General features: G+C 45.1%; 1 protein-coding gene across 1 annotated transcript; it reads right to left on the bottom strand.

Annotated features, from left to right (window-relative positions):
- Positions 1 to 3,210: 3,210 nt before the first annotated feature.
- Positions 3,211 to 103,262, bottom strand: LOC135384156 (RYamide neuropeptides-like). The gene is made up of 4 exons (XM_064613378.1): positions 103,022 to 103,262; positions 14,739 to 14,880; positions 7,429 to 7,519; positions 3,211 to 3,575 (listed from the first exon to the last, which is right to left on the bottom strand). The coding sequence occupies exons 2-4, from the start codon at positions 14,875 to 14,877 to the stop codon at positions 3,536 to 3,538; spliced, it is 270 nt and encodes an 89-aa protein (XP_064469448.1). The 5' UTR covers positions 14,878 to 14,880; positions 103,022 to 103,262; the 3' UTR covers positions 3,211 to 3,535.
- Between the last annotated feature and the right edge of the window lie 18,634 nt (positions 103,263 to 121,896).

Genomic DNA, 121,896 nt, shown 5'->3' with positions numbered 1-121,896 from the left:
TCGCGAATTATTTAGCCCGGAGATTTAACTGAGACACCCGGTAGATGACCATGCAGAAGGCCCTACCTTGGCAGTATTTGACCTCTTTACGCTTACTTTACGCTTTGCATAAGCGACACAAAGCAGCGTTATCGAGGCATTTCTGGTGTGATGAGCAGCTACATGTGTGAGGTATCTGGCATTCGAGCCCAGCCGGTTGACACATCTTGACACCACGTCTTCGCAAGGCGAGTTCAATGCTTTTGCTTCTCATATTCCCTGCCTTGTTTATCTTTCCTGGCTGGCTTTCTTTAAGGGCAGTCCGCACTTGTACCAAGGTACTCATACTCGGACAAGGGTACTCGTACAATAAACAGCCCTCTTATAGGAGCAGCCTGACTCGGGCTTTTGTTCCTCTACGGAGTCTCACGCCTTACAGTCCAGACCTCGCCCTCAGCGAGTTCCATCTCTTCGGGCCACTGAAGGCGTTCCTTGGGGGCCACCACTTCAGCTGCGACAACGAGGTCACGGATGCGGTCCGATCGTGGCTGCAACGCGCCGGTAAGGATTTCTACGCTGCTGGCATCCAAGCCCTCGTGAAATGCTGGGACAAGTGCATTAGTGCAGCTGGAGATTACGTTGAAAAATAAAACTAATTTCTCGCCTGTAAGTTCATTTTATACTTTTGAGAAAAATGAAAAGTCCCGGTTTGACTTGAAGACCCTCGTATATATCCCATAAAACTGATTTTATCAGGAAATGCGTGACTAATAGCTTACTGCTGTTGTCTGCATTGATATTTTTAGTGGTCAGGTACTCCCTTTAGCGAGAGAAAGGAGAAATGGATGAACACTTATTCTGTTCCCAAAATATCTTTTTTTTTTCACACGCACAGCGTAGCCTAATAGGACAGCCTAGTAAGATGGACAGCATTTTACATAGACGACAGTACTTGCCTGCACACTGCGTTCGCGGCGTGAATCGATCTGAAACCGTACTCAAGCATGTCGAAAATAAGTCTGCCAGGCTTGCTCTGTCCGAGCTCACAGCAGTGTACTAGATTATCCACAACACAAAGGCAATGTGTCACCACACAATTGCACTACCAGTAAGCAGAGCCACATTTAATTTTCAAACCACGACCAATCAAACAGGCACCGCTCTGCGTACGCTCCTTCTCCACTTCTCATGTTTCTGACTGGTTAAATTTTTACTGCTCACATTTGAAGGGAATGTTGGGCGCTTACTTATTCACATATTCGGCCTATAGAGCTACATAACTGGCCTACTCCATTCCTGTTTCATTCGTCCCCGTGGCGCGCCTCCTCTCTGAAGAGCAGACGCCGCAGCGCGTGCGTGGGGTGCTAGCCGCGGCGCTCACAAGGACAGCTGCGCTTCAACGTGTTAAAAAAGATGCTGAAAGCATACTTACTATACGTCCTCGTTGGACTGCTAGGTGAAAATTGGCGAAATCCATGCTATGGGGACCAATGTGTCCTCGTTTGGGGATTGAGAGGCACTTGAGCACTTATCCTGATTTCTTTTATGTCCAAACCGTTTTGTTACGAACCGGTTACCCCTACTATTTTTTTCCGGTTCTGCTCCGGTACGGGTTCAACAGTGTCATGAAAATTTCGGTTCAGGTTAGGTTCCGGCAAAAATAACGGTTTGGGTACGGTTTTCGGTTCGGGTTCAGGTTCGGTTCGACACCTTGGCATGACCCTCATCGAGTCGGGCCCTGGTTTCCGGGCCAGCGCTGTCCGTTAACAGCGCGCTCCTGCCTCTACTTCGAATGATAGCTTCTGCTTCACGTACTAACCAATTTGCTTCGGCATATTCCCGTTAAGACCCTCCACCGTGCGGCGCATGCGTGGTCATCTTTTTCTCAATTGGCGAATTGAAACCTCGGTCCTTAAATCAATATTTTAATATTTAGCTAATTAGTCTCATCTTTTATTTGTAGGTGGCCGCGTCAGGCGCAACGTGCCTTTTGCCACGTCCCCAAATACGGAAATATTATCGAATAAATAAAAATAAATCTAATTAATTAATTTGGCTCAATAAAATATACTACCCACACGACCGCTAACAACAATCCGCTACAGTTTCATGCGCATAGAGCGTTCCGTTTTTTTTTTTTTTTTTTTTTTAAAGCCTTGGTGAAAGATAGGCCATCATGACAGGTTTTATTTTGATGATATAATTTCCTTGAGCTTGAGGCGGTGTTAGGGACAGAAACACAGAACACACGTCTCGTTCTCGAGGAAATCATACTATCAACATCGTTACATCAGCTTGCTTGCCTTTTAACTGTGCTTGTTTCATCAGGTTTTATTTGCACCAAAATAACGATATTCCTAAAATAGCCTTCAAAAGGAGCACTTTCTCTTAAATTTTACTTCTTCTGCACTTCCCGCCAATTGCCTTGAAGCGAATACGGGTATGTCTGGAGACGCTGCGCGTTCTCTGTCTTCGAGTAGATGATGCATTTCCGTCAGCAGTCGGCATGTCGTTTCTTGAGCCCACAGCGCGAGGCTATGGGGCATGTGTGTGTTGTCTCAATCGAAAATCATCGAGGAATATGCGACTCGTGCACGTGGCGCAGGAAAATAAAAAACTTTTCATCAGTTGCATTACACCGCGTCGTCGTCTTTTGTTTGTTTGGCGTCATATACGTTTTATGTCCACAGTGCCGGTACAAAATAACAAACCTCATGCAGTGGCACCGACATTTATTGTCACAAAGTCTTGGTCTACGACGGATTTTGGCAAGTATGACAAAGGCTCTGTACCGTGTTGCACACACGACCTACTAGATTATAACGGCCATGTCATAGGCGCCCCTTCCCGGCGCCGCATTTTTGGAAGGTAGCGGTGGTGCTACTCATCGTCCCAATTATTGCTTCCTCAACTTCTACAATACTTTGTACTTCAGCTTACCTTAGTATTTCTGTACAAGCGGTGGATATTCCACAGATGTTTCATTCTGAGCTTGATTATCATCATCATTCTACGCGTTTTCATAGGAGCCATCGCTGTCGTCTGCTACGGTAGTCGTATATATACGCTTCTGCGCGTTCAGAATTCAAATTTCCATCGTCCAATCGTGATGGAGATCTCGCGTGCCGATGAGTAGCGCCCCTAGCGGATCGTGCGGACGGGCTCCTCATAGGGGTTGCTGATTATGACATGGTCGATATAATCTACTAACTACTCCAAGAGACACGGATCTGAAACAGCTACTACTTTTTATTTCCCCCGTGGGACGTTGATTGAAACGCCATACAGCCAAAAAAACAACACTTTGCTCACTACTGTTGTTCACGGGACATTCGAAAAAAAAAAAATCACCAATAAAGAAAACACAAGGTGCTTCACGAGCTCCCAGGAGAGCGTCGATCACGTGACATGTTTCTTTCAGTCCGTCGTGAACAAAAAATGCCCGGAGAAGAAAGTTGTTACAAAGAAAGGCTAATATTGCGCTGTCTCATCTTCTCTGGTCCGTCTTGGCTCGGACTTTGGCTGTGGGAATGCTGACAGTCCCGACGGTGGCGTCTCATTCGAGGGAGGAGTCCTTGTAGTCATCGGAAGATCTCCTGTAAAGCAACATAACCGGAAAATGTGAGTTATTTCATTGTTGCAGCTTGTCCAGGCAAACTCCTAGCCCACCAAACCTGCTATGTCCTCGAGGTTAATGACTCCATTTACGACGAGCCAAACAGTAGGGTATTTCCAAAAATACTCGTATTATTCGAACGTCTAAAGATAATGACAGTGGAAGAATAAGAAGCTTCGGATTGCTTTAAAGGGGTTGCGGTACTCCTTCCCAATTTATGCTCAACAAATATTAAACACGACTATTTGCATTGACGCGAACCTGCATTCTAAGTTTTGTAGCAAAGGGAGTACAGTCAACCCTCGATTTATGAACATTCGATTTATGAATTCCCTCGTTTTATGAATAGGAGCACAAGGAACCAAACTTTTTAGTTCGTTTAGTTGAGTTTTTCCCTCGTTTTATGAACCTCGACATCCGAATAATGAATGGAATTTCTGGGAACGAACTAGGAGTTGCCAAACGTTTTTACCCTCAATTTATGAACGGATCGTTTCGAGGTCAACAGAAACCTTCAAAGGGATTATTCTATGGTCTTATGAATGACGCCGGAACGGACGATACTTTTTCCAGGTATTGCACCCTCGGTTCTTAAACCCTGTCCACGGAATTGTCCACGAGCCTCTTCCGGCGTACGTCAACGAGTAGATCGAAGAACTTGAGAAAATCGGCACCGAGAATGGCGTGGGGGGGTAGATCAGCAATGACGAATACCCACTGAAATGTTGTGCGAAGCCCTAGGTTCAGAGTCAGTGAACGTTCTCCGTAAGTGGCGATGGCAGAGTGGTTCACTGCGCGCAACTTGTACTCTGGAGAGCGCAAACGACGGTCTTGTGGGGTCGGCGGGATGATGCTTACGTCAGCACCAGTGTCCACTAGGAATCTCGTACAGTAGCACTTATCAGCAACGAAGAAGAGACGGCTTCCACATTCCCCGGCAGCACCAGCCGTCGTTAGTGACTGGGAGTGGCATTTCCCGATCTTGCAGAGGGTGGGCGGCAACGTTGGGCGGTGTCACCAAAGGTGCGGTGGTACCAGCACATGACACTGGTGGCGGTCGGTGAAGCTGAGCGAGTGCGACGGGACCGCGATGGTGTTCGACCGCGTTGGCGTGTCGTACGGCCGAATCCTTGCATATTGGCGACCATGTTTGTCAAGTGTGCTACAGTGCTCTGTAGTTGCTCGGCGTTGGTCGTAAGTGCTGCGATAGATTCGGACACTGGCACAACCTGTTGAATAGGTGGCGTGTGTGACGCACCGGTGCTTGAGCTCGACGCTGCGGCTGCGTCGACCGACGCGATCGGAGATGTTGACTGAATCGAAAGTTCCAAGATACGGTCAGCGAGACGTGCCTGGTCATCGATATCTGCCTGATGTCGATGTCTGCTGATATCGCCTGCTGCTGTAAGCATTATGCGCACTTGCGATGGCAGGCGCTGCAAAAACAACACACGCAGAATCGTGTTGTCCAGTGTGTTGGAGCCAAGAAGTTGCTGCATGCGTCGCAAAAGTTGCGACGGCTTCCTGTCACCTAGTTCCTCCGCGATGAGGAGCTGTTGAAGACGTCGCTGCTCCGACGCTGCTGTCCGTCGAATCAACTCCTCTTTCACTTTGTCGTATGGGTTGTGCGGAGGAGGTGACACGATAATGTCGCGCACTTCTGCAGCAATCTCCGGTGGCAGAGCACTAATTACATGTCCGTATTTGGTGGTCTGCAGGCAAATTCCACGTGCATGGAATTGTGCCTCGACTTGGGAAGTTCGGGATCAGACGGCCAATACTGGGGAAGTTTCAAACTCACGGCTTGAATATGATGTTCGTGAGCTGGAGTCTGGGCGGGAGTCTGGGCTGCGGTACCATTGGGGGGGTCGGTGTCACCAGGAATGGCGATGTGTGGCGGATGAAGGAGCGAAGACGACGAAGTAGAAATCGGAAGGAGCCAAGCGAAGTGGAGCGTAATCCAGAATCACAAGGTGGACGATGATGAGCAGAGAAGGGTGTAGAGAAGGTGCACAAAAGTTCCAAGTCCGGAGTCACCAATTGGTTGCGAAGTGTAGAGGGTCACCAGTTGTAAGATTGAATTTGGAGTCACAGAAGAAAGACAACTTCTTTTACATTATGAGCCGTGTTTATTTTAGCGTCCGCTTCCTTCGGAACCCCAGTCCAGACTGCCCCCCTCGGGACGCGCAAACCGGGTGTCAGGTTACACCGCGTCCGAGAGGCAGACCACGCATGCCAGGCTACCCCGCGAGTTCGAAGAAATTTACAGCGTCGCGGGTTCACGTGATCGGTCTGGCACGGCGTGTGTCTGTGGAGAAGCGGGGGCCACGAAGGAAGTCGGTTTTCGAGAACTAATACAGCCTGTCGGCTGCTACAGTTCTGTAATTTCAGGGTCTCGGTCCTTAATCTCTTCCTACACCAGTGTGGTGGTACCTGGTGCTTTGGAGGTTTAGTGGATCATGGGGAAGTTCCATGCCATGCTCTTCCACAGTCGGGTCAACGTGATAAATACAGTAGACGTACAGATCTACTTGTCCTAAGCGCTTTCGTTTTTCGTGTTATTTCAGCTGTTCCGCTGTTGGACTTTTGCTTTTGTTTGTTTGATTATTTGTTTGTTTGTCTGTCTGTAAGGGAAAAAAGAGGAGAAATTGGACTTGTCTCTCGACTTGTTCTGCTACACCTGAGGCACACAAAGACAGGTATACTTTGCGTGAATGCAGAGTAACGACCGGAGTAACGCGTTACTTTTCTACTCGTTGCTCAGTTACATTTGGAGTCGACTAATTGGTAACGGTAATCAATTACATTTTCCGTAGAAGTAACGGTAACAGTAATCAATTACTTTTTTGGAGTAACGGGCACAAGTCTGAACTTTACCGTCACAGCGGCGGTGCATCGCCTACTTAATCATCGTACAATGTGTGTGCGTGTGCGTGCGGGAGTACGAGTGTGTCTGTATGTGCGCGTGTGTGTGTGCGCGCTACCGAAGTTAGCCAAGTTTTCGCGGCGGAGACCTAGTTTTGCAGCGGCTGTGGCCATATACATATATCGTGGCATCTTGGATGACAGTGGTCACATATCGGTCCCTAGATGATATACGCACCAGGCGAACGCATTGCATCCTGGGTCATTTCAGACAGACACGTGACGATCAAAATAAAGGCGCCCATGATGAACGGCCATACCATTTGCAAACGGCGCGACTGCCCTTTCTGTGTGAGATTCCATACGTTCTTCGACCTTGGTAACTGGTTTAATCTGGCATCCTTGCAGGAGAACGCATAGGTTTTCAAATGCGGCTTCGTAAGGCTGCACACTATCGCTAAGACTCACTCAGGCCATGCGATGCACTCATGCTTCGGATGAATAAGCTACCATGTCTAGGGTGCCTGAATGCGCGCTCTCTCTCCTCAACGACGACGAAGGAGGAGAGCGCGCGTATTCAGGCACCCCAACCATGTCGCGTGAGAAGCGCCCCCTACAGTTCATACCGACAATATACGGACGTCAATCTCTTGGGTTTATGCAGACGGATATACATCGGCAAGCGCTAAAACGGAAGTAAAGTCACATGACCTCAAAATAATGTCTCCTGTGACGTATGAGCAGGACAAGATAGTGATTTTTCCGCTGAGGATAGTTACAAAAAATGGCGGGTCTATAGGGCATTCCTGCGTTCCGAACGCTGGATGAGGGCTTCACTACAAACTCTTTTCTATCCCTAATTATCTCTCTTCCAGTTTGTTTTTTTCCTAGCATCTCTCCTTACAGCTTCTATGTATATCTGCAATCTTCATTCGATGCATATATACTGAGCAACGTAAATGATTTACCTGGAACACCTGTAAATATCCGCGAAGCCGGTGTAACTGCAAGTGATGCTGGAGTCGCCGAAAAATTTGACGTTCATGTCGCTGGTTACACCTGCGAAAGATCAAGAAAACATCGTCATTTCACATCGTGTTTTTTTTTTTCTTTTTCGTGGAGGTGTCAGGTGCGCAGCTCGTGAAAAACGGTAATCGCTCGTTTAGGCACGAAATTTCGTCAACTCGTCGTGTTATGTAAGAGAATGTGAAGAACAATGAGACGAAAGAGTTTGTCGAATTTTTGTATTTTTGTACGGGAAAGCAAGCTTTGCATTTTGAACTCCACTGGCTATAGAACAAATCTTGTTTTATACGGGTTATACAAAATAAACGTTATAATCTTAAGGGCATAAGTCCGAATGGCGTATGCATAGCATAGTGGTGGATAAACTGTGTCTTGGCCCATCGCTCAGGGTTGACTATCATGGAGGATATTTGGAGAGGTACTCCGACAAATAGCGAAAATATAGTCAGCTAACTCTTGCAACCGTGTGCCTCAGGCTCGGGCAGAGTGTCCACAACCAGTGGGGGAGTATGATACCAAGAGCGTACAAGCAATTAATTGATGCAAAGACAACTTCGAACGTGTACCAGAGCTCGAGACGTCGGCTGGCGGGAGCGCACTGTGGGGTAGGCAAGACGTCAACAATATCGTTCCAATTTAGCAATGCCATATTAGGAACGTCCGGATCGACAAACGAATTCGGTCTTTTCTTGCTCTGCCTCAGAAAACTAACTTCGTATATTCCCCCGCGGCATTCTCTCCTGTCGGGAACCCGACTTCTTGTAGATATGTAGAAGCCGTACTATTCACCACCCTGCAGTACACTGCTTCAGTGTGGCCCGTGTGCTTCCGTAACACCGTGCCCCATTACACAGCTATTGAGATGCGCGTATCAGCACGTGGCTAAGCGCGAGCAAACAGCATGCCATCTTTTGATTCTAATAGACCTTGTATCGCCAACTGTAGGATGGGAAAAGCGTTAGCTTGCCCACATCACGCTTCAAAAATAGACCACAAAATAGCAATCGCCTGAGATCTTTCAGAGGCCTCGTAGACCTCGTATTACAAGCGATAGACTTGTATCGCCAACTGTAGGATAGACTTGGGATAGACCTTGTATCGCCAACTGTAGGATGGGACAAGCGTTAGCTTGCCCACATCACGGTTCAAAAATAGACCACAGAACAGCAACCGCCTGAGATCCCTCAGAAACCTTCATTGGAATCGCAAGCGCCACCTGTGGCACGCAGGAGCTCATGGGAACTTTTTTACAAATGCAAGCGCCACCTGTCTCTCTCTCTCTCTCGCAAGCGCCACCTGTAGCACGCAAGGGCTCATACGAATTTATAGCGCCTTCGAGCATTACAAGACGACCAGAGGCGGAGGTATAAGAAGAACAACAACATTCCCGGTGTGCGCCGCAACAGCGTCAGGATAAACCATAACCGAAGCAGACGACGGAGCAGTGTCGCTCAAAGTTCCCATGCTGCTTTGCGCCGCAAGCTTGGTGGCGGCGCATCTTTGTAAAATCGTCTACAGTGAACCCTCGTTATTATGACCATGGTCGTTGCCGAAAATTTTGGTCATAATGCGGAACTGTCATATTAACGGGAGGGATTTGCAGATCTTTCACTGCATTGTTCCCCAGGAGTATGGTCGTAAAGCGGGTATGTCAGATTATCGGGGGTCATATTAACGAGGGTTCACTGTATTCTGAGTGATTCCGTTTTCATCTGCTACAGTCATAACGAGTAGGATTCGAGTTACTATTGTTGTATATACCACAAAGAAATGTCATCAAAATATTTTTTTTCCTCGTCGAAATACGTCCGTCAATACGATTTGCCTACCGATTGCCGATTGCTTGCCGATTTGTGTGAACTGATGACGATGTCGCACTGTTTGACGAACACAGTTACAGTTTCGCTTTTCTAGTTAGGTTCCCGAATGAGGCAGATGTCGACAATATAACACTTTGCCCCATGCCTCACTGTGCCTCATGTTCCCCTAATACCGAACTTATAGTGTGTGACAGTTTCATGGGAACACTCTGCTGCTTCCCTGTCCTTGTATGCCGTTATGGAAAGTAAAAGCGAAAATAAATTAGGCGGTTTTAGAACAAGGTACCCAGTTAACCTAAGGTACCTAAGTTTAAAGGTACCCCAAAAGTACGCAAGAAGTATGAAGTTTTGAAGCTGTACATGATGCAAAATACTGTTTCTGCGCGTGCTCAGTGGCGGCATCTTATTTCTTTGGGACCCCAAGGCGCTTGGGTATCCAGCGCGGTTGTCCGAGTATATACACTGATTTTGTAAAATATATATTATCATATTAGTAATGCATTAGGTGCTTAAACGGATCTTGATCAGTTGAAGGCAGTAGAACCTTGTAAAGCTGCAGCTCATTCGAAGCTCATTCCAAGAACGGCAAAAGTGCTACATTGACAGAGTTAAGCGGCGTACAGGTGTGCACAGGATGGAGAGAGGATAAGAGGAAGAAGGGGAAGACAGTGCGTGTCCGGGGCCGACTTCGCGAGGAACTGTGCCTTTCATCCGTCTAGAAAGTCTCCCGGAAGACACAGGGAAAAAACTCAAGACCCAGCCGGTGGTAGGACTCCAACCAACCACCTTACAGTCTACAGCACACTCTTAGAAATGAACTTCACCACATAGCACGATCCTAGCCAACCATCATCACGAATGACAACGTTCTCGCCCCTGATTTGTTTGAAACGGGAGGAGGAGCCTACTTTGTGCCCATTATGCACGGCGCAAAATAGGCTCCTCCTCCCGTTTTCAACAAATCTAGGGCGAGAGCGTTGTCATTCGGGGTGATGGTTGGCTAGGAGCGTGCTATGTGGTGAAGTTCATTTTCAAGAGTGCACGGCCTTGACGTAACCATCAACCAACGGGTACTTATATATATCCACTCTTTCTTTCTTTCGTTTTTTTTCGTTTCCTTTCTTGCCGCCTTCTTTCCTTTTTTCGTTTTCTTCCTATCTTTTCGTCCCCTTTCCTTTCCCGTTCTTCTTTACGAAAGGAATAGCAAGTCGGCCTTTGCCTGACTAACCTTTCCTAACCCTTCCTAACCTAACCTTGTTTTTTTTTTCTCAATAAACATATCCCCCCCCCCCCCCCACTCGGCCGTGCCGCGGGTGCTTATTTTCTCATCCGACGAAATTAACGGAAAAGCAGCTCTTTATTTCTGAAGCCAAGTCAACATCCTGCTCCTCGAGGCTGCTTACGAGGCAAGAACGCAAGAAAAGGGAGGCCTTATTGGCTGCTTCCCCGCAGGGAGCAATTAGAGACGAGGAAACAAACTATGCGGGCAACCCTGCCGAGCGCTCGTGAAACGGGTAAGCGCTCCGAGAACTGGCCTTTTATTTGGTGTACCCTGCACGAGGCTGTGTTGTTTTCGGTGATTGACACTGATGCGGTTTCATCTGTCTCGGTGTTGCAATAAGTGCCGCGTGGGAGTTGACTAAGGTACGCTCGAGTTTTGTTTGCTGGGCGCCCTCTAGCGTTCTGTGTGTATCTATGTGCACGCTTCCTGGGAGAACGTCGGAGAAGTTAATAGTAATACACATCCATATAGTCGTGTCTCATTACGCAGGTTGTCTCGTTCAGACTGACAAGAAGTGATGAAAATTAGAGAAATCTATACGTAGTTAGTCGCGCCATGGTATGGGTCTCATCCTGTGTAACGCCTGCCAAGGACAGCGTGTGGGTCAGAAAAAACAAAAAAAGAAAAAAACATCGTTCAAGGTTAGGTGTGATAACCACCGGTCCGACGTGACTAAGAAACATAAGCAATTCATTAAACGGAGTACGTATCGACTTTCATTCTGCAATCAAACTTTGGTTTCGATCGCCGTTTTTCGTGTCGACGGCAACGTAATCATTTAATCTACAAATTCCAATCGGCCATTAAAGAAGATCCAGGTGTACCTAAACGGTAAGAAATTTGAGCACTTAGATGCTCAGCTCTTAGCTGTGTCTTCTCGTTTATATTTTTTTTTCGAAATCACGATTAACAGCGCTAAAAACTTCTTTAAAAAATTAGTTCTGAACTAAACTAGTCTTAGGTCTAGGTCAACGCATGTACCGTTACGAGTGGGTACGTCCAAGTCCGACAAGACACACAGGCCCAGCTGGCAAGCGAGAAAGCTGCGAAACCACTCGTTCCTTCGGCCACTGATGTCGACGTTAAAGTCTCCGGGGATTACGATGGGTACGTTCTCGCGACACACTGCATGAAATGGCTGTAGCATAAACTTTGTGACATTCGCTTGGGAGGTTCTCGGCCATAAGTAGACGACGGCGACGATCGGACCGTTCGCACAGCTACATGTTTGTTTCACTCTCCCTGCGCTGCGATTGACTACCGTGCCACGGTCAGTGGCGGTGCTGAGGGTGGTGCGATGTCATTGGTGGCATACTCTGTATCACACGGTGTTGTGACGTCATGGTGCGGTGACGTATGCTCGCCATAATCATCGTCAATGCCGCAAAGTTTCCCGGGTACATCTGGGGTTGTAATACCGTGCTGGTAATGCGGTATCTTTATTGGCAGTGAACGATCGTCACAGTGCAGATATTCCCACGCATCCGCTTCTGTGACCGTACCACAACATTGTATGTGCCTATTACTACGCGTGTTAGAGTGCCGTATGCTTTAGAATTTCACAATGCTACGGTTGGCTTTCAAAATGATTTTTATAGATTCGATCGCACGGTGTGTTGCACATATATTGTTTTTTTTATTATTGTGCGTTCTTTTATGTGTCGAAGGGAGAATAACGCCCCCTCACGACTGTATAACATACTGTCCGTTTTCAATGTGAGTTGAATGAACTTTAGTATGACGCCAGAAAGCTTGATCGGTCGTTCTGCACCACACACATTGTCAGAAGGAAATGGAACGTTGCATAACCGGCTTTTTCATAATAAAATCCTTTCACTAAGACGTGTTTCACATTTTCGATCCCAGTATTACGACCGTCGATATTTCTGCCTCGAGGTGAACATTCAACTTCTCCATGCTGGGGGGTTAAGTGCTACGTCAAGGGATTCGGGAACCTGTTGCCAGGAACCTGTCTGGAACCTACGTCAATGACCAAGGGGTCCGGGAACCTGTTGAAGTAGTATAGTAAAATTCGAAAGATTCCTCTAGATACTGCTACGGAGATCGCTGAACTGTCTTCGACTTCGACATTTTTACCCTATCATTTAAATAACATATAAAGCTGACATCAGGACGTGCTGGACAATGAAAAGCCAAAAATATTAATAATTTCGGCAATCAATTGTTGGTCCTTGAAGCTTTTTTTTTTTTCAAAAATGCTTCGACGTTGAAGAAACGTTGAAGAAACTCCTACTTTCGGAGAAACTAAAGGATACCAGCCCTTGTGACAGCGGCGGTCCTCCTCACTTAAAGGGGCACTAAAATGCAAAAGCAAGTTCACTTCAAATAACGTTACACGCTGTGTTAATTTCGTACTTTTTATCATAATTCAAAACTTTGATTCCGTTTCGAAGCTACAATCAGAATTATACCGGACTCTTTCTTGCTTCGGCGCTGAGCAGTAAACGACCGTTTCGGCTCGTGCATCGGTGTTTTTAGTCGAAGATGCGCGTGCACGCGCGAGTCACGCCATGGAGCAGTCCCGGTTAAGAACGTAGTGCGCGTTGCAAGGCGGACTGGCGTCGCTGTCCGAAGGACGTGACGATAAACGTTGTCGGCGGAACATTCGCGAGAACTGTTGTGGGCTACAATTCAGTGAATGGGTATTGAAAAATGCAACATACGCATGTACGGAACACTACGATCAGACTCGTTCCAAATTCACAGCTTCCAGCTTCAGCTGCTGTCTGATTGGATGCCGCCAAAGACGGCGCTGTTTCCATGCCGTTTTCCTTCTAAACGGTAGCGCGGTGTGACCTACTTTTGCTTGTATTACACTAATTGAAACAAGGACTTTCATGTAAGAGCAAGTTGTTTTCGTATTCTAGTACCCCTTTAATGAAGGATGCCTATAAAAGCAGCGTAAGAGGAGATAATCTCTCGCATTCTCGTACACGTATTGACAAACGGCCGTTCAACCTCGCGAATAATCTTGGCTCGTGTCCGAACGCTGCCCAGCACACTCTGAAAACAGAGCTTCACCGCATAGCACGCTCCTATAGGGTTTATTCACATGACGTCATCCGCGGGAGACCGCCACTGTCGCTAGCACGCACATGTGCTGCATTCGGCCGCCATATTGTAGGTCCCACCCAAGCCGCTACTCACATCGCACTCACCGTATATTTGGTGTTTCAAAGTTATTGTGCAGTGTGATTTGGTCAAGTAATTTCCATGTTTCCGACGTTAATAGTCATCCAAAAAGCATATGGCAGCGAACGAAGGCGGGAACATAACTTCGAGTTACCTACAGTATGGCGGCGAGGTGACGTCAGTGAATAAACCCTATAGCCAACCATAATGCCGAGTGGCATCGTACTTTCCCATGATTTGCTGAAAACATGGGGGCGTACGCCATTTTTGTGGCAATTATGAACCGCGTAATGCCACAAATATGGCGTACGCCCCCGTTTTCGAGAAATTGTGGGAAAGAACGATGTCACTCGGGATTATGGTTGGCGGAAGCAGCACAGTGGCGCCCCTTGTGAGGCGCCACTGTGCCGCTTCTTGGTGGGGATCCTCTTTTCGGTTTCGTTTTTGTTACTTACAGTAAGAACTGTCATATTGGAATGAAAATGTGACTTACTTGGAACACATATGTCGTTTTCTTCGTGCATTATCAGGAAAGATCACCGCTGGGCAGTCTCTTACACGGGCAATGCCTTGATACACAATGCAACGTGCGAATACTGCCCGGGAATATCCCCACGACACGGTTCGTTCAGTGAGCACCAGGGGGCGACTCCCAAACTTCTTGGCTCCAATAGGAGCCTGCTATGCGGTGAAGTTCATTTTTAAGAGTGCAGATGCAAGGCTTTCGTGTTCTTGTGAAGTTCTTGCGCTCCACCGGTCTGGCGACGGATCTCTAAAAGTCCTCCTCTCATCATCATCATCATCATCCCCTCATCCGTTCCCAATGAGCAATACAGGGCAGTGTATACCGCCACAGCGGCGGTGAAACGTGCACCTCATCACCATCCATCCAACGTATGTCTCTGTGTGTGTGTGTGTGTGTGTGTGCCGTATTCTATGAGACACACGTTAATTAAAAACTACACAGAGATGAGACAACAGCGAATGGCACCGTTACCTGCAAGAGGGGGCACGATGCTCCTGCGTCCGTATCTACCATTGGGTACGAACTGTGGCGTTCCTTTGACTGTGGCCGTCGTCAAGCTGAGTAGCACCATGGCCACCAGGAGCAGGCCCCAGACTCGAGAATGCTGCATGTCCTACGGGAGAGAAGACGACGTTATAATACGCATAACCGCAAGAACGCAATGTATACGGCAAAGTCAAAGCTATACTCAAAGATGAAGCAGATGTGCGATGATAAAGGGAAAGCAGACGACAAAGCACTGAAGCAACGACAGATCAGTTCGGTAACTTTATACCGACTGAGCCGGCCTGTATATGCCCAGATTCACATTCAGTTATAATTTGAATTGAGTAGCACCTCATATGCCACGTGGCATTACGGCCTCCATCGTGCATATAAGCTCACTGCGTCCATACCCGGCAGGGTAATTTGTAGTCTTCACATTATTTCTCGACCATCGTCGGCGCATACACGAATGAGGGAGATCCTGGAGCGGATCACATTCGTCGGCGCTGTCAGAATCACTTGCAGTGAAGCCAGCTCGTCTACCGGAACAATCATAGTAATCGCTAAGGTCAGCATGCACGGTTTTGTGCGTCATACCACAAATCCGTATTCTCACGCGTGTCGTTGATGTTCGCTGAAAGCCGCGTGTAGATTTGTCCCTCTGTCCCTGCCTTCACGTGTTATTAATCAATTAATCCGTTAATCAGAACAGACAAGGAGCAGTCAAGGGAGTGCCACAAGGAACTTATTCATATGCCTTAGAGTAGTTCGATGTCCATTTTGCGAGAACTTAACTAAAGATTCGGATAAATATAGTGGGCAATCGAGTAAAGATCAGATATAAAGTCGGAGTAGATGGAACATTATTTCTTTTGCGATCGACTGCTTCGACACACTGCAGGGCTCAACCTATAAACCTTGCAAAGGCTAAGTCCTCTTGATGAACGCAAGGAAAACTTTATTTGAATTGTATCCAATGTTTTATATTGTATAAGTATAATGTATATATTTTATATTGTGTTATATAAGTTGTTTGCCGAAATGATCGAGGGTCATTTGAAACATAAATATATCTATACTGCCTGTTATACGTAAGATTCCGTGCTTTATGAGTTTGTCTTATTTCATTTTATTTCATTTCTAACTTCGGAGGGTGTTGAGGGCCTATATGAATTCTTGAGAATTCGGAGTCTTTCGGGCTTGAATTTTCATAGCTCACTAGTTGTCCGAAACTCGAAGTAAAAGAAACGGTTGCGAAACGATATGCTCATGAAAGGAATGATCAGCTCCTTCGCACAAACAGCTCCCTGTTTTACATGTCATTACGACACTGAAGAATGCCAAACTTCACACGTTCACAGTTCGAGTTTGCTCAGCTTGTTGTAAAATTGTAATACACAGTGGCGCGCCTTTTAAGATAGCGACCTCCGGCTGCTTTTAGCGCTCTTTTCTGTTGTCAACCATCAACACGGAAAATGCTAATTCCACAAGTACGCACAGTGAAAGAGTTGGCATGGCAATAACATGGAATCAGCAACACATGCGTCAAGTGCTACCCCGGGGGTAAGGGAGGAGGGGGATCTCTTTATTTTTCAGGAAAAGCCAGCGAGAAAGCACGGCTTGCTATTCCTCGGTAAATAATGCCCTAATGTGGACAGTGAAGTTCCTGGGCCGTTATGACGTTGTGGGGTCAGAGGTCACAGGTCTTCCGCCGTTCCACCCACGTGCTACCACGCATAATATACCAGAAGCTACTGAATTCGGCTACCATTTATACGTTACACCATACGTTAATCTTGCCAATATATAATCTACAACATCATATAGCCATAGTAAAACACGTCGGGCTCTGTATTGGAAGGTCCCAAGGACGCGAACAATATGCGGAGATCAGTCGCTACCCCATAAGATCGCAAAGCGGTTGAATTATTATTTAAAGAAGGGAATTGATCTTGAAATGTTTATGTTTAGTGGTTAATGATGTCTTTTTTTTTGTCTATGATAATATCTAATTTTCTGTAATGTATATATTTATCTCGTTTCCTTGTTTCATTGTAGTATTCTTCACGGTTAGGATTGATTATCACAATTACTATGTATTGCTTGCTGTTGCTGCACTGAATCAGGGGGATGCGCCCTCGTACTATATGTAACTCTTACACTCGCATTGCAATAAAGTTAAATTGAATTGAAAAAAAAATATTTGTTTGTACCAAATTGTGGCCAATGCGGTGAATCAGAAACGGAGGAACACATTATAATGGTCTGTCCGGCTACATCCGACGCCAGACGGGAACTCCAGAAAGTAGTGCAGCACCCCGGAACATCAAAGCTCCAGATTGAGGAGATCGTCCATCCGCGGGGCAAACCACCAGCGCCGCCAATCCGCACAGAAAGTCCTGATGAACTTTCTGAAGGCACGTGGACCATCACGGTCGTCTTTAGGGCAGGAAACTGTAGAACCAGACGTGCACTCTTAAAAATGAACTTCACCGCATAGCACGCTCTTAGCCAACCATCATCCCGAATGACAACGTTCTCGCCCTAGATTTGTTGAAAACGGGAGGAGGAGCCTATTCTGTGCCGTGCATAATGGCACAAAATAGGCTCCTCCTCCCGTTTTCAACAAATCAGGGGCGAGAACGTTGTCATTCGGGATGGTGGTTGGCTAGGAGCGTGCTATGTGGTGAAGTTCATTTTTAAGAGTGTGTGAGCCTTCCCCTATACCCCCCCTAACCCTAGCCCCTTTTATCCCTCCCCCGAGAAATTCGTGCCGCCAATCTAGGTAGGCAGACCGCTCGAATGCCTATGACGACCCCCCCTCCCCTCCATTTTGTTTCCTTGCCTTCTGTTCTTTGAAAACAGCTTCGGAGATAGGTTCCCAGAATCAAACGGAGCGGGTGCTGTTGTTTCACATTCGAATTCGCAAGCGTTTCTTTCCACGATATTACAATCATTGACTCTTAAACGCAGTCGTGTATTCGTGCGAACCAGCAACAGTGCTCGCAGCAACCCTGGTTGGGAGAGTACTCTTTGCCGGCAGTGTCCCAGCTGGCCTCATACACATCGTCTTGCGCTAAGGGGCAAACTAGCGACGAAGCTCTCGAGATTATTTTAATAGCGCTAACTAATGCACCACGAACGTGTTTTAAGGAGCCCAGTTTCAGCCGTTCTTCCAGGGCATTGTTGGGAAGGTGTATGGTCCACTAAATTATGACGATGCGAAGCTTTGAAAAGCTTTTGCACAGAGTACATACACGTCGCTGAGTGTTCTCCCGAATTTGCGAAGTGGCTTTATATCAACGTGGGCTAGCATCCACAACGCGAGGTTTTCCCGACACTAGAATTGGCGAATCCTTGCACCTAGTCACCGAAACGCGACTTTTCCTGCCACACGAGTTTTTCGGTTTAAGCAGGATAACCAAAAAATGTAACAGGCTTCTCGAGTTATTTGAATTAGTTTCGAAGACCTGGAATCATAAAACGCAAAGGAAAGAATATCCAATGTGTAGCGGTTAGTGTGTTTTGAATGCGTTATTAGTGTGTCATTAGTGTATTAATATAGTTTAAAGGGACGGTCGTATTCAGAAACCCATTTACGAAAAAGGCACCACTATGTTCGGCATCGATCTACAACCTACTTGGCTCATTTTTCGTCAGAAAGTTACTTACATATCAAATAAGCGGATTTTAATGACCAGCGCTGCTTCCGCAGCTGGGAAACTCCGACGACAACGAGATCAGCGTGACGTCACTCCCTAAGAGGAGGAGTGAGAGGTCCGAACATAGGAGACAGACGCCGCACGCACCGCCGCGGCATCTCTTTTCTCAAAGCCGTGCTCTGATTGGTGGTGTGAGGAATGACGTTTTCGGCCATTTTTCTTCTTTTTGGGGTGGGTGGGTGGGATCTGTTTGTGGGAGTAACCGAATTTGTCGTGTGATGAATTCAATATCTCCCTTTCATTTTTTAGTTTTCGCCAACATCAACATCAACATCAACGTTTTCGCCTTTTTTCCTGAGAGGGAATTTCGGCATACTCTCAACACCCGGCGTTTACTGTTGTCATGTTTAACGTGGAATTTCCGATACCGTAGTCTGAGGTCGACGAGCAATAAAATGATACCATAGTTTCGAGATCGACTGCAACGGTTGCGACCGTACCCTTTAAAGGCCCGCTCCGTACTCAAAAGATGTTATACGTATTATAAAGCTACATCACTTAGGCTTAGTATCACTATAGGCACTCAGGCTCAGCACGCGACCTATAAACGCCATAAGCGATTATTGTGCATTCCACTAAGCTAAGAAGGAACTTGCGCCTTTCAAGTTTATGGCCGAGAGGTAGGCAGAGGTAGGCAGTGAGCACATTTACGCTCGCAGAGGGTAATCATAGATGCATCGCAATCGTATTCTAATGATGAAAGAAAGGAAGTCACTGAAAAGGTTAGCCAGCTGTAGGACTCGAACTCACATCTTCAGGATTACCGGCCCAGGGCTCTTATACTAATTGAGTTAAGCTAACACGCCTCTCCAACGACTTGCAAGTACGTGCTTCCAAGGGTGCGTCACTTGAAGGAACAAACACATATACACTCACTCACTCCACTTTCACTCTTAAATGTTTTCTCACTCGCACACACATTCATACGACGGGGCGACGCAAGCGGCATCTGTGGAACATGATGGAAATTGATGCTCTGAGGCTGTAACACATAGAAGGACAAACACATACAGGACAATACAGGTGCCTAAGAAATTCATGATGAAAGAATAACGCACCGTCGGAAGTCACTGGAGAGACGTGTTAGCTTAGCTCAATTGTTAAGAGCCGTGCCGGTAAGGACCGGTAATCCAGAAGATGTAGGTTCGAGTCCTACTGCTGGCTAACCTTTTCAGGGACTTCCTCCTTCATCATTAGCTTCTCAGGCATATGAGGCTTTGTATGTATTTGACCTTCTATGTGTTCCAGCCTCAGAACATCAATTCCCATCGTATTCTAATGAACGCCCACACTACTCGTTTTACTTACAATCATCTCTGTTTTTTTTTTTTTCGAATATGTTTCTTTTCTTGCAGAGATATTCATAAAACAGAATTTCGTCGCACAACAAAGCATGTAGCCTATCATCATTCTTCTGAGTGACATCGTTCTGACTCCTGACTTGTCGGAAACAGGACGTGTACAGGAGCAGGTCTTTTGGACACATATGCAAAGTGCAAACTGTACAAAAAGGCGGATCCATTTTTTCAACAAACCAGATGCGTCCACGCGCACAAGGACCTCCTCCTGTACCCCTCCTGTAACCGACAAGACAGGAGACAGAACGCGGTCACTCTGAATGATGACAGATGGGCAAAATTCTGTTTCGTGAATATATCCGCAATAAAAGAATTAAACAAGAGATACATGTAAGTTAAAGAAATAGCGTAGGCGTTCATTAGAATACACTCTTTTATGAACTTCACCGCATAGCATGCTCCTATAGCAAACCACCATCTCAAATGAAATCGTTATATGCGCTGATTTGTTAAAAGCGGGAGGCGTGCGCCTTTTTTTGTGACACTTACGCTGTTCGTACTTAACACAAAAAAGGCGTACGCCTCCCGTTTTCAACAAATCAGGGCAGATAACGATATCATTCGAGATGATGGTTGGCTAGGAGCGCGCTACGCGGTGAAGTTATTACGATGCATTTAGTATTCTGGAGAGAGAGCGATGACATTCGGAATGATGGTTGGATAGTAGCGTGTTACATGGTGAGGTTCTGTTTTACGTGTTCTTTCACCACCACCACCACCACCACTCTGTTTCAGACTTGTACGTAACGGGTAACGGGTAATTGCGTTACTAGTAATCAATTACTTTTTTGAGTAATTTGTAACGTAATCGATTACCTTTGGGGCCCAGTAATTTTTTGAGTAATTCAATTACAATTTTCAGTAATCAATTACCAAGTAATCGATTACTTGGAAACTAAAGAATCCACATTGTTCGGGACGACGCACACACACATATATGGGATGATTCACCACCGCGAGAAGACAAACCCAACTGCCCTCTGCAAGTTCGGTGCAAGGCAGCTGTCTTATCTCTAGGACTTTTCCCGCAACAATTACTTACCCGAGGACCCCGAGGTCAATTGCCACAGTGTTCCGCACGTGTAGTGTATTTTTGAGTCCACTGTCCTCTCCCCATTCATGTGTACTTTTATCCGTAACCCGGCCTGTATGCAGTAAGGTTGTACCGTGAACCTGATGAGTCATTTGTGGGAGTTCCAGTTGAAACTCTTTTCACAGAACTCTCGACCCCGATAACCTAATGCCACTCTTGTGACCATGAGCCCCTGTCGGTCTTGTGCAGAATACTGTCGATATCACAACGATGTCGACGCTGAGTTTCCTTTTTTTTTTGTGGATATCTTTTATATCGTTTTCTCAGATATCGAAAGTAAGTGGCAAAGTAACGCGTTACTTTTCAAGGCGTTACTTGATTACTTTTTCCGGCAAGTAATTTGTAACTGTAAAAAATTACTTTTTCGTACAAGGTAACGGTAACGGTAATCAATTACTTTTTTTTACTAACGTGTACAAGTCTGCAGTCTGTTTACCTACCTACTCTACCTACCTACCTCTAATCTACTCCTATTACCTTACCTTTTACCTTCTTCCGTTTGACTAGTGTATCGTTACGAATAAGCAAGACTGCACAGGAGTACCCGACGAATGGGCCATCCATTAGCAATCATCATTCCTGAAAGGCCGCCCAGCAATTATCGTTCTTCCCGTTTGGCTTATGAAACGCAGCAATAAACGCCCCACCGACCAACGCCACCGACTAGCAGCTCGCTCGTTCTTTTTCAATCGGCAATCAGATTTGCGTGTGGAGAGAGGTTGCTTGGCGTCTAGCGGTTTGGCGACAATAATTTTGCCTAAGCTGCAAAAGGCTTTCATTCTGCAAAGAGCTAAGCCCTTCCTCTGCCTGCTAACATTTAATAGCTCTTACGAGCGCTTTGGCAATTTGATGTCGGAGGCCGCGTTCCGTGCGGTTGGACGCTTCGTGATGAACGACGAGGGGAAGACTTGATATACGACAACTACGACATACGCGACAAAAGTCGAAACGAACAAAACAAAAAGAGCGAAAACAAAAAGAAAACGCGAAGATGGCGCAGAGCTATACGCGTCTTTTGCATCTTGCAGGAGCTCGAGCCCGCCGACTGTGTCGGCTCCAAACGGCGATTTCAACGTGTTGTCTGTGACACCTTTTGTATAGGTGAATTTGATAGGTGCGTATATTCAGCACATAGCACGCTCTTAGCCAACCATCTTCCCGAATGACAACGTTCTCGCCCATGATTTGTTGATAACGAGAGGCGGAGCCTATTATGTATCTATTATGCGCGGCTACAAAATGGACTACGCCTCCCGTTTTCAACAAATCAGAGACGAGAACGTTGTCATTCGGGATGATGGTTGGCTAGGAGCGTGCCATGTAGTGAAGATCATCTTGAAGAGGGTAAAAGCAGAACGTTATGTGTACCTCCGCGTTGGCGTCTGATTGGGTGCTACAATTCTTCAGATGACGTAACGATGGATAGAGGTATCTGGACGGCGGTGGGGGGCGTCTACTCGCCCAAATACAAAAGAGAGTGCGTTTTTGTATTAACGCTGCACAAGTTATGAAGGAGAAGAATTGAACAATAAATTGTAAATAGAATTACGAAATGTAGAAGAACAATATTACATCTATTAAACCAGTAACTAAATACATGCAGATAGGAGTTCTTACCTCCTTTAATATACGTAGAAGCACTCGATCAAATGTAAAGAGATAGCATTGTAAGGCCCACCAACACCCACAGTCCATAACAGTTATGGAGAGAGAAGAAGAAACGAAACGAAGAAAAACGGAAGAGAACGGAAGAAACGAAGTAGTTGCAACCAGCAGAAAGGAGCGCTGGCTCCCGAAGATCAAGATCGGCAAATAGCTCAATAGAGCCACCGCCCTGAAACGCGCTTTGCAGAATGTCAGCCAAAACCCCCTCTCTCTTTCAAATCTGCATACTGGAATTTTTCTAATCACGTGCCTTCCTACAATGCTACAGGGACTTCCAAGCTAAGAGACATGCTGTCAAGTCAAATATAACCTTATTGTCAAAAAGCTGTTGAGCACCTTGTCGTACAATGAAATTACCTGTAGGTCCTGTAAAGTGGGCTCATATCTTGACATTACTTCGTTCAACGTCGGAAGAATTATATGCAGTCCCATTACATGCGCGGAACAGTGCAGACACCTGTCTGGAAAATTTGCTAGCAAACATAGGCACAACGTCGGAGAACACAGTCTGTTCGTATAGGGTTCGCCGCTTTGCCGGGGAAAAAGGCAAAACGAACAAGGGGATAGTGAAAGAAGGAAGTCACTGAAAAGGTTACACAGCTGTAGGACGTCAGGGCAGGACGGGTAGGTACACTCTTAGAAATGAACTTCACCACATAGCACGCTCCTAGCCAACCATCACCCGGAATGACAACGTTCTCGCCCTAGATTTGTTGAAAACGGGAGGAGGAGCCTATTTTGTGCCATTATGCACGGCACAAAATAGGCTCCTCCTCCCGTTTTCAACAAATCAGGGGCGAGAACGTTGTCATTCGGGGTGATGGTTGGCCAGGAGCGTGCTATGTGGTGAAGTTCATTTTTAAGAGTGTAGGACAGGTATAGGAGCTGTATAGGACGAGGAACATCAATAGCCATCACGTTCACTGGGATAGTGAGAAGACCTGCAACGATTGATGAGCTGTCGACGAGTCCGATGCCCATCTCCGGCCTGTTCACACTGTTGCGTTCCGATGCTTGCGTGCGGCAGCGTGCGTATGCGATGACATTCTGCTTCCTCCTCCTGGAGCGCGGCCTATGATACACGGGGCGACGAACCCATTTGCACGTATTGAAACGCAATAGTGTGAACCGGCCTTAACTTATTTAAGATTCTGGAAACGGCTAAAAGATCACCGGACATTTAATAAGAACATCGGTCAAACCATAAACTCATAGATGATACTAACGATGCCCCGACGACGACATAACCAAGAAGAAGACGGACATGGGCGCGTTGGTGCGCGCTTAAAACGGTAAGTCTACACTCTTAGAAATGAACTTCACCACACAGCACGCTCCTAGCCAACCATCATCTCGAATGATATCGTTACCTGCCCTGATTTGTTGAAAACGGGGGCGTACGCCTGTTTTGTGACAATTATGAACAGCATATGTGTCACAGAAAAGGCGTACGTCTCCCGTTTTCAACAAATCATGGCAGATAACGATATCATTCGAGATGATGGTTGGCTAGCAGCGTAATATGCGGTGAAGTTCATTTTTAAGAGTGTATACGTGAAATAGTGATTGTGACGTGCAATGATAATCATACTCTTCAAAATGAAGGTGGTGGTGGTGATGGTGAAAGGGCTCGGCCTCACAGAACTTCATCGCATACTATTCTCCTAGCCAACCGTCATCTCGAATGATAGCGCTATGTGCCCTGATTTGTTCTAAACGGTAGGCGTACGCCCTTTTTGTGACACTTATGCAAAAAAAAAAGGCGTACGCCTCCCGTTTTCAACAAATCACGGTAGATAACGAGACCATTCGGGATTATGGTTGGCTAATAGCGCGCCATGCGGTGAAGTTCATTTCTAAGAGTGCTGGCAACGTCACGACTATCGCAGGATATATACCGGCATGTTGCTGAGGGGGGGGGGGGATCGTGCATCCTGGGCCGACTTCACAGGGAGCTGTGTCGGCATGTCTTAAGGCACCTGAGGACCCTGGTCACCAGTCCCAGTCCCGGCGTCGAATGCAATCATCGTAGCCACTAAACCACGGGAGTTCGTAAAGCTTGGTGCTCACAGCCTCCAGTGCCTTAGCATATCCGTGAATCTACGACCAATGAGCGAGTGATGTATCCTCCCGGGAACTATACATAATAAGGTCCTCCTGAAGCTGTCGTTCATGCTTCTATCTCCGTGATATTGCCTGCACATATGATGTTGACTATTCCTCTGTTGAACTGTTTTTTAATGAGTACAACGTAGCTGTATATGGTCAGCGTCTTAGCGAAATTCGAAGCATGTCCTTTTTTTTTTTCATATTCTCGTTGTGCATCTGTAGGGCGATACTATATGCAAAGCATTTCGCCTAACGACAAACACCACACATCACACACACGTGTTTCGGTGGAGACGGGTTTAATACCGCCGTCTTTTTTATCTTTTGTTTCATTCGTCGCTTACTAGCATTCATTACGCTGTCGTGTAGCTCGTCATGAAAGACGCGTTCAACATGAACAAAAAAGAACAAAGAAGGAAGTTAGGTGGCCGACGCGCTCGTCTACTCGTATCATGTTTTTCCCTCATGAATATTTCAGTTTTGAGAAAAAGCAAAAAGAGAAAGAAAAAAGGCAGTCTGTATGCATTTTTGTAGCACCTCTCAACCTCTCGGATGATGCTCTTGTAGTGGTGCGCTGTATCTTAACCAGCCTTGCTGTAGCTACCTTTTATTAGGGATATTTGTAGTAAAAGGTAACTATTAATTATGTTTATAAATGCGGTAACTTGTTATGATGAGTATTCCTCTTTTTCAAAACGACATTCCGCACCCAAGCCATAGCTAAACGAACGCTGTCACACTTTTTTTTTTTGTTATACTCGCAGTCACCAGAAAAATATTTCAATTATATTCGCAGTCAATTATTCGTAATTGAACTTTTACCGCGCACTTCGGCTCCCTTGACATCGCCATTAGTAACCTCCGGTATTCCTTCTGCCACGCAAGACCAAGGCACCAATTAGAGACAACTAGACGTCAGACGTCACTCACCTCCTCCCACTCTTCAGTGTTACCTTGCAGCTGCTGCAACTGGATGTTGTACCTACACTCTTCAAAATGAGTTTCACCACATAGCCCGCTTCTACTCAACCATCATACCGAATGACAACGTCCTCGTTGTCTCGTTCTCATTCTGACGTTGTCATTCGGGATGATGGTGGCTAGGAGCGTGCTATGTGGTGAAGCTCATTTTTAAGAGTGTAGCCGTGCCTTGTGTGTCAGGCCATTGGCTTCTAGAATGGGTGCGCTTGCGTTTCTCCTTGTAGGACAAACTCATATTATTTTTATTGAATTTGTTAAGTGTGTGCGATTCGAATTTTTCGACTACCAAAGCGAATAATTGCACATTCGATTGGAACTCCGATTCGAATATGTAACTGTATAATGGAATCGATGTTTCTTCCAAACCGAATATATTGGAACAGCTCCGAAGCCGCACTCGAAGGCTCAAAAACCTGGGCCTTCAAATGAACGAAATCAATGAATGTATGTACATAAAATGCATACATGCTGCGTATCCGCACGTACGCTATGTGTGTGATTGATTCCCCGCTAACAGTTCCGCATTCGCTTTCAAAATAGCAGTTCGCACAGCGTTAGCATTTCTGCACGCATGCAATTCTGCACGCAATTTATGTATGCAGTATATGCAGTATATTACCCATTTCCTATGTATCTGTCGTTTTCGGCATTATGTAGAACTTTGTCAGCGTGCGCCAACACCAAGGCCCTCGAAGCTGTTCTTGGGCACGTAATAATAAATTGGCGTTATTATTATTATTATTATTATTATTATTATTATTATTATTATTATTATTATTATTATTATTATTATTATTATTCACGTTGCTACTACAATGGTTACACGTGCTTGTACAAGCATGGTACACTCTTAAAAATGAACTTCACCGCATAGCACGCTCCTAGCCAACCATCATCTCGAATGATATCGTTATCTGCCCTGATTTGTTGAAAACGGGAGGCGTACGCCTTTTTTGTGACACTTATGCTGTTCATAATTGTCACAAAAAAGGCGTACGCCTCCGGTTTTCAACAAATCAAGGCAGATAACGATATCATTTGAGATTATGATTGGCTAGCAGCGTGCTATGCAGTTTAGTTCATTTTTAAGAGTGTAACTTAAGTATGAATTATTTTCTTTTCAATGTTACAATACGCTGTAATTAGCATAGCATGAACCACTTATAACGCCTGCTAGCAGACGACGCTTGCAGACGGCAGACGATACAAAGCGCGCCACGCATGGCAGATGATACAAAGCCCGCACAGCCTTGGAAAACGAGATGCAGAAGACGCCGTAGATGCTGTCCCCCCTTTTTTTCTCTCCCTCTTCTTCTTCACTGCATTGAGATGCAAATATTTGTAGAGCGCGCATCTTATGCAGTAACCACAAGGGAGCGCTCGATCATTGGATGATGTGTCATCTTGGGCGTCCTCTGTCATCTGCGTTTAGTTTCACTTTCCAAGGTCTTCTAACCGCCTGTCTTCATATTTCTTCAGCGATGGCGTCGAACGAGCAAGTTAATCCTGACATGGTCTGCAGATTTATTTCGCCGAATTTAACCTAGAAATAAATTAGGCTCTTCCTCGTCTTTTCAACACGCCTTTACAAGGAATGTAACCAACGCCATCTAGTTTTAAACAACGCATCAGCATCGTGCGTAGTCAAGGAAACAAGTCGGCTTCGGCTGCATGGGCAGCAACTTGTAGCCACAAAAAACATTGAGTGTTGTTCCTGTTATTTTCGATGATTTTCCTCACACATTTAGTCGAAGCGCGCATGCTCATCCAGCTTACGAAGCATAAATTACTGTATATAAAACTGCTGTACGTATATGTGTAAAAAACAATCATGCTTAGTGAACTCTCTATGTATCTTCTGATGTTCACTTTATACCACGTTTCTCGACACAGTAGGTACATGTCTTGCACGATGCCACAACAAGATTACACATAGATTAGAACGAAAAATACATTTAAGATAAGAGATTGAAACATCCAAATGATTTGTTTTACAAAAAAAAAAACAAGCTTTTTTTTGTAAAATAAATTATTTGGATGTTTCAATCTCTTTAAATACTTATCTTATTTACTTGCGAGTGCTAGACTTTCCCATTTTTGCCTGTTAGCTTCCTGACAAATACGCTTCCACACCGATATTAAGCACATCGTCTGCACACGACAGAATCTACGAGAGGGGGACAGACCAGCTATAGGACTATACACTCTTAAAAATGACGGGGGGGGGGGCAGTAACGACATTATCAGCTCGCAATGAACTTTACCGCATAGCGCGCTCCTAGCTAACCATCATCTCCAATGATATCGTTATCTGCCCTGATTTGTTGAAAACGGGAGGCCAACGCCTTTTTTGTGACACCTATACTGCTCATTATTGTCACAATAAAAGGCGTACGCCTCCCGTTTTCAACACATCAGGGCAGATAACGATGTCATTCGGGACGATGGCTGGCTACACTCTTAAAAATGAACTTCACCGCATAGCACGTTCCTAGCCAACCATCGTCTCGAATGATATCGTTACCTGCCCTGATTTGTTGAAAACGGGGGGCGTACGCCTTTTCTGTGACAATTATGAACAGCATAAGTGTCACAGAAATGGCGTACGCCTCCCGTTTTCAACAAATCAGGGCAGATAACGATATCATTCGAGATGATGGTTGGCCAGGAGCGTGCTATGCGGTGAAGTTCATTTTTAAGAGTGTAGGAGCGTGCTATGCGGTGAAGCTCATTTCTAAGAGTATAGGAGAATGAAGGAAGGCTGCAGCGGTGCCTCAAGTGGGCGTTCTCAAAACGGAGGGCTGCGAGCCATCCGACTATGTTTCCTCCCATTGTCATACACGCTTTTCTTCTCTGGGCTTTTCGCTTAGAAAGAAGTTACAAAGATTTTTGTGAACAGCGAAACATCAGTCAGTTGCAGAATAAAAGAAACGATATTGGTAAAGAGTTTAAAAAAAGGAAAAGAAATCAGTGACCCCAAAAAGTTCACCATATGAGGTACCACACTCTTAAAAATGAACTTCACCGCGTAGCACGCTCCTAGCCAACCATAATCTCAAATGATATCGTTATCTGCCCTGATTTGTTGAAAACGGGAGGCGTACGCCTTTTTGTGACACTTATGCTGTTCATAATTGTCACAAAAAAGGCGTACGCCTACCGTTTTCAACAAATCAGGGCAGATAACGATATCATTCGAGATTATGGTTGGCTAGGAGCGTGCTATGCGGTGAAGTTCATTTTTAAGAGTGCAGTTTTGACATGTACTCCGTTTCAACCACCACCTCGTGACGTCATTGAAGGCTTGAAACAAGTTTGATGTTCTCTAATTGAACTCTACCTTAGCCCGTGCTGTAATACAGAGTTCTTTAAAAGCAGTATCCTACTTCCAGTCGCTGTTTCCAAACCCTCAATCCTAGATGACAGCGCACAATAGAAGTGGTTCCGAGTTTTGAGTCGTAGGGAACGCAACCGAAAACCGGAGAGCTCTCGTATTAGGCAAACCACTCGAAAGCAAGTTTCACGCCTGTAGCAGTTGTCTTTCGCAGCTACTTGCGAACGGGAAAGACAACCAACTTGAAACCATTCGCACCGCAGCTTTGATGGGCCTAGTAAGTCCTGACATTGAGTGCAAAACATTTCGCGCACGTATGCTTTCGACGCTGTGCGTCTCTCAAGTATTGCTTAAGAGAAGCAATACAAAAGCCTCCGGCATGAAGTCTCCTTTCACGTTATCTCTCACGTCTAGAGTACGTTTCTGAGGCTGACATGCTTGCAGCTATCACACTTTGAGACATTTCTCACCCGAATTGTAAAGGTACGACTACTTGGTATTCAACGGGATGTGTTTATGTAACGCTCTAAGGACAGCGGTGAAAAATCGTGGATGGATGGCACTTAATGCTGAGTGCTCAACGCACAGCTTGGCGTTGCAGGTGAAGTGGAGAATAAGATAAAAAGGAGGCAAACAAAGAAGAAAAAAAATAGCGAAATTAAGAACTCGCATGAGTGTGCCAAGATACAAGGCGACGAAGACGAATGAGATTCACATTTTTTTTTTCCACTGAGGTCTCTAAATATAACAACTTGTTGACCGTTTCATAGTCTCAGAAATATCTGACGATATAAAACTCGTTATCAGTCATGTGGGTCCACAAGGCCACACACAAGACACAAGGGTCCACAAGACACAAGGCTATACTCTTAAAAATGTACGCCTTTTTGTGACAATTATGAACAGCGTAAGTGTCACAAAAAAGGCGTACGCCTCCCGTTTTCGACAAATCAGGGAAGATAACGATATCATTTGAGATGATGGTTGGCTAGGAGCGTGCTATGTGGTGAAGTTCATTTTTAAGAGTGATAGGACTAGACTAGACTGCACTAGGACTAAACTACACTCTTAAAAATGAACTTCACCGCATAGCACGCTCCTAGCCAACCATCAACTCTAATGATATCGCTATGTGCCCTAATTTGTTCAAAACGGTAGGCGTACGCCTTTTTTGTGACACTTATGCTGTTCATAATTGTCACAAAAATGGCGTACGCCTCCCGTTTTCAGCAAATCAGGGCACATAACGATATCATTCGAGATTATGGTTGGCTAGGAGCGTGCTATGCGGTGAAGTTCATTTCTAAGAGTGTAGACTACGACTTTCTAGGACACACAAGACTATGGCGTACACCACATCCTCAGCGCACAGAGCAGCAGTTGCCAATTACATGCAGATTTCGCTTTGACAATTGCTTCCACGATTACCAGTCACAGTTACATTCTAGGCCCAGCACTTGAGTGGCATAACATAAGCACAGCCAACCGTTATTTAGAATGATATCGTTCTCTTTCGTGATTCGTTGAAAATCGGAAGCGTACGCCAGCATTCAGTTAACATGTATCGAAGTTACTACGGAAGAGCGTACACTTCCTCTTTTCAACGGATCAGGACAAGAAAGAGAACAGCACAACGCTAAATGACTCCGGTTTGTTCTGAGCACAGTCTGCGGGGATGTTTTGTATTGAGAATGTTTTAAGAATGAAAAGACGTAATTAACTGTAGCGTCAACTAAGTAACTTGAAAGTAACTTTGATATCTCTGACCCACCAAGGGGGGTAGAAGACACGTAAAACATACCGAAACTCATCGAGCAGGATATATGACAGCGAGCGTCTCTACCAGTGAGGCGGTCGCAGTAAATGTCACGTGCTTGCAGGAACCAATAGGGGTTGCAGAGGCTCTTACTTCAGAGCACGCCGTCACAAGTTTCTTGAAGCGTGAATGTGTCGCTAACTACCGCAGATAGAAAAATAATTCTTTTTTTTTTCTGCTGAATGCTCTAACGCGCGGTACAATGTATGCTAGACGTAACGAAAAGTGTCCATATCCATATCGTCACAACCCCTATAAGAATAATGCTTAGTTATTTACACATTTTATTTAACTTCTTCGATTGATCTGGGCCCATTGAGTCAGTGTCGCTCCTGGGGACCACACAGGCAGACTTTATTATTTGATTTGATTTTGATTTTATTGGGTCATTTCTTCAAGTTAAAAGGTCACAAAAACTGAGTGGTCCCTTATTATGATCTGCCTTAAGCAGTCGTTAGTGGGTGTTAGTATACTATTGATAACGTGGCTTGCCAAGTACCGTGTCTGCCGCACACAAGCAACAGATAAGATTCTGAGTCATGCAAGCTGCCATTGGTTCTGGTATAGGCACGGTAGCTTCAGGGTGACGTTATCAACGGTTTACTAACGCTCTCTGTTGATTGCTTCTGCATCTATCCCCTTTTTCTGCTTCTTGAACTTATTAGACTAAATTGAAGTCAACGAAACATTATGGAATACACATTTTTGTTTAACGTCAGATATGTGGGCAGGGCATCCTGCTCAAAGGAGAATGTGCGGTTGAAATACGTGGAAATTAACGTAACATGAAGAGAGCGTTCACGTATTGCCTAAGGTTTACGAAAAGCTATTTTTGTGACGTAATCATAATCAATCAAAAGGCATTTGACACGTATTGTCTTCTTTCTGATGGGACGAAATGTCCTCGCCCTGTAGTGTACATTCATTTCAAGAATAAATTTAGAATATTCACACATGAATAAGAATGACAAAAAACTAGATATTTCCTGCTACGTTGTATTTAAGACGCTGCGTACTTGCGTGAGACAACACTGTGATAACAGATATGTGATAACATACACTGATACAACTGAACTTCTAATAATAATGCGCTCAATAATAGCTGCGTGGGTGGCATGCAATTTAAATGGGCCGGTTTCACAAGTATGGACTAGGCTTATATTTCGCTAGTGTAGTTTAAAATTGCCGATAAACACCGTAAATAACCGGGCAACAACGCCTTACGGTCGCGCACACATCTTAAAATTCCTTCCTTCGTTCTGCTCCCTTCGATATCATCCGCAGAGAGCCTTTAGGCAAACTGCTTTCTAAAATCGAATGTTTGTTTATCCACACCGCGGATTCCACATTACGGAGTCCGCAGATCCGTGTTGTTATTCTTTAAAGGTACTGTAAAGCAGCACCGATCAAATGTCATTTAGTGTGGCTATTCGATAGTCCAAGCCACCAGGACAAAAACTGTGCAAGTTTCATTCCAATCGACGGTGCAGTTAATTAGAAAATTACAATTAAAAATTACGGGCAACACTGTACAAGGTATTCGAGATGAATCCGTACTTCTGACACATACGGCGGCAACCACATTGCATGCGTATAACACTGGGTCCGACATAACAATCCACCACAATCCACCATAAAATCCGCCCCTGCAATCCACACAACGATCCACATCTGAGGTTAAACGGATAAGCGAACTGAAATGAAATGCTGAGCCGTTGAAAAAAATGTGTCAGACGTTCAAGAACCCAGACAGCGTCGGGACTTGTTTGTTCACAGAGGTTCACAGAGAGAGTTCGTTCGTTCGAAAGAGGCCGCGAACAAAAGGAGCGCGCAGGCGCAGCAGAGAAGTAGGGAGAGCCCCCATCGAACAGCGGCCAGCACTGGGTTACTTCGCAAAAACAGAGGTTAACAGGTTAAACTGTAAACGGGGGGTTTCAGAATGCATAGGTAAACAGGAAAACTAATAATATGGTTACTAAAATAACGAAGTTCCGATGTCATAGTGTGTAATACCAATTTTCAGTGTTGCCCGCTGTATAGGGGGTTGTTTGACACCAGGCGTCGCACCGCTCCACTACGCCGCATTTTTCATGGCAAATTAAAAATATTTATAGCGCGTTGTCGGTCGTATGGTTCCGCATATGGTATTTAGAAGCAACAAAGTCTCTAGTCACATCACCGGCATATCATGCTTGTCTACTGCTTTACAGTACCTTTAAAGTGAAAAGCGAGCACGTTGATCAAAATTCTGAACGGAGCTTTCATGAAGTGCATCCCAATGAGCCGCTCCAAATGTGAGCGCGTGTGAAAAATGGTCACCTTCAGACGGAGAGGAGATGCTCGCAGTGCCATGTTGACAGGACAAATGATCACGCGTTGTTCCTGTCATCGTGCTAGATGTACACTGCACGTACGCCGGTGATTAATGAACTTGTTCTATTATGAGATTCCGTGGTTAAGCATAATTAAATAGCAATTAACTGTGGATGAAGTTATGACCCGCATGTAATGACTCCACTGCGCACTAACGCATGGTTCCGAAGTTTTAGAGCTAGACAGTTCGAAACCACGGCCCCGACCTCGAACTCTCACATAGCAAGCGTTATTTTTTAAAGTTGGTGCGCTCAAAACGTCACGCGGCGGCACGTAAAAACAGTTTTGGTAGGCCGCGATTTTGAAATAAACGTTGCGATTGGCCCTCGCACGAATCACGTGGCCAATCACGTGATGCGTGGCGAATCACGGGTCGAGTAATGCATTTAACGCGCTTTACGGAATAACGAGAAGCTGGAGATCTGGGCCGCGAGAAACGAACGCTGTCAGATGCCGGGACTCATCGTGCAAAATATTTCCATGAAATTCGCGTCCAAGTATTCGTAATTGCAGTTTATAGCCAGCGACTGTCAGTAAGCTTCCATTTCTATTCCACTCTGCAATCAAGCCACAGATTCGTGACAAAACTTGCTGGTTAAAAGTTGCACTCTATGTTCGTCAGCCGCCAGCGCCCCATTGCATGCAGCAGGCGTTTGTAAAGTTACTTTCGCCTCGGCACTCTGTTGTTACGCAGGCAAAGCACGATTTACAGGCAGCAACTTGGTTGGTTGGCCGGTTACAATGCAAATGTACAGTTTCCATTTTCTCCCGGGAGGTACCCGGGTTCGAATCCCGGTGCCGGCTGTGCTGTCTGGGGTTTTTCCTGGGTTTTCCTCAGACGCTTTCAGACATATGTCGGCACAGTTCCCCTAGAAGTCGGCCCAGGACGCACATTTCCCCAGGGCGTCAGTCGTGACGTTGCCCACATACGTGAGGCCGACAACGGCAAAGCCCTTTCACCATCACCATCACCACCACCACCACCACCACCATTTTCTCCCGTCGTTGTCCATATCTGTGAGGCCGACAACGGCGAGACCCATGAGCGCCACCACCGCCACCCCTCAGAACGTGACAGTTTTCTTTATCTTCATTACGTACCTTGCTGATGAAATTAAATGAAACGGAGGACATGTAGTGGCAATGGAACTGCTTATCTGCGGAGTCTTATCCGGGCCGCAAAGCGGCACCAAAGCACGTGCTTGTTTCACGGGTATATTAAGAAACAGTATGCCTTTCAACGAGGATTGTCTCCCATTCTCCTATCTCGCTTTGCCCGAAATCCTCTAATGAAATACTTAATTAATGGATTTTAGGAAATTAGTCATCTTGTTGTTGCATACTCTCTTCGAGAGGATGTCCACCTGGCCGTGTAATTGAACTGCAAAAAATGCATCTATGCTGCTTTAATATCTTTTTTTTATAAAAATATCTATAGAGGATTAAAAAATTGGCGGGCTCCCTGCTGATGGAGTAAAGCGATCGCTATCGTTGAACTGCTAAAAAAAATGCAGGGATAATTGTAAATTGCACGTAATGGTTTGCAGATATAGCTGAAATGTAGGAGCAGAACTAGTTATGATTTAATGCAAGAGAGGATAACGCGCTGCATAGTTTGGTGTGAAGAAATAAGCAGTGATGGCCAGTAGTTAACTACATGTAGTTAAACTACTAGTTAAACTACCTGATTGTAGTTAAAAACTAGTTATCAACTACTTGCAGAAATGTAGTGGCAACTACTAGTTAAACTACTATTTTAAGTAGTTAACTACAGTAGTTGGGTTACTGAAGGCGCCAACTACTTCCGATTTTGCCGCAAGCTTTACGGCACAATTGTGCTTCCGACTTTTACCTTTAGCTACTTGTTTGATGAGAACAGAGCTGCAGAGCAATTGTGTCGTGCATGTGTCCTAAATCTTCACTGTTAATGGTTGTCTAGTGAAGCCTCATTTGCTGTGAAATAATTCTGCAACTTAGTTTATCTCGCAGGCACAGAAAGAATCCTGCCGCAAGCTTTGTATTTGACGATCGTAGCAATGGCTTCAGCCAAAGTTTAGTATTGCTTGTGATTCATATTTAGGTGTCCAAGAACACTACGAGGGATTGGTATTGGTAGACAACGTTAAGTAGTTATAGATGTAGTTAAACTACATTGCAGTAGTTAAAAGTAGTTTTAACTACTCCCCTGAAAAGTAGTTGAACTACTAGTTAAACTACTCAATCACAAAGTAGTTAGTAGTTATAGTTAAACTACTGTAGAAGTAGTTAGTGGCCATCACTGGAAATAAGATCCACTGACCCGAACTACAGGTATTTTATAGGCTTTTATAGATAGACTTTTTTTTTATTCAAGTCGATCTTGTTTGTTTCTTCTTCAGTGTGTCACACGGCTTTAGCATACGCATAGTAACGGCCGGCTTATGAGTGCTGAAATACGTACACTTCAGCATGTTCAGTCCTCTTGCAGATATAATCGGTATTTTTGATCGTGTCAAATTCGCAACCAAACTCAAAGTCGATTGTCGCGCCGTTGCCGCTGGCAGGTACCCTCGAGTGAATGATGCATAAATTACATTTTTCTTTTTTGTCGTGTATTTTGAGAGAGCCATTGATTTTAACGATCTGAAGCATTTCCATGAAACCTGTGGGGGTGATGCCATGCATCATTGAATTTAATGCAACGCGTAGACATCGGCCACCAACATGGGAAGTCCGAGAGCCACCGTTTGTTCATGTCGGCAGGCCCATGCCACGACGAAGCAAGAGGTCGCTCTCCCGCCTTGGCAGTCTCGCTTGCAAGATGTAATATAACGTAGCATTCGAATGCTCGCAGCTGCCTCGTGATAACCTCACCTAGCAAACAAGCCCAGTGCTGTGCTTCGCAAGACACTCCCATCCTCCCACAATCGCGCAGTTGCATGATCAGAAACTATATGGGGTGCCTGCAAGCAGCCGACAGTGGGTTCTCAAGCGACCCTCCGCATGCAGAGCTGTATACAGGAGAAGGGAGGAGTCACGTTGAATATCCTGCCATAAACGCTTCTTCGCCCACGGTGCCGGTAGCGCCATCTATCGTCCGAGCTGAGTTTTCGGAGCAGATCACTGGAATTTACAAGGTGGTAGCCCAATAACGCTATCGCATTAAAAAAAAGAAAAAAAAAAACGTCCTCTGTGTATGTACATCGATGTACGCATTTATTATCTCAAAACTTAACGGCTTAGGATCGACTTTCATAGTTGCTCTTCTATCTTCTCCGTTTGGGGTTTTCCCGTGGACGTTTCCTATCAAGTTTGTTTGTTTGTTTGTAACAAAAAAAAAAAAAAGAGGACGATTGAAGTACACAGTCGTCGTGCATGAGACGTGACTTGTATACTCAAAGCATGGAAGGGAGGTAGGAATTCGAATTACACTCCTATTAGAAGCTGCTGACAGTGACGTCATGGCCACACATTATAAAAATTATAATTCAGGACTTTATGGCTAGCGCCGTTCCTTTTTTATTTATTTTTTTTTTTGTTCGCGCGTGGAAATAAATCATGCAGCAGTTGTTTTCTAGTGGAGCTTTGGGTCTCTGCTGTCGCCTTACAATTACGAGGTAAAGGCAAGAATCACTTGGTTTTCAGCGCAAGAAAGAAAAGCAAAAACCAATTGCAGCAACGCACAGCAGTTTTCCTTCTGAGTTTCGCATTACGCTTCAGTACCACGTGCCCAAGCTCCACCGCGGCGACGTATTCTCTTTCTCGTAGACCGTGGCACTATGGAGAGTTCGTATAGCGTTATATACATTCTTTCTATTCGGAAGACCTTTGAATGTTGAATTAAAATAAGACTCCGGGAGACCCCGAAAGCACGTAGGGGAATACCGAGAAAGCGCGCGAAGAATGTAACCAGAATAAATCGAGGGGAAAAAAAGAGGGAAATATGAATGAGAGGTATTTGAGAGATTCTTCTCTTTCAGCTAAAGCTGCAGGTGTTTAAAGAGGGTACTTGTTAAGGTGCCGCCTTCTTTGTGGATGCATCTCGAAGTAGTGGGTATGAGAAGGGCAACGGGGCAGCTTTTTTTTTTTTTTTTTTTTTTGTGGCGGTGATGGGAGTGTTTTCATGTTTTTTTTTTCTTCTGTAGCACCCTTGCGTAACAATGCAAAAAAAAGATAAAGATTACGTGACCAACTTAATATTTATGTATTTCTCGCAATGTTACGAACGCGGTGCTGACAAAGTAAGAAAGAAAGAAAAGAAATGCAACCCTCTTATAGGGTGTCAGCGAAACCCGAAATTATGTGACAGTAAAGAGCTATTAAACGCTAACAATGTTCGCAACCGCGAGAGACGGAATAGCTGGTGATTGCGGTTTCGCTACTCACTTAGACTTGTTTTCGTAACGTGTTATTACCGCGAAGCATTTCCGTAACTGGAATTACACGCGGTGGTGGTAAATGGTAATAGTAGTAATAACACATTTGTTTTTGCTTAGGTGGCCATGAACAACCGAAGGTCTGGAGAATGATGCACCGGAGGTAACGTGTAATTGGCTTACGCCGTACACTCTAAATATTTTCACACCTTTAAAGGTGTAAAATTGGTGTATTCTCATGTATTACACCTATTTTACACCCTAGAAGCTTGGCTTGAAAATTTTCGAGGGTGTAACGATGGTGGATTACACCCTTTTATGAGACACTGTCAGGAGGGTGTGATCAGGGTGCAACAAAGGGTGTCTTTGGAGGTGGGACAGGCTCCATTACACAGGCTAAATGTATTTCTGTTCCTGTGCAGTGTTGGAGTGCTTGTGGTACTCAAAACTTAAGCTTGTGATACAAGTTGTGATACAAAGACCAAATGCCCAGTTACTCAACATTTGGTACACCGTCATATAACCCCTCAAGGTTAGAGGACTATGTGATAAAGCTGTATTAAGTGATACGTTTGTATACCTTTTTGCCTACGTAATGTAGGATATCTATGGTGCATGGCTAAATGTCAACCTAATAAAAGCATAACTATTCAGTTCCCGTGATTGTGCCTTATATGTATGATGCCCGCATATGCCCCCATCAATCACCTATAACATGTGTGTGCTGTGCAACATGTGTCTGCAATGTCGTATTTTTGCTTCACAGGGGGTACAGCTGAGTAGTATACCTGGAAAGTATTACAAGTTCAGTGTGAGAAAAGTAGATTCTTGGCCTTTTAAAGAATATTTTGCATGGCTGTGATCGAAGAGTGATGCCAAGATAGCTACAATGACACTCCAAAGTACCAAGCATGCGGCTTCTGTAAAAACTAGAAACACTATACATTCGCAGTGAAGCTGTAATAATTTCCAGCTACCTCTTCTATGGTTTCCAGGTTACATTACACCCTTCCACACAATTACACCCTTGATTTCTTGAGGGTGTTCCGTTACACCTTAAAAGGTGTGTGCAATGCACATGTTCTTTTACACTCTTTAAGGTGTAAAATTATTTAGAGTGTATACGCTTTCCTTACCATCTCTTTCATCACCACGATAAGCCATCGTCTCGCTTCTTATGGGTGTCGTCATTCCACTCCTTCGCTCGTCGAAATAATTTGTTTCGAAATACGAAAAACTTAGACGCGAGGCGAGCTGAAGGTGAAGCGTTGACGTACGATGGAAGAGTGCAAGGAGGCATAAACTGCAGCTCAGCGTATAGACATGCCGGCTACAATAGATGGACCAATCCCATCTTGAAAGCACTCGAAACGGGCTATAGCACTAGACGACAACGGGTAGTGTGGTTTGAGAGGTCTACCGACGGCTCTCGGGCAGACGTGCCGTCGTTATCCATACAAATATATTAGCACTGGAGATCCTTCCATATAGGACGTAAGAGTGGAGATTACCATTGAGGAGCGCGTGGGTTTCGATTAAACGCTTCGGCCGTGCGGTAGCAGCCAGGTACGGAAACGAGATTAATGTTCCTGAGATTTGTCCATCACAATTTGAAGTTTCTGGGTTTCAGTTGCGAAAACACGTAGTACCCGCGTTACAGTTTCAGTTACTTTTTTTTTTATATCTAGCTAGTTACGCCTACAGCAACCACGTTAAAGTAACTTGTTGTCTTACAGTTACCTTTTAGGAAACGAAATCTGGGCACACACAACTCTCGAAGAATTTATTTCTCGTTTTGGCACTTACATCGCAATTACATCACATGCTCGTTACACGTAAGCAGTGATAACTAACGCAGCGGGCAGACAGAACGGACAGAACAAACAGAAGAACTGCGTACTTACAACTACCGGAAAGTTTATTCTAGAAAACACTAAAATAACGAAAGTCCACGACATAAATATCTTCCCACAAGTGTTGAACACTAGCTTAATCAAAAAACATTATCCCCACTTGTTTGAGTTCGATAGATGTTGTGCTTACACATCTTTCAGCACCTCCTTTGCTTATGATATAAGATGATCTCTATAAGATGATCTCTATCGAGTTGGAAATGTGCCCACAAGTGTGATGTCTTGAAATGTCGGTTTACATTCACAGTTTTTGCAATGAACTGGTAGATGACCAGACGGGGCGTTACAATTTTGAGAAGAACCATGCTCTCTCAACCTCGTGTTGCATATCTGAAAGTTTGGCCTATTCAGGGTGTCCCAAAAACATGTAATCGAATTCTAAAAAAAAAAAAAAAAAAACTACGCCACCTAGAATCATGCGGTCAACGGCATTTGGTTTTTGCCACCTCCTGATATGCATGTCTACCGACCTAACCTAAGTTTAAACCTAAGTTTAATTATGGAAATTTTTGCGAAGTGAGCTCGGAAATTTGCGAAGTAAAGGTCACTCTTTTACCCCACAAACATGAAGAGCATGCCGGATTTACTCAAATTCATGATAATTGACAGCGATATTCAACAACAACTTGCGGAAGAATTTGGTGTTTGTCTCTCCAATTTTAGAAACTTTGTTCACTACATGTCGCTGACTGGTTTTCATCAGTACAATTGCTCACAGTGTATCAAACGTAGTATACTTGCTGAAAAAAACGAACTTCTGAAACAACCCACATACTCACTTGCTTTGTATAGTCACGGTGATAATCCTGATAAATTTGTTCTGAGCGGTCTGAATTTGTTCTGGCGATGAAAATCCCCATTCATCATCTCAAAATAAAGTTGTTGTCGTTGTTGTTTTTAAGTTCTCATTGGGATCACTCTGTAAGGTTCCACCCCACGACCTAACACTCGCATGGAAATTCGATTGATAAGAAGTAACATTTCTCACAAGTTACTTGAAAAATAAAATTAAATTACAGTTACAGAATGCAGATACGCGTTCCGGAAACTAGTTGATTACAGTAATTAGTTACACAAAAAGTAATTACTTAGTGTAACTCGATTACTTGTAATTAGTTACTTACAGGCTCTGGTGGTGGCGCTCTTTCTGTTGCCGATGATATACGTCACGAGTACCCGTGTTCGTACGGGCACGCACTGTATCAAATCGGTTGACGTCGTGAGGTGGTTCTCGGCATGTAGGACAATTCGTAGTGACAACAACAACAGTTACATTTTGACGATGAAGTGGGGAGGTCTTTCCACTCTAGGAGTGCAACGCTACCCCATAGCTACGGGGTCTACACTCTAAGGGAAAAAAAAGGAGTAAAACGGGGAGTAATCGCAGCTTCTACTCCCCTAGTCTGCAATTACTCCCAATTTTAGTCCCCTAACCCGACATTTAGTCCCGACATTTACTCCCCAGGACTGCAAATTGTCACTGAACTTCGCGAATGGTCTCCTGAATGCAACAGTCTACGTAAATATGTGCCCTTGGTCAATTCAATTGACGAAGGGCACATATTTACGAAGTTCAGTGACAACGAGTTGAACGGCATAAGGCTGTATAACTCAGCCAACGTAGCAATTTTCCAGCCACACACAGAAACAGTTAGCGCATCTTTCTTCGCAAATTGTGCACTACGTATGGCACCAGATTTTATATCGCTCGATATATCACGGTTGACGGTTTGCTTCAAAGTATTTTCACGCATGCACACGAATTATGTACTTGTGACTCTTACAACAGCGCGTGAAATGCAGTCTCCACTCTGTAACATTCATTTACTCCCGTGCATTTACTCCCGAAAGGGACTACTTTTTGTGGCAATGCATTTAGTCCCCAAAAGGAGTAAAAGTGCTCCTTTTTTTCTTAGAGTGTAGGGGGGTATAGTAGGGGGGCGTAGTGACAGGCGACAGAATTTCACGCCGGAACTCATTGAAATGAGGGTTGTTATCCACTGTCTTCATGCTTTCAATAAGAAGACGCGTGCACGGTGCTTGGGGTTGAATTCCAAAATAAAAATTTTTGAAAAAATCTTCGCGGCAATAGCACCGCAAAGGCAATAACGATTGCCATGCGATCGGAGTGGTTTTGTGGGCGCCAAAATCTTCATAATATTTTTCTTCCTATTTCTCTCTCTCTCTCGCATGCTATGTGGAATCTTTGCAGTGCAACACCAATCTTGACGACATCGCTCGTAGTGCTGGTAATGCAATATTGATCTTGCCTATTCCGAGAAAATTCGTTGCTTTTTGGGGTCTCTTTTCGTGCTTTGTAGCGCCTAAAAAGGTGCCGATTTTTTTTTCATGTTTTGGGGCGCCGTTTTTGTGTGTGTGTGTGTCTTGATTGATTGATTTGATTGATTTTAAAAGAAAAAAATGGAGATGGTAGTCTCGAGCCACTCGGGACTGGCTACTCCAGGACGCGTTATTAATAAAAGATAGGGAAACTACACTAACCTCGACGCTTTGAAACGCTTTGAAAGAATAAATGAGAACATCATCAGCGAGCTTGTCACCAAAAGCGAAGTCTCAAGGCACTAAAAACAAAGAGTGTCACAATGTGTCAAACAGGTGTGTGTGTGTCTTAAAATCCGCTCTTGTGATTACTTGTACCTAAGTTACTTCCAAAGATTGCATAGGGTCACATTTGTATGGTTGTGGGTGGGCGAGTCTTATATCAATACGAGTGGGAGAGGTGGTTCACGGATTAATAACGAGAAGAATGAAGAAGGGAGGGAAGCCCAACGCTATGGGGCTGGCTACAAAGCAATCATTTTCACAACGAATGCTGAGCAAACGGTACAAAGTTGCCAAGCAACGAAAGAGGTAAATGGACAACAATCCTCAACAGGCAAATAGCTCTTGATGTATTGACCCTCTTTTCCTACGTCCTGAAACACCCGGACACCCACATCGTGCAAGAAGAGAACAGATGATCCTATATGCATTAACGTCGGATTTAGAACGATGCTATCAGACATCTTTGATCTAATTTCAAGTTTTGCTATCTCGTCTGCTACCTATTTGTTACATCAACGCCTTCTCTCATACTATGGCCGTACTCAAACTGAGCTATGCAGACAAAGCGCGTGCATAACTTCGTCAACGATTTTGTGCATATATGTCATTGCACTTTCATCATCACTATGTCATCATCATTTCTTCATTTATTGTTGTTGTTGTTACCACAAACGTACACTTTTTAATGACTTCTGTGAGCCTAAAAGATTATAACTGTAATTCTTTACAATTACTTAACCGAACAAGCAAGTTACCTTTGATCTTTTTTGGCACCATATTGGACTTCGATCCTTATTGTGAAGGCGTTCATTATTTCATTCTCCACATCCCCATCAGCAATGAGGTATCGCCCCCTGGCGATGAAACTCTCCATTCATCATCTCACAATAAAGTTGTTGTTGTTAACTTTCACACACTTACAAAAAGGAAACGACATCAACGAGAAAAAATAATAAATAAAGTTTGATTCTATTCATATCCCAAGGGCCAGCGTATGCAGTCGGCTGTATAGCGAGGAAATTTTAAGGTACGAGTTTTAACTTCATTTTTGGTTAAAACAAAAGTAAAATCAGAGAATTGAAAGTTAGTATATCCGCCATGATGCTACTGCCTTAGGCCATAAACATTATGGCTCGGCGTTGTTCTAGCTTCTGCTTCAGTTATCGTGCGAGTGACTCGATTAACTCCATTAGCGTCTTGTAACTCCACCTGGTTACCATGTAGTAACTCTGTTATGTCAATAGCATCAGATAGCCCCAGGTGGTTCGGGTGTAAATGACATTGCATCGGAAACCTAGCCGGTAAAAAAAACACGAGATTTAGTACAATTACGACCAATTAAACACCACGTTTTTTTTCGTGACCGCCTAGGGTGTGGTGCAGCTGCGTAACACAGGTTATAATTCTGCACGCAAATAAAGTGCGGTCTCGTATCTAATTGGAAGCGATCGCACTTTTTTCTTCCGCGCATGACGGAGAGAAAAAGGTGAAATTGTCGCTTTAATCTAGATGGTATTCTACTGTACTGTGTTGGGGAAGAGAAAAAAACAAACACGAAAACTAATCTGAATGGTGCATCTTAGCACGTTATCACTTGCCTGAAAAAAGATCGTAAACGAGTACAGCTGTATGGCTAAATATAATCGCATTGAAAGATGAAAGTCACTGAAAAGGTTAGCCTGCTGTAGGACTCGAACCCACATCTTCTGGATTGCCGGCAATCCAGAAGATGTGGGTTCGAGTCCTACACTCTTAAAAATGAACTTTACCGCATAGCACGCTCCTAGTCAACCATTATCTCGAATGATATCGTTATCTGTTCTGATTTGTTGAAAACGGGAGGCGTACGCCTTTTTGTGACACTTATGCTGTTCATAATTGTCACAAAAAAGGCGTACGCCTCCCGTTTTCAACAAATCAGGGCAGATAACGAGATCATTCGAGATGGTGGTTGGCTAGGAGCGTGCTATGCGGTAAAGTTCATTTTTAAGAGTGTAGGACTCGAACCCACATCTTCTGCGGTGAAGTGCAAGCCCTATCACCACCCACCACCACCACCACCACCATCATTTTTAAGAGTGTACAGCCTGGCTAACCTTTTCAGTAACTTTCATCTTTCATCGTTAATTTCTTAGGCAAATTGAGGCTTTGTATGTATTTGTCCCTTCTATGTTGTTCCAGCCTCAGAACATCAGTTCTTTCATGATAATCGCATTATTTTTGTCTCGACTTTCAGATTTTCATTACTTTGCTACAACTTCTACTTCTGCCAGTGTTTACACTAAGATGTTAAAATCTAGTAGAACGGTTGTACTCCGTCCTGCAATGTCATGCCTGTGGAAAGCTCTATAGCGTTCTTTAATCCGTAATAAAATTCAAGATGCAGTTTCACCAGAATGTCAACCACTGTCAGTAAATAAGAATATGCAAATAAATTAGCTCGTCACGCCTCATTAAATGCGTAATGTACACGCATTTAAACCATTCACGTTCTCTCGAAACGTACATATATATTGCGGGAGCTCTTACGTAAAGTTCGCAACATTCACACCCACGAACTGCGGGTGGTTATCGAATGAAGTTCGACACTTCCACATCAGTTATTATGTATCGCTGCCCGAGGCGCAGTTCCAAAAATATTATCTCTTTGAATGAAGCTGTATTCCACCGACCGAGAACAGTCTTTTGCCGAGGAGCAGTTTTCCCATCACTGCGACGACAGCAACCACTGTTTTCGTTTCCCGATGTACGGATGGACCCAGCGTGTTTCGTCTAAATTGGGGATAGCTGCGCATCGTGCACAGAGAAATGTATTACGGCGCTGGACCTGCCAGGAGCCATATACGGTTAAATTACATTTCATTGAGCTTCCTCCGTAATTATTAAGTTGGAATCAGTAAGTTGATGTTTAGCTCGTCGAAGAACTAGCATGACATTTAATGGTTTTATGCAGAGCGTCGAACCGAAATGTTTTTCGGTTTCTTTCGGGTTCGGCCATAAAGCTTGTGCGCTTCAGATAAGCCATGCACTACGTTGTGATCGCATGATTGACACGAGGGGGCGTATGCCGTGAACTGGTTATAAAAGGCATCGAGACAAGGTACGTTCGATTAGGCCTGCACTGCCTGATCCTGTTCCGGTCGCGCTGCACTCGCCCGTTCCTTTCGCCAGTGCAGCCCGAGCGCCCCCTGCACCGTCTCATTCGTTTCAAACCAGTGCACGCCAAGTGTAGCCCTAGTGTAAGGAAACTCTGCACTCCCGCAGGGGTCAGTTCAACGGTAGTGCAGAGTAACGGCAATGGCAGCAGACGACACAAGCAGGGATTTCCCTACACCCCCCCAGGGGGGGGGGGTGTACACCCTCCCTGGATTTTTGCAACCCCCTCCTGAAATTGGTCAGGTGACCCGACCCAGCTCGACCATGGATCGTGAGTCCGGCGCAGCGAATTACATCCTGTACTGTCAAGCTTGGGCTGTATGACCACAGTCATGCAGATGATCGTACCATGCATTTGTCCAAAATCATTTGAAAGTAACTGTTCAATGCATATATTGCGCGCATATATTACGAGCAAAAATGTGTGCGGGCACGCACACTCAATGTGGATCATGAAGAACCATTTGCGCCCAACTCAGTCAAGCGAGCTCCAAAAAGGCGTATGCCTCCCGTATTCAACAAATCAGGGCAGATAACGATATCTTTCGTGATTATGGTTGGCTATAGGAGCGTGCTATGCGGTGAAGTTCATGTTTAAGAGTGTACACTCTTAAAAATGAACCTCACCGCATAGCACGCTTTTAGCAAACCATTATCACGAATGATATCGCTATGTGCCCCGATTTGTTCAAAACGGTAGGCGTACGCCTTTTCTGTGACACTTATGCGGTTCATAATTGTCACAAAAATGGCGTACGCCTCCCGTTTTCAGCAATTCGGGGCACGTAACGATACACTGTTAAAACAGAACTTCACCACATAGCACGCTCCTAACCAACCATCATACCAAATGATATCATTCTGTGTCATGATTTGTTCAAAACAGGGGGGAGGCGCCTATCTGGGACAAGATAATCTGTCCCAGATAGGCGCCTCCTCTCATTTTCAACAAATCAATACACAGAATGATATCATTCGGAATGATGGTTGGCTAGGAGCGTGCTATGTGGTGAAGTTCTGTTTTAACAGTGTATCATTCGAGATGATGGTAGGCTAGGAGCGTGCAATGTGGTGAAGTTCATTTCTAAGAGTGTAGGTTCATTCTTTGTTATGCTGCCCTCTATATTTTCCAGTTCCCGGTAAAATGAAACCATAGCATTCCATTTCCTGGCACAGCACTGAAGAAGAGACCATAAAGAAGGGTAGATGGGAAAACGACATGAGTAATAGTTTTAACAATTCCTGCGTAAATAAGTGTAAATTTACTCTAAATTAATTCCAGCGCTAACTTGAAGTAACTTCCGCAAGTTTCTATACCTCTCAACAACATTTTAGAACTGCCTTTATCGCCATCCCAATCTCATCTCAATCCTGTGTTAATCCATTTCCTGTCTTTTTTCTTTCTTTTTCGTTACTGTTCTGTAATCATTTTCATTGCAGATAGGCGTTCTCCATGGCGCAAGGCCCTTGGAGCACCACAATAAATAATAAATAAATAAATAAATACAGTAACCCACATGCCCTAAGGTAGGGGATCGCAATTCCTTCGGTGAAATACCTCGTGTCATCGTCATACGTGTAGCTGTTGTTGTTCTAGAACTGTCCAGTAATAAATGGTAATACAATAAACAGAATGACATTACGTTCACCAGCTCACTAATTATGAGTAGAGCTGAAAAGTCATTAGGCACTTCAAGATGGAGACGCTCCCGACGGATTTGCGAAGTGGTTTTTAAAAAGATTCCAAAGTATCTTTCCTTTTCGGAGTGTAGGATCAGCAAAGAGCACTAACACACGTGGCGGAAGTTAATGACTGGCAGTCAACTGTAGAGCTTCGCACTTGTTATTAAATATCCGCAAGACGAGCTCGAAAGAAAGAAATCCCCATTTTTTTCTTTCAATCAATCAATCAATCAAGAAAGAAAGAAACAAGAGAATGAGAGATGAGACCCACATCTGCCCTCTTCAAGCCTGGAAGCATGTTGCAAAAGCCTCATCCTTCTTTCATCATCTGGTAGTTTTTCGTTTTTTCCTACTTATTTTTCTTTTTCGTTATTTTCTTATTTCTTAATTTTCTTTCTTTCTTTATTTATTTCTTATTCCTTCCTATTTCTTTCTTTCTTTAATTCTTATCTTTTCTTTTTATTTATTTATTATTATTTCTTATTTCTGGAATAGCAAGCCGACGTCCCGTTTGGCTGACCCTTCCCCGTTTTTTTTCCCTTTTCGTCTAATAAACATATCTTCCCCCCCCCCTCATTTAAGTGAGGGACACCCCTTTACTTTATTCCTTAAAAAAAAACATTTTACGACAACATTTTTATTTATTTTAATTTTTCGAGAGCTGCGCGCGATCGCAGAAGCCAACAAAGAAAGAGACTATAACATTTCCATCATGCGAATTTGGTGGCCTGCTTTCATTCTTCGCACGTGCAAAAGGAAGCAAGAAAACGATCGCTTGCGTGGCGAAGAGTGCCATATAATAGTGCGTGGCTTCGTGTGATATGATGCGACATTCGGGAGGATCCGCTCAAGTGACGGGCGAAGAGGAGAGGACGTTCGACCAATTGATCGTGGGGTACGTCATTGTGTGATACATTGACTTTCATAAAGGGAATAGATATGGCGCAGTAAAACGTGGCAATGAGAGGGCAAAGGATTTGCAAACTTTCTACGAGGCTTCTATATGCCTCGTACCCAGACTTGTGCGTAACGCGTTACTAGTAATGGCGTTACTTGTAATCAATTACTTTTTTGAGTGATTTTTCGAGTAATCAGTTACTTTACTGCGAAATGTAATTTTTCGAGTAATCAATTACTTTTTGGAGTAATCGATTATTCAGTAATTGATTTCATTTCCGGCAGAGATTAACTTATCTTTCAGATGTTCTGCTCCAAGTCAAGCCCCTCGTGCCGTCAGCATTAACTTGGATCGTTCTACTATAGCAAGCGCAGGTCATTGTAACGTTCTGGAATTTCAGGGTCTCTCTCCGTAATCTTTTCCTACGCCAGTGTGGTGGTACCTGAAGCTCTGGAGGTTTACTGAGTCATGGGGAAGTTCCAGGCAATGTTCTTCCACAATCGGATCAACGTCTTCCCTGTGGCGACAAATAGACAAATACAGTAGACGTAGAGATCTACCTGTCCTACGCGTTTTTGTTTCCCGTTTTATTTCAGCTGTTCCGCTGTTGAACCGTTTTTTTTTTTTATCTGAGGCACACAAAGACGGGCATAATTTGCGGAAATGCAGAGTAACGACCGGAGTAACGCGTTACTTTTTTACTCGTTACTCACTTACATTTGGAGTCGAGTAATTGGTAACGGTAATCAATTACTTTTTGAGTAGAAGTAACGGTAGCGGTAATCAATTACTTTTTTCGAGTAACGGGCACAAGTCTGCGAGTCGTACCCAGCTTCGATACACATAGCTGCAATGCTTGCCATTTCGCCCTGAATGCGCGACAGACAAAGTTGGCAGTGGAGCGAGGGTACGGTTGATAAGCGAACTTCAGTTATTAAAGAAGCGACACTTGAATTCATTCGTTCGTCGAGATGAAATCGGCTTTTAATTTTGCGTACTACTGCCATAGGGTTTAATTAAAATGAAGGTTCTGGTCAACGTTACGGCTGATTGCAACTGTCTGCGTGACCCGTGCGTGGTAAGCTGTCCGTGCTATTTCTCTGCAATTCTGGTCCTGGAACAGAAATCTCCAGGAAAGAGGCCGGAGGAAAAGTTGGGAGGGAGGGAGAAATGGAGAAAGCAAAGGGTTTGTACGAAGGCGGTGTCCTCTCTAGACGTGCAAGTTCGGAAGCCACCATGGTAAAAAAAATAAATAAATAAATAACAAACAAAAAGAAACGGAATTTCAAAAACTTGTCGCATCTTCGTGCACTACGTACCTGTGTCGGCGACTGGTTGTGATCGTGAAAATGGATGTCTGTGAAACAGTTATGCTAAGTTACTTCCCGAAACTGAATTAGTACTAACAGTTTCCCAATTTGTCGCTACGGCCCAACACGTGCCCGCTCAGTGTTGTACACAGCGTGCCCGTTTGCGCACAAATCGTGCTGTGAATTGATTGATTCATTTTAAAAGACTCATACCGATTCATTCCTATACCTTGTAATTGAAGCGTGCAAATTTCAACTGAAGCACGGTCTGCATGTTTCTTGTTCCTTTTCGGCATGTTGCTGATACGCACTCCTTGATATAGACCTCAAAAAAAAAAAAAAAAAAAGAAAAACTACAGGACAGTTACGATTGTGTAAGGCGAATTTCAGCTGCAGCTGTTGTGTGTGTGGATGTTGAGACTTTTATCTATGACACTGATATATGGCACAACTACTTTAGAGTGACGAGTACTGCCTTGTGATCTATGAAGTGGGTGGTGAGTGGAGTGAGCTAGGATTAGCGGGACAAATATATTACTAAAATCGGGACAAAAGCTGGACAGGAAACGCTGAAAAACTGGGACACTTTTCGGGACATCGTACCCATCTCTGAGTATGTTAAAACTGCTTTTAATAGCTTTAGATTATTTTAACTTGTTTTGCATCACCGAAACCGACAGTCAACAAACAGAAGAAGACAGAAGGAGACAGAGAAGAGAAGAGAGAAGAAGCGGGAAAAAGAGGGAGTCAGGGCGTATAGGCCGACATGCGGAGGGTCTTGTTATAAAACCGCAGCGGTTTCTCAATACCTTCCCTTTAACAGCTACCGCTGTAAAACCCGTTAGTGTTTCCTGTTTCCCTACTTTCGAAGACTTCTTTTTCATTACATAGACCGATACACTAAGCGCGTGGTTTATTTAAGCGAGCCAAGCAACCAAACACTCCGTTTTGTCGTATACTTTCAATCATCGTGGACACCTCTCATAACCGTTCGTATTCAACAAAATACAAGATAGAATCAATCTCTTCGCTCGACCGGCTGTTCCTGAATCACTGAAGCCCAAAGAGCAAGGCTTATCCCCATAAACACCTGCAAGCATTCTCACCGTTGTCTATACCCAACGTCCAGCCCAATCACTTCGAGCGCTGGGACTGCGTAAGAAGGTTGAAAAGTAATTTTTAGTGCGCGCCGCTAGACCCGTGGGGAAACTTACCAACGCAGTAGGAATATATTGTCAGCTTTTATGCGTAAGTAGATATTCGTGGCGTTTGTGAGTGATTCTATAGCACATAAAGGCTGACACGAGAATGCATTCACGGTGGCTGTTTTGATATACGGCGGCCCGGTAACGATGATATATGAGGACGGCTGTCTTCAGGTAACGTGGACGGTAGCCGTACCGTTGCGCAACGAGACTTAGGACAGGCACGTGCTCGCATTTTTTTCCGGATTTTCTAAAATTATGTTTAATCACCGCGAAGCAACAGTGGTTATTGGCAGTGTACAGGCACGGGCAGATGGAGGAACGGAGAGAACAGTGGATAGGAAAGAGCAGTGATGGCCACTAACTACTTCTACAGTAGTTTAACTATAACTACTAACTACTTTGTGATTGAGTAGTTTAACTAGTAGTTCAACTACTTTTCAGGGGAGTAGTTAAATCTACTTCTTTAACTACTGCAATGTAGTGTAACTACATCTATAACTACTTAACGTCGTCCATCAACACCAATCCCTTGTAGTGTTCTTAGATACCTAAATATGAATCACAAGCAATAATATTGGCTGAAGCCATGGCTACGATTGTCAAATACAAAGCTTGCGGCGAGATTCTTTCTGTGCCTACGCGATAAACTAAGTTGCAGAATTATTTCGCAGCAAATGAGGCTTCGCTAGACAAGGATTAAAAGTAAAGATTTAGTACACATGCACGACGCAATTGCTCTGCACCTCCTTTCTCATCAAACAAGTAGCTCGAGGTAAAAGTCGGAAGCACAATCGTGCCGTAAAGCTTCCGGCAAAAGCGGAAGTAGTTGGCGCTTTCAGTAACCTAACTACTGTAGTTAACTACTTAAAATAGTAGTTTAACTAGTAGTTGCCACTACATTTCTGCAAGTAGTTGATAACTACTTTTTAACTACCATCAGGTAGTTTAACTAGTAGTTTAACTACATGTAGTTAACTACTGGCCATCACTGGGAAAGAGAGAGAAATAGGACTCTGACAAAATTCAAAATAAAGCGTCTAGTAATAATAAACCTAATCGATAATAATCCATTACAATATACTTATATCTACTGGTATAGGCGACATTATTTATTGTGACTGCGTTACACGTGCAAACGACTTGTAAGTAGGAAGTGTCAACTTCTGCAATGAGCAGCTTAAAGTTCCCTACTGAAACGGTCCGTTGAATCCCAGAGAATAATAGCAAGTGTTCTGTTTTGCACCAGTAATTAGTCGCTTAATTGACTGTTATTGAAGAATAAGAATTTTGTAATAGTAAAAAAAAAGAAAGAAATGTAGGTGAAGGTGGGTTAAAATTTTATGGCGCTCAATATTGGTGTCTACAAGTCGGCTACACTTTTGCGTGTTAACTTCATTTACGTCATTTCACCTGTAATTAGCGTTGCAGACGACAACATCGCCGCGTATGCTGTTCACCCAAACTTCCAAAACAAGACGCTTGTCCATCTTCTCCATCACGCATACACGACGACGACCACTTAGCTAGTTATGCCGTCTACTCCCCTTTGTTTGATCTCGAATGTCCTAGCTGATGTGACAGCTCCCTAATCGTACGCTAATCCGAGGCTTTGACTGTCATTACCGGCTGGTTAAGTCTCTCCCGTCAAATTTGTACTTTCGTACGCCGCGTAGTTTTGCTCTAGGCCTAATTAGTGCACGACATAAAAAGCTTTGTTATCACCCAACACAGCGAGTCTGCTAGAAGTACTCAGTGGAGGAAGATTAGCGGTATGAGAAACAAACGGGGCAAGCTGCCATGTTCTTCAGCTGCACTCCAATTTCTCTATTGAAAACAAAGCCCCCCCCCTTTTTTTTTTGTTTCTTTCCAAAGTCCTTCGCGTTCTCTATTAGCCTTCGCGTCTAGGCGGGAAAAACAGTTTTGGAAGTTTTCGACATCACAAATAGCGCAATGAAAATAATGTACGCGACAGAAAAGGTTGAATAATTGATATTCGCGCTACAGTTGGAGAATGCAAAATAGGTCTCGTAAATAAAGAAAGCGTTGGAGGAGGCGCGGCTACGTCGGACGAGTCTCTCACATTTATGGAATTGTAAAACGAAAAGTTTGATAATTGAGTCCTGAACACTGGATGCGACGTTTCACATATTGAATGATTCAACGCGTCTTGCATTCACAGAATAGCTTTTTCTTTTTTAAATTCATTCCGGCGGGTCCCCATAGAGGGTTACGCGTCGAATGTTTAATGTAGCTCGTGTCCCGCATCTTTGAATATGTGAGGTTCCTTTCGTTAATTCGCGTTTCAAATCCGAAACCTTTCGTTCTGCACACACCGTCATAGACTATAAGGATTAAAGTTCGTTACCTAACAACGACTGAAATTTTTCAGTCGAATAGTCATGTAATGTCATTGTCCGAATGCTTTTTCGTTGTTTTAAAGGTTTAACTGAAGCGGCTGAGTGAAGCGTCCGCTTGTGGGTGGTATATAGCTCCGGTGGGATCGAAATCACCACGGGCTGACGTTTCCTTTAGGTTTCACAACAGGAGCTGGCACAGTTCACTTTGAAGTCGGCCCAGAATTCGTATTAGCGCTCTCGATCTCCCACTTTCTGCTGCCCTTTCTTCACAGGGTGTTGTGAAAAAAAGAAGAAAAGAAAGAATTTTCTACACTCTTAAAAATGAACTTCACCGCATAGTACGCTCCTAGCCAACCATCATCTTTAATGATATCGTTATCTGCCCTGATTTGTTGAACAGGGGTGGCGTACGCCTTTTCTGTGACAAATAAGTGTCACAAAAAAGGCGTACGCCCCCCGGTTTCAACAAAGGACGGATAACGATATCATTAAAGATGATGGTTGGCTAGGAGCGTGCTATGTGGTGGGTGCAGTAATTAATTGGTTTCGGTTTACATATTTTTGTCACGGCTGGTCGCAGTGAAGCGCAAAAGGACGCTCTTCCATTCCCTTATCCACCAATGAATTATGTCCTTACACCAATGAATTATGTCCTTAAACCAACGAATTACACCAATTAATTACGTCCTTTTGCGCTTCACCGCGACCAGCCCCGACAAAGTATGTAAACCCAAACCAATTAATTACAGAAACAAATGACCCGCTTCGGTGGCAGACTTTTCTCGAAAAGGTGTCCACTGAAGGTCCCAAAAGGGGTAGTACCCATTTTAATGTCGACAGCGCTCTGCTTTAGAAGTTATGTTTTTTACGAAACTCATTTGAATTTTTATTTAAATAATGAGCGCCTGCCACTCATTCACACGGTGCGCAGCTTGTAGGTAGTATCGCACAGATACATGTAAAAAGGAAAGTTCGTCGATCGGTGCACCCGTTCACGAATTATTTAGCCCGGGGATTTAACTGAAACACCCGGTATATATATATATATATCATATTTGTTGACACTGCAAGGAGGAGATATGAGCTTTACTAAAGGTCAGCCAGCCAGAGGTCAGCTTGCTATTCAATACAAGAAAAGAAAGAAGAAGAAGAAACTGAAAAATCACACACACGGTCACGCGATCACAAGGCGTTAATAAGGTCCGAGGGTCTAGGTGATAATACCATAGATTGAGAAGTTACCCGTCAAAAAGAACTCGTTACAAGTTAAGTTACCGCGTGCTAAATGTAACTAAGTTAATAACGAAGTTCTTCAGCATGAAATCTAACTCGCAGTTACTGAGTTACTTAACAAAAAGAACGAGTTACTTCCAAGTTACTCAGGACACAAAATAGCATTACGCAGGAGCGAGCAGTTCAGTTACCTTGAGTTGCCTGCGGAGGAGTGCAACACGCTTAGATCGTTTTGCTTTATGCCCAACAATAGACCTCTCCCTGTTCGTAAATAAATGACGTCATAGTGTTCGACGGCGCCAAAATTTGGTAGAATTGAACTACGCTTGAAGCTAGAGGTGAACAAGGTCGCGACCGAAAGTCACAGTCTTGAGGGGATTACGACATGACCCCTTGAATGGACGAGACCCTCGGTCCTACTTTTTTTTCAATGGGAGACAGCGAACAAGTGCCCGTTCGTGGAACCCAGCCGTCCCTCCGCTTTGTTTCGGTTTCAGTATGTCTACCAATATGTCATGACGTTTTTCTGGTAGATGTTTATTCGAACGCTTTGCATCTTACCCCCTGTGGGCGCACAATGGTTCAGCTTTATTTCAATGGCAGCAGTTCTTATTTCCTGAATAAAATACTGTCACTCATTGAATAGCACGTTTTATGGCAAAATATGCCATGAAGGAACCAGAGAGAAAGCAAGAAAATGTGTGGACGTGAGTGAAAAGCGAGTTAAAAGTAACTTGGAACTTAACTTAAGTTACTTTGGCAAAGTTACCAAAAAAAGGAACTAGTTCCTCTGAAGGTTACCACGGCGCAAAAGTACCGAGTTACGTTACAAGTTACCAAAAAAAGGAACTTAGTTACAGTAACGAGTTACTTGTAACAAGTTACCTCGAACTCTGGATAATACACACCCATGTACATCGTCGTGCTTTCGTCTGTCATGACGACACGCTTCTTCCTGCTAGCGACACGAAGTTTTGAGAATGCGAGCTCACCGGGATTAAGCAAAGTGGAATTAAGTGGAAGAAAAGGATACCTCTAGAATGGAACACAAAAAGGTTACTGATCGCGCTCCGTGTCCAACCCTTGCAAAGGGCTATCCAGCCAGCGCTCTTAGTGGCGTGAGGCGAGGTTACCCTGCACTGAAAACACAAACAATGAAACAGATTCTTCACCCAACGATGACCGCAAAAAGATTGCTGCCACTTTCGAGCAGTACCGATAGACACCCTATAGAGACCGCAACTTAACGTCATTTTCGGATATTTTTGGAATATGCCAATTTAAAATCAAACAAAGTTGGTGGGATGTTTTTCGGCAGTTTTCGACAAACACCGATAGCCAGAAACCCTATTTCATAACTTGGAGCGACGTGTCACTGCCCTTTTAACTACGCAAAAGCCCAGCTGCAATTTATCAGTCGTCTCGAAAACTGTACTGATTATAATCTACACTCTTAAAATAAAACTTCACTGCATAGCACGTTCCTAGCTAACCATCATCCCCAATGCCATCATTCTCTGCCCTGATTTGCTGAAAGCGGGAGGGATGCGCCTAGTTAGTTAGTTAATAAATTAGTCAAATAAAGTAAACCTTGGAGCTTTCAGCAACCCACCTGCTCCATTGCAAACAACTATATAGCTATTACACACTCTGAATCAAAATCCTCACAGCAATCAAAACAGATCACCTATGTGATACTTATGCAGTTAGGATATCTGTTACAGCGGTGCTGCAAGGAAGCTGCTGCAACTATGAACTGTCACCAACTATACCCCGACTCATACCCGCTATCACGAAAAGCCGTGCATGCCGCGCTTTCCACGAAACGGTGTAATTCTGTGCAATGGTTCGCCTTCATGCATGCCATGTGGTGAAGTTCTCAAGCTCTGAGGAGTTTAACCTGTTTTAGGTAATGTAAAGGACCCGAGCAGTCTTAGGACCGGTATGCTGCTGAGTGCAGCTAATACTGTTGAGCTCATTTCGCGAGCAATTATAACACGCAGAGCCTTTCGAATGGGTCATTATCCCCTAAAAACGTACACTTACGGGTCACTACACCCGGCCGCCTCGCAGCTTTGACCAGTCGAGGTGTACGAACCTCCCCAGTCACAAACCTCACGCGCGCAACGTATGGGCGCACATTCGCGTCTAAAACGAGGGCCCGTATAATGGCCTCATTAAAGATGAACGCGTACACTCATAACACGCTCCGAACCACGGTCACAGTCCGCGCGTTTCCCACTCATATACAACGGTCTCGGCAACAAATATTCGTGGCAGGTGCCGACGGCAGCTGCTCGGGGTTCTTATCGAGTCGAGGACGCGTCATGTCAATAGCAAGACACGCGCCGTATGAGAGAGGCTCTTTTCTGCTCAGCTAAGCAGTCGCCTTTCGAGTGAAGTCTCGCGGAATGTGTCATTATACTGTTGTGGTATTGTCCAAATCGGTTTGCCGTTTTGTCAGGCACTCCGTTCTTGAGGAAATTGGAGCGTGTCTAGAACATACACGATGATAACGTCGAAAACGGAATGGGGATTTGCTTTATTGTCAGCTGTCGCTTCATTCAGCTTCTAACGCTGCAGCTTTTGCGTCCTGCTAGGGTGACTAGCAGTGATGGCCACTAACTACTTCTACTGTAGTTTAACTATAACTACCAACTACTTCGCGATGGAGTAGTTAAACTACTTTTCAGAGGAGGTAGTTAAAACTACTTCTTTAACTACTGCAATGTATTTTAACTACAGCTAATTAACGTTGTCCATCAACCTCCCCACTTCATCATCAGAATATATATGTTGTTGTTGTTGTCCATCAACACCAATCCCATTCTATAGTGTTCTTGGGCACCTAAATATGAATCACAAGGAGTGATAAAAGTGAAGATCTAGTACACATGCACGGCACAATTGCTCTGCACCTCCGTTCTCATCAAACAAATTAGCTCAAGGTAAAAGTCGGAAGCACAATCGTGCCGTAAAGCTTGCGGCTAAATCGGAAGTAGTTGGCGCCTGCAGTAACCTAACTACTGTAGTTAACTACTCGAAATAGTAGTTTAACTAGTAGTTGCACACTACATTTCTGCAAGTAGTTGATAACTACTTTTTAACTACAATTAGGTAGCTCAACTGCATGCAGTTTAATTAGATATATCGAGCGTATCTACCGAGAACCAAAGCATTCAAAAAGCATAGCCACGCGACTCCAACCTCCTTTCCTCGAGCCATTCGGCTTAACGTCACGAATTTATCACCTATCATGATCGGGTCACGTTCGTTTCTGATTCAGCAATATATGTATCGGCTCAAACCGGTTCGGAAAAGATAAAACGGTTCAAAACCGGTTTGTCCTTTAAAATATATAGGTTGAAACTGTAGGTACACAGCTTTAAAATAATTAGGGTGCTTTTTCGTTGGGAAGATCCGCGAGGTTTTGGACGTAGAACTTAGCTTGGTACGCCTTTTTGTACGCCTTTTCGTGACGGTTTGGATTCATGCTAATTACCACAAATAGGCGTACACGTTGCTCTCTCCTCGTATATGAAGCGATACCTGTATCATGCAGTCCAGTAGTCGGAGCACAGCGTGTTATATTCTGTATTTAGATATTCATTTGTTTACACATCTTGTCAGGTAATATTGCACGTCGCATTTCACATGTAAGACCTCGTCTCATCTTGAGCATTAATTTTGAGAGAGCTGCATTGCACAGCAGCTATTGCAGCAAAACGACCGGACGGCCAGCGGGAAGCAAGGAAAGAAAACAAGTAAAACGAACACGTGGGCTCAAGATTGCGTTGCAGGAATCTAATATGCACGCAGGACACTTATCGATATATGTTATTTGTGTGTGTGGGTGTGTGTGTGTGTGCGTGTGTGTGTGTAGCTCCGAGTTATCCGAATTTAGAGCTTCAGAAGAGTGTGTTGCGACGGGTGTGGTATCAAGTGGTCAACTACTTCTACTCTCGTGGAAATGCGAGGTCACGAGGCGTATAGTTCAGGTTTTCATAACGTGGACATCGTAAGGGTCTTATTTTGTTATTTAGATTGTTGCATAACGTACGGGGTGCCCACAGGTGTAAACGTTTATCACTGTTCGTTTACGTTACGTGTTCATATATATTTTTTTAAAATCTTTATCTGTATTGATTTGTTTAAGTGCCTTTCACTTTTGTGTAATTGTGTTTCTGCTACGTGCCTGTGCAAGCTGTGCAAGCCGAGAAAGCCATACTAACACGTACTTAGATGACCTAAACCTTCTTAGATGACGTGCTACATGAAGCTACTCGATTTCAGCAGCGGGATTCAATGTAAGGTGCAGCAGGAAGCGATGGCGTCATTATAATGACGTCACTGACGTATACATCCAATCAACTTTCTAAATCACTCTCATAGCGACGAACGGCGAAGAGCGGCCCGCGGTTTCACCCTTACCCTCCGTTAATTCACGCATTTCGCACCTTTTCGTATGATTGGACGATGACAATGGTGACAGCGGGTGACGAAGCCGTGAACAAGAGAAAAATGAATCCGGTTCTAAAACCCATCATAGCCACTCTATGTATATCTTGGACGACTTACGGATAAGAATGAGGAGCACAGAGATGAAAGTATGCATTCGATTAGTTCGAGACTCCATCTTCGAGGTGTACGGCCGCACGGTTGTGTTCACAGATGGTTCCTCTACGTCGGATGGCTCCTCCGCTGCCTTTGTCATACCGGATGAGTCACTATCATGTGAGTTTCGCCTGTCACATCGCACTTCGTCGACCTCTGCGGAGCTGTATGCCATCTTGCTATCTCTAAAGTCTGTCTCCAACTACCTTCCTCGCTCCTGGGTGATATACACGGACTCAAAATCAGCCCTGCAATGTGTAGGAAACATGGGCATCCGCGGCTCGTTGGCCCCGGTGGTAGTTAGTGTCCTAACGGCGCTCAATGTTCTCGGCGAACAGGGACACCAGGTGACCCTACAGTGGGTCCCCGGCCACACTGGCATCCAGGGCAACGAAGATGCAGATTTGGCGGCTGCTGCAGCCCACCGTATCTCCAGAGCCGTGCCCATTATCCTCTCCAACGGAGGTAGGCGCTCCTACTTGTCTGCGGTGGTGTCACCCTTGGCCCGCCAGCAATGGCTCCATGACATCACTCAATGGTCGCTCCTCCGTGCAATGAACCCGTCATTATCATTTAGGATGCCAGGTGGCTTCTCTCGCAGCTTTACGACGCTCCTGCGGCGTCTACGCCTCAACGTCGCCTTCATCCCTGTTTTCAGTTTTAAGCTGGGTTACAGTAACACGGCGCTGTGCCAAGCTTGCCACACCCCAGCTACGATCCTCCACGTCATCGAGGACTGTGACCGGTACACGTGTGAACGCCGGGTGCTTCGACGCCAACTTGAACTCCCTGACCATTGACCATTCAGCTTGTCCAAAGTGCCTGGCCCATGGAGCTCCCCTGCGCATCAATGCCGGGCTCCTCGCTCCCTTTTTGCTTTCATGCAAGCCACTGGACTCCTCGAAGAGCTCTAAACAGAACTCCGACCTGTCGTCGCTTCACTTTCACCATATAATTCATCCTCTTATATTAACCACTGTGAAGTGGGGTAGGGTCCTGTGGCTACTACGGGAAAAAATCCCATGTGATCATCACTTCTTCATTTATTGTTGTTGTTGTTCGAGGTGTACAGTGAGCAGACGCAAAGCCTGCTACGCCACAGAAGGAAGTTCGTGCACATGCTACTTGCGCAGGACACGCGCAAGCGTCTAGGACGATTTCAAGCGCATCTCTTCGGGCCTGTCGGTCTCCACCTGTGCACGCCATCGCCCGACGATTACCACCCGATCGCGCAGCGATTGCTCGAAAGGAATTCGAGTATATGCTGAAGTTTGGCATTGTGCGCTCGCCATCGAGGGCGTGCTTGTATCAGGTGCTGGCTTCGCCCGTACACATGCCCCCCCTCTCCTCCCCCCCCCCAAAAAAAGAGACCCTGAAGGCCATGTGGCGATTATCGTGCTCTCAACACATTGCCTGTACAGGCCACTATCATTTGATTTGATTTGATTCTACGAGACAAAATAAAATGAAGTTGAAAGGCTCGGGACCATTTAGCTGAAAGAAGAGGTGCGCTTATTCTTCTGCACACGGACTGATGGTGATGCTATTTGTTCACCAGTAAAGCGCCATATTTTGTCGCAAAATATTATTATACCACTGGGAATTCGAAACAAATTCCATCACATTCAACATGTTCCATAAAAAATAAAAAGGAAATAAAAAGAAACACGTGGAAATAACTATATTGGAAACTTTCCTCGCACACTCTAAAAACAGAACTTCACCGCATAGCACACACTGTGCGCCAACCATGGGCACGAAGATATGGTTATCGCTTCTGATTCAAAGAGAGAGGTGGGTGTACGCCTTTTTGTGGCAATTTCGATATATGAAAATTGCCACAAAAAGGCGTACGCCCCCATCTCTCTTCGAATCAGAAGTGATAACCCTATCATTCTTGGCAATGGTTGGCGCACAGCGTGCTATGCGGTGAAGTTCTGTTTTTAGAGTGCATGCTGCGAATACACTGAAAACATTCTACAGAAGGGAACAAAAGAGAGAGAGAGAGAGAGAGAGAGAGAGAGGGGGGGGGGAGGGAGAGAGAGAAGAAGAAAGTATAAGAATAGCGCACCATTATGTGGTCTTTTCATTTCAGTTAAGTAGAATAAAGAATAAATACGGGACATTGGACGTCGTTCGCGCAGCTGGCTTAGTTCACATCCCACCGACAAAATACTATAATTCATCTACCTGTAATTCAATACGTAAATTAGGTGATTCTATACTCCATCTAATGCGCATATGAATTCCAGCGAGTGCTATCTAATCGCCGGTGACATGCAACTTTCACGCAATTACTCGTTTGTCGACTACTTCACTTTTACTATTGCTGTCGCAAAACTCAATTACACGCTACAATTCTGAGATAACGTCACACTAACCCGTACTTGTATCAAGTGCCAAATTGTCAAGTACACTCAAACTCCTTTATAGCGAACACCTTTTTAACGAAAATACCACTACAGCAAATTTTTTTGCGGTCCCGCTGGAGCCCTATAGGTCCAATAACGGACATCCTTCTTAACAAAAATACCTTTACTGCAATTTTTTTTTTTTTTTTTGCTGTCCTTTGAGTTTCGTTGTAAAGGAGTTTGACTGTACTAAACTAACTAAACTAACTATCTAAACTAAGTAAACTAGCAAGTACTAAACTGCGCCACCGTGGGTCTCGACATCGTGCTACCATGTTGCGAGTCAAGGGTTGGTTATTAGGGACTAATTCGCAGGGGATACGCAAATATTCGGAAAAGCGTTGCGTACGCAAGAAGGTAGCATCGCTTGTACTGCGCACGCACCGTACGCAACCTGAATTTTTTTCATTTGGGATATTTTTTTCCTTTGAATTTTGCGTGTTTAACAACCGGCCGCTCGCATACAGCTCTCGTGGAAACGCGAGACAGCTCGAGGCGTATAGCTCAGGTTTTGATGATGATGATGATTGAAAGAAAGAAAGAAAAAAAAATGAGCTCAGGTTTTCTTAACGTGGACATCGTAAGGTTCTTTCTTTTGTTATTTAGATTGCAGCACTATCCCTTGCGTAACGTACGGGGTGCTAGTAGTTGCCCGTAGGTGCAAACTTTTATCATTGTTCGTTTACGTTACGTGTTCATATATTTTTCAAAATCTTTTTTATCTGTATTGACTTGATTGATTATCTTTCACTTTTGTGTAATTGTGTTTCTGCTACGCGCCTGTGCAAGCCGTGCAAGCCGAGAAAGCCATACTAACACTCTTTCATAACATTCATCTGCTATCTTGTCGTGCACGCAACGCATGATTCAGCAATACCATATATAGAAACGATCCAATGCGATTGTAGGTAGGAAGAACACGGGACACGACGTCTCGAATCAAACTAGTGCACGCGAGCTAGACAGTACCCAGGACATGTCTCCGATAAGGACGATTCAGTCTGACCCTCCATAAATAGAACGTTGATGCTCTTAACCGTCTTTGTTATTTTTGATCCTCCATAAATACATTGCCCTGCGAGCGTACGTGCACATGCCTACGCGTGTAAATGCAATTAAGCACCGTGACACGGAAGACGCATTAGGTATAGCCTCCAAAGCCTCCAAAGCTCCCGCATTATAAACACGGTATAGTAGTAAGTAAGGAAGGAAGGAAGGATTATATAAAACAGGGGAGGAAAGAAAACAGTCCTGGAGCAGGGTGGCTGCCACTTGGGGCGCCTGCAGCTCCATGCCATTTGGTTTACACTCTTAAGAATGAACTTCACCGCATAGCACGCTCCTAGCCAACCATAATCTCGAATGATATCGTTATCTGCCCTGGTTCGTTAAAAACGGGAGGCGTACGCCTTTTTTGTGACAATTATGAACCGCATAAGTGTCACAAAAAGGCGTACGCCTCCCGTTTTTAACAAATCAGGGCAGATAACGATATCATTCGAGATAGTGGTTGGCTAGGAGCGTGCTATGAGGTGAAGTTCATTTTTAAGAGTGTACACTCTTAAAAATGAACTTCACAGCATAGCACGCTCCTAGCCAACCATAATCTCGAATGATATCGTTATCTGCCCTGATTTGTTGAAAACGGGAGGCGTACGCCTTTTTTTTTGTGACACTTATGCTGTTCATAATTGTCACAGAAAGGGCGTACGCCTCCCGTTTTCAACAAATCAGGGCAGATAACGATACCATTCGAGATAATGGTTGGCTAGGAGCGTGCTATGCGGTGAAGTTCATTTTTAACAGTGCAGGTTCTGTCTCGGAGACGCAAAGAAGGTGTTAAAAGCGGCAGTGTATATGCCGCTATCTTTTAGCTTCACTTCACGTTGTAATGCAGTGCCCAGACTACACTGTTAGAACAGAACTTCACCACATAGCGCGCTCCTAGCCAACCATCATACCGAATGATATCATTCTGTGTCATGATTTTTTTCAAAACTGGGGGGAGGCGCCTATCTGGGACAAGAAAATATGTTCCAGATAGGCGCCTCCTCCCATTTTCAACAAATCACTACACGGAATGATATCACCCCGAATGATCATTGGCTATGAGCGTGCTATGCGGTGAAGTTCTGTTTTAACAGTGTACGAGCCAGCAAGAGCAAGACTGAAGCAATCCCTCCAAGTCCTCGAGTAAAGACCTTTCTCCTGTTGTATAAAGAAATGGGGAGAATGCCTACACCAAGAAACACGGTATAGTAATTAACGTACACTCTTAAAAATGAACTTCACCGCATAGCACGTTCCTAGCCAACTATAATTTCGAATCATATCATCTGCCCTGATTCATTGAAAACGGGAGGCGTACGCCTTTTTTGTGGCAATTATGAACAGCATAAGTGTCACAAAAAAGGCGTACGCCTCCCGTTTTCAACAAATCAGGGAAGATAACGATACCATTCGAGTTGATGGTTGGCTAGTAGCGTGCTATGCGGTGAAGTTCGTTTTTAAGAGTGTAGGTTCTGACTACTCTGTAGCACTTTCAGCCGCGATCTGTACACAATTGGAAGATAGAAATAAGGTAAGATTTGATAAAAAGAATAAGAATAAGGAGCAAGTCTAGAAGGATGTATGCGGCTCTGAGACAAACTGACTTCTGAAACAAGTGCCCAAAGAGTGAAAATACGTCATCTGCCTCGATATATTGACGAAATGATATCGTGGCTTCTAGGAAATGCCGACTGTTCACTCTTAAAAATGAACTTCGCCGCATAGCACGCTCCTAGCCAACCACCATCTCGAATGATATCGTTATCTGCCCTGATTTGTTGAAAACGGGAGGCGTACGCCTTTTTTATGACACTTATGCGGTTCATAATTGTAAAAAAAAAAGGCGTACGCCTCCCAGATAACGATAACGATGTCATTTGAGATTATGGTTGGCTAGGAGCGTGCTATGCGGTGAAGTTCATTCTTAAGAGTGTGGTGCGAGATCTAAGTGCCCAAAACTATCAACATATTAGAGGGGCGGCTATATCCAGTGCCGCGAGCGAGGACTGGAGGCAACTCCAAGCACTATACCGCACGAGCCACGTATGTGTGTCCTCGACCGGGCCACACTCCGAGCAGTTCCCTATATGATGGCAATTGATGTGGAGGAGAAACACATATAGTTTCCTATATCTCATGAAGCATACAGTCGCTAGAAGCTACTCTATAGCTCGCACGGACGCCCGGTTATTTGACCTTGTAAAGCTCCTGGGTCCACAGCCGTTAAATCATCAAGCGACTGCATTGAAAGCTCTCCTATATGTTTCCTTGAAGAAACGCATCTGATTGACATTTTGTGACACTTTCTGGTCCCTCGTTTGTGGCAAGTGCTCCCACTATAGTTCAGGATGTTTGTCTCCCGACTCGGTCCCCAACTACTCGGTTTTCTCCTTTGTCGTGATTTAAATCCCAATTTTTTTCTTTTGCTATCACATCTCATCTAGCGTTCAGTTGAAGGCGCTGAATGAGAGACTTCATCAGATAGTACACTCTTAAAAATGAACTTCCCCGCGTAGCACGCTCCAAGCCAACCATCATCTCGAATGATATCGTTATCTGCCCTGATTTGTTGAAAACGGGAGGCGTACGCCTTTTTTGTGACAATTATAAACCGCATAAGTGTCACAAAAAAGGCGTACGCCTCCCGTTTTTAACAAATCGGGGCAGAAAACGATATCATTCGAGGTGATGGTTGGCTAGGAGCGTGCTATGTGGTGCAGTTCATTTTTAAGCTACAGTGTGCTTCCGTCCCATCAGTATCGGTCATCCTGCCTCTACATCACTCTGAAGTCCTCAACTCTCCTCTCCCACTTTCTCTTTTTTTTTTTTTGGCTATAGTCGTGACGATGCCCACTTGAGTGCGGCCAACAACGGCAAGCTACCTCGACCCCCCCCCCCCCCCATTTTTAAGCGTGTATCTATGAATAGATACGCTAGTCGACGAGTGACTACGGACGACCCCACACTGTTAAAACAGAACTTCACCACATAGCACGCTCCTAGCCAACCATCATTCCGAATAATATCATTCTGTGTCTTGATTTGTTCAAAACAGGGAGGAGGCGCCTATCTGGGACAAGATAACCTGTCCTAGATAGGCGCCTCCTCCCATTTTCAACAAATCAGTACACAGAATGATATCATTCCGAATGATGGTTGGCTAGGAGCGTGCTATGTGGTGAAGTTCTGTTTTAACAGTGCAGGAAAGGCAGGAAGCGGTTATGTACAGCTTGTGAAACCTATGAAAGGACGGAGAATCAACTGGGGTTATTTTTACCGCTTTTGAACAACAGAGGCGATGAGCACACATGGGGATCGGAGCTCGGATACAAGCTTCTCCTGTTTTGTATGTGTGTGTGGTTATACTTTTTTCTTTTCTTTCAGTGGTCGTCGATCGTATGGCAGTCCCCGGAGTAATCATGAACGGGAAGTCCATCAATTCCGCGGCAAAATGTCTATTTTGGCAGCTTTACAAACAGGGCTTGGGGTCACTGATCTCAGGTTTCTCGACAGAAAGGGTGATAGTGGTGTTAGTGCGAAAGCCGCTTTGTGTTTGCGCGTCCACCAAGGGGCAGTTTATTTATATCGATATATCCCCAGAGGACATTACGAGTGGCGTATTCTAAGAACGGAGGGGGGGGGGGGGGGTTGAAGTACCTTGCCGTTGTTGGCGGCACTCAAGCATCCTCACGACTATAGCAAAAAAAAAAAAAAAACACAACAACAAACAGAACTTCACCACATAGCACTCTGTGCGCCAACCATTGCCACGAATGATGAGGTGATCGCTTCTGATTCGAAAAAAAAAGGGGGGGAGGGGGGCGTACGGCACTTTGTGTCAATTTGGATATATGAAAGCACATAATAATGGAACAAAATATGTTATAACAAAGACATTACACGTGAATGGCGGAGTCTAAAATCCTTAAGTACATAGCAGAATAAAAAAAAAGGAGAAAAAAAAAAGACGAGAACGGATTACGAACCGAGAGATGCAAAAATGTTCCAAAAGCCGGGAGAAGTCATGTCGGAATAAAGAAATGCCCCCAACTTAACATAACAACTAACAATTGTTTAATCAGACGTCTCATCTGTCATACAACGGGCATCATCACTGCCAGACTGAATGCGAGAGTCGTGGAGTCTTGGCACATAGTCTCTCACACTTAGTCACATATAGTCTTAAGCACAACACTCCTGGAGTCTTTGTCCTCGACCTGTAGCAAAAACCGTGGCCCCCTTCACGAACTAGGTCTCCGTGCACGAATTCATTCATCGAATTCGTTCAGCTACGAAGCTTGATTCTAAACCCAGCACAGCGTTCAATCGGAAATTGGAGCCATAAATTGTTCCGCACGGCTGGTGGCATATGGCGCACATCTTCAGCTTGGGTAACAGCGTTATGTATCTACAGTATCTCCTTGCAGCTACCTCGATACAGGGTGCCTTCGAGTTTATGGGAGACGGAGTCACTTGAAGAGGTGCATAAGGAGGTACCAGGCGTTAGCAACGGACAAAGCTAACATAAAGTCAGGTGTCGTAAGCAGAATATGCAGATGTTGGCTGCTACCAAATCACTTAAGTGTGAAAGTAAATGTGTATGCATGTACGTATGTATGTGAGAGAGGGGGGTAAGAAATTTCACTCTATAGGGCCAGATCCAGGTGCAACGCGGAGACCACGTTGATATGAACCGCAGCAAAGCAAGGTTGTTTTCTGGGTGACAGTGTCCAACCGATAATCATTTCTGCATCTTTTTTGGTTTTGTTTTTTGCTGTCGTTGCGCTGTATCCTACAGGACTGTAGCTGTTACAGCAGGAGAGCTGCGGTACTTATAGTATACACTGTAAACTTTTTCACACCTTTAAATGTACCCGAGGAATAAATTTTTAAAGGGGCACTAAACTGCAAACTGGACCCAAGTAGACTTTCTAAAGGCTGCGGACCCTCAACCATACTTTCCATAAGCGAAGTGTATATTAGGGACATTAAGGACACTCAGCGGGTACAACGTATTTACATCTGGATAAAGGCGTATCAAGGACTGTTCTTTTTGCACGGAATGATCTAACGGCTGCCCAGTTACAGGGGCCGCAGATTACTTCCGTTGACCGTGTGAGATGCGTGGCTCGACTGGGCAACATTGTACTTACGGTTGTAAGTTTCTATCTCCCGCCCTGTATTACCCTGTCGCAGCAGAGCACACGGGCTATATTTCTTGGCCTACCATCGCCGTTCGTAGAGGGAACACGAATGACCACCATCCACTGTGAGGAAGTGTGCGCACAGACAAGGGGGGGGGGGTATAAGACGCATTGACGTCATCGACGAAATGGACCTGTGCCTGCTCAATGATGGTTCGCCAACACTCCTGCGTCGAGATTTTTCAACTGACATCCTAGACGTGTCCATCTGCTCGAAAGATCTTTCCAGGAGTCTCTCGTGGTTGACTGATGTCGATGGGAAAGGAAGTGATCATTTGCCCATCTATATTTCATGTGACAGGTATACCGGCCAACCCAGGACCAAATTTGTTAGGCTAGTTAACTGGAAGGACGTTCGTACGTCTTGTAGAGAATTGGCGCAGCCGAACATGTCAGCAGAGCAGCTAACGAAAACACTGACTAGTTCTCTTCGATGCTGTTCCCGAACCGTAGAGGTCGCGACAGGACACATGGGAACAAATCCTCGTGTGGAACAAGTACGAGCGAAAAGGCGCAGAGCTGAACGAAAGGCTCGACGATCGGGGCTGTTTCAAAACCCGACATGCAGCCAGGGTAGTAAAGAAAGAACTAAAGGATGCTGACAGAGGGCGCTGGCGTCAGTTCTGCGCAGCGCTATCGCCTTTTACTCGCGCTGCTAGAGTATGGAGCGTGGCCTGGAGTCTGAGAGACCCTCCCGCCCAAAAATCCTTTGGGCTGTGCTAGCGCTGTCTCTAATGCGGTCCGAGAATTCTGTTGTACGCGACTTCTGCAAGATTATATTCGCAAATTCACAAGCTACAAACACTGAAGTATTCCGCGCATACACTTCCGAGCTCCAGGAGGCGATCTCACGAAGAGACCCGGTGGTGAACGGAGAGATTGGTATGAGCTTCTCATTGGGTGAATTCAGAGCCGCGGTGCACCTGTCACGTATCCAATCGTCGCCACGTGCAGATGGAATCACCAATCGAGTCATCCGAAACCTTAGCGACGACGGTGTTTCCTGTCTAATCCACCTCTACAATACATCATGGAGAAACGGCAAAGTGACGTAATGTTGGAAATATGCCTTAATAGTCCCGTTATTAAAGCCTGGAAAGCATTCATCTGACTTCTCATCCTTTCGTTCAGTTAGAATGACAAGACGCCTTAGTAAAGTCTAGGAGCGAATGGCCTTGTATAAACTGGAGTGGTGACTTGACGGTGATCGTACCTTCCCGGAAGAGATGGCAGGCTTCCGTCGGCATCGTAGCTCCATAAATTCTGTTCTCGATCTCGTCACCACCGTCGAGCAAGCAAAAAGCCAGAAGAAAATAGTCATGGCAGTATTCCTGAACCTGAAGAGAGCCTACGACACCGTCACTCATGCTCCGTTCTGCATCTATTGTTGCAAGCAGGTGTTCCCGGCAGAATTTTCTTGTGGCTGACTGATTTTTTGCGACACACAACACTTTCTGTAGGCACGCAAGAGGGCGTCACGTCGAAAGTTGTCTTGATTCATGGCGTACCACAGGACAGCGTTTTAAGTCCTGTCCTTTTTAACCTTGCAATGGCAGACCTAAAGTCAATATATCTATCTATGCCGATGACGTCTGCATTTGGACTGTTGGAAAATCGAGACCAGGAATCCCGCGTTGTCTTCAGCATTCGCTGGATAACATTTTGCGGTACCTGACAGAGGCAGGCATGGACATATCAACTGAGAAAACAGCAGCCTTGGCTTTTACTCGGAAGCATATAAATCGGTATCAGCTCTTCCTTGGAAATACGTCTCCTAGGCAAGTAACACATAATAGATTCTTGGGTGTCATTCTAGACTCCATCTTGTCCTGGAAGAAACATATCGATCACCTGGGCACAAAGGCACGCCGGTGGATTTCTGTCATTCGTCACTTTACTGTGCCCAAGCGGGGAATAAACGAGAAGTCCCTTCTGACCATCAACAAAGCTCTAGTCCGAGGGACTCTGCTATATAGCCTACATGTCTTGCACGGAATTTCACAGACGCAAGAACAACGACTGCGGTGTATTCTAGCACGGAGCTTATGGGTATGTCTCGCAGTCCCGAGAGCTGCGGAAACTCGGATGGTGATAGCAGGAGCCCCCCACCTTCGCCACTACTTGCGCCTCAGAGCTCACAACCGCTGCCATCCACTAAATAGCAAAAGTTTGTCACCGGAAGCAAAGTAATGCGTACAAATATTTCATGGCAGTGAAACCTAAGGTTCCCCCGTTTTCTGCAAAATCAGCGGTGCCCTCGATGCCTCCGTGGTCGCTTCCATTACCATCGATCTCACTGTCAATTCCTGGTCTTAACGTCAAAAGAAACCAAGTACCTACATCAATTCTCAAACAGCCAGCAGCGGATATGATGCATAGTCGATATACTGACCACACTGCAATTGTCACTGACGGATTCACCAGCCGTGAATGTTCATCGTCTGCGTTTGTTATCCCAAAGGACAACGTGTCGCATGGATACCCTCTCTCATATCGCATATCAGAAACGTCGGCTGAGCTATATGCTATCCTGTTGTTTCTGCATAAGGCATCGTGTGACACTCCGCGGACCTGGGTCGTTTACTTGGATTCAAATGCTGCTCTTCAATGTATAGCCAACAAGGGGATCCGTGGATAGCTCGCCCCAGTGGTCACTGATATCCTCCATCAAGTTCAGCATCTAAGCGATCACGGTCATCATATATCGCTGCAGTGGGTCCCGGGTCACTGTGGTTTGAGGAGAAACGAAGAGGCCGACAGAGCAGCAACTGCTGCCCAATAGTCTCAGGCGGTTGTACCAATAGTGTCTTCGAGAGGAGACAGGAGATCACTTCTGACTGGACTCATCCAGCCACTAGATCGCCATCAATGGAGCCGAAACATCACTGACAGGTCTCTCATATATTCGGCGGATCCAAATTTGTCTTTCTCAATTCCAGACCGTTTACCATGCTATTTTACGTCCCTCCTTCACAGGCTTCGTCTCAATGTAGCATTCACTCCCACAATTCAAGTACCGGATCTGATACAGTGCCATAGCCTGTGCTCCAAATGCGGCGTCGTAGCGAACATTGAGCACGTCCTATAACAGAATGTGAGCTATACGAAACGAAGAGACGGCAACTCTGTGCTCAGTTGAGTACTGCTAGCAGACAGACATTCAATTCTTGGCCCATGTCAGAGCCACGTGCAACACCGTCTATGTCTTCTGAAGTTCTTGGAGTTCCTCTTGTCTACGGGTTTGCTCCAGACGCTGTAGAGTTATACTGTGTCTCACAATGACCACTGGTGCTTCTTTCATGCGTTTCATTTTTTTTCTTCCAATCCCAAAATTCGCGGTCACCCCCCCGCCGGCGCACTCCGTCACTATACTCAGCCGCTATGCGGGAAGCTGCCTTACAGGATGTTAATTCAATGGGAGACAGCGTTTATGCCAATTAACAGCAAAACAGAATAAAATTTTTAAGATGTCATCGCCTAGTAGAGAAGAACACCATGTAAGGAACCCCTGGAGACATGAAAGGCACCAGCAGAATATAAGCCTAGTGCACCCTGGTCAAATGAATTTTAATGCATTGCGCCTATGGGGATTCCGTCGATTTTTGCACATCGCCCATGTTTAGACTACGATTTTTCGACAAAGTCAGTCAAATTCTGCAAATGTCATCGCCTATTTTCGTTCAGTACGTCCTCCAGGCCACATACCAACCACGGCACGATGTGTGAGTGTTAATCCTGATGCACCCAGGGCCTTCAAAGTTGCGACTCAGACAGGGTTCCCCTCCTAGGCGCTCGACGGACTAAGTCCCAGTATTATCGTAATACGCATGCGCTGAGACTGTACGGCCGGTCTGAAGGAGTTCGAAACCAGAACGGTCATTTTTTCCAGAACTCGAAGTGGCTGACAACTTTATTTTCAGTGAGTAATATACAAATGATACCGTTTTGTATTGCTTTTTTATTAAACTATACAACTTGATAAAACGAGTTCCATTTCGAGTGCCGTTTTGGAAGTGATTTTGTCAAACGCGACCTTTCAGGGTGCAACAGGAGAACAAGGTACGGGGTTCAAACCCCGTGATCGTACTTTCACATATACGTACACATATACATTACATTACATAATCAGCTTAGGATATCTTTATTATCATCGTTATATCAAATGATATTAAGCCCCGAACTTGATGAAATTCGCCATTTGGCCGTTTTGGAAGCGATTTTGTCAAACGCGATCTCTCAGGGAGCAACAGGGGAAGATACGGGGTTCTAACCCCGTGATCTTACTTTCACGTATACATATTATAATATCAGCTTAGGACATCTTTAATATTAATTTTATATCAAATGATATTAGGCCCCGAAGTTGACGAAATTGGCCACTTGGCCATTTCGAGTGCCGCTTTGGAAACGATTTTGTCAAAGGCGACCTCTCAGGGTGCAACAGGCGAACAACGTACGGGTTTAAACACCGTGATCATACCTTTACGTATACATATTACAAAATTAGTTTAGGACATCTTTAATATTATTTTTATATCGAATGATATTAAGCCCCGAAGTTGACGAAATTGGCCATTTCGAGTGCCGTTTTGGAAGCGATTTTGTGAAACCCGACCTCTCAGGGTACAACAGGGGAACAAGATACGGGGTTCAAACCCCGTGATCTTACTTTCACATATACATATTACGAAATTAGCTTAGGACATATTTAATATTATTTTTATATCAAATGATATTAAGTCCCAAAGTTGACGAAATTGGCCACTTGGCCATTTCGAGTGCTGTTTAGGAAGCCATTTTGTCAAACCCGACCTCTCAGGGTGCAACAGGGGAACAAGATACGGGGTTCAAACCCCGTGGTCTTACTTTCACATATACATATTACGAAATTAGCTTAGGACATCTTTAATATTATTTTTATATCAAATGATATTAAGTCCCAAAGTTGACGAAATTGGCCACTTGGCCATTTCGAGTGCTGTTTAGGAAGCCATTTTGTCAAACCCGACCTCTCAGGGTGCAACAGGGGAACAAGATACGGGGTTCAAACCCCGTGGTCTTACTTTCACATATACATATTACGAAATTAGCTTAGGACATATTTAATATTATTTTTATATCAAATGATATTAAGTCCCAAAGTTGACGAAATTGGCCACTTGGCCATTTCGAGTGCTGTTTAGGAAGCCATTTTGTCAAACCCGACCTCTCAGGGTGCAACAGGGGAACAAGATACGGGGTTCAAACCCCGTGGTCTTACTTTCACATATACATATTACGAAATTAGCTTAGGACATCTTTAATATTATTTTTATATCAAATGATATTAAGCCCCGAAGTTGACGAAATTCGCCACTTGGCAATTTCGAGTGCCGTTTTGGAAGCGATTTTGTCAAACCCGACCTCTCAGGGTGCAACAGGGGAACAAGATACGGGGTTCAAACCCCGTGATCTTACTGTCACATATACATACTACAAAATTAGTTTAGGACATCTTTAATATTATTTTTATATCAAATGATATAAAGCCCCGAAGTTGACGAAATTTGCCACTTGGTCATTTCGAGTGCCGGATTGGAAGCCATTTTGTCAAACCCGACCTCTCAGGGTGCAACAGGGGAACAAGATACGGGGTTCAAACCCCGTCGTCTTACTTTCACATATATTTATTACGAAATTAGCTTAGGACATCTTTAATATTATTTTTATATCAAATGATATTAAGCCCCGAAGTTGACGAAATTCGCCACTTGGCCATTTCGAGTGCCGTTTTGGAAGCGATTTTGTCAAACCCGACCTCCCAGGGTGCAACAGGGGAACAAGATACGGGGTTCAAACCCCGTGATCTTACTTTCACATATACATATTACGAAATTAGCTTAGGACATCTTTAATATTATTTTTATATCAAATGATATTAAGCCCCGAAGTTGACGAAATTCGCCACTTGGCCATTTCGAGTGCCGTTTTGGAAGTGATTTTGTCAAACCCGACCTCCCAGGGTGCAACAGGGGAACAAGATACGGGGTTCAAACCCCATGATCTTACTTTCACATATACATATTACGAAATTAGCTTAGGACATCTTTAATATTATTTTTATATCAAATGATATTAAGCCCCGAAGTTGACGAAATTCGCCACTTGGCCATTTCGAGTGCCGTTTTGGAAGCGATTTTGTCAAACCCGACCTCCCAGGGTGCAACAGGGGAACAAGATACGGGGTTCAAACCCCATGATCTTACTTTCACATATACATATTACGAAATTAGCTTAGGACATCTTTAATATTATTTTTATATCAAATGATATTAAGCCCCGAAGTTGACGAAATTCGCCACTTGGCCATTTCGAGTGCCGTTTTGGAAGCGATTTTGTCCAACCCGACCTCCCAGGGTGCAACAGGGGAACAAGATACGGGGTTCAAACCCCGTGATCTTACGTTCACATATACATATTACAAAATCAGCTTAGGACATCTTTAATATTATTTTTATATCAAATAATATTAAGCCTCGAAGTTGACGAAATTTGCCACTTGGCCATTTCGAGTGCCGTTTTGGAAGCGATTTTGTCAAAGGCGACCTCTCAGGGTGCAACAGGGGAACAAGGTACGGGATTCAAACCCCGTGATCTTTCTTTGACATATACATATTACAAAATTAGCTAAGGACGCTTTTTGCTTAGGGAGTGTCGTTTCGGAAGCAGTTTCTTCAAACGCGACCTCTCCATGTACGGCCTAGCACCAGGATTAAAGGGGCTTCGCACGTTTTAAAGGGCTCGATCTGCGGGCGAACGTTGCGGTATCCTCTGTTACAATCCCAGTACAAGCTGTTCATAGTATCTTTTTGGCACAATGATACAAGTCATTTGAGTCATTGTAAAGGGCCCTGCTGCCGCCTTTTCCAAATTTTGCGGTGGTTTCCGATGCAATCACAGTCTGAGAGGGGCATAACATGAGCCGTCGCGTCTTTATAGGTGTGTAAAATGTCTGCCACCATGATTAAAGGGGTTTTTGTCCGTTTTAAAGGGCTCTGCTGTAGCCTTTTATGGAGTTTGCGGCCGCATCCGTTATAATTCCAGTAGAACGGCAATAGCATGCATAACCCGTTGCGTATACTTATATGACTTTGGTACTATGATACAAGGGGTATCGACCGTTTTAAAGGGCTCTGCTGCCGCATTTTCCGTATTTTGTGGTAGTCTCTGTTATAATCCCAGTAGAACGGCATTGCACAAGCCATTGATGACATGTCATCGGCAGCATGATACAAGGGGTCTCGCCCATTCTGAAGGGCTATGCTGCATCCTTTTCCCGATATTTGCGGTCGCCTGTGTTATGATCTCGGTAGAATGACATAGTATAAGTTGTTGATAATATGACTGTGACAGCATGACACAAGGGGTTTTGCTCGTTTAAGAGGGCTCTGCTGCCACGTTTGGCGAATTTGGCGATCGCCTGTGTTATAACTCCAGCAGAATAGGATTGCACCAAGACACTGGTAACTTTCTTTCTTTCGCTCCATGATACAGGGAGTTTCGCCCGTTTTATAAGGCCTTGCTGCCGCCGTATCCAAATTATGCAGTCTCCTCTTGCGCAATTCCGGTAGAAAGGCACAGGGTAAGCCGTCATTAATATGCCTTTGGTACCATGATACAAGGGGTTTCGTATGTTTTAAAGGACTCTGTTGCTGCCTTTTCCGCATTTGGTGGTCGCTTCTGTTGCTATCCCTGTAGGAGAGCATCATAAGCCGTTGATAATATCTGTTTGGAACCATGATTAAAGAGGTTTTGCCCGTTCTAAAGGGCTCTGCTGCGGTCTTTTACGGATTTTGCGGTCGCCTCCGTTACAATCCCAGTGGGAAGGGCAATAGCATAAGCCGTCTCGAATATGCCTTTGACAGCATGATACAAAGGGTTTTGCCCGTTTTAGAGGGCTCTGCCGGCGCCTCTTCCAAATTTTGCGGTCACCACTGTCAAAATCCCAGTACAAGGGCCTAGTATAAGTCGTTGATAATGGCTTCGCTATGCAGAATACACCAGTGACTCTTTGTTGTGTATTCCTTGGATGCCCCTGCCATCATCGGGGTTGCAGAAAGGTTACTTTTTACTTTTCTCAAAGAAGTTGGCAAGTGATGCAATGTTTCAGAAGGATACTGTGGTGGTGGTGGTGATGGTGAAAGGGCTTGCCGTTGTCGGCATCACGTATATGGGCAGCGTCACGACTGACGCCCTGGGGAAATGTGCGTCCTGGGCAGACTTCTAGGGTCACTGTGGGTCATTTCTTGCAGGTCGAGGTGTAAGCAAACCATGGACTTGTTTATTCGTGCTGCACTTCGAGAAAAATTGGTTGATTACCATGAACAGTGAAATTCAAACGGCTTCGTAACGGATATGCTCTCAAGCGGTGAACCACCCCAGGCCATAGTCATGAACTATTTGTTGTTGTTGTTGTAACGGATATGTATTTTCATCTATGATGTCTTTTCCTCAGACTTTAGCACCAGTTCTCGTAGGTGTCTGTTGCCGTGTAAATGTTCGGACTGCCGGCGATTTGCTGTGCAAGTTCACTTTTGTGCCCCGTATCTTGGCACGTTTTTTTTTTTTCCTTGCCGTCGCGGCTCTCTCACGCTGAATTCAAACGGAAGGTATCAGCCTTTGGTCCGTTGCGCAACTCGTATCAGCAGCGCAGAAGAACGACAATTTCTTCTTTGTCATTGTTGTTGCGGCTGGCACTATCATCAATGCGCATAGAAGCCAAGATGCGGTACCCGGCGTGATAAGATGTCTGCGTGATTTCGAGTGGAGAGAACCATAGGGTGGTACATCTATATGGATACATATCTATACGCATATGCATTGGTGGCCAAGGTGTATCGGGAAATCTCATGAATTACAGGGGAGTGGTTGGAAAAATTCAGGGGAAGTGTACACCTCCCTGGGGGGTGGGGGTAATCACCCTGGAAAGGACCGCAATTATAGCAAAGTACCTTAGCGTAAACAGCTGAGCGGTATAGTTATTAGGCATTCGCATATACAATTCGTCAATGAGAAACTTCACTTGACACACCAGCAGAGACAAATGAGCTTCTTTTCCAAATTAGACATTGAAAATTTGAAAGGCGTTGCAAGTTCTTCGTACATAGTTCTTCACGAACGATTATCCCAACGTTCAGGAGCACTGAAAGTGTCGGTTTACACACTGTATTGCTGATTTTGCTTGCATTTTCAAAGTGAAAAAGAAAAAAGAAATCATGGAAAGAGAAATAATTAAAAATATTCACACAATGACCCTCGAACATAACTACTCCATGTATTTTTTTCTCTTTTTTTTTTCACTGCGCCTCTCTGTGCTCAGTATACAGTTTTTGGTGCATGATATCCGGAGAGGCTGCTGCTATGCTGGAAGCCCATAAACTTAGTGTAATAATTAAGATGACGTCACTCTCTGCACTTGTCTCCACTATAACTTCTCAATTATCATATTACTTACAGTGTAGTTTATCAAAATGCACGTTCAGACCAGATCGCTAATCGCTATAACTACTAGCTGACATTCATGAGTCACAAGAACTGCTCGAATGTGAATGTCCTTCCTAACGTCGACAGGAGCAGCACTACACGCGTGTGGGGGGGGGTGTGTGTGGGGGGGGGCAGCTTTATTCTATTTAGTGGTCAAGAGCCCTCGGGACACAGAATAGCTGACTGCAAGCCATGCACATGCGGCCCGCGTGTGTGAGAGCCGTCATTGCCCTGATCTAAGCATTACTTCATCTTAAGCGAGAAATAAGTAATGTACTCGAGGGCGCGTAGCACTTGTTTAGCGTTATCTCCAAATCTGGTATTTAGTTCTGCTCCAAAATATCTGGTCCAAAGAAGTCGCGTTTGATCAAATTATTGCCACTCGCATCGCCACAGCAGTCGCAGACGCCAAACTGTCCGTATCTTCCATTTCATTTAGTAATAACTCTGGATATAAACGTGATATCGAAGATGTCATCACTTAATTACGTAGTCTGTGTATACATGCTCAATAGCTATGAGTCCGCGGCCCATACCTGGTTCCCTTGCCAGAGCCCGCGAAGTAGCGTTTGGTCAAATCATTCATTTTCAAGCGACCAAAGAACAAACAGGAGACAAGATCAGACACAAGTCGCTCTGTTGTTGTTTCGTGTTTGTTCTTTGGTCGCTTGTGGATCTACACCAACCAGCCCAATCTATATATTTCAGACATTTTGCCAAATCGTCGCCCAAGTGGCACTCACTGGCACCAATTTGTCAGTTTCCTCTATTTTAGCTCGTAATAACTCTTGATACCAATTTGATACTGACGGTATCATCATAAAATTACGTAGTCTGTGTATCGTCTGCGGACCGTTGCTGCTGTCCTTGCTGCACTCTTAGAACTCGCATTTAGTGAATTTGTCGTCCAGAAGGCTATCACAGGCGCCAACCTGCCAATTTCATCCGGCAATCTCCCGATATCTGGAAAGTCTCATGCTCGTTCCCAGAGTTATACATCACGTCTTATTCTTTATCTTACGCGAATGCTCCCGGGCGTGTTATCAGTGTTGTTATCAGGTCTGGGCGCGAAACGGGAATTGTTCGCCTCAGATATGGCCTCCTCTCCCTGCCCAGATCTGTTCCTCCTCACGTACTCACGCACCACCCTGTAAACTTAGTTTCCTTGCGTAGTCCTCTGCTATCAGGTCAAGCCGGGTTTCAGAGGGGGTGTCCCTGAATGCTGCTCTTGCTCGTCTTTCTTTTTACGGCGCAGCGCAGCCAGTGGAAGGCAGCTCAATTGTTGTGCTTGTACGTTGGTAAATAACTTCATTCTTATGTCACATCTAATGTTTCGCGTGTAATGGGGTAGTGTACTGCTCTCTAGCGGTGAATCACCCCTGTCATAGTCACGATTTATTTGTTCCTATTGTTGCAGTGCAGAAGACTATAGAACCATGTAGAGCTATACAACAGCTATAGACTATATACATACATATACAGCTATACAACTATAAAACTATAGAACTACAGGTGTACGCCCGGCACTTTCCACGAATCAGAAATGATAAGAGTATCACTATGTGCAATGGTTGGCCTCCACCGTGCTATGTGGTGAAGTTCTGTTTTAAGATCCCACCCCCAGTGCAAAATGTTCTTCTCGCTGAACTCGAAACCTACCGACGCCGAAGCAACGACGACGTGACGATCAGTGTGATTCCCAATAATTCCCAACCTTTCATGCAAGATAAGAGGCGCGACTAAAATGCAAACAAAATCGTCTGTACACAACACTTCATGTTTCATGATGTGACCACCAACTACTTTAACTGCACATTCATCTATTGACTCATCACTGTCACGCGCTCAATTTTAGTAACGTTTATATCGTATCCATCGCTCATACTATAGTGCACAAACGGAGTCGCAACAAAAAACCATTGCCGCTAACCGAAACGCATCAAGAATAATAGTTACGAAGAGCCTAACACGCGGTGTTAATTAATCAACGGAATCCTATTAATTAGACTCAGCGTAGTTTCACGTACATCGGTCTCAGCACTCATAATCTGTTGCGCGGTAGTCTGGCAACGTTGTACTCCCATTATCTGTACTTGTGCTCTTTTTCTTTCCCTTACGTGGATTGCTTCGCATTTAATGATCCGCCTGTGCGCCACACCCTCAACGTAAACGCATGAAGGAGGATTATACTATAACCGAAAGCCTAATAACGTCTAAATAGAGATAAAGGACCACGTTAACGTAATCAGATACGGTCAATTTATTCATCGTTAACGAAAAGCGAAATATCGCTGGGCTCTGTTACATACATAGGTAACGGCACACCGGTAAATATAATCAATTTGGTTGTCAAGTCATATGCGGCCGGTTGAACCAACGAGAGAGGCGAGATAATCGCATTCAGCCTTGTATTGCGAGGAACGTGATTGATTACCCTTCCCTTTTCCTCCTCCTCTTCCGTCTGGGGTGCTCTACCTTGAGAACTTATATGCTGCCTTGTCTGGGGAGGGGGGGGGGGGGGGCGTCTCGCCGGTATAACCTAGTAGTCGGGATAGACACCTAATCGGAGAGACATACAGGGTGTTTCACGAACATCCCCCGGCTGAATAATTCGTAAACAGGTGGCGCTATCGAAGAAATTTCTTTTTGGTAAAGATCCTTGGGACATCGGCCATGAACTGAGTAGTGAGCGGCTGATTTGCATACGCTCGCTAATTAGATAAGCATCTTATCTTTTAACTTTTACTTCGCACACTTACGGAACCTCCGTTTTACGCATCGGGACCTTCAGCGAAAACTATTGCAAGAAAAAACCGCATCGACACTTACTGATTTTTTCGAGTAATTAATCGGTTTCGGTTTACATATATTTCTTGCGCGAAGCAGCGCATCAATGCGCTCTTTGCATCAGCTATCCGCCTGTCGATTTCGTGTTCATCCGCCTGGTTGACACATGGGGTTGACGGAAGATTAGGAACAGCCGCAAGAGACGCTTTGATATTACAGAGTTTTAGCAGACCGTTGATAGGGTGATAGATTGCGTAGAACCGTATCAACCGGAACCAATCAGTGGATAAGATTCTGAGTCACGCACGACTGCGATAGGTTCCGATAGGCACTGTAACCTTATCGACGGTATACTAAAACTCACTATTCCTTCTCAAAGCGACTGGTAAACAGCAAAGCCGGTTCTGCCGTTCCGTAGGTGAGATAGCGTGCTGTTATCATGGACGATGACGGATCCGCCGCGAGCGCTGTTAACTAGTGGACTCATTCTTAAAAATGGTGGTGGTGGTGGTGGTGGTGGTGATAGGGCTGGCCGTTGTCGGCCTCACGTATGTGGGCAACGTCACGACTCACGCCCTGGGGGAATGTGCGTCCTGGGCCGACTTCTAAGGGAACTGTGCCGACTTAAAAATGAACTACACCACATAGCACGTTCCTAGCCAACCATCATCCCGAATGACGAAGTTCTCGCCCCTGATTTGTTGAAGACGGGAGGCGGAGCCTTTCTTTTTGTCCTTATGTGCGGGATTATCCGTACAAAAAAGAAGAAAAAAAAAAGGATAGGCGTACACCTCCCCGTACTTATCAAATCCAAGGAGAGAAACGTTGTCATCCGGTATGATGGCTGGCAAGGATATCGCTATGTGGTGAACTTCATTTTAAGAGTATAGAGAAGGAGAGGGAACACCAAAGCCTGTCCTGAGGTCTTGCGGCTGTTCCTTATCTTCCGTCACCCCCGTGTGTCAAGCAAGCGGATGAACACGAAATTTGACAACCTGGTAGCTGATCCAAAGAGCGCATTCATGCGCTGCTCCGCGCAAGATATATGTGATGTGATGTGATGTGAGTAAAGAAAAAAATGGGGAGCGCAAGATATATGTAAACCGAAACCGATTAATTACTCGAAAAAAAAAAATCACTAAGTGTCGATGCGGTTTTTTTATTGCAATATTTTTCTCTGAAGGTCCCGATGCGTGAAACAGTGGTTCCGTAAGCGTGCGAAGTAAAAGTTAAGATGTTTATCTAATTTAATGAGAGTATGCAAATGAGTCACTCACAGCTCAGTTCATGGTCGATGTCCCAAGGATATTTACCGAAAAGAAATTTCTTCGATAGCGTCACCTGTTCACGAATTATTCAGCCGGGGGATTTTCGTGAAACACCCTGTATATGGCGCAGGTAATTTTGATTGCACGCCTCAGAGTTCTAGATGTATCGATGTTGCCTGTCAGGCTGCACGCTTGGCTAAGCGGACCGCTTTTATCGTAGAACATGTTTCTGGGGTCCCACTACACGGGTACCCAGTGTTGTACAAAGGAATTTACCCCTTTCCCAAACCCCTGTCTGCGGGTAGCGCGGACACCATGTATTACACAACATCCAGCAAAACTATCAGGAAAAAATGGCAGAAAGTCTATACTCTTAAAAATGAACTTCACCGCATAGCACGCTCCTACCCAACCATCATTTGCAATGATATCGTTATCTGCCCCGATTTGTTGAAAACGGGAGGCGTACGACTTCTTTGTGACAATTATGAACAGCATAAGTGTCACAAAAAAAAGGCGTACGCCTCTCGTTCTCAACAAATAAGGGCAGATAACGATAACATTCGAGATGATGCGTGGCTAGAAAGCGTGCTATGCGGTGAAGTTCATTTTTAAGAGTTTATGCATCGCACTTGATAGAGGACAGACTCCGTCCGAAAGCTTGTTCTTTAGTACAATAAATTATTGAAACGTTTCAATATGTTGAAATACCTAACATATCCAGAAAGACGCCCATTTGAGAAACGCCGTAGCCTCATTCCCTTAGAGTTTCTTCCTCTTTTTCTCCCGACAACCGCAAGTCATAGGACACGACCTGCGGGTGTCGGGTGTGTGTGTGTGTGGGGGGGGGGGGAGGCGCAGCGCGCGCTGTAAAGAGGGGCGTACGCCGTTTTGTGTCAATTACCGTACATCCATATTCACCCAAAGAGGCCAATTAGAGATAACCATAGTACTACCCCCTCTCTCTTCGAATCAGAACAGCTAGCCATGTCATTTGTGGCAATGATTAGCGCACAGCGTGCTATGCCGTGAAGTTATCTGTTTAGAGTGTATTCCACATCTATATAAGCCACTAAGCCTGACACAAAGTGTATGCTGACCCACCTCCTGCCATGCTCGGTCCTTGCTTCTGCACCATGTTTTTTTACTGACAACAAATTGTTCCATTATTGTGACCGCGAACGTGATTTCTGGAATTTCTCCTGTCTACAGCATGTTGTTTGCTTTGTGCTTTTCTTTCCCGCGCCAATTACGAAAACAAGAGTAGCCGACCCTATATGCATGAGCGCCATACTCCCCATCTTATTTATTTCCTCCATCAAACCAAATGTAGCGCCCTGAAGGTATTCTATGAAGAGATTCTTCTCGAAAAATCAAGTCAATATAACAATGAACGCTGTAAAAATATATTAGGAGAACCGCGTTCCAATTGGCTGAGTCAGCATCGTGTTCTTTCGTTCTGTAATTTGTAGACCAGGCATTCAAACAGTTTAAGTGGCAGATAGTCCAGTAAAGTTTGTCCTTGTGCTACCGCTCAGTATTCGCATGCCAAGTTGATGAGGTCTTATTAGATGAAACGCAGGGTCATGGCTTTACTCGATTCTACTTTTTCTTTTTTTTGCGTACGCAAGGAACACGCATTTCTTGCTTAGTGGTCTGCGCTTCTTCTTCGACGTTCTTTCCTTAAGTAGATGGAGTCTAGGCTAGCAGGTATATGGTTGTGTGGCATCAGCAGAAAAGCCTCGAAGGGCGACAGAGAAGTCCTGATGGCTACGCCTTGGGAGATGAGTTTGCTGACGCTAACTACCGACAGTGATGATATAGCAACGTCACAACTAATGTTACCCATTCCAAGACAAATAACGTACTATAGGTCCCCTAAAACGAGGGAACGACGGCAACGAAGCCGCTCTATTATATAGGATGGAGCAGTTACACCTTTTAGGCGGTAATAGTTGTCGCGTATATCCTGTGCCTAAAAGGTTCCAAAGTTCTACCTCCTACACTCTTAGAAATGATGGTGGTGGTGGTGGTGATGGCGGTAGGGCTTGCCGTTGTCGGCCTCACGTATGCGGGCAACGTCACGACTGACGCCCTGGGGGAATGTGCGTCCTGGGCCGACTTCTAAGGGAACTGTGCCGACATATGTCTGAAAGCGTCTGAGGAAAACGGGGGCCGTACGCCTTTTTTGTGACAATTATGAACAGCATAAGTGTCACAAAAAGGCGTACGCCTCCCGTTTTGAACAAATCGGGGCAGATAACGATATCATTCGAGACGACGGCTGGCTAGCAGCGTGCTATGCGGTGAAGTTCATTTTTAAGAGTGTACCTACGAATGATAGGGTTACCGCTTCTGATTCGTTGAGCGATGGGGGCATACGCCTTTTTGTAGGAATTTGGATATATATGTTAATTGCTTTTAGCACTTTTTACACCCTTTATGAGACGCTATGTTGACCTACACTCTTAGAAATGAACTTCACCACATAGCACGCTCTTAGCGAACCATCACCCCGAATGACAACGTTCTCGCCTCTGATTTGTTGAAAACGGGAGGAGGAGCCTATTTTGTTCCATTATGCACGGCACAAAATAGGCTCCTCCTCCCGTTTTCAACAAATCAGAGGCGAGAACGTTGTCATTCGGGGTGATGGTTGGCTAGGAGCGTGCTATGTGGTGAAGTTCATTTTTAAGAGTGTAGGTGGCAACTATTGAAGTTACCACCTTTGGCGCACCCTTTTTTCTTAGAGTGCAGAGCGTTTCTTTTCTCTGCCGGAGCGATCATGCTCCGAGCAGGGAGAGCTAGTATTGAGGCACCCTTACTCTATTAATCTGGTTTCATTTTGCTCTGCAGAATTTTAGATGTTGCTCGTCTGGTCTTGAACTAGTTATAACGCTCATTACATTGGGAAGCTCCTTTGCCCCGGGAATCGACGACTACTACGACTACTTCTGACACCGACGACGGGGTTTCAAAGGCAGCCCACTGCTGAAATTCACCGGTCAAGCGTCCCTGTCAAAATGAAGCATCGCATGATCCTGTCCCTGCCTGTCACTACAGAGACGACTGCAGTAATCCAAGCCGGCGATCCGCGTCCATTAGTTAATGGACGCGGATCGCGCGGATTAGCGCATTAGTTCCGCGAAGTTAGTTACGCACAAGAATAACCGACCTACAGGAATACGGGTAATGTTCAAGCCTACCAGCCCTGTTTCGCTCGTTATGGCAGGTAAACACAAACAAAATAGCTAGCGATAATTGTGAAACAAAGTCGAGAGCATTTCCTGTCCAACCGCGTTACCAAAGATGGTGCATGGTGATTAGTGTATCCGCTGAGGGTTCAGCGGCCTTTCGAGCGTGTACAGTCTTTGCTGGCATCGAAGTGAAGGCGCCTCTTATCTTAGAACGATGGGGCGGATTAATAATGTCTTAAGTGGCCGTATATGCAAGAACAACTTCTCAAATACCTCCAGCCGTGAGGAGTCACCCACGGCAGATCCCTGTATAATTTATATCATTTTCTACGGATGTCTGTTAAGTACAGATGCCCGCATGCTTCAAACGGTTGTTTGTGCATTTAGAATTCAGATGAAGTTGCAAAGAACATTCTTCGGAGAGGACATCCTTATAGTACACATCTGCACGCAGTGAAGCAAACGAGTTAACAGCACAGGTCAGTCGAGCGGCGCCGTGAAATAACATGTGAGGCCATACCAGTCGGGGAGCAACTCCGATTCATGATTTTCCCGATTCTAGATGGCGCCACGGTCGCCGTCCTTATCACGCCATTCGCCTCCAACTCCGAAATAATCCCCATTGTGCATGGTTGACGTCGCGAGTTTAAGGCGGCCCGCACCCTCTGCGCTGTTTGTCGAGAGGAAAAGTGTTGGACTTTGACACGAAAGGTCCACAGTTTGACTCGAGACATTCACGTCTTTTTGTTATTTTTATCAATACTTTGTTATTTGGCCTTTGTTATTTTTATTTTGTTGTTATAGACAATTATTGTTTTCACGTCGCCGTAAAATACATACGACATGTGTGAGAAATCTAGTAGCATAATTCTCTTCATCTCGTCTTCCTCTTTATGATGAAACCACCCGCGTCAAAATCTGCGCGGTGGTTACCGAGAAAAAGCATAAAAACTGTTCCATAGGAAATACATTGGGACGGAGAGCTGGTATGCCCTCTTAAGTAAGTGTGGAGCGTCACCGCCTATAGCTGCACTCAGACAAACAAGCACTGTACCTACAGTGTTGACTTCCGAAGTCATTCAAAGGTGGACTTGCAACATTTGGCATCTTATCGGGCCGAATTGTCTACCGGACTGTGGTTTTCGACGTATGGGTCACCAACTGTATATAGAGGAGATGTTGTTCCTCTACATGAATCTCGATTGATGACGTTGGAATATCCCTGAGGGCCGGGTGTGCTGGGGAGCTTCTCAACCAGTGGCTTCACTCCAAGAGCCCGGTCGTCAATCTGCCGTTATCCCCATAACGCCCGTTAAATACATCGCTTCGCCCGTCATTCGCCCCGAGTTCTTACGTCTACCAAAACGGTTCTGGAGCGCGCGAACTTGAAATATAACGATAACTCTTGCTATGTCACGGTTCAAGATTGGGGCCCAGGACTTTGCCGATAGAACTGATTGACTTGTGCCTCGGCGCGTCGTCGTCGTCGTCCACGGGCAGCTACATGCATAATCACTCTACGACACTTCATAGACATCACCTGCGATCTAATCGCCAGCAGGCCCAACTCGCCGAGATGATGTAAAAATCCCCGCTGACAGTGGGATTCCCGGGTGTCCTACGTAGTCCATTCGAACAAATGTTCATCCTACGAGATGTTGCAGAGTATGTCACCCTTCCCTTTCCTTGATGCATCGCGGTGCTAACCAGGAATTCAAATTCGGCCGGGCCCACAGTAATCCCCCATAATCCTCCAGAATGCGTGATTACTGAAACACTCCACTGACTGTAACGGTCGGCGATGCACGTGAAGTTAAACGCTGCGTCCGCCCGTTATGTCGTAACTTTGTGCCGCGTAACGCCTTTCAAAATCGTAAATAAACGACACGCGTCTCAGGCGAATGGATTGCAGAGCGTTCTAGAGTGTGATCGACGGGGTGGACCGATATTGCGCCGAATAATACGACCGCTCTATACTTGAACTAACTTCGAGCTTGGCGCAGACTCTTGTGTGCTGATGTATAGATCGCGAAATATGTCTTGCGCGAAAGGAAAAAAGATGTGTCCCACGTGCAATAATCCCATCTAAAGTCGATGACAGTGATGGATGCATTTAGCAGTTGCAGCTCCAGGAGGACTGGTCCGCGTAGCTGCGATTCATATTAAATGATGTCAAACGCTTCTTTGGGCACCAGACGCCTCCGTGATCTGTTAAGGAGATATTTTTAACACCCTCACGCCCTAAATAAACTATACGCTCCCAGTAGATTTTCTAACATGAATATATTGGCACTAGACAACCGCGACAGGCGTCGTACTTCTCTGTGGTTTTCCAACGCTCCTCCCAAGATGAACCATGATGGCTGCACACTGCTAAAACAGAGAGGAGTGCGGACAGGGGTGGATCCAGGACTTTTCTGAGAGGGGGGTCCAGCGTTTGCCAGCATGGCAGACACACGATCTAAGTCAATTAAACACTATGTGAAGACAAAAATCGAGGAGGGAGTCAGGACATCTTGACCTCCTCCCACCCCCCCCCCCAAAAAAAAAAAAAAAAAAAAACTGGGTCTGGATCGGTCCCTGGTGCGAGTTTAGTTTTCTTTCCTTTTCTGTTTCGTTTTTTTTTTTGTATTTTGAACTGCACTTCTTGACAGGCAGACCACGCTTCATGAAACGTCACTTCACACTGTATAATACTGCAAACTAATTAAGAATGCGGAGTCTTTTCATTAAGGTTGATATCATAAACAGGAAACAAAAAGTTTTACGTATAGAAAAGAGGACATAGCGTTTTCTTTTCTTTCTTTTTTTTTCGTTCGCATCGCACACGCAGCACAAGTACACCAGCAACCTACTGGTGTAGCTGCGTGAGCTGTAGCCAAGCAACACATTCTAATGTAATATAAAAAGCTATACGCAAACATGTCACCGACTGTGTTGAAACCGCACGTTAAAGATTACCCCTCAGCAACTAGTAAGCATAATTGCTGACTAACTCACATGGTGTTTTTGAAACATCCCTCTCGGCTTGTTGTGAAATACTGCTTCCCAAAATCGTCGAAAGGGGCTAGCTAATACGCAAGGGACATAACCACATCGACACAGAGCAAGGGTACCGTTAGTGTAGCGACATAGTTAGGTCCTTTGTTGTCTCATTATGTTATTGCTCTGTCTTAGGCATGGGTTGTGTGTAGCATGTCGTCTATAGAATGTGGCATGTCTATTGTATGGCATGTCCCATTTGTTTGGGATGCATTCCAAAAGCGCTGTTCGGTTCTTGATGAGATAATGACGATGATAGTTTTTATAACATTCACTCCTCTCTGCTTTAATTCCTGTAATGTACTTGGTCCCTAAACCGTAACGCGACTGCACTACTTTCAGGATGGGTAAGACATGAACTGCAACATCTTGAAAAGCGCACGCGCTGCAAGTTTCGAGAGTCTCGAGGGATGCCATGGTTGTGGAGCACAGCGTCGATCTGAAAACTCTCTTGATCTGATTTTTTTAACCCGATTGTCGAGATAATTTTTCGGTGAATTTACCTGCAAGGCGCCTGAACTTTCCACTTGGGCCCAACAATATCTGTCGGTCTCAGAAACCAAAAACCCGAAGAAAAAGTGAAAGGATTCGAGGCGCAGTTTCAATGCAAGAAGAACAACATGTCCACTAGCACTATCTAGCACTACACTCTTAAAAATGAACTTCACCACATAGCACGCTCCTAGCCAACCATCACCCCGATTGACAACGTTCTCGCCCTAGATTTGTTGAAAACGGGAGGAGGAGCCTATTTTGTGCCGTGCATAATGGGAACAAAATAGGCTCCTCCTCCCGTTTTCAACAAATCAGGGGCGAGAACGTTGTCATTCGGGATGATGGTTGGCTAGGAGCGTGCTATGTGGTGAAGTTCATTTTTAAGAGTGTAACTTGACATGTTGTGCCCAAACCAACCAACCCAGAACTACGTTGCAACCCCCAAAAAAGGCGTTATGCAATTTTCCTTTTTTTTTTTTAAATAAGGGTGTGCTCGAGTACCTCAAAATATGCGGGTACGAGTGGTCCGCGATTCGCCCGAGCGGTTTCACTCGCGTTCTGTACCTTGTGCTTAAAGAAGCTACACAAACATGTGCCATATGAATTCCACGTTGTATACTCCTGTCTGCCGAACCTTCAAGCCTGCTTCATTTCCTACATAATTTTCGATTTCACGGGAGAACCGGCAGGCCGTTTGCGGGGTGCCCTTCCATTTCCTTTGCGCTGGCATTTGCGCGAACGATGCCACGTCGGTATATTGCCCCTCTTTGCCGAACGCGTCTTCGTGGTAGACGAGACAATATAGATGGATTAATATCTCTGGGTGCGCCTTGGAAATAGATGGCGATAGGCAAACGAGCCTATACGCGAACTCCATCTACACTCTTAAAAATGAACTTCACCTCATAGCACGCTCCTAGCCAACCATAATCTCGAATGATATCGTTATCTGCCCTGATTCGTTGAAAACGGGAGGTGTACGCCTTTTTTGTGACACTTATGCTGTTCATAATTGTCACAGAAAAGGCGTACGCCTCCCGTTTTCAACAAATCAGGGCAGATAACGATATCATTCGAGATGATGGTTGGCTAGGAGCGTGCTATGCGGTGAAGTTCATTTTTAAGAGTCTACTATACGTCCCCCAAAACGAGGGGACAACGGCAACGAAGCCGCTCTATCATATACACTCTTAAAAATGAACTTCACCGCATAGCACGCTCCTAGCCAACCATAATCTCGAATGATATCGTTATCTGCCCTGATTTGTTGAAAACGGGAGGCGTACGCCTTTTTTGTGACACTTATGCTGTTCATAATTGTCACAAAAAAGGCGTACGCCTACCATTTTCAACAAATCAGGGAAGATAACGATATCATTCGAGATTATGGTTGGCTAGGAGCGTGCTATGCGGTGAAGTTCATTTTTAAGAGTGTAGGATGGAGCAGTGACACCTTTTAGGCGGTAATAGTTGTCGCGTATATCCTGTGCCTAAAAGGATGAAAAGTTCTACCGCCTACCTACGAATGATAGGGTTACCGTTTCTGATTCGTTGAGCGATGGGGGCGTACGCCTTTTTTATAGGAATTTGGATTTATATGTTAATTGCTTTTAGCACTTTTTACACCCTTTATGAGACGCTACACTCTTAAAAATGAACTTCACCTCATAGCACGCTCCTAGCCAACCATCATTTTCATCAAGTTCATTTTTAAGAGTGTAGGGACAAACACAACACACAGAGCCTCCAAAGAGCCTGAAGGACAAAGTCAGCGAGTAGTTCACGTAATTTAAGTAATTCACTTTTTCGTGAATTACTCGTTGATGTTGGAAATACACATTGCAGCGTTGGAAAGACGGAACGCGTCGTCGCATCCGATTCACACATGTAAACAACAACGGAAGTACAAGTTACGGAGGGGAAACATCTACGGATACGATGCACGCTTAGGACCTGCAAAACTCAATGAAATGCAAAAAAAGAAAAAAAAAGAAAGCCTACATTTTTGGGCTAAATGCTTTAAATGCAGTAGCGTTACACGGCGGTCTTGGGCGCGGTAATCTTTCTGCGAAACCCGTTTCGAAATGCTGCTAAATTTTTACCGGAGGGTTTTTAATGTTTCCTGGAGCTCAAGGCGCAGCAACGGAGAAGCACGATATAATGGACTGCACAAGCCACGTCGGCATACACAAGTCACAGGCGGCTCCAGGAAGCTGCGTATAGCCCACCGGCACATCGGAACACCAACCCGACGAGACTGTTTGATCCTCGTGGCGACCACCATGGTCGGCAGCTCGTCCGAATAATATAAATAAAAAAAAAGGTTCAACAGCGGAACAGCTGAAATAAAACGGAAAACAAAAACGCGTAGTACAGGTAGATCTCTACGGCTACTGTATTTGTCTATTTGTCGCCACAGGGAAGACGTTGACCCGATTGTGGAAGAACATTGCCTGGAACTTCCGCATGACTCAGTAAACCTCCAGAGCTTCAGGTACCACCACACTGGCGTAGGAAGAGATTAGGGAGAGAGACCCTGAAATTCCAGAACGTTACAATGAGCTGCGCTTGCTATAGTAGAACGATCCAAGTTAATGCTGACGGCACGAGGGGCTTGACTCGGAGCAGAACATCTGAAAGATAAGTTAATCTCTGCCGGAAATGTAATCAATTACTGAGTAATCGATTACTCCAAAAAGTAATTGATTACTCGAAAAAGTAATTGATTACTCGAAAAATTACTTTCGCGCAGTAAAGTAACTGATTACTCGTAAAATTACGCATAAAAGTAATTGATTACAAGTAACGCAATTACTAGTAACGCGTTACGCACAAGTCTGCCACCGCTTCGTCACCCATGGAGCGCCATACTGCACCGGACCTGAGCTCGTTGGTATGTATAGTGTTTTATTTCTATTTCGGCGGCTATCCAGCTTTCCTTTCTTTCCGTTTCGCGCGGTCTCGGAGGAAATGCATACGCCGAACAGCGTCGCAGACATCCCATTAGTTATTAGTAAGCCCAAAAGGCAGCAACATATTCCCTTCTATGTCTACCCTGACGTTCGGTTGATGTTCTCCATCCCGCAGACATGGAGTCAAGAGAAAGAGGAAGTGCCGCTCTTACAGGTTGGTTACGCACGCTGAGCGCCGCGCAGTGGCACTAGTGGTACTCTCAAGTTCGTCGTCCCTTTGGTTACGCAGCTAATGGACCTTCTCTTCCCTTCCTCTTCCCTCCCGCTTCCCTCTCCCCGAGCAATGTGCCGCCAGTCTAGGCAGGCAGACCTCTATAATCTATCCAATGTTACCAAGAAAAGAAGGGTAACGGCCAGCGCTTTCTGCAACTCACTGGTCCCAAGACGCACTCTCAATGGCAACATGACATCACCACCAACTGTCCGCTGAATGCCACGTTCCTTTACCACTCTCCACCGCATGATACTTAATGTTGCTTTTACACCGGCTTTGAAACATCTAATCGGTATCGGCGCGTCCAGCCTCTGTTCCACGTGTGGTGCGCGCGGTGACCTCCATCACATCCTCCTGGTCTGCGGACCGCACGATCGCGAGCGCGCCCTCATGGAAACTGCTCTGCAACGCGTCGATCAGCGCCAGTTCGACTTAGCCAAAATTCTCGGGCCATGGTCGGACCCCTCACATCAGATGCAGGGAAGCCTACGAGTTGTTGCTGAGTTGCTCTCCAGCAGTGGACTAATGGACGAACTCTAGTAGGGCACCCTTTTCCGTCATCATCCCTTTATCATCCCTTCCATGAGAGCAATGGGGCAGTGTACCGCCATAACGGGGATGAATGACCCACCACATCATCATTCCAATTATGTGTGTGTGTGTGTGTGTATTCTGCAACTCGGGAATAATAAATGTACCCTCTGGGAACACAACTTCATCGCATAGCACGGTGAAAGGCACCAGCGGCGTGGCAGAGACGGTTAAGGGCTTCCTGCTCGTTGGTGGCAACCAAGGTCATGCTGAAGACTTGGAGGTGGTGGGTTCGAATCCTACCACTGGTTGTACTGTCTGAGACTTCTTCCCTGGGGTTTCCGAAGACTTTCTTGACGAATTCCGGGCACAGTTACCCCTGAAGTCGTCCCAGGACGCCTGTTCCGCACTCCTTCCTGCTGTCGTCTCTCCATCTGTCCACGTCTGTACGCCGCTCATAGCCAGAGTTGCTTCGCGGCGCTAACACGGAACTATGAAAAACGGTGAAAGGGAACGATTGCGGCAGAACGATACCGTTATCGTTCCTGATATACCCTAAAAACGGAACTTCACCCCATAGCACGCTGTGCTCCAACCATTGCCACGAATGATAGGGTTACCGCTTCTGATTCGAAGAGAGAGGGGACGTACGCCTTTTTGTGGCACTTTTCGTATATCCAAATTGCCACAAAAAGGGGAAAGCGCACGTCTCTCTGTGACAACGACCAAAACTGCATAAGTGTCACAAAAAGTGGCATGCCTTTCGCTTCCAACAGACCAAGGGAGAGAACCATGTTATCTGGAGGGTGATGGTCTTCTCGGAGACTGCTATGGTGGAATGGATGGGTGGGAGAAGTTGTGTTTTTTAATAAGTGTGTCGTGATGTGCAATGGCTGACCTTCAGCGTGCCTTGCGTTGAAGTTCTCTTTTAAGAGTGTGGGTACAGCTGTTCCACTGATTGCCCACTATTGCGTAGTTCTCTCATGGTCATAGTTGTCTCGCGGCGTAAGACCCAGAACTATGAAATCATAAATGTCAAGTAAACGTTGCGTTCATAGCTCAATGTTTTGAGGGCCTGCATAGACCATCCTGCCAGTCGCCGGGGCAGAACCTCATCTGTCACGAGGGATGCAAATTAAAAAAAGAAAGAAAAAAGAGAGTAGCTTAATCAGTTAGAGTGAAGGTGTCTAGAAGGCTGAAGAATATATAATCGATATTCTTTTCTTAGATCTGACAGTGATAGCTCAAATGCGCTTTCCGTTAAATTAAATTACACTTGATCCACAAAATCGACTCCGTTGATGAATGACAGCTGTATTTCTCCCCAGGGGGTCCGAACTCCTGCCGCGAAGCTGGGAACGCATAATATTGCTCCAGGAGATTCTCTATTCTCTTGATTGTGGAAGAGAAAACGTACTTAGCCTCATTGTATCCAAACTCTCAACACTCTCTCCGACAATTCTTCTCATTCACACACACACACTCTTAAAAATGAACTTCACCGCATAGCACGCTCCTAGCCAACCATAATCTCGAATGATATCGTTATCTGCCTTGTATCGTTATCTGCCTTATCGTTATCTGGTTTGTTGAAAACGGGAGGCGTACGCCTTTTTTGTGACACTTATGCTGTTCATAATTGTCACAGAAAAGGCGTACGCCTCCAGTTTTCAACAAATCAGGGCAGATAACGATATCATTCGAGATGATGGTTGGTTAGGAGCGTGCTATGCGGTGAAGTTCATTTTTAAGAGTGCACACACACTCACAGCGGGTGAACATGATGGAAAGTCATTGTTCCGAGGTACAGCAGACAAACACAACACAAGCCTCAAGTTGCCTGGGAACACGAACAGTTGAAATATGGCAGTCATCGCAGAGCCAGACAGCGACGGGATTTGAAGCGCGCATCTCTCGATTACTGTTGGAGCACCTTGACCTCTTGAGAGTGAATGCATGTTCCGTCGATTGAGGCTCCTAGGCAAGCCGTCGGGAAGCAGTCGTCAAGTGCCACAGTCTTAAAAATGAACTTCACCACATAGCACGCTCCTAGCCAACCATCATCCCGAGTGACATCGTTCTCTCCCCTGATTTGTTGAAAACGGGAGGCGTACGCCTTTTTGTGACACTTATGTAGAAATCTTAATTGTCACTAAAAGGCGGACGCCTCCCGTTTTCAACAAATCAGAGAAGAGAGCGATGTCACTCGGGATGATGGTTGGGTAGGAGCGTGCTATGTGGTGAAGTTCATTTTGAAGAGTGCAGGAAAGCGATCTCGTTCGGGACGGTGGGTGGCCTACACTCTTAAAAATGAACTTCACCGCATAGCACGCTCCTAGCCAACCATAATCTCGAATGATATCGTTATCTGCCCTGATTTGTTGAAAACGGTAGGCGTACGCCTTTTTTGTGACAATTATGAACAGCATAAGTGTCTCAAAAAGGCGTACGCCTCCCGTTTTCAACAAATCAGGGCAGATAACGATATCATTCGAGATTATGGTTGGCTAGGAGCGTGCTATGCGGTGAAGTTCATTTTTAAGAGTGTAGAACGTGCTATGTGCTCGGGCACGCTAGCGAACTGGGAAGTACTCGGGTTCGGCTGTGCTGTCTGGGGCTTTTCATGGGTTTTCCTCAGACGCTTTCAGACGTATGTCGGCACAGTTCCCTTAGAAGTCGGCCCAGGACGCACATTTTCTAGGGCGTCACTAGTGACGTTGGCCACCTCTGTGAGGCCGACAACGGCAAGCCCTCGCCATCACCACCACCACCACGCTAGCGGACATCCTTTACCCCTGTGGTTCTTCTGCCGAACGTTCCGCTAAAGCAAGAAACCGTATTCTCTTTCTGCAGATGGCGGGTCTTGCTCAACGAGCCCTCTAACACTCTGCTCTTCCCGGCGAACTCATGCACCCTCTACGCATCTCCACCCTTCAACCTCTGTCCTCCATCCGTCTTTCTTTTTATTCTTATTTTTTTGGCTATGGTCGTGACGACGCCAACTTCTGTGTGACCAACAAAGGCGAGCCGGTTCTGCCATTACCCCCCCCCCCATGTCACGTCGAGACTGGGAGGTACCCGGGTTCGAATCCCGGTGCCGGCTGTGCTGTCTGGGGTTTTTCCTGGGTTTTCCTCAGACGCTTTCAGACATATGTCGGCACAGTTCCCTTAGAAGTCGGCCCAGGACGCACATTCCCCCAGGGCGTGAGTCGTGACGTTGCCCACATACGTGAGGCCGACAACGGCAACGGCAAGCCCTATCACCCCCCCCCCCCCCCCAACGTCTGTTTTAAGAGTCCAGAGCGTTGGTAGGCTGCTTTTGAGTATGGAAAAAGTAACTTTGTCATCTCATCATCGTATCTCTATTTGTGTGTGTGTGTGTCATGGTGAGAGGGTGAGAGGTCAACAATCTAGCTCATGTAGCGACACTGAAATTGTGGTTCCGAAAAGAACGGTGGTTGCTAGAGCGGGCAATGAAGAAGGATGTGCTCTCGATTCTCCAGGTCACCGTAGTGACGGCATCTTGAGGAGTCAACTTGTCGCACGCCGTAATGAAATTGGCCGGTAAAAGCGACATTGAGTCACATCCGACGAATTAAAGGAGTCGCGGGACACCTAGTTTCAAGTTATTTTGGATAAATGTGAAATACAAGTATTTGTATCCGTGTGAACCCGCATTACAAATTTTACAGCATCTGGAGTAACTGACGCGTAGAGAACCGGCACCGCGAATACAAAAAAAAAACTCTCCCTGCTCTGGCGTTATGGCAGGCATCTCCGCCAGTGAAGAATCGTGAAAGAGGCCACATGGCTTGTACGTCTACCAATGGGAATGGCCGGAGCTATGATGTGAGAGCTCGACGAGTACGCACGTTCAAAGGTGTATATTTCGCCAAGTACGCCACGTAAAAAAAAAAATAATAATAAGGAAAGAAAAAGGATAATAATAAATAATTCCCTTTCTCTCAACACTCTAGTTTCCGATACAATGTCTGCATGATGTAATGACCCACATCTATCAAAGTGTCGCGAGCCCTTTATTGCAGCATCCCGACGAGAGGTATCTCGAGGTATCCGGAATGCGAGCTTTGGATCAACCCTTGCAGAACACATGACGAAGGAATAACAGTGGGCCACTGGCAGGGGGTTGGAAGGGGGTATATTTATTAGAACAAAGAGAAAAAAGGAGGGAGGGTCAGTGAAATGGGACGTCGGCTTATTATGTCGATTATGTTAAAGGAGTAATGCCCTTGTCAAGCAGCCTCGTGCTGCTTTTTGGCTTCCCCCTGATTGTATTCTTTATGTGGAAGCTGCAATAAAGCATCGTTTATCCTCGTTTATCCTCCTCGGCTTGCTATTCCGCAAAGAACAAAGAACAAAGAAAAAGAAATAAAAGACTGAGAATAAAATAAATAACGAGAAAAGGAAAGAATTAGGAAATAAAGGATGAAGTAACAAACGGTGAAGGAAGGATGAGATAGATTAAAGACAAAGATGACTTTAAAAAAAAAAAGAGATTAATGCGTTAAGGGTGAGGGCCGGACACTGAAGAATGAGATGGCACGACTTGAGTTAAGAGTTCATGAGACACCTGTTAAGAGTTCATAAGACACCTGTGTCGCTCAGGAACGACTTGAGTTAAGGGTTCATGAGACACCTGTTAAGAGTTCATGAGACACCAGTGTCGCTCAGGAACGACTTGAGTTAAGGGTTCATGAGACACCTGTTAAGAGTTCATAAGACACCTGTGTCGCTCAGGAACGACTTGAGTTAAGGGTTCATGAGACACCTGTTAAGAGTTCATGAGACACCAGTGTCGCTCAGGAACGACTTGAGTTAAGAGTTCATGAGACACCTGTTAAGAGTTCATAAGACACCTGTGTCGCTCAGGAACGACTTGAGTTAAGGGTTCATGAGACACCTGTTAAGAGTTCATAAGACACCTGTGTCGCTCAGGAACGACTTGAGTTAAGGGTTCATGAGACACCTGTTAAGAGTTCATGAGACACCAGTGTCGCTCAGGAACGACTTGAGCTAAGGGTTCATGAGACACCTGTTAAGAGTTCATGAGACACCTGTTGAGAGTTAATAAGACACCTGTGTCGCTCAGGAACGACTTGAGTTAGGGGTTCATGAGACACCTGTTAAGAGTTCATGAGACACCTGTATCACTCAGGAACGTCAAAACTGCTGGCAGGGAAGCGAATGGTGTCCTTGAGCGCCGAAGAATGGGACGACGATCACTAACTGAATGACGGCAGTTGACGAGAAGACATCAGTAGTGGGATTCGAACCCACAACCCTCTGATTTCCGGTCAGAGATGCTACCCACGCTAGCTACCCTCTCTTCAACGTACCAAGCCACTATAGGAAACACGGAGACACGCGCTCACTCTCCTCGACACATTCTCCCTTACATTGTTGCCAGTCGCTCCCACATTCACGCAGACGAACGCACTCGTGGCGGACGCCATCTTTCTCGCGTAACGTCGTAGTGGATGAGGTAACTACCCATAGGAGGACAGAGAAAACACAAGCCTCACAACGCACAGTTGCATAGTTCTTGCATACTTTAGGTAGCATCTCTGATCGGCAATCATAGGGCATGAGTTCGAATCCCACTGCTGGCGCCTTTTCTTCATCCGCCATCATTCAACTGAAGTATGCAACTGGGCTTTGTGAGGCTTGTGTTGTGTTTGTCCTTTCTGAATTTAAACTTTTCTTATTCTGAGTTTAAAGGGTTACCAGCAGACAGCTTTGTAAAGTCTGACTCGGATGGAGCGATCTTTGCACCCGAAAACGCGACGAACTCCGCCGTCGACGCCAACGAAAGTGCTTTCGCACGCAACAAGAGAAAACGCTATCGTAGACGTGTTTCCAGTGTTGCCTGAACGCAGGGAACGTCAGCGTATACACCCATGTTACTGTGTCGGTAAAACGATGATCGTTAAAGTAATAAATACACATGTATTTAAAATAAACTTGCAGTTGATAGTCACCATGCCAGTTATTTATTGGTTGGCTACTGCGCCCCCCCCCCCCCCGTCAAACCGCACTGACGCACTCGTGCACGAAACACTCTACTCAACTCAACTGGGGCTCATCAGGGTGTGCTTTGTTTGGTATCCCGCGGCCCCGCAATACGCCGTACTTTTCAACTTTGTGAAATGAGTTTCTCATTACACGCAAACCTTTCACTCTTGCGGACGGCTACCAGTGAAAAAAGAAAGAAAAAAGAAACAAATGCGTAATGCACGAGCATACAAGATAGTCCTTTACGCGCTCGGCTAGGTTTTAGGACTATCAACCGAGCGGCCACCTCCGGTAATTGCGTGATGGCTTAGCCAGCTCTCATTGGCGAAAGCCGGTGACGTCGTGACGCCGTACGATATTTTCTAGCCAGCCTTGATATCGGATCTTCGGCGAAATTCTGAGCGCGCGCGCGTCAAACCTTCGCCGCGCCGACGTGCTCGACACGCTAGCAAACACGCGACTATAATCTCGTTCTATACAGGACAGTGAGATGGTCTCCTGTATACACAAGCGAGCCGTCGTGGTTTTCAACCGACTGTCGCATATCTTCAGTTATCCGTCGAAGCACAGTGGCAGATAAAAGATAATATTAGAAAAAGTTAGGACAAGAAATGAAAAGCACTTTCCGACTATTTGATTTTGCGAAGACAGACCAGATGGAATTTGAGCGGACAATTCTTTCCTCCTGCAATAAAAAATTCGTCGGCGATTCTCTTTGCCCGAAGGTCTCGTAATTCCATTGTTCACAGGATGTATTTATTCAAATGAATAGTAAACGTTCCATTAAATTGTCACTGCACATCGTAAGAAGAAAATGTACTTTGTGGATTACTTCTATCATGGTGGCACTTTCGTCGTTTCAGAAACGATTCCTGGGAGTATGGATTGGATTGTACAAGATCAATGGTTCTCCCATTGCAAGGCACAGAAAAGAACATGTTTTTTTCTTTTCATCTGTACTTCGTTTGCTTGACATCTTCTTACGCTACCTTTTTGGTGAGACATATGTATCTATTATTAGTAATTTGTAAGTACTGTGTATTCGTATACAATAATGTAAATGAACTCGATCTCGATAAAAATTTCACCGAGGGATCCCCTAATTGCACGTAAATGTTTATACGTGACGTTTCAGACTATAGCAAAGGCTGATAAAAGGAACTGCTCTTTTCTTTTCCTTCTTTTTTTTTTTACTCTGTAGCGTAAAACTGGTGTTTCGCTGGTCGATACAGATCGAATTCGCGTGTCGCATTGGTCGATCCAGATCAACTCCATGCGCAAAGGAGCACTCTTTCTTGCTCCCGCGAGAAACTTTGGATTCCGCCCTAATTCTAAAGAATCGCTGCCTCTTGTGACGACGAATGGGCGAGTTTTCCTGCTTCGATGCTTCCAATTTGCGTAGCAACTCGCATTACTTGACCGCATTATTACGCGACGAATTTTTTATTTTTTTTGATTGCGTGTTAGCGCCGCGAAGCAACTGTGGCTATGAACGGCGTACAGACGTGGACAGATGGAGAGAGGACAGCAGAAAGGAGTGGGGGACAGGGGGGGATTAGTATGCGTCCTGGACCGACTTCAAGGGGAACTGCGCCGACATTCCTCTGGAAAGTCTTCGGAAAACCCAGGGAAAACCTCAGACAGCACAGCCGGTGACAGGATTCGAACCCACCACCTCCCAGTCTACAGCACGACCTTGGTTACCACCAGCGAGCGGACGCCTTAGCCCACTCGGCTATGCCGCTGGTACGAATTTATTATGTACGTTCTTCGATATGCGTCACCACCGTAAAAGGTGACAGCTCATCATCATCATCAACAGGAAGCACTCTTACGATATCGGAGGAAGATGAAACAGTGAGTGAGTGCTCAATAGAGCTCTTTCCGCGGGCCAGGTGGCGCGAGGGAGCAGCGACGTCAGCGCCCCAAAATATGCAACACGCGGTATAGTTAGGAGCAGGCCTTGCGGAATGGGATCACCCATTCCATACCAATTCCATTACGAGGAATGGAGATTTGTGATAATTCCATTCTTTTCAATTCCTCGGAATAAAATACAGAAACCGACACTGACACGTGTGTTTAGTCGTGTATATGTCTATACTATATATACTTATGGCTGTCACCATCACGCTCAAAAATGAACTTCACCTCATAGCACGCTCTTAGCCAACCATCATCTTGAATGATATTGTTATCTGTCCTGATTTGTTGAAAACGGCAGGCGTACGCCTTTTTGTGACACTTGTGCTGTTCATAATTGTCACAAAAAAGGCGTACGCCTCCCGTTTTCAACAAATCAGGGCAGATAACGATATCATTCGACATGATGGTTGGCCAAGAGCGTGCTACGCGGTGAAGTTCATTTTTAAGAGTGCACTTCACTTTGTACCTGAGGAAGCGTGGACCTCCACGCGAAAGCTTGTACAAATTAAACTTAAACAAAAATCTTCAGTGTCGGTTTCTGTATTTTTGTTTATGTGGTCTACAGAACCTGACTGCCCTCTTCGTATGCGCTTCAATTCCTCGGAATGAAATGGGTATGGCCAATTCCCACTCCTGGAATGTCTTGGCAACCCTATTCCATTTCTTTAATTCCATCAATAAAAGAAAAGGGCGCGGTAACCCTGCTGGGTAGCCCAGCAGTGCTATAGAGGAAATTGACATTACCCATCCATCACGGAAAAAACGCAAAGCGACAAGGTTATTTTGCCCTTGACCGTGTGGCACCCAGACCATTCCATTCCGCCTGCGAAAAAAAAAACTCTGCTGCTAGGGAGCTAGTATTGACGCACCCTATTTGCTGTAACGGCCCTATACTGTCCAGGGCAACATTTCTTAACGCCGGCGAAAAAGCATAGCGTCGTTCTCTAATAGACGAGTTCAGAAAATCTCAGAGTGCTTAGCGTCGCGTTGAACTGTGGGAGTTTACTAATACGAAATAAACGGGTGGCCTGCAAACTGTTCCGATATCTTCCATACCGGATCCATTGTCCACGAAGTGTCAAGGTCAGCGAAGGCGAAATGTGAAGGATTATTCTTCGTTCCCCCGCTCAGCAAGCGTCCAGGATGCAACGCGTGCGCAAAGAGCACTGGGATTTTGTGAACTCGTCTATTCGCGTCTGCGTCGATGCCGACTTGGCTGTTCTTCTTGTGACCGTTGCCGATCGGAGTAGTGTGAAACGCTGCACTGACGCGCTCGTGTAGCATATGACAAGCGAATTTTTTTTCTTCGATGATAAACATATCCATACATGTATATACTCACTTTTTTGGTACATACATGGCTGTGGTTCGCGAACTTTAGTACCCTACGACCTACGAGAACTACAAGATATGGCGTCACATGAATATAATAATACACAACACCGACTTAAGCGAAGGTGAAATTTCATTTGACGGTTAATTTGACAGATCCTCGCGGGTAGTAAGACGGGCTAGAAACCATCGTGGACGGAAAAATAGATGCGTGGCAGCAGGACTGACTGTCCGTATTCACTAAAGTGTGCTCGCTTTGCGTAGACCTTCCGCTATACCACGAGCAGTTTTGGGATACAGAATAGTGGGCAGAGCAAAGTTTACGAACATTTTTTCTTTACAGTTTCTGAGCTGAGCTGAGTTGAGTTGAGTTCCTTTTGTATACCCACCACTGAATGTGTCACGAACCCTCTGAGGGTCACGACCAACAGTTTTGGGAAACACTGACACGTGTTGTTTTGTGGTCCCTGCTCTCAAATTTCACTCACGCGTGACGAGCTGCAGGTTGTGCATCTTTTGTTTATTTTTGGTTTCAGTTTATTTTATATTTGGTTATCGTTTCGTTATTCGTTCACCAATACGACAAAACTTTCGGTGTTACGTACTCCGCATCGGATACGGGGCAAATACCGTAATTTCACGCGTATTAGCCGCGGCTTATGCGCAATTTTTTTTTCTCGCAGACGCTCTGCGGCTTATCCACCGGTGCGGCTTATCTGATAACTATTTTGTCCTGGTATTTGCCTCATACGCCGATCTTAACGAAGTGTGAAGATGTAACGAAGTGTCTCTGGAACAGCACTGCCCTGCCAATGCGAAAACAGTTCGTAACAGGAACGGGTCCACATTCGAGTAGATTTAACTTCCTGGTGCATTCCCCCAAGCAGCTTTAACGAACGTGGTGACAGTGATTCACGTCTTCTGGAAGACCACTGACCCACCAGTCCACGAAAAACTCCCAACAAGGGCACAATCCGATCTTGGTAGAACCCTAGAGCTGACCTCCTCTGTTGTACACTATGCCGATCCCGTAGTATGGACCACAGGGTTTATGGCCTTCTCTATGGTCTCCTTTGTCGCACAGATCAGTCGTCTCGTATTGCCCGCGGCTTATCTGCGGGTGCGGCTTATCTGCCAGAAAATTTTCAAAACGCCCCTAAAAACTCTTCCTGCGGCTTATCTGCGGTGCGGCTTATACGCGTGAAATTACGGTAGTCTCAGTGGAATCGCAGTGCAATGTATACGCATAAATCACACTGCATCACCTAAACATCATTTTTACGAGCGCTATCAGCACGCTAAATGTCTAAACCAAATATCCCCTCTTGAAAGCAGAAAGCAGAAAAATTACAAACTCTCATATGCACGTGGACGATGTTATATACACACACACACACAAAACAAAAAGAAAAAGAAAGGAAAAGGCGCCGCACGTCGTCTTTTATCAGCAAAAGGACGGGACGCGTATGTCTATGATACGCGCTTGTGTATATAAACAGAATTAAGTAAATAGAACGGCGCGCCATCCGGACAGGAATGGGATCACGTGACGTAAACGAAAATGCTTTTTTCTTTTTCGTTCCGTTTCTGTTTGACCGGCACGCGTGAAAGATCTTTCTACTTGCGAGCGAAGCGATAATATCTTAGATCGATATACGATGGAGAGAGATAAAGTGAGTGGAAAAACGGAGAGGGTCCACTTCATGGCGCAACTATTTCCGCGATGGTATCATGAAACTTTTCAAAAGCGATCACACTGCCTCTGCCAGCATAGGCCTCAAACCGATGTAATGCACCAGGCATCGCTGCGTCCACTTCTCTTTTATTTTCGAATTATTAGATTAGATCCCATTAGATCGAATGGGAACACATGCAATTAGCGCGAAGGATATAATACAAAGAGAGCAGTACAACGAAAAGTGTGCGTACGTAGCTGGTTCACTTCGTCTTAAAGAGCTTTCGGTTATTTTCTCCCTCTCTCTGTTGTTCTTTTTCTTTTTGTAACGGGGGATGAGAGAAAGAATATCATTACGCATTATTGGATTGAGGGGCCATCAGGGACAAGTTCGACTGTCTACCGTCTAGCGGTGTTGAAAGTGGAAAGTTTGCGAGAAGAGCGAATGACTTTCATACTATACACAACGCATACGGACACGCGATGCCTTAACTTTATTTTATATATATACACGTTCTTCGTTGCGAAAGATTAGATGATTCTTCACAACTCGATCTGGAAGCGTAACAAAACGTGCTGACGATAAGCAGGAGCTGTCTGCAATCTTCGCGCACTCATACCGATAAAGCCCACGACTTTACACACTATACCTCCTCGTATTCGCAAGTGGAAACGAGCACGGGTAAAAACTCTATCCCGTGCCTTACGCAACAGCTTTAGCGTAGCCACTCTCGTACGAAACTATCATTCATCGCAATCGTCGCCCCGGTCTAGGCGTGCAGACGGCGTTCCTAGGCCCATTACGCGAGCTGCGGGCATGCATTATTAGGCTATAGTCCCAGGCATGAAAAATGGGGGCCACTTACTGATCAATGTGTGTGTGGTGCTGAAAGCGGCGCACTGCGATGCAACCAGGTACTCCTCTTGCTGCTCGGTCTCTCACGGTCCCAAATCGGTGCACGCGCTATATAGCGTCTCCGCCCACCAGCCCGCTCGTGGGATGCTCGTCACGTGACAGCGTGACGCGCACTCCACGGACGAATCTCATTGGGTGCCGGCCCTTCGCACGCTGTCCAATCCGTAATGGGACCTCAATGAGAATGGTTGTTGGTTCGTTGTGGTGTAAAACGTTGACTGTGACATTTGTGCGCCACTGGGTCGAGTGGAGTTCTGCTGGTGTAGAAAAAAAAAGAAAAAAAAAAGAAAGAAGAAAAGTTTGAACGTCATCTCTTTGGTTGTCGGTCTAATAAGCCGTGGAAGAAGAAGAAAGACGAAAGAAAGACGATGTGTGCGAGGAGGAAACGAAATGCTAAACGAAAGTTGGTCGTGAATTGTATGGAGACATCTCTTCATTAACCCGACCGCAAAATAATTGTTTCTTCGCAGCGACACTTCATTTTGTAAATTGGTATCATCTCAGAAATGCGCTCTTGTCGCAGCCAATTAGAAGTTTGGGGGAAAATAAAACGTAAACGCAAAGAAAATAATGGAACGCAAAAAAACAAAGTCTGACTAACGAGACGTTGTGTTCTGGAGTCATTCTGGTTCTCCCACTTCATTCATTTCGGTAGCATAATTATTGGCGTCTTTTCTTTTTATACTTATAGCACCCGTGTAAGTATGGTTGCAATCTCCAATGCGTTTCGTCCAAGTTTCGTAAACTTAGAAAGATGGTTTTCGCCACCGCATCTGTCAGTGGTACTTCTCTCCTCTTTTTCTTTCGTTCTTTCTTTCTCTTTTTTCATTTTTTTCCATTTTTTTTTTCATGGGGGTGGCGAGGGCTAGAACTGCAGCTTTTAGTAGAACGATTGTTTCAACACTTGGCGGCACTTGTGAAATTTGTTCAGAGCTGTGGGATGGACACCACCTTTTAGGATGCTCTGTGCATGATCTTGTGATAATTGTAAATAGTGGACTTCTAGTGAACATGTGAATAGTGGATAATTGTGAATAGTGGACTTCTAGTGAACATGTGAACAGTGGATAACTGTGAATAGTGGACTGCTAGTGAACATGTGAATAGTGGACTTCTGAATAGCGAACATGTGCATAGTGAATAGCGAACTTGCGAGCAGAGCACATGAGAAGTATTTTGGGGGAGTGCGGGGGGGATGAGAATTTATGTTAGGAATAGCAGAACAAGTCGGGAGACGAGTTCAATTTCTCCTCTCTTTTTTTCGTTACAAACAAACAAACGAAGCGAAGCTAACTTCTCTTGAGCTCGTGGGGAACAGGGGAAGTTCTCGAACTTCCCCTGCACCTGCTTCTCCATTTTCTGAGCCATGTTCAGCAATATTTTGTTAAACAGGACCATTGAATGTGCTTCTGGCACCTGAGATTCCTGATATTTCATTCTCACATATTTACCAACGTTCTAGCCTCCTCTTCTCTCGACGAATCCTTCCCTTCCGATATGTTAAAGCTAGGAGCTTATCTTTCAATAGCGCGTAGTGAAGTTCAGTTTAGCCTGAAACAGGAATAGTGTGCATGATCTGCTATCTCTGCTGTCGAGAGTATCCGGGAGTAGACAGTTTGGAGGTTACGGAATTTCCGGACCCCGTTCCTTTTGTATCTTCGGTTTTACCCAAAGCCTATATTACTGCCCGCTGGCCTGGCCTTTCACGTTGTTTTTGTTTACACGCTTCCTGTTTGAAGGCGCGTTTGAAATGTACCCGTCCGACTCGGGTAAGGGCCACGATGATGGTTCGACAGTAATTGACAGCACGCGTGGGGTCCGGTTACTGTAGAGCGTGCTTTGCCTGCATGACAACCGTGTCATACGGGAAAGGCGACTTACGCGCCGTACATCTAGCAGTTTTCTCGTCTGCACTTGTGGACGTCCTCGACCAGTTGACAATTTGGAACCGCCGCAAGACGATCGTGAATTCGAAAAATGAGGTAGAGGAAAGTCTGTAGACCCTCTCTTTCATCTCAACGTTGCACTTTTAAATAAGAGGGGGGGAGGGATGACAGTCCGTTGACTCGCCATTGTTGGCCACAGAAGAGTGGGCGTCCTCACGACTATAGCAAAAAAAAAAAAAGGGAAAAGATTGAGACGGATGGAGGATGAAAGGTGGAGATGCGTAGAGGATGCGTGAGTTCGTCGGGGAGTGCAAAGTGGTAGAGGAGTCGTTGAGCAAGATCCGCCTCCTGCAGAAAGAAAACAAGGCTTCTTGCTTTAGCGGAACGTTCGGCATAAGAACCACCGGGGTAAAGGGTGTGCGCTAGCGTGTCAGATCTATGGGATCACTAAGGGCGTACTGGAAGAACAGAGACCTTTATCACAGAGTCAGCAAAAAAGGAGTCGGTCCGTCTCTACTTTAATCAGGGTTGTACCCGCTACCAAAATGAAGTAACGAAATACCGCTACTCGTTACTCCACGAAAAACTAGCGCAATACTATATAGCGTCGCTACAAATTTGAAAAAGTAATGCGATACCGCTACCGTTACTAATTAAAAGTAACGTAAATACTATGCCGCTACGTTTGCGCTACCAGACCTTTCCTTGCGCAACACCGTACCATAGGCGTCTCGTTGCCCAATGTGTGTAAAGATGGTGCAGTATTTATGGTCCGTCACATAGCCAGCGTGCAACATAAAGTATACCACTATACTTACAGGGAAGATCTCTTGTTTCAGATTGATCTTGATCTTGAGATGATGCTCGCTAAGACATAATTTCATGCACATAGCGCATAACTGCATTTAATAATTTTCCTGTCAGAATGCTTCGCATACAAAACTGTGTTTCTGATATCCGCGAATCCCAACCTCAAACTTTTCCGTGTCCTTACTATTGACTGATTGTTCAGTTTTCCCTGTGGTGGTCGCAAATGCCGTCGTAAGCGACCACTCATCGAGTCGTCAACAAGTGACTACCAAGTGATAAAAAGATCAAACGAACAACATAATGTTCGCTCTCGTCAAGGATAGACAGCCTTCCGAGTGTACTGGGGGGGGGGGGATATGTTTATTAAGAAAAAGAAAGGAAAGGTCAGCCAGACGAAGGTCGGCTTGCTATTCCAAACACAAAAAAAAAAGGAAAAGGAAAAGAAGGAAAGAAAAGGGGACGAAAAGAAAAGGAAAAGAAGAAAAGAAAGAGGAGTGTACTGCACCGAAGTTTGGGTCTCGCCGAAATTAGGAGTTACTGTTGTTGCCTACCCTCTGCTTCCATTATTCCTGCCACATGACGGCTTCTCTTACAAAGCGTTGGGCTATACGAAAAACGGCGTTTAATACGCCTTTTCCGCGCGTATGAGCTCCTCAGGAAGAATCTACACGTGTGAGATCACCTCTGCAATGAAATATTTAGAGAAAGAAAAGTAACTTTTCCCTAAACATGTCAAACGCTGTAAACAATTTAAACTATAATTAGCTACATGACATGAAAAACGGTTAGGAGCAACTAATATTTATTCGAACAAGAACTTTCGTGCAAGAGACTGCACGTCTTCAGGTTACACAACTAAGTGCGACACGAGTATATATACCAAGTGAACAGATACAATAAAACAGGTTTCCAGAACTAAGTAAACACAAAACAACCAGACAGTAATACAATGCATCACGTGAGCAACCGTCACATAAGAATCAGGAAAGAGAAGTGTGTTTCTTATGTGACGGTTGCTCACGTGATGCATTGTATTACTGTCTGGTTGTTTTGTGTTTACTTAGTTCTGGAAACCTGTTTTATTATATCTGTTCACTTGGTATATATACTCGTGTCGCACTTAGTTGTGTAACCTGAAGAAGTGCAGTCTCTTGCACGAAAGTTCTTGTTCGAATAAATATTAGTTGCTCCTAACCGTTTTTCATGTTACATGTTACATGTTCTTCGCGGGCTCCTTGACAGTGTTTCATTTTTTCCCCTTTTCGATATAATTAGCTACAGTAAAAGTTAATCTTCTGTGTACCGCCCTAAAGCAAGTGTGCAAAGAGCATTAATAAGCATGTTGGCATGCACTGACTCCCGACTAATGTTATTATTTCTTCATTTTGTGCGGCTCACAGTGGCTCATATACCTACAGTGTAACCTATTTAATGTGAAAAGTACATCCCGTTCGGCAGCCTGTGTAAGCTGAGGTGATTATATGAGTGCTTCACCTGCGCGGCACAACACGGTAAGTCGGCGGTACGTTTGGAGTGCAATGACTATAGCGATCGCTGCTCTTCCGATTATATTTTCGTTCTCCTGTTCCAAAAGACGCTTTGGTTATCTGCTCACATCAATCAAGTTGCAAGACACAGTTTTAAACACGTCCTATCAACACAAACGAGAGTTACGATATGACGCAGAACACATCCTTCTCAGTTATCGAAATTACATTCACACTCGAAGGGTTTTAGAGGCGAGGCTGTCTCGTGAGCACATCCGAGCCTTCGACATCCCGAAACTGTTAGGTCATCAGTCGTTAGACAAGTTCGCTGACGGCACACGAAGATTTTCTCCGTACAACTGGGTTTTAACGACATTGTATGACTTGCTAAGTGTGTGCTGTGTGTGCCCCCAGTGATTCCTCTGCCTGTTTGACATTTTACACTCACTCGGTTGAAACTACGTGTTGCACTCCATCGTTTTAACGCGTTCATCTGTTGGTATTCACCATGTGTAGGTCCTGGGGTAGCCAGTTCGACTTTGTGGGGACTCGCATCCACATTTTTTCTTTACCACATCAAAATCACCATCACTATACTTTTTCAACTGATTGTACACTCTTAAAAATGAGCTTCACCGCATAGCACGCTCCTAGCCAACCATAACCTCGAATGATATCGTTATCTGGCGTGATTTGTTGAAAATGGGAGGCGTACGCCTTTTTGTGACACTTATGATGTTCATAATTGTCACAAAAAGGCGTAACGCCTCCCGTTTTCAACAAATCAGGGCAGATAACGATATCATTCGAGGTGATGGTTGGCTAGGAGTGTGCTATACGGTGAAGTTCATTTTTAAGAGTGTATGACGGAAACTGCGCTCTTAAAAATGAACTTCACCGCATAGCGCGCTCCTAGCCAACCATAATCTCGAGTGATATCGTTATCTGCCCTGATTTGTTGAAAACGGGAGGCGTACGCCTTTTTGTGACAATTATGAACCGCATAAGTGTCACAGAAAAGGCGTACGCCTCCCATTTTCAACAAATCACGCCAGATAACGATATCATTCGAGGTTATGGTTGGCTAGGAGCGTGCTATGCGGTGAAGCTCATTTTTAAGAGGTGTAGCTTCATAGCCCAACAACAACAACAACAATAAATGATGACGATGAGATATGCCCATATTATGCAGTGCTTCGCAAATGTGAGCTAAAAACGTTAGATTGCGCACAGCATGTGAAAGTTAGCGAAATTGAGCAAGATCGTCGCATCAATCTGCCTGATAAACAAGTAACTAATAGGAATAACAAGAAAAAAAAAGTTATACTTGGCCGTTATCGCGTCTTTTTCTCCCTGTGTTCCACGTCGTTCATATTACGAAAAGTAGCCGTATAGCTGTAGCGGAGAGGGAGTCCGCAGTTATCCATATTTGTAGCGGAAATTATTTTTCCGTTACCACTGTAAAATGTAGTACGATCGCTACTCCGCTACTGAAAAAAGTAACGAATACTGTAGCGGTGCAGTACTACTAGTAGCGCCGCTATATACAACACTGACTTTAATTGAATTCAGTTTTATTTTATTTCATTATAGTTTGTATTAGCTGGCAGGCTCAGTAGATAGGGAAAGTTTGGGGATCCAGATTGGTTGCTAGTAGAAGGCACAATGAATAAACAAGATAGTGAAAAATACATTAACAATGTAATCAATAAACACAACAATGTGTACCAGTGCATAATGACATAGATAGCGGATAAATCGCAGAGCAAAATGAACTTTACAACATAGCACGCTCCTACACTCTTAAAAATGAACTTCACCGCATAGCACGCTCCTAGCCAACCATGATCTCGAATGATATCGTTACCTGCCCTGATTTGTTGAAAACCGTAGGCGTACGCCTTTTCTGTGACAATTATGAACAGCATAAGTGTCACAAAAAAGGCGTACGCCTCCCGTTTTCAACAAATCAGGGCAGATAACGATACCATTCGAGATAATGGTTGGCTAGAAGCGTGCTATGCGGTGAAGTTCATTTTTAAGAGCGTAGCCAACCATCATACCGAATGACATCAGTCTCCCCCCTGATTCGTTGAAAACGGGGGGCGTACGCCTGTTTTTGTATCGCTTAGGCAGTACATAAGGGAAGGTGGGGCAAGATGAGACAGTAATTTGCAATTGAACATGAAATTTTTATTTTTCGTGTTAAAAAAAAAACAGCCATAGGCACCTTCTCAGACCCCTAGGACCTCTGATCTGTAAATCAGAACGGACGTAGCCGGTTCTAAGACAAACACGGAACAAAAGAAACTCAAAAATACAGATTGTCTCATCTTGCCCCCAACCTACGGGCAAGACGAAACATCACGTGCACTCTTAAAAATGAACTTCACCGCATAGCACGCTCCTAGCCAACCATCATCCCGAATGATAACGTTCTCGCCCTAGATTTGTTGAAAACGGGAGGAGGAGCCTATTTTGTGCCGTGCATAATGAGCGCAAAATAGGCTCCTCCTCCCGTTTTCAACAAATCAGGGGCGAGAACGTTGTCATTCGGGATGATGGTTGGCTAGGAGCGTGCTATGTGGTGAAGTTCATTTTTAAGATTGTGGGGCGATATGAGACACGCCGCGGTAATGAACTATACAGATTAGGTTTTGCAATCGAAGTACCTACACAGCCACCTCGAGTCCACCACCCCCATTAATGTGCAATAAAACCACACAGAACACGGTGCTATTTCCCCCCACCGTCCTTCGCAAACAAGGCACCGCGAGTCTGGTGTGTCTCTGGTCGCTCGCTTTCGCGTGCGGTTCTGCTTTGCTGGAAATGTCCTAGGGAACGGGAAAATCTGCTGGAAAATCCTAGGCAACGTGCAAAAAAGGAATCTCTTAGGAACAAGCATAACGCCACCTAATAGTTGACTTATGAGTTTCCAAATTACATTAAATTTACACCGCGTTAAATTTAAATTACATTAAGTTGTCGCGTCTTGGCCCCGTGCATATGATCGGATGCCTGAATTTTTCAGTTAAACACCGGATAACCAAGAGGGCCCATGTTTTGAATATATCAAGATGAATGAATAAAGAAATACGATATGGACTTACATTGACAGAATAAGTCTGAGACACGCTGCTGCACAGATGGCAAGAAAAAAGGACTACAGAAAATGGCGCCTTTTTTTTGCGGGTCTATACATTCCGGACAGAAGTAACCGATTATTTTTTTCTTCTCGTCAGCGCAAACACCAATACAGACAATTCTCACGTGCAATAAATCCGACATGCAGAGCCACCTATGAGTAAAATTTTAAGCGCATGCAGCAACGCGTCTCTTAGAAATGCGGCGTCGAGCAAAAAAATATGTCGCCTTCCTCAGCGTCTCATCTTGCAGAACCTGACCGCCCGCTCCGCCTTCTCTGTGATACGGGCAGCCTAGGCTCCCTGTGAGCCGGGTTTCTTTTTAATTTATTGTTATTCATTTATTTTTTTGTTTTGTTTATGGAATAGCGAGCCGGTGCGTGACATGGCTGTATGATTTTTTTCAGTTTTAGTTTTGTGTTCTTCCTTTTCCTTTTCGTTCCTTCTTTTTCTTTTCCTATTCTCCTCTCTCCCCCATTTTTTTTAGAATAGCAAGCCGACCTGCGTAAATCGACTCTTTCTTCATCAACATACCCCCTTTCCCATTTTATTTTCACTTCTCCTCTTTCTTTTTCAGTCAATATATCCCCCCCTCCCCCCGATCTTAGCCTACACTCTTAAAAATGAACTTCACCGCATAGCACGCTCCTAGCCAACCATCATCTCGAATGATATCGTTATCTGCCCTGATTTGTTGAAAACGGGAGGCGTACGCCTTTTCTGTGACAATTATGAACAGCATAAGTGTCACAGAAAAGGCGTACGCCTCCCGTTTCCAACAAATCAGGGCAGATAACGATATCGCTCGAGGTGATGGTTGGCTAGTTGCGTGCTATGCTGTGAAGTTCATTTTTAAGAGTGTAATTGGTACAAAAAACGCGCGCGCCTTCTGTTTTCAACAAATCAGGGGAGAGAACGACGCGATTCGAGATGATGATTGGTTAGGAGGCGAAGCGACTGCCATTCCGTTTAGTACATTAAGTTTGCCGTGTGACTAGAGATATTATGTGCTGAAGTTCTAAGTTCGTTTAACCGGGACATTCTCAGATACGTCGCTGTATAAGAGCCCGCTTATTTCAGGGCCTGAAGGATGCTCTTTCGAAGAAGTTCTCTTCGCCGCATAGCGCGGACAAGCCTGGAGGCGTCCAGTGTACACACGGCGACAGCCTAGGCTATCAATGGCGTATGGTAATAGCCCGACTCAGAATGAATACACAGGGCCTGCTAGGCCGACGTACAAAAGAGAAAAGTCTCTTATGAATATTAATACTACATGCTTCTCTGTTGACCCAGATCTCTTATGTACGCTTTTCCCTTTCGCGATAATGCATCTGCTGAGCAGCCAAAACGGTTGAAGGGCCGCCTAAAATTACATTGGGATCAGCTGATTGCGAGTCAGGTGTTCTTACGAGAGAACTATGCACAGGGATAGCGGTTGGTCCAGGACACATCTTCTCGAGAAACGCGCAAGAGGTACAACGCTTTGAATATCGTATGTTGTCGGTGCAAAAATGAACTTCGCCTCTTGCAATGTCTGCTCATATTATGATCAAATTTGGATGAATGAATCGTAATGATGGAACCCTATACACTAAAGGCTGCGTGGTTTCAGACACTTGGGCCTTATTCAGGCCATGCAGTCATCCAAGGCAAGCTGTGTCGGTAAATACGAGCGAGGCCACGCGAGTAAATATAACAAATCTGCTGCAAATCACAAGATTTGCAAAATGCTAGTTTTTTAAAAATTTAATTTGACAAAATCCTGGAGGAACCTCGTATTCTGCTAAATCACTACACTCTTAAAAATGAACTTCACCGCATAGCACGCCCCTAGCCAACCATAATCTCGAATGATATCGTTATCTGCCCTGATTTGTTGAAAACGGTAGGCGTACGCCTTTTTTGTGACACTTATGCTGTTCATAATTGTCACAGAAAAGGCGTACGCCTCCCATTTTCAACAAATCAGGGCAGGTAACGATATCATTCGAGATAATGGTTGGCTAGGAGCGTGCTATGCGGTGAAGTTCATTCTTAAGAGTGTACACTCTTAAAAATGAACTTCACCGCATAGCACGCTCCTAGCCAACCATCATCTCGAATGATATCGTTATCTGCCGTGATTTGTTGAAAACGGTAGGCGTACGCCTTTTCTGTGACACTTATGCTGTTCATAATTGTCACAGAAAAGGCGTACGCCTCCCGTTTTCAACAAATCAGGGCAGATAACGATATCATTCGAGATGATGGTTGGCTAGGAGCGTGCTATGCGGTGAAGTTCATTTTTAAGAGTGTAGGACGTGACAATGAAAAGATGGCTCATAAGCGTTCCTATATGAAGCTAAGAAGCTTAGAGCGAAGAAAATGTTCCCTAGTCTCGGGGTTTACCATTATGCACTAGGACGTGTTTAATTTTTTAGTTTTACATATTTTTATGAACGGTATCCTGCCATGGCGTTACCAGATACTCTGTCAAGAGCTCCGCCTTCGACTTGCGTTGGAACCCATCCCATGACTGCTACGAACCCAATAAACCCAAACGAATTCAAAATGCTCAAACCCAATTAAAACTAACGAGAACTAGCGGCCGCGCCTCTTACGGGACCTTGCGGAAACGCAGCCGTGTGACGTCATAGCAGGTATGTAGCGACGTGTAGCTCAGAAATTAATCTCACCCTAGGCCACACCGTGGAAGACCGCACAGAAAAGAAAAGGAAAGGACTGTAGTTAGCATAAAAATACCCTGAAATACAATAGAATAAATATATATTCAAAGAACAGCGCGGTGTGGCTACTGTGTGACCGGACAGAGTGCGTACAGCTCGAAGCAGAGTTAACTTGAACGCGCCACCGACCTGTGGAGCGGGAGGAGAGCCACCATAGCGGTGCTTCGGAGAAATAAAGGAAAACAAGTGTTTCGACATCCCCAGTTGTGCTGCGGGGGTATCCGCCTAGCCATGAGCTGTTGACTCGGCATCGCATTACCGTCAGCTGTTGTTATCATCGCGACGTTTGTTTTCGGTTTGCGGCGATTACGTAGAGGTGTATGTTGGCCGATATGGCAAGGATGCAATAGTAATGCAATGCCCCGTCAACAGCTCATATCAAGGCGGACACCCCCGCAGCACAGTCCAAACGCTCTTTCCCTTCATTTTGCCTAAGTGCGCCGCTAGGGTGGCTCTCCTCCCACTCCGCAGGTCGGAGGTGCGTTCAAGTTAACTGTGCTTCGAGCTGTACAATTAATTAGCGAAGAAGTGTATTTGCCACGGACATAAAAAAAAAATAAGCTGCGTTTCCAAAATGTGGTGCCGAAATTATGAAAAACGATTCTATGTATACCTATACGGTGTTCTTCACAAACGATTATGACAATGTTCAGGAGCACTCTGACATTATCTTCTACACGCTACAACAGTTTGTCTGCGCTGGGAGAGAGTGTAAACCACGTGGCGAATTGTTCGTCCACTCACCAAGCAGCAATAAGGGGGGGGGGGAGGTATTCGTAGGCTGACATGGGTTCACAGAAGAAACCGCCGTTCATAGCCATAGTTGCTTCGCGGCGCTAACACGAAAGTAAAAAAAACAGAAGAAACCACGTGCGATTCACCTCGCAATCGTACCCCTTAATTTGGGAGAGGGATCAATGAGGTCGCTCCACAGGCAATAGAGGAGAGAGGAAAACGAGGGAGCTGCACAGACAGCTGAATTACTTGAATAGCGTATTTGTGCACTGCATTGTTGCCATTGTTGACAGGTTTCAAAGAGATGGCAAAGTCAGGGCTGACTTTTTCAGAAAAGCAAGCGCCACCTGTGGCACGCAAGGGTTCATGGGAACTTTGAGCGCTTTAAAGCATTATGAGACGGCCAGAGGTGGAGGTAGAGGAAGAAGAACAACATTCCCGGTGTGCGCAGCAGCAGCGTCAGCCAGGGTAACCGAAGCAGACGACAGAGCAATGTCCCTCAAAGTTCCCATGCTGCTTTGCGCCGCGCGCTTGGTGGCGCGCGCATATTTTTAAAATCGTCTATTGACACTGGATGGTTTCGCTCCTAAAAACAACTGAGTTGCAGGTCAGAAAAAAAAAATCACAATATCAGTCTGCACGGCGGTTGATTCCGAACGTGTCATGCGATCAAGTTCTGTTTTCAGAGTGTAAGTAGAGTGTGGAGGGCAGTTCGTCGCTTGTTCGCGTGCAAGAAGAAAATGAACATTTTAGCTTTCTATAACGCTTTACCCCGAAACGTTTTATTGACGCCGTAACACTCTGACGCACAAATAGACTTCTGAGTTAGACACGAGCGATTCCAAGTTGTAATCCACTAACCTGACGCTGCTTTCACTCTAACAGCCATCCTGGCGGACACGACGGCAGAGCGCTGCCCTCAGCCTCCTCCAACTGCATACTACAGCGCCCTCGTACCGTGCCCCACACTTTACATTAATATTGCACGCGCGAGCGTCTGCCATGCAGCGCGCAGACTTCCGTAGCTTTCGCCCCCGCAGCGTAACAGCCGGGCATTTACGAAGCGGAGGTCCTAAACGATGTCTTTTGCCACTTTCGTTTGGTCCTAAATTGCGCAGGTATGGATTAGACGAAGCTACGCGCTCGCGTGTAAGTTGCTTCCAAAAAGTGACTAAGTTACTGTTTCGACTAGCTTGTGGAAACAGTAACTGACCTACAGTAACCTTTTTAAGTATAATACCTTTACGATCGTCTGTCGATGTGGCTGACACTTAAGAAATTTCAGGTAGCATTTTGGTCTTATGGTTTGGCGTAGGGGTAAATTAAATTTATGTAACTAACGCATCTGTAATTCTTAAAGAACTATTCATTAGGTCGGTTAAATAATAATAAAAATAAAATATCTAGATTAAATGAAAGGCCATCAAGTACATTCTTACGCGCTCGATCCCATGGTTCCAATTCCTGGCGATCCTCTTTTTTTTTTTTCGCTTTCGAGATGTTTCTTACAGTTACAGTTTGCAAATTCAAGTTACTTAATTACGTTGCAGTTGCCATTCATAAAATAAAAACCGAGCAAACGCACCTCTCAGAAACATGACGGACAGTTACCATTCTGAAGCTGGAGTCAGGGATGGGCAGTATATCTAAATACGTTGCAATTAAAATAGCATTTAAAATATAAATACACGCATTTATATTTTGTAGTTAAATACAGGCTGGAATAATTTCTTTATAATTATATTTAAATGCCATTTTTGGGTGTTTTTTTAAGTACTTTATAAATACCCCTAAATACGCAAGGTACTGACTCATATTTTAAAGGTACCCTGCATTTGATCCAGTGGCGTATCTAGAGCTACCTGCGCCCATGGCAACATGGTTAACATGATGCCCTTGGGGATGCGTTTTCGTGTGGTCCGCACTAGGTTTCACACTACAACCTCTCTAATGGCGGGTGCTCTAGATCATTTATGAATGTGCCAGGTTGAGTGCCCGACCTGGCACATTCACACCCGACCACATAATGGCGCCCCTGTTCACCTGACGCCCATGGCACCTGTCCACACCTGCCACACCCTAGATACGCCACTGATTTGATCTTTCGGCAAGAAAGGCAAAGCAGAGTTTTGAGAGCCCCGCAGTTATGCTGAGTTTTCGCAAGCGCGTACTGCTCGCGACACGGTTGTCTGAACTCTCCAGCATGTGGCTGAGCGGTGCCCTATCGGCGGTGTCGCCACACGAAGGAACTATACCAATACAGCCTCCTAGGGGAGGCCGCTATCCCTCTCTCTCATTCTCTTGTTATCAGACGACACCCGGGCAGGTCCCCCAAACTCACCTCGGAAAAGCGTGCAACGAAGAAGGCCGCCACTAGATACCCCACTGTTGCCGTTCCGGATCACTTCAGCGCGCTAAGTTTAGCGGCAAAATGTTTTTGTTGTTTCTGCGAATGAATCTAGTCTTTATATGTTCAAATAAAACGCGTATAACAACTTTCTGTGTCGTGTTTCACTTTTCGGTCCTGTTTTTAAACGTGTTGAGCGATCGGGAGGATCTAGTGCACGGCTGCGTGCATCACATAGCGTACCTGTCGTACCAGCCGCCGCAGGCGCAGTCGTCCATTTCTCCTTCGGTGACTTGGCCTGGCTTGAATTGTGCTTCAACTGGATCTTTAGCGCGCTACAATTGAACGCAAGCCAACGTCTGGTAACAATGGGGTATCTAAGGGCGGCCTCCGGCATTGCACGCATCGGGATAGGAACAAATACATGGGAAAATGGCGACCTTGGGGGACCTGCACCCGGGTATCCGAGGGTTATTTCTCCCGACAGGTGGCGACTGCGCGCGGCCTCCCCTCCAAGTCCGTATTGGTACAGTTCCTTCGAGCGCGACACCGCCGATAGGGGACCGCTCCGCCACAGCCACAACTTGGAGATTTCAGACAACCGTGTCGCGAGCAGTACATGCGACAAACCATAGATGGCGAGTTTGTCACTATTGTTGCGGAACGGTCGGGACTGCCCGACTCGTACCTTGTTGTACGAAGCATCTTCTTACGAACCTTTCTTTGTCGGCACCTGCGGATAGGTGTTCTCCTTTGCGAATCTGATTCCATACGGCCGAACACAAGATACTTAGAAGATGCGGCCTTTGAGAAACTTAGGATATTAAACTCGCCACGATAACCTAACATATATGACTGCTATATTGTTCCTTGCCGATTTGTTGTTACGATCATCATTATTTCTGCAATTGCTGATTACATCTTCCTCACAGTATTTATGGTAGCAGTTATGGTATTTAAATACTGTACTTATATTTTGTATTTAAATACTCATATTGAAAAGTATTCAACAAAGTATTTTGTATCTATATTTAAATATTTAAATAAATTGTCTATACCCATACCTGGCTGGAATACGCGGGCTGACAAACACAACTCAATCCTCAAGGTCGCTACACCCTACCCCACATTCACTCTACACTCACATTTTGCTCCCCTGACTCCAACATTTGCCCCCTAGCACTGTAAGTAGTCCCTAAATATTGCCAAAATCTCGTTCGTTTAGTCCTCAAAGGGACGAAAGGTTGTGCCAATGTAGCTTCTGCACGGCTGACTTTTCCTTTTGCCTGCCCTTTTTTTTTTCGTAATAAACATATTTCCCCAATGTAGATCGTGTTCTTTTACAAATCAATCAGTACTAAAAGTACTCTTATTTTCCTTGAGAGTGGAATGGTGCTTGCGTCATCCTCTGTCGTGGGGCTTCGCTGTGCGTTTTGTTCCTGTGTGCGTGTGTGTGAGGGAAAGAGAGAAAAGATGCAGGAGAGGATGTTAAGAGAGAGTGTCCTGTCCGTTCGAATTATACGCCCTCGGCAAGTCACCCGGAGGCTCATCTTGCACGTATTTTGTATTTTTGTTCGCGCATTGCATGTAATTTCATAATTGATTTGTGCAGTAAAAGTTTTTTGAGCGTAAGAAAAGTGCCCGTATGGCGCAGCCGGTAGCGCACTTGAACGGTAATAGTGAGTTTTAGTATAACGTACGCCGTCGCCTCTGCGTACGTTATACTAAAACTCACTATTAAGAGGTGCGGTTTCAATAGCCGCTGCTGTCTGGCGTTTTCGACGATTTCCATATTTCAATCTCAATGAACTTCACTTCGTCCGTTGTACTGTCCGAGAGCAATTACATCCCGTGCATGATTGATTTAAGCTGCAGTTGTTTCTCGAATAGTATATTTATTTATTTATTTATTTACAATACCCCAAAAGCTCTTGCGAGCATTGCTGTATATCGTCGGTAAGGTAAGCTACCGTCGCTTCCGTTCAAATACATTCATTCCCGATACACTAAACGGTCGATGAAAGGGAGCGCTTTCCCGCTATGACGTCTTGTCGTCCGAAAGAAAGACAAAGCAACGCTGCGTAACTGATGCGTGGGGAAATATCGTACTATCTGAGTGACGCGATTGCAATATCACTTTACAGGCACCATCACTCAAAATGGTAGCTATAATTTAGAATTACGAACTACTTTTGTGGACAAGTATGTCGTTAGTGTAACTAGTTGTACGTTACAAATGCTTGTGTAGTGTTACAAATGCTTGTAACTCAATTATTGCTCAAGGCTGAATATACGCTTATGGTAGACGAGACTAGAGTAGCTTGATGGGCTTGTTGGTACATGACTCAGAGAACAAGGACGTCCTTGTTCCCCAAGGAACGTCCCACGAACGTCCAAGGAACGTCCCAAGGAACGTCCTTGTTCTCTGAGTATGGTAGACGGAACAATAATTGGCTAGAGGTTTCCTTCACCTTTTTTTTTGTTTTGTTTTCGTTTTATCTTTTTGTGACGCCAACTTTACGCTCGTGCGTTCGGGCCTTTGCGAACAAGTATCGAAGAAATACTCAAGCATTTGTTCCTAACAACGATACGAATAACGGTAGTGAGGACGCGAAAGACAAGGACATAAGATACACACAACAGGCGTCACTCACAACTGAAGTGTATTGCGAAAACAAAAAGGAGGCATAAATACACAAACCGGTAACAGACGACACGTGCCGACATTCAAGACTTCACACATGCGGAACGACGCATCGCTTCCAGTAGATAACAGGTGTGTAATTAGCTGTCTAGGAAGGCAACCTCTTTATCAGACAGTGCAACAGATGGTTGACTAACACGCATTCGCGTCCCCAAATACTGCAGTATATACTATCCCTTCCGCGTCCCCAAATATTGCAGTATATGCTATCCCTTCCGCGTCCCCAAATATTGCAGTATATGCTATCCCTTCCGCGTCCCCAAATACTGCAGTGTATGCTATCCCTTCCGCGTCCCCAAATATTGCAGTATATGCTATCCCTTCCGCGTCCCCAAGTATTGCAGTATATGCTACCCCTTCCGCGTCCCCAAATATTGCAGTATATGCTATCCCTTTCGCGTCCCCAAATATTGCAGTATATGCTATCCCTTCCGCGTCCCCAAATATTGCAGTATATATGCTATCCCTTCCGCGTCCCCCAAATACTGCAGTATGCTATCCCACCAACTAGCCCAACTTTCTGCACTATTTAACTATCTTTCTATTATGTGGCGATGCAAGAGTGGTTCTTATGTACATCACCAAATTAGCGCCTGTGAAGCCTTGGCCTCACGTGTATGTTACGGATTCAAGACGACTTGTCTTCACAAAGACCGAGTACGTGCGTTTCTGCGCTATTTATTCGTTTATTTATACCCCAAGGAAATTTTCATGGAATTGAAAATACTACGCTTATCACCGTGGTGCATGTGGTCGCAGTCAATCAGATTAAAACGCATCCTTATGTTTTCAAACTGACCGTATACTCTGCGTATGTACTCGGGTACGAGATTCTCACGAGATTTCTGCTTGGAACTTCGGGCATCTCAGTGAATTATGCATATCGTAAAAGCCACAAACCGAATTTTGCAGGAAAATGGAGTCATTTATTTTAGTTAAAGGGCTTCGTGAGAAAATCCGACTTTAGCCATTTCGAGCGCATTGCGTTTTCGTTGCAACCAATCCACTTTCTGCTACATCTTTTTTCTATTACAGTTTATTTTGAGACACTGGCGTTAAAAAGAAAGAAAGAAGGTAAGGAAGCGAACATTTGAAAAATAGGTATATAGTACGTAATTTTTGTTTTTTACAGATATTCTCTTCTAACCAGGCTATGAGAGCGGCATAGATGACGTTTTTTCCATTTGAAGAACACGACCTGGCGTACATCCTCTTGAGTGTAGTGACTCATTATCGAAAATTATTACCGAAAATGTTTTAGGAAAAATCTTCTTGGAAACGCAAGGGCTCGTGGGAACTTAAGAGCTTCTGACAGCATTACGAGACGGCCAGAGGCGGAGGTAGAAGAAGAACAACAACATTCCCGGTGTGCGCAACAGCAGCGTCAGCGTAACCGAAGCAGACGACAGAGGCGCCCCTCAAAGTTCCCATGCTGCTTTGCGCCGCGCGCTTGGTGGCGCTATACTGCTATGCAAATGAATCGAAACCGAAACCACGCGCCTGAGGACCGTATGACCATTATCACCGTCGGTTTGTCACACGGGCTGGGGCAGGCCGTCTCATCGGCATTCCGTGGTAATGTTTGCTGTAGACATGTATACCGAATACAGCGCCTAATGACAATGCATACGAAAAAAAGAAAAAAAAAAGACTTCAACGAGAAGGAAGGTCCTCTTACCTTAGATGTATGTTGCACAATGTAGAGGACTGTCCTAGCTGTACAGGTTCCATGGGCGCACTGCGCGCTAGTCGTTGTCGGTCGTACACTGGCATCGTATATGTAAAAAAGCCAGACGAATATAGTGCATGATCCATATAAGAAGTGCTGAAAAAAAAAAAGCCGCTGAAGCCACTCCATGTCTACTTAATTGTCCAGCGTATTCCACAGAAAGCCCGTGAAAAGAATCCCGAAAGTTTAATAGAAATTACAAAAATGGGCACCTCTGTAGAGCTCTCGTATGCGTCCGGCAAAATTTTAAGTTTGCAAGAACGGAAATTTTTAGATTAAATTAAAAGTAGAAAGAAAGAAATGGAAGCGTAGGTCGCACTGGTTCGACCAGCCTTCCATGACGCTTGATGTGTGAAACCATATTGAGTGATCTAAAAATTACTTCAGGGCCCGCTTGCACGAAAGGTATTTAGTGTAACACTTAACGAGTTTCCCACTTAGTGAAGTGCCGGAGCTGTAAGTGGCTTGCACGAAACTTTTACAACACTAAAGTGGCGGCGCTAGGTCCGCGCAGACTAAGACGCCGGCCAAGGGTCCTAGAAGCACCCTAAACTACAGGGTGTGTGCAGAAAAACATGACCCGCATTTTGACATGTAACTCGTTGTCTACTTAGCCGAGGAACTTCCGGTGGCGCACGACGGCGTATTTATGCGTGCGAAAGCTACAAAAAAATCCTGGAAGCCATACTCAGTGTAAAAAAATAAACAGAGCGCGAAAACATGGGCTTCCATGCATTAGAATAGGGCGGTCATGACAGTGCATGGTAGTGCATTTCGGTCTCATGAGAGTTATGTGCAGGCACCACTAGGGGTACTGCAGATGAGCATCCATGTAGGACATCGTTTCGATTTATGCACCGATAGCTCCCCTAGCGGTACTTGAACACAACTCTCCTACGTGGACCGTGTTGCCCTTTCACATACACCCTGTTGTCCACCATGTTGCCCTATTCTGATGCACGGAAGCCGAAGTTTTCGTTGTTCTGTTTATTTTTTAAGCCGGGTATGGCTTCCACAATTTTTCTACAGATTTCGCACGCATAAATGCGCCATCGTGCGCCACCGGAAGTTCGTTAGTTAGGTAGGCAACAAGCTATGTGCCTAAATGCGGGTCACGTTTTTCTGCACACACCCTGTATATACCGCACTAAAGCTTAGGACTAACATGTTAGCTGCCACGAACCGTGTTTTCGGGATTCGTCGACGGCATCAACTGTATCTCGCAATACAGTGCGCATTTTCCTCGCAATACCAACAA

This window comes from Ornithodoros turicata, chromosome 2, assembly GCF_037126465.1.
Source record: "Ornithodoros turicata isolate Travis chromosome 2, ASM3712646v1, whole genome shotgun sequence".
Taxonomy (NCBI): Eukaryota; Metazoa; Arthropoda; class Arachnida; order Ixodida; family Argasidae; genus Ornithodoros; species Ornithodoros turicata.
Note: the sequence above shows the minus strand (reverse complement) of the source record. Positions and strands in the feature narration are given on the sequence as shown.

Coding starts and splice junctions, on each gene's coding strand:
- LOC135384156 (XM_064613378.1), bottom strand. CDS start 14,877: ATGCAGCATTCTCGAGTCTGGGGCCTGCTCCTGGTGGCCATGGTGCTA. Junction 7,520..14,738: donor CATCGTGCCCCCTCTTGCAG/GTAACGGTGCCA, acceptor GATCTTTCGCAG/GTGTAACCAGCGACATGAAC. Junction 3,576..7,428: donor GATATTTACAGGTGTTCCAG/GTAAATCATTTA, acceptor GTTGCTTTACAG/GAGATCTTCCGATGACTACA.